The sequence below is a fragment of the Saccopteryx bilineata genome, chromosome 3 (assembly GCF_036850765.1).
Source record: "Saccopteryx bilineata isolate mSacBil1 chromosome 3, mSacBil1_pri_phased_curated, whole genome shotgun sequence".
Classification (NCBI taxonomy): Eukaryota; Metazoa; Chordata; class Mammalia; order Chiroptera; family Emballonuridae; genus Saccopteryx; species Saccopteryx bilineata.
This window is the reverse complement of record NC_089492.1, coordinates 155,662,258-155,806,436: the sequence shown is the minus strand read 5'-3', so window position 1 is coordinate 155,806,436 and position 144,179 is coordinate 155,662,258. Positions and strand designations below refer to the sequence as shown.

The 144,179-nt window shown below is 38.7% G+C and overlaps 1 protein-coding gene across 2 annotated transcripts; it reads left to right on the top strand.

The window, feature by feature from the left end:
* Positions 1–62,921: 62,921 nt before the first annotated feature.
* On the top strand, positions 62,922–127,475 carry MRPS9 (mitochondrial ribosomal protein S9). 2 transcript variants are annotated; one of them, XM_066267867.1, is made up of 11 exons: positions 62,922–63,212; positions 70,988–71,167; positions 84,732–84,794; positions 84,880–84,910; positions 106,739–106,818; positions 116,251–116,336; positions 117,169–117,244; positions 119,471–119,639; positions 120,562–120,670; positions 124,778–124,947; positions 127,197–127,475. In XM_066267867.1, exons 1-11 carry the CDS (start codon positions 62,937–62,939, stop codon positions 127,286–127,288), a joined length of 1,332 nt encoding a protein of 443 aa, XP_066123964.1. In that variant the 5' UTR covers positions 62,922–62,936; the 3' UTR covers positions 127,289–127,475. The 2 variants fall into 2 exon arrangements, with proteins under 2 accessions (XP_066123964.1, XP_066123965.1); XM_066267868.1 differs by lacking the exons at positions 84,732–84,794; positions 84,880–84,910; positions 106,739–106,818.
* The last annotated feature ends 16,704 nt before the right edge of the window (positions 127,476–144,179 follow it).

Genomic DNA, 144,179 nt, shown 5'->3' with positions numbered 1-144,179 from the left:
GCCTGGAAGAGCTCCAGCTCTGTCTGGAAACAGAACAGTCAACAATTGACAGGAACACAGTGTTTTCAGGACCCAGGGAGCCAGTGAACAAGGAGCAACAGAAGAACAGTAAAGGGAGCCGCTGATTCTGCCATGATGCAGGCGGGGCCAGGGGAGTCAGAATAGATGCTCAGAAGCGGCAACATTTCAGTTGGGTCTTGAAAGATAAATAGTATTTTTGCCTGACCTGTGGTGGCGCAGTGGATAAAGCATCAACCTGGAAATACTGAGGTTGCCGGTTCAAAACCCTGGGCTTGCCTGGTCAAGGCACATATGGGAGTTGATGCTTCCTGTTCCTCCCCCCCCTTCTCTATAATAAATAAATAAAATCTTAAAAAAAACAAAAAAACTTAAAAAAAATAGTATTTTTATCAGTCAAAGAAAAAAGAGAAGGATACTCTTCTAGACCAAGGGAAAAGCAAGAACAAAAGCCTAAAGTTGTGCCTCAGCCAGCCCACCTCTACTCCTTCTCTTGCATACAAACATCAAACATTGGAAGCCTTTGGGCCTTGGTCTTGAATTGTTTTCTATCTGTCCTCTATCATGCATTCTCATAAGTGAGTATATCTGAACTCATGCATGTAAATCTATTCGGTACCTTCAGAACTCTCCTCTGTGCTATAGGCTCATGTATCCAACTATTAACTTGACATTTCTTTTTTTTTTTTTTTTTAACAAATCCTTACTCTTTTTTTTTAATTTTTATTTATTTATTTTTATTTATTTTAGAGTGGAGAGGGAGAGAGAGAGAGAGAGAGAGAGAGGAGAGACAGAGAGAGAGAAGTGGGGGAGGAGCTGGAAGCATCAACTCCCATACGTGCCTTGACCAGGCAAGCCCAGGGTTTCGAACCGGCGACCTCAGCATTTCCAGGTCGACGCTTTATCCACTGCACCACCACAGGTCAGGCCTTAACTTGACATTTCCATTTGGGTATCTGTAGGCATCTTGAGATTATCCCATTCACTCAATAAAGGGCCATGGTTCTAAAGAAATCTGAGTCTTCTTTTGCTCCTCTCTCACCCTCCTCACCTCACTCAATCTATCAGTAGGACCTGTTGATTCAACTGCCAGAATAATTCCTTAAATCTATCCATTTCTCTCTTTCTCTATTGTCACTGTGTGTGTCCCGCCTTCATATTCGGTCTGGACCACTGGAATGATCTGATAATGTTCTCCCCAATTCTATTCAATTCTCCTTATGGCATATAAGCTGATAATGTTTTTAAAGCATAATTATTTTACTCCGTGACTTAAAACCTTTTCATGATTCCCCAGTGCACTTGAAATAAAACGCACACTCTCCAGCTTGGCTCAGGAGGGCTGCAGAATCTGGCCTTGCCCACCTCCATCAGTTCCTAGAATGTCCCACCAATGTATGGAATCATGCAGTTCTTGGTTTTTTTCTGATTTACTTATTTCACTCTGTATAATGTTACCAAGATCCCACCATTTTGTTGTAAGTAATCTGATGTCATCATTTCTTATGGCTGAGTAGTATACCATAGTGAATATGTGCCACATCTTCTTTATCCAGTCTTCTATTTTGTTTTTTACAGTGATTAAAGCCTTTAAGCAAACTCTTGGCCAATACAGCAAGAATCCATAAAAAGAATAGTGTCCTTAACATGTTCACCAAGTCCAAGTTGGCGAACTTGGACTTGGTGAACATGTTAAGGACACTATTCTTTGCAACACCACTGCAAATCCCTGCAAATGCAACCCAACCCCAGTTCAGTCCATTAGGAGCTGTCACAAGGAGCAGGAGTCTGGGAAAAGTCCACATCCAGGAAAAGTCCGCATGGCACTGGAATTGTTGTCACAATTCTATACTTTGCAGCTCACGTCCAAGTCCCAATGACCACTGCTTCTAACTGGTAATGATTCAGGTAGACTGGAAAAGCCATCTGCAGCATGTGTGGAGATGGAGCTTCTGTTCTCCTCTGCCTCGATAGACAAGACCAGGTTGCTTTTCCCTAGAGCTCTGTGACTGTGGCATGGTAAAGAGAACCTTGGGATACACTAAGTTAGGTGGCAAAGGTAAATTCATAATAGAAGTTGGCAAAAGGGGGAAAGAGAGCTCTGAATTAGGAGTAGGTCCCAGCCTGAAATATGAGTGGGGCATTGAGGTAGGAGGAATAAAGGAAACACTATATATTAAACAAAGCAGCAGAAAATAGGACTATCAACACCCACAACAGAGATCTTTGAGGGAAGAATAAAAAACCTGACTATTCAGGCAAGACATAGTTAAGTGGCCCTTGTGCAAATGAGATCAGTTTACCTGATTCTTGGAAGAAATACCCTAGGCTCGTCCACAGTGTCATAGATGGGGCTGACGGCCCTGGGTACCTTCAGCCTTCAGTGGCAAACCCCAGCATTCTGGGCAAGGTTAGGTCATAGGTGGCTGGAGCAGGGCTGGAAGAGACTGAATCCTCCCTTAGAGGAGTGAGGGGGAAGCCTACCTTCTAGTGTCCCTTTTTCCTCACAGCAAAGGCATGTAATCCTGGCAGCCTTTAGCTCAATGACCTTCCTATTCACTATTGAAGCAGGACCCAGATGGAATTTTATGAGACCCCTTTGGGGCATTGGAGCCTTTAAGGACATATCCTAAAAGCTGGCAGTTCACCTGATCTCTGTTGGGTTTTTTCTGCCTCTTGATACCTTAAAAGCCATGCTCAGAAGATCTCGCTGAGGGGTTTGAGAATCCCCATCTGCCTATATAAATCTTTTCCGTATATCTGGAGCTATTTGGAAAAAGACAAAACAGTATTATTAGCTGGATCAAATAAAAAAAGGGGGAAGTTTGCAGGAGAAAAAGATTTGGCGTCTCCTGTTCATCAGCATTCAAAAGAAATTTAAATTTTTTTAAGTAAAAAGCATGATCTGGTAGACCCGTAGGAGTTCCAGGATATAACTCCCTCCTTTAAAATTTCTTTAAATTGACCTTAAAATATTTACTGGGTACACTTTAATAATACCTTGACTTCAGAGATTGTAGGAAATATCCATAATTCAAAAGGTTTGACGAAATACAGTAAATGCTTTTACTACATATGCAGGAGCATTGTCAGTTTAACCAGTTTAGGAAATCCAATAATAGAAAAATGCATACAGACAATGAGCTATAACATGCTTAGCAGCCTCTCCTGTTCTGACAGAGGTTACTATAAATCCAGAATAGGTATCCACTGTAACATGGACATAGGACTGTTTGCCAAATGAAGGTATATGAGTAACCTCCATTTGCCAAAGTTGTCCTAGTAGGAGTCCTTGAGGGTTAACTCCAAATGAAGGGACAGATTGTAGTATAGGACCCCTTGGACAGGATTTACCAATCTGCCATACTGCTTCCTGAGAAAGTTGAAGCTGTTTACACAGGGCTGCAGCGTTCTGGTGATGAATAGTATGAGACTGAATTGCTCGATCTGTCATGGTTGCTCCAAATAATTTTCTTTTGGGTAGCTTGATAAACAAAGGCATTCCCTTGTGCCAAAGCTCCAGGGAGCATGGAGTGAGCTCAAGTATGTCCTATAAAACATGGAGCTCTATGTTGACATACAAGTCTTTGAGGAAGGAGGAACTGCTGAAATAGTTCATCCGCAGTTGTCCCTAAAACAGCAGTCTTTATAGTGGAAACAACCATAAGTAAATATTTGCTGTCTGTATATAGATTAAAGGAGGAATATGGCAAATGCTGAAAAGCCATGATAATGGCATATAATTCTAGTCTTTGAGCTGATTTTAAGTTGACTGTTTCAGTATAAAGTTGTCCATTGATTTGCAAAAGCGATTTGCCATTTAGTGGAAGTTTCCCAGAGCCATTGTTGTTGATCCTTTGAAAAAAGGAACAACAATAATTTTGAGGCTCAAAACCTATAAGCTGTAAGGGTCGCCTATGCCCCTTGATAATCCAGGAGGTGACAAGATCAAAATATGAAAGTGTATTCCATGGGCTATTAGATGGTTCAATGTGCCCAAGCTGTAGCTGCTCTTGTACCAATTGAGCAGCTGCCCTAAGTTTCTCCTGAGAAAGGGGCCATTGGTCTACCCATCCAGGATTATATGATTTCCAAGTAATTGGGTCTTCACAATGCATTATTGGGGTAGCAGGAGCTACCAAGGCCCCTATGCTAAATTTTGATATCCTAATCCACACCTTCTGGTATTGGGTGCCACTTCTATGGGGATGAGAATTTCTCGCTGTTCCTTCCCTAGTCCCTTAGTGGGCAAAAATCCCTGATCAAGCATCTGAGTACTCACTAAACCATTAGGACTGACAAGCAATGCTCCCATATTTTTCAAAACATCTCTACCCCACAAATTAACTGGCCATCCAGGGAGCACATAGGCTTAAAAAATCCAGAATGACCTTCTTAAACTTCCCAATGTAAAAAACTAGAACTTTGTTGATGGGATTTACTCTGCCCTATAACTTGTAATTCTGTGGCTGCTGTATGAGTGGGCCAGGAAGGAGGCCAATGTAGCTTAGCAATAACAGATACATCAGCTCCAGTTTCTAAAAGTCCTTTAAATTTATGCCTATGTATTGTTAGTTCCATTTCAGGGTGTTCCTGACCTATTTTTTTAAATCCAATTGGCAAAATCATAGGAGTCAAATCACCAATTTTCTTGGGGTCCCTTTTGCAGGACGTGGCCTGAGAAGCAGAATTAGCATCCTTATACTATTCTTCTACCTACCTGAATTAGCCGTGAGACAAATTCTTTTTTTTATTGATTAATTTTAATGGGGTGACATTGATAAACCAGGGTACATATGTTCAGAGAAAACATCTTTGGGTTATTTTGACATTTGATTATGCTGCATTCCCATCAGCCAAAGTCCAATTGTCTTCTGTCACCTTCTAACTGGTTTTCTTTGTGCCCCTCCCCTCCTCCAAATCCCTCCCTCTCCTTCCCCCCACCCTGTAACCCCTACACTCTTATCCATGTCTCTGAGTCTCATTTTTATGTCCCACATATGTATGGAATCATATAGTTCTTAGTTTTTTCTGATTTACTTATTTTGCTCAGTTTAGTGTTATCAAGGTTCATCCATGCTGTTGTAAATGATCCAATGTCATCATTTCTTATGGCTGGGTACTATTCCATAGCTTTTTAATCAACTCGTCCACTGATGGACACTTGGGCTGTTTCTAGATCTTCGATATTGTGAATAATGCTGCCATAAACATGGGGGTGCATTTCTTCTTTTCAAACAGTGCTATGGTGTTCTTGGGGTATATTCCTAACAGTGGTATAGCTAGGTCAAAAGGCAGTTCGATTTTTAATTTCTTGAGGAATCTCCATACTGTTTTCCACAGTGGCTGCACCAGTCTGCATTCCCACCAGCAGTGCAGGCTATTCCTGTTCTCCTTTGGTTCCATATAAATCTTTGGAATATGTGTTCTATATCATTGAAGTAAGTCATTGGTATTTTAATCAGTATTGCATTGAATTTATAAATTGCTTTGGGTGATATAGACATTTTAATGATGTTTATTCTTCCTAACCATGAGTATGGTATATGCTTCCACTTGTTTGTATCTTCCCTGATTTCTTTTATCAATGTTTTATAATTTTCTGTGTACAAGTCTTTAATCTCCCTGGTTAAATTTATTCCCAGGTACTTTATTTTTTTGGTTGCAATGGTTAAGGGGATTGATTCCTTGATTTCTTTTTCTGACAGTTCATTGTTAGTGTATAAAAATGCCTCTAATTTCTGAGTATTAATTTTATATCCTGCCACCTTGCCGAATTCATTTATCAGGTCTAGTAGTTTTTTGACTGAGACTTTAGGGTTTTCTATATACAATATCATATCATCTGCAAATAATGATAATTTTACTTCTTCTTTTCCAATTTGGATGCCTTTTATTTCTTCTTCTTGTCTGATTGCTGTGGCTAGGATTTCCAGAACTATGTTGAATAAGAGTGGTGAAAGGGGACACACCTGCCTTGTTCCTGATCTTAAAGGAATTGCTTTTAAATTTTGCCCATTGAGTATGATGTTGGCTGTGGGTTTGTCATAGATGGCCTTTATCATGAGGTATTCCCACTTTGCTGAGAGTTTTGATCATGAATGGGTGCTGGATTTTTTCAAATGCTTTTTCTGCATCTATTGAAATTGTCATGTGGTTTTTCTCCTTCCATTTGTTTATGTGATGAATCACATTGGTTGATTTGCAAATATTGTACCAGCCTTCCCTCCCAAGAATAAATCCCACTTGATCAAGATGTATAATTTTTTTCATATATTGCTGGTTCCGGTTTGCTAATATTTTGTTGAGGATTTTTGCATCTAAATTCATCAGGGATATTGGCCTATAATTTTCTTTCTTTGTGTTGTCTTTGCCTAGTTTTGGAATCAGAATTGAGCTTGCCTCATAAAAAAAGTTTGGAAGTCTTCCTTCCTCTTGAATTTTTTGAAACAGCTTGAGAAGGATAGGAGTTAGTTCTTCTTTGAATATTTGGTAGAATTCACTTGTGAAGCTATCAGGCCCAGGACTTTCTTTTTTGGGAGTTTTTGATAGCTGTTTCAATCTCATTTGTTGTAATTGGTCTGTTTAGGTTTTCTGATTCTTCCAGATTGATTTTTGGAAGATTATATGATTCAAGGAATTTGTCCATTTCATCTAGATTGTCTATAGTTTTGGCGTACAGTTCTTCATAGTATTTTCTTACAATATTTTGTATTTCTGTTCTTTCAGTTGTTATTTCTCCACTCTCACTTCTAATTTTATTTATTTGAGTCTTCTCTCTTTGTTTTTTTGGGGAGTCTGGTTAAAGGTTCATTGATCTTGTTTACCTTTTCAAAGAACCAGCTCCTGGTTTCATTGATCCTCTGTATTGTTTCTTTAGCCTCTATGTCATTTATTTCTGCTCTGATCTTTATTATTTTCTTCCTTCTACTAGTTCTGGGCTGTACTAGTTGTTCTTTTTCTAGTTCTTTTAGATGTATGGTCAAGTTGTTTATTTGAGCTTTTTCTAGCTTCTTGAGGTATGCCTGTAATGCTATGAACTTCCCTCTCAGGACTGCTTTTGCTGTGTCTTATAAATTTTGAGTTGATGTATGCTCATTATCATTTGTTTCTAGGAATTTTTTTATTTCTTCTTTGATCTCATTGTTTACCCATTCATTATTTATTAACATGCTGTTTAGTTTCTAAGTGTTTGAGTATTTTTCAGTTCTTCTGTTGTGGTTGATTTCTAGTTTCATGCCATTGTGATCAGAGAAAGTGCTTGATATGATTTCAATCTTCTTAAATTTGTTGAGACCGTTTTTGTGCCCTAACATGTGGTCTATTCTAGAGAATGTACCATGAGCACTTGAAAAGAATGTATATTCTGCTGCTTTAGGGTGAAAGGTTCTGAAGATATCTATTAAATCGAGTTGATCTAATATGTCCTTTAAGTCTGCTGTTTCTTTGTTAATTTTCTTTCTTGAGGATCTATCTAGTGATGTTAATGGGGTATTGAAATCCCCTACTATTATAGTATTGCTGTTGATCTCGCCCTTTAATTCCATCAAAGTTCACTTTATATATTTAGGTGCTTCTATATTAGGTGCGTAGATATTTATAATGGTTATATCTTCCTTTTGGATTGCTCCCTTTATCATTATGTAGTGACCTTCTTTATCTCTAATTATGGTCTTTGTTTTAAAGTCCATTTTGTCTGATATAAGTATTGCTACCTCAGCTTTTTTTTCATTTCCATTTGCGTGAAATATTTTTTTCCATCCTTTTATCTTCAGTCTGTGTGTATCTTTTGATTTAAGGTGTGTATCTTGTAGACAGCATATGTATGGGTCCTGTTTTCTTATCCACACAGCTACCCTATGTCTCTTGATTGGATCATTTAATCCATTAACATTTAAGGTTATTACTGATAAGTAATTGTTTAATGCCATTTTTTTCTTTAAAACTGTATTCCTCTTTTGCTATATTCTTTTTTTCCTTTGATCTGTTTACAACAGGTCCCTTAGCATTTCTTGCAGCCTTGGTTTGGTTGCAGTGAATTCCTTGAGGTTTTTTTTTGTCTGTAAGGCTTTTTATTTCTCCTTCAATTTTAAATGATAGCCTTGCTGGATAAAGTAGTCTTGGTTGTAGGTTTTTGTTCTGCATTACTTTGAATATTTCTTGCCATTTCCTTCTGGCCTCAAGTGTTTCTGTTGAGAAGTCGAAGTCATCCTTATGGGGGCTCCTTTGTTGGTGTTAGTCTTTTTTTCTCTAGCAGTTTTTAGTATTTTCTCTTTATCACTTAGCTTTGGTATTTTAATTATGATGTGTCTTGGTGTTGATTTCTTTGGGTTTCTCTTTAATGGAGTTCTCTGTGCTTCCTGAACATGTGAAATGTTTTCCTGCCTTAATTGAGGGAAGTTTTCAGCTATGATATGTTTGAACAAAGTCTCTATCCCTTGTTCTTTCTCTTCTTCTTCAGGAACCCCTATGATGCGGATGTTATTTCTCTTCATGTTGTCACAGAGCTCTCTTAGATTTTTTTCAGATTTTTTGAGTCTCTTTTCTTTTTTCTGCTCTGCTTCCATGCCTTTATTTATCTTGTCCTTTCACTCGTTGATTCGATTCTCAGCTTCATCCATCCTGCTTATAATTCCTTCTATTTTGTTCTTCATTTCTGACTGATTTTTTTATTATTTCATTGTCCGTTTTTATATTTGCTATCTCTTTATTTAGGTGTTTGTAATAACCATCTATTTTTGTTCTAATATCTTTGAGCATCCTAACAATCGTTATTTTAAACTCTGCATCTGGCAACTTGGTTATATCTGATTCTTTCAGGTCCTTTTCTGGGGATTTCTCTTGATTCATTTGTGTTGTATTTCTCTGCCTTCTCATTTTCTCTGTGTAAAGGAAGGTTTTGGCCTCCGGAGTCCACTGGATGTGGCCTCTGTTCCCTAGATATGGTCTGTCTGCAGGCCCGCCACCCCCTCTTCTGTTGCTGCCTAGGGTGTTTGGGTATGGGTGTTGCCGGTGCTTGTCCACTAGGGCTGTTGCTGTGGTTTCCGCCTCTCCTTCATGGCAGTAGCTGTGATCACGTGCTCATGTGTACAAGCCTTGGTGGCCTTGGCCTTTGCCCCACTCCCGTGGGTGGTGTTATGCTTGGTCTGAGGGCAGTGGGGAGCACCTTTGCTCAGATGTGGGTCTCCGCCTGTTTCTGGGTTTCCGCTCCACCCTTGCAGGAGGAGCCCGCTCGTGGGATGGCTGCAAGCCTTGGCTCCACAGGCTGGGCAGGACTGTGTACCCACGCTCAGTAGCAGGACTCTGCCTGTTCTGGGCTTTTGGCTCCACCCCCGCAGGAGGGGCCAGCTCCCAAGTCAGGCCACAAGCCTCAGTTGCAAGGGTGGGGCAAGGCTGTGCTCCTGTGCCCTTGCTCAAGGGTTGGTCTCCACCCCTTCTCTGCATGCTGGATTGCAGGATGCCCGCAGCTGGGCTTGACCGCTTTTGCACGTCACATCCTCCCCAGCCGGGCAAGACTGAGCTCTCACCTGGGCTCAGTGGTGGCCCGCTGGCTTCCGCCCTTGCCGACAGAACTGAGCTTCTGTGTCCCGCTGCCGCCCGCCCTCCGGCGAGCCCTCATCCATGTGGGGTGCGGGTGCTACAGCTCAGACCCTAAGACTCACTACTGTAGTCCTGAAATCTCCCTCCTTCTAAGTGACTCTGCTCTGAGTGCCGTGGGAGAGCTTGTTTGGCTGGTGTCCTGCTTCCCTTTGCTGGTATTGCTGTTTCCAGTGGAAATATTCACTTCAGATTTGGGAAGTGACTCGTCCCAGGGGTTAGAGTGGCTGTCTCCCAAAATGTTTCTCCCTGTGCCTCCCAGATTACACTCTCTTCCTGCTACTCCAGTCCTCTCCTCTCTCCCTGTCCCCCGGAGCCCTGGGTGAGTGGTTGTGAGAGAGGTGTTCTGTGTGGTCCCTTTAAGAAGAATCCTGGGTCTGAGAAATCAGTCTCTTTCTCAAAAACAGTATCCTGTTGTGTTTCCAGCTAAATACTGTCCTTACACCTCTTCTAGGCTCTGGGGCTGAAGGCTGGTGCTTTGTTCCTGGGACTCAGGACCCTCCCCTCTCGGCTAAACTCACTTTCCGCCACATGAGTCTCTTCTGGCTGCCGTTCGGTCCGGTGAGCTGGGCAGCCCTCTCCGCATTTCCGCTTTTCCTACCAGTCTCGGTGTGGCTTCTTCAGTGTTCCTTGGTTGAAGAGTCCTCTTAGTTTAGTCCAAAGTTGGTTTTTCCAGATGATAGTTCTTAAAATTAGTTTGTAATCCACTTTGGTTCTGGGAGGTGGAAGTTGGTACATCTGCCTACTCCAGCGCCATCTTGTCTTCCTCTGGTTCTGTTTCTTACTTCCAAATTTCTTCAAGTTTATTTTTCATTTTTAACATAATCCCAATGAGTTGAGAAGAATTAGATATCTTTTTAGAAAATATGTAATTAATCTAACAATTAGCTAATAATCTCCTTTCACCATCTGTATTGATTACAGTCCATTTACTCTGCATGTGTACAGTGTAATCTATGGTGGTTCAACACTTGCTGGATATACATTATATATGCTGGATATGAGGGATCCAAGAATAAATTTGACACCTTTCTGTCTTGAAAGAAGTTCAAGTGTAGGGAAGCATGTAAACAATGAACTAAAACCATATGATACTTGCAGTGGTAAGAGTGTGAGCAGGAGAGAGAGAGCAGAGAGTGTATATTGCACATGAAAAATACATACTCTGTGGCCAGAGATCAGACAGCAACAGTGTTGACTGAAAAATGAAAGACTTTTTAAAGTTAGAGGCAACAAAAATTTATTTGAGATCAAAAACAACAGCTATTTGGAAAGCATTGATTGAGGCAGAAGCCCAAATAATGTTCCAGCTAGGAGACAAAGTCAAGGGGTATTTACAGTAAAAGGAAGGAAAAAAATGACATCTGTAAAAGAAGCATTTCATTGGTGAGATAACATATTATAGTGATGTTAATTCTAAATAATGTAAAATTTAATTTTTAGTTCGATATCACCAGTAGTGCTAATAACTACATTCTTGTTATCCTTGCATATAGTTCTCTGGGACACAATATCGCCTTAGACCCAGTCCAAAGTTTCACTTCCCCTGCTCTCACGTGACAAAGGTTCAAAGCATAAGACGTGCAAGGCAGTTCCTCTGGCATAGCAGCTGCAGTTCCATTTATATTATTTTTTATATCAATTTTTAAACATGGCCCTGAATCCTTTGAGAATTTTCCTATTGAAGGAAAAGGTTTGTGTCCCCTGCCCTTCGACCTGGGCTCTGTGACTGTTTGACTGATATAGAAAACAGTGTAAGTGACACTGGAACGGCTTCCAAGCCTGAAGGAACTGGCAGCTTCTAATTCTTGTTAACACTTGCTCTTAGAAGGTGACTAAATACTTGGAGGAAGCCCAAAGTAGCCCACTTGGTTGGAACGCATGGTGGCCCTCAAACTTCATGAAGAGAGAGAGGGGTGCTGGCCAGTCCTCTGTGGCTCCAATTCCTCGCTGTCCCAGTTTTGTCCACTGTCTGAGTAAGGTCCACCAGCTGTTGTGCCACTCACACTGGGGTGTCTCATGCAGTCGCAGTCAGTAGATAGCTAGAATTGGAGTCATCCAGAGGCTTTCCTGGGGTACTGGGGTAGCTGGCCTCTCTCCTCCACATAGTCTCAGGGCCTTCCCATGGGGCTGCCATCTCTGCCTAGGTGACATAAAGCAGGTTCTCTGAGTCTGGGTAAACTACAAACTAGATTCAACTGCTACTATTTGAATAAACTGCTGCAGTGTGAGTGACAAAGTGGCTGAGGTGACAGTACAGGAACAGGGAGCAAACAGGAAGGAACCAGCACCAACTCCATTTCCAAAGCATACTACCTTTGCTCCACCTACCCTCTATTGGCAGCCTATTTGGGGAGCAGCAAGTGGAGCAGAAGCATGGTTTGCTGAACCCCAACCCTGCTCCCATAAGATAATATGCAAATGGTTTGAGAAGACTGGGTTGAGAAATAATAGCTTAATTACCCACACATTTAACAAGACTTTGAAAATAAAATTGACATCAGAACCCTCCAAAAGACACTCATACACTAAAAGACACTCATTTGGGAAAATGTTTTGAATTTAACCACTCGCTTTTTATATAAAGCCATTGCCTTGGTACTGAAAGGGGAAAAAGTATTATGTTATTGGAAAGTCTGCATTCCAGTAATGTAAATCTGTTTTCAAGTTCATTTCACAAAGTGACATTTAAATTACTAAGAAGAATGGAATAAGCTCTATGCTACTTGTACTCTCCCCATACACTGGTATGAAATTATCTTGGGATCAGCACCTGATTAAGCTGATTATATGCCTCCTACATGTAGGGTGTGCTTTTCAACTGGCCACAATCAAAATACAATTTACTTCTGTTAGTATAATTATGGAGATGCTATAAAAGGCATCTCTTGGTAAGTGTTTTCCATGTACATTTCTCTCACTACTAGCACAGTGCTTTCACAACCTCATTCTGTCTTCTCCCTGCTTTCAACTCCACATTCTCATGGAATGTTGGGGGCTTTTCTGGATTGACAAGATAAAGAAACCCGGATGTATGATGAGAAGGAAGAGGGCCAAGTCATGAACTGCTGGGAAACCACACAACACATGCTAGCCTGAAAAATGAGTAAAAGGTGGGTAGTTCCTGAAAAGATGTTGAGTAAAAAGGTTCAGGCCAGCAAAACAGCTCAAAAGTGCCAAGTGGAGATGGAAATACTACCCAAAGAAAAGGCATTCTCTATGTGCTTCTGTTCTAAAAGCAAACTGAGCACAGGGGCAGGGGTCCCGGCGGGCAGTGGTTCACCAGAAAGGAAGAAAACTGTATATCTCACTCTCCAGTTAGATGACCAGTCTAATGCTGGTGGTCTCTCCTCTAATCTGCATCATGGGGACAATTGTATCGGATGCCTCCTCAGATTATACCTCTCAGATCCTCAGCGGAAAGGCTGCAGGAAGGTAGAAGGTATGGGACTACTACTCTGATGTGCTTCTAGTCATTCATGCAGACCACATGAACCTCTACCCTCTCTCTGTCTCCATCACCGCAGCCCAATCCATGCACCCTCATTCTTGCTGATAGCATCATCCTCTTTTTGTCTCTTTCCGTTTTTCTCCAGAAGCAGCTCGAGTGAGCTTTCAGAAACTCAAATTGGATCACACCCTTGCTTATTTCAGCTTTCAGAAACTTGCATTTTGCTTAGATTTTTTAAAAAAAGAAAGAAAATATATATGCAGAACTTTTAAAGTCCTGCATGATCTTGTCCCTGTTCAACCCAATGACTATATTTGGCAACTGCTCCTTCCTGCTCACTGCTGCTGTCAGCTGCTCTTACCTGCTCCCACAGTTCTGAAATGTTCTTTCCTCCACATCTTGCATGTGTAATTCTTAGTCTTTCTTTATCCCTGAGCTCAGAAGTCATTTCCTCAGAAAAGCTCCCTTTGTCCCACCCTTTCCCCAATTTAGAGAAGGTCATCACACTGTTCATTTTTTTCCTGATCCTAAGAAAACTTCATAATACAAGTGTATTTGTTGAATAAATATCCTGCTCTCCACTAAAAGTTAAGTCCCAGAATGATAAGGATTTTATCTTTTTTTTATTTTTATTTTTTAATTCAATGAGAGGAGAGGAGGCAAAGAGACAGACTCCCGTATGCGCCCTAACCATGATCCACCAAACAAGCCCACTAGGGGGTGATGCTGTGCCCATCTGCAGTGTTGCTCTGTTGCTAAGCAACCAAGTACTTCTTAGCACCTGAGGCAAAGGCCATGGAGCCATCCTCAGTGCTGGGGCCAACTCCCTTCAATCAAGCCATGGCTGCCGGAGAGATAGAGAGCGAAGCAAGAGGGAGAGAGGTGAAGAAACAGATGGGTGCTTCTGCTGTGTGCCCTGACCAGGAATTGAACTCGGGCATCCACATGCTAGGCTGACGCTCTCCTACTGAGCTGACCAGCCAGGGTCAGATTTTGCCTTTTAAAAAATAATTGTTTTATTCCTGGTACCTAACATATAACTACTCAATAAGTATCACTGAATGAATTAGTGGTACATTAACATTTTCCTGACATATCTGTCTTCAAAAAGTATTGTCATCCCCTGTCATGAAGAACGTCAAGTTTATCTCTTCAGGCCCAGTCTGTCTCAGGCATCCCTGCTGGCTTTCCTCTCCTCACTAGCTGCTGACTACTAATGTCCAAGGTCATACTAGCTTATTCTTTGTCTCAGATAAGCTGTGCACTTAGGACCCTAACCTAAACATCAGGTATGCTGTTTCACATTCAAAAATTCATTAGAGTGCTCTGTCAAATTAATGGCTCACTTTTTAAGTCTCCACCATTTTTTTAAGTGAGAGGTGGGGAGGCAGACAGACAGGTTCCCACATGTGTCTGACCAGGATGCACCCAGCAAGTCCCCTACCAGGTGATGCTCTGCCCATCTGGGGCTACTGCTCCACTGCTCAGCAACTGAGCTATTTTTAGTGCCTGAGGTGAGGCCATGAAACAATCCTCAGTGCCCAGGACCAACTTTCTTGAAACATTAGAGCCATGGCTCCAGGAGAAGAGAGAGATAAAGAGAAAAGAGGGAAGGTTGGAGAAGCATATGGTTGCTTCTCCTGCTTGCACTGACCAGGAATTGAGCCGGGGACATCCACACACCGGCTGATGTTCTACTGTTGAGCCAACCAGCCAGTGCCGAGTCTTCACCTTTTAGAAACACTGGAAAAACCCCTCAACACTAGTTTCTGTAAATAAAGAAGATATTAGTGGTTTCTAAAAAATTATTATAACGTGATTTTCTTTTTTCAATCTCCAGAGCAACCTCATGGAGTCATGAAAAATGTTACTTCCCATAAGATGTGTGGGTAGTGCCTAAACTCATTCAGCTAGATGCTGGTCCCAAGATGGGAATTTCATCGCAGGATTGAGAAACGCTTAACTACTTTGAGGTGGAATCTGGGTTCACTCATTTAAAATGCCAGGCACCAACTGGTCAACCAAATAGACCAGGCACCTGCGTCCTGGAGCACATCTTCTAGTGGATGACAGAATCAGGAAAGCATCTTTCCTAGATGCTTGGTGAAAACAGAAAAACAGAAATTCAGATTTTCAGCAAGGAATTGACCTCACTGTTAAAATTCTCTAAAATATGCTCAAATGTTTTTAAATTGAGGGTTGTATGCTTTATGTTGTAAATATTTTACTTCTTATTTTTTAAATATTTTAGCTAACATAGATGCTGTGGATAATGATTATCCTAGATAAAGAAGGATTAAATTTACATGTATGCGCATAAAGAAAAAATATAAAAATCTACTCAAGGGAGCCTTTATTACCTCAATCGTGTTAACAATTTTTCTGGTTCTATGGGTAGTTGGCAGGATGACTATACTTCCAAAGAGAAAGTTTAAGGTGCATGAGTTCAAGGTTATATAAATTGATGGCCAAGGCAGAATTGACACTTCAGTGGTAACTAATACTAAACTAGAAAAAAATCTCTTCATCAAGAATCAGTTGTGCTTTCTTTTGCTGACTACAATCTGATTGCAATGTCTCAAATGAAATGCAGTCCCGTGCTCACAGTGCCGTAAGCAAGCCCCTCCGTGGGACATCTGCTGGTGTTGTTGCAGATGGGGTCCCTGGACCCTACACACAGCAAGAACAATGATAAACTTCATCAGACCTAAGGAGAAAGAAAGAATCTGCCATTCTTTTTAAAGTGCTATAAATGGAAAGGTTTAGTGCAGCATCAAAAGACCCAGTTTTCTCTATGACCACTTAAGTAAATTGGCTCTTCTTTTTAAGTGCAAATGCTTAAAACAGAAAAAGAGAATCCAAACGGGACAATCACATTTGGAATTTCATAAGCACCTTTCTTTCAAAGCTTTCAGCTCTCTATGCTCTGTTGAGCTCTATGTAGGAAACATGAGCAGAGAAAAAAACAGTGGTGCTTCCCATGTCTGTGGTTGTCAGCCAAGTTGGAGGCAGCACCGTGACTTCTTACCTTTAAGCAAACACCTTAGCCTTTCTTCACTGTACCTGCCTTCCCCAATGCCATGGCATTTAGGGAGCAGGAAGAAAGTACTTCAAAATTAAGCCCAGGAGAGTCCTGACTGGTGTATGGAGGCTGGTCAGTACCATGTCCTTCATTTTAAAAGAACTTTTAAAAGATTTTTTTTATTAGCAGGCTTCTTGATTTAAAAAGGGATTTTAGGAAGTAATTGTTTTACTTTCAAACTGAAATCATACCTACTTCTCAGCCACTGTAAACTTAAACAAGCCTAGAGAGTGAAGCGTTTTAGAACATACTGATGGAAAAGGGTCTTAATAGCTACAAACCCACAGTCTCACTGATCAGGAGAGAGCATATACTAATCAAAGAGAAGAGATAAGAGACAAATTTTATCGACATCAATTTATTTCTGATTGGTCCACATATTAGAAAGAGAAAAAGGTTAACGTAATACACCAAATCAATAAAACAAAGAACAAAAACCACATGATCTTATCAATAGACGCAGAAAAGGTTTTCGATAAAATACAACACAATTTTATGTTTAAGACTCTCAACAAAATGGGTATAGAAGGAAAATATCTCAGCATGATAAAGGCCATATATGATAAACCATCAGCTAACATCATATTAAATGGCACTAAACTGAAGGCTTTCCCCCTTAAATCAGGAACAAGACAGGGTTGTCCACTCTCTCCACTCTTATTTAATGTGGTACTAGAGGTTCTAGCCAGAGCAATCAGACAAGACAAAGAAATAAAAGGCATCCATATCGGAAAGGAAGAAGTAAAGGTATCACTTTTTGCAGATGATATGATCCTATACATCGAAAACCCCAAAGAATCCATAAAAAGACTACTAGAAACAATAAGCCAATACAGTAAGGTCGCAGGATACAAAATTAACATACAGAAGTCAATAGCTTTTCTATATGCCAACAATGAAACAATTGAGAACGAACTCAAAAGAATAATCCCCTTCACGATTGCAACAAAAAAAATAAAATACTTAGGAATAAACATAACAAAGAATGTAAAGGACTTATATAATGAAAACTATAAACCATTGTTAAGGGAAATCGAAAAAGATATAATGAGATGGAAGAATATACCTTGTTCTTGGCTAGGAAGAATAAATATAATCAAGATGGCTATATTACCCAAAGCAATATACAAATTTAATGCAATTCCCATCAAACTTCCAATGACATTTTTTAAAGAAATAGAGCAAAAAATCATCAGATTTATATGGAACTATAAAAAACCCCGAATAGCCAAAGCAATCCTAAAGAAAAAGAATGACAATACCTGACTTCAAACTCTATTATAGGGCCACGACAATCAAAACAGCATGGTATTGGCAGAAAAATAGACACTCAGACCAATGGAACAGAATAGAAAGTCCAGAAATAAAACCACATATATATAGTCAAATAATTTTTGATAAAGGGGCCAACAACACACAATGGAGAAAAGAAAGCCTCTTCAATAAATGGTGCTGGGAAAACTGGAAAGCCACATGCAAAAGAATGAAACTGGACTACAGTCTCTCCCCCTGTACAAAAATTAACTCAAAATGGATCAAAGATCTAAACATAAGACCTGAAACAATTAAGTACATAGAAGAAGACATAGGTACTCAACTCATGGACCTGGGTTTTAAAGAGCATTTTATGAATTTGACTCCACAGGCAAGAGAAGTGAAGGCAAAAATTAATGAATGGGACTACATCAGACTAAGAAGTTTTTGCTCAGCAAGAGAAACTGATAAGAAAATAAACAGAAAGCCAACTAAATGGGAAATGATATTTTCAAACAACAGCTCAGATAAGGGCCTAATATCCAAAATATACAAAGAACTCATAAAACTCAACAACAAACAAACAAACAATCCAATAAAAAAATGGGAAGAGGATATGAACAGACACTTCTCCCAGGAAGAAATACAAATGGCCAACAGATATATGAAAAGGTGCTCATCTTCTTTAGCTATTAGAGAAATGCAAATCAAAACGGCAATGAGATACCACCTCACACCTGTTAGATTAGCTATTATTAGCAAGACAGGTAATAGCAAATGTTGGAGAGGCTGTGGAGAAAAAGGAACCCTCATCCACTGTTGGTGGGAATGTAAAGTAGTACAACCATTATGGAAGAAAGTATGGTGGTTCCTCAAAAAACTGCAAATAGAACTACCTTATGACCCAGCAATCCCTCTACTGGGTATATACCCCAAAAACTCAGAAACATTGATACGTAAAGACACATGCAGCCCCATGTTTATTGCAGCATTGTTCACAGTGGCCAGGACATGGAAACAACCAAAAAGCCCGTCAATAGATGACTGGATAAAGAAGATGTGGCACAAATACACTATGGAATACTACTCAGCCATAAGAAATGATGACATCAGAACATCTACAGCAAAATGGTGGGATCTTGATAACATGATACGAAGCGAAATAAGTAAATCAGAAAAAAACAGGAACTGCATTATTCCATACGTAGGTGGGACATAAAAGTGAAACTAAGAGACATTGATAAGAGTGTGGTGGTTACGGGGGGAAGGGGGGAATGGGAGAGGGAAAGGGGGAGGGGGAGGGGCACAAAGAAAACAAGATAGAAGGTGACAGAGGACAATCTGACTTTGGGTGATGGGTATGCAACATAATTGAACGACAAGATAACCTGGACTTGTTATCTTTGAATATATGTATCCTGATTTATTGATGTCACCCCATTAAAAAAATAAAATTAAAAAAAAAAAAGAAAGAGAAAAAGATAATAAGTAAGTTAAAGGAAGCAAGAAAGAGAGGCAGACAGACAGGCAGGCATGCAGGCAGAGAGACAGAAAGAGAGACTAAGAAAAAATAAGGGATGTCAAAAGAAAGTAGCCTACTGGTGTCAAACATAAACATGTCTTTACTATTCAGAAAACTCCAGCTTTAGCCAACTTACTCAATTTTTATTTTATTTTATTTATTTATTTTATTCATTTTTAGAGAGGAGAGAGAGAGAGACAGAGAAGAGAGAGGAGAGAGAGACAGAGAGAGAGAGAAGGGAGGAGGAGCTGGAAGCATCAACTCCCATATGTGCCTGGACCAGGCAAGCCCAGGGTTTCGAACCGGCGACCTCAGCATTTCCAGGTCAAGGCTTTATCCACTGCGCCACCACAAGTCAGGCCAACTTACTCAATTTTTAAAAGTTAATTTAAAAATGGAAATGTTTTGGCCCTGGCTGGTTTGTTCAGTAGAGAGAGTGTCAGCCTGGCACATAGATGTCCTGGGTTCAATCGCCAGTCAAGGCACACAGGAGAAACGACCATCTGCTTCTCTTCCACCCTCTTCCCTTTCTCTCTTTCTCTTTCCCTCTTGTATCTAGTGACTCGGTTGGTCTGAGCGTTGGCCTCAGGTGCTGAAGATAACTCTGTTGATTCGATCATTGGCCCCAGTGTTGCTGGGTGGACCCCCAGTTTGTCTCAGTTAAAAATAAATAAAATAAAATAAAAAAGGAAACTTTGTCAGTAAGCTTCCTTTACTGATCAGTTAATTTCCTCCCTATTTCTAAAATATATCCAAAATTTGAGATCCAAAGTTTTGGCTCTTATGATCTCTAGTCATTCATTGAAAGCTAGCCTCTTAAGATGGAGCCAGACTACCTCAGTGAGCCCATAAAGCCTTGAAAAACACTCCACCACCAACAGTGGTTTAGTTCAAGTCAAAATTAAAGCAAAATAATGGGGGTTTTTTGGGGGGGGTTTTGTCTCTGCTAAAATGTCTAGTTTTGTTTCCTATGGAAAGGACATAGTTTCCCTGCAAATGAGCAGAATGTCTCAGAACTGAATCACTCAATAGGTGGTGGGGGGGACTCCATTCACATGATGACGGTCCGAAAGGTTTACAGACCTGGTCACACAGGTAAAGCTGCCCGTGAAATTTATAATCTGAAAGAAGCAGTAATCCGTATGTAGCCTGAATATGTAGATAAAATGACTGGAGCCCCCATCACATATATTATGGGACACTCAGGCTCTCCCCTATGCCCAAGGATTCTGAAATTTCCATTTCATTTCTCAGAGCTTTCTTACAAGCTCTCATATGGTGGCTCAGCAGGTCCCTCCCTCAGGACCTCTTTCCTCTTAGATACAGCCTCCTTCCTCCTTCACTATCCCAAACTATTGTATGTAACATTCCCTGCTGAAGGCTTGGGGACACTGACAGACATGTTGCACGCAGGTTGAAATAAGAACCAAGAGTAGAACAGTGCTTCTGCCCGCAAGAAAAGAAGAAACATAAGCACCTATGCGAAGATAACTAACGGCATAGGTCGACACACTGAAAAAATATGTCTATACAAATGATGAATGCCTAGAATGCTTGTACTTATTCCTTGGACATTCAAAAGCTATGTGAAGTGCCTATTATCTCTCAGGCAATGGTTGGCCTGGAAGATACACAGTGCCAGAAATCTTGTAGCAAAAGCCTGTTTTCTATTTAGAGTCACGATCACGAGGTGATTCTAAAACATTTTAGTTGGAATTTGCAAAATTTTCATAAGATCTATGTTCATGTCTCTTGCAAGGTTTGAAGAGGTGGTTTTTTAAGAACACCCATGGGTGAATATTAATTCAGTTGGATTTCCTTTCTTGAAATATTTAATTCCTGATAGGAAAAACAAAACCCAACAGCATAAGATGTATTAGTGTGAATAGAACCATAAATATGTGTCAGTGCTGAGCCATCCATGCACTGAGTAATTAGACTACAGTGAGAAAGAAGTCAAGAGGCTCAACTTGCAACCTCCCCTTACCAGCTAGATGACCTTGGGCAAATTCCAATCTCATAAATTTTTGTAAAATATGAGAAGAGAAATAGCATTGCATTATAATAACATCTTACACGTGTATAAATTTTACAGTTAAACACGCTGTCATAAAATTTAGACCACTAGAGTCATTAAAACCTTGTTCCTCTCAACAACAAATTAAAATATTATGAAGTGCTTTTTAAATTTTTAGTTAAACTAAAGAAGTTCTAAGGTAAAGAGAATACCTGATTTAATAATAATATAATATCTTGCATTTGTATAACAATGTTTGCAGTGTACAAGTATGGGCTTAAACGTGGGCAAGGATGGTACCTTACACTATTATTCCTAAAGACTGTCTCTCTGCTCACATGTGGGATACATAATAGCACTTTGCATTCATTTGTAAATTTCTTACACAGATTTTAAAGTATTTTTACCTTGCCCAATATTAGTTTATAAAACATGACAACATTCTTATAAAAGAGCAGTAATTTTTCTCATATTTTGCAGCCTGAAAACGTAAAAGTGATGGGAGAGTCTTGAAATCTCAGAACAAATTACTGGCAAAGGCAGAAGGGGGAGAAACACCAAACCAAACAAACAAAAATTCCTTTCCATCAGAATACATGGCCTCCAGCCCTCACAGCCTCATTGAAATTCCATTCTGAACTCAAATCAACATCAAATTAAGAATTCTATACTGTGGAGAGCTTTGAAAAAGTAAGGTATGTTTCTTACTAAATTGTAAAACTTCCTAAATGCAAGAAATGGGTGTAAAAATGTTTCAGCTCATTTTTCATTCAATGAGTAATAAAAGTAGGATGACAAATTAATAAAATCAAACCATAGACTCAAAACTAAGACTCAGCTTGCCATTTAGGTTCTATAGACATATTGCATGTGCCCTTAAATTACCCTTCCACACCTAGGTGAGCTAGAGCTTAGTGCAAATGACTACCTTTCTTCCTGATGAAAATAATGTGTACCTTATATTTCAGAACAAAGCTTAATATGTTGGTTACATTTACAGTAATAATTGTTTTTGAAATTTTTATTTAAATAATTTTTTTTAGAATTGGCAACATTTTCAAGAGCAAACTTCCAAACTTATCACTCATTTGCATAAAGAAAGGGGTCACTTCAGTCAAAGGAAATATATGCTATCATCACTGATCCATTCATTTATATATTAATTGTCTACTGTGTGTTCTATGAACTAAGGATATTACAGTGAGGAAAAAAATGCACATTTACAAGTCTCCTACCATACATTTTAACTGGGGCTAGAATAAGTGTGTAGCAAGGAAGTGGTAAGTGCTTTGGAAAAAATGAAGTGGAGGAGGATAAGAACTAGGGACTGCACTTTAAATAATTCAGTCAAAGCAAGTCTCATTCTTGCAGAAAGAATGGGGCCACATGGATATCTGGGACAAAGTGTGACTATCTAGGGCAAGAAGGAGGAATGAGGGGAAAGGCCCTGCATGGGAACATAACTGGCATATTTGAGAAATCCAAAAGAAGAGTGAGTATGGCCCTGGCCGGTTGGCTCACTGGTAGACCATCGGCCTGGCATGTGGATATCCCAGGTTTGATTCCGGTCAGGGCACACAGCAGAAGCAGCCATCCTGTAGTCATAGCTCAATTGGTTCCAGCACATTGGTTCTGGGCACTGAGGGTGGCTCTGTGGAGCCTCTGCTTCAGGTGTCAAAAATAGCTCAGTTGCAAGCATGACCCTAAATGGGCAGAGCATCAGCCCCAGATGGGGTTCACAGGGTGGATCCAGGTTGGGGTGCATGCGGGAGTCTGTCTATCTCCCCTCCCCTCACTTGGAAAAGGAAGAAGAAAAAAGTGAGTGTGGCTGGAGCAGAATGAGCAAGGAGGACCCAGTAGGAGAAGAGGTTAAAGAGGCAAGTACAGTTCAGTGGGGCTAGGCAGATCCTGCAGATCCTTTGTAGATCACTGTAAGGACTTTCCTTTTACCCTGAGTGAGATGGCAGCCATGAAAAGGTTCTCAGTAAAGGAATGACAAGATCCTGCTGACATCCCAGGACAGCAGGAGTGGAAGTACGGAGGTCACTTAGAAGTTATTGCAACAACCAGATGAGATAAGACAGTGGTTTGGACCAGATTGGGAGCAGAGAAGAAGGTAAAAAGTGGGTGGATTTTAGATATATATTTTAAGGAGATTCAACAAGATTTCCTGGTTGGTTGAATGTGGGGTATGAGACAAAGAGAAATCAAGGATGATAAGTTTTTGGTCTGAATGCTGGAAAGTCAGGGAAGAGTGTAATTGGTGTAAGGCTGTGATAGGGGCAGAGATCAGCTCACTGGGAGGTATAGTGAGTTACAGATGTCTACTAGATACCCAAGTGGAGAGGCCAAGCAGGCAGTTGGATGTGCCAGTCTGTATTTCAGAGGGATGATCAGAACTAGAGATTTAAATTTGAAATTTGAAGCCATAAAACTGCACAGGATTATCAAGGAAGGTGAGTGTAGGTTGAAAATCACTGAGGTCCCAGAATTGTGCTTTGAGTACTCCAACATAAAGAAACAGGGAAATGAGGAGGAGCTGGCAAAAAGAGGAAGAAATCCAGGCACTTGTGGTGAGCTGGAAGTCAAGTGAATAAAGTATTTCAAGGATGAACAAATCAGCCATGACAGATGCTACTACTTGCAGCAAAGAATATGACCACTTAAAACCAGTAATGCATTTAGTCATGCAGAAATGTTGTTGGCTTTGCCAGTACAATGAGTCTTAGACAAGACAGGAGGAGAACATTTGACAAATTATACCATGAAAGAGAACAGAAAAATGACATAGCATCTCAAAGGGAAGTGGCACCAAGGAAGGAGATTGTACATATAATATTGCCTCCATTGGGCCTCCTTGAATATTTAGAGTTCACTATGTGATATACTAACACAGATGGAACCAAGAAATTGACATATTAATAACATTTTTAAAACACAGACTTTTTCAGAGCAGTTTTAGGTTCACAACAAAATTGAGCAGAAATGACGGTTTCCCCCATACCCCTGGCCCCCACACATGCACAGCCTCTCTCCGTTATTAACATCTCATACCATGTGGCACATTTGTTATAACCAGTCAGCCTACATTAACACATCATTACCACCCAAAGTCCACAGTTTGCATTAAGGTTCACTTTTGTTGTACATTCCATGAGTATTTGACAAATGTACTAACATTTTAAATAATTTAAGATGAAGTGATGTGGTAGTGGCTTTTTTATTGTGTAAAAATACGTAACACAAAATCTACCCTCTTAACAAAATTTTAAACACAAAAAACAATACTGTTAACTATAGGCTCAATGTTGTGCAGTGGAGCTGTAACTTAAACATCTGTGTACCTGAGCCTGACCAGGTGGTGGCGCAGTGGATAGAGAGTAGGACTGGGATGCGGAGGACCCAGGTTCAAGACCCCGAGGTCGCCAGCTTGAGCACGGGCTCATCTGGTTCAAGCAAAAGCTCATCAGCTTGGACCCAAGGTCGCTGGCTCGAGCAAGGGGTTACTCAGTCTGCTGAAGGCCCACAGTCAAGGCACATATGAAAATCAATCAATGAACAATTAAGGTGGTGCAACGAAAAACTGATAATTGATGCTTCTCATCTCTCACCGTTCCTGTCTGTCCCTATCTATCCCTTTCTCTGACTCTCTCTCTGTCTCTGTTAAAAAAAAACAAAACCCAACATCTTATGTACCTGAAACTTTCTATCTGTTGTACAACTTCCCATTCCCTCTTCCTCCATCCCTGGTAACCACCACTTTACTCTATGCCTATGAGTTTGGATACTATCAAAAAACCAAACTAGCCTGACCAGGCAGTGGCCCAGTGGATAGAACATCACACTGGGACTCAGAAGACCCAGGTTCAAAATCCCAAGGTCACCGGCTTGAGCGCAGGCTCATCTGGTTTGAGCAAGACTCACCAGCTTGAACTCAAGGTCGCTGGTGCAAACTAGGTGAATCCCACCACTGCTCAGGATTCAACAAATTTACATACCTGAGTGATTCACAAGGTTACTCAGTCTGCTGTAGCCCCCTGGTCAAGGCACATATGAGAGAACAATCAATGAATAACTAAGGTGCTGCAACAAAGAATTGAGGCTCCTCGTCTCTCTCCCTGCCTGCCTGTCTGTTCCTATCTGTTCTTCTCTTTGTCAAAATAAATAAATAAATAAATCTACTATATGACTCAGTAATCTGACTTCTGGGTATGTACCCCCCAAAAATTGAAATCAGGATCTCAAAGAGAGATTAGCATTCCTGTATTCATTGCAACATTATTCACAAAAGGCAAGATGTAGACACAACCTAAATGTCCATCAACAGATGAATGGATAAAGAAAATATGATGTGTACTTAGAGTGAAATACTATCCAGCCTTACAAAGGAGATTCTGCTGCATGTGACAGTATAGATGAACCTGAGGACATTATGCTAAGTGAGTAAAGCCAGTTACAAGAAAGACAAAGACTGCATAATTCCACTTATATAAAGTATCTAAAATAACATTTAAGTCTGATTTTAAAAATAATTTAAAACATTTAAAAATAATTTGAGAGTATTTAAAATATTTTTTAAAGTGCTGTTTTATCATACACCATTGTGTGGGCTGGTCAAGATAAATATTAACAACTAAAGTTTGCAATATCAAAAACCAAAGTGCAACTGTTCCGCCTCTGGAACAGTGCTTTCCCCCAACACCAGATAGTGCAGTCAGTCCCGGTGCAGAGCTCAGTCCCCACTTGAGCCCACAGTGGGGTCACATGCACGCACTGCTTATTCAGCCCTTATCAGGACTAATGTGCCTAACAGACTGTGAGAACTAATGCAATGTATAAAATAAATGTTTCTTACTGTAAAATAATATTTCAAAGTACATAACTAAAATATGAACGGCAAACAAACACAAACGTGTTCTAGCCATACAAAACACAATGATGATAATACTATTTGCACCATACTTACTCTCTGCTAAGAAATTTACATACCTTGTTTTTAATTATCACTACTGTCCTGATTATGCAGAAGTGGAAGCTGAGGTTCAAGTAAACAACTAGAAAATGGCCATGGTGAATCCTGAGCAGTGGTGAGATTCACCCAGTTTGCACTGTTCAGCAGAACCGATATCTAATGTTTTGTTGAGTTCAGCGAATGGTTGTTAAAATGGCATTTGTAATTAGGGGTCTCTCTAAGGTGGGCACCTGGGCAACTGCCCAATGTGGAAATCACAAATTTACATTCCTTACTCTTTTTTAACATTCATCTGTGCAACAGCATATTCTAAGTGCCCGTAGAAATGTTCATTTCAGTCATAGGTGAAAATATTGCAAGTGAGGACGCCAATCAAAAAGCAATATGGAAATACCCAAATAACAGTTTTATTGTCTTTTGTCAGGTATTATTTAATATTTTTTCATTAATATTTTAAAACTCTTTCTTATAACAATCTAGTTTTGTGTACCTCTTTTATTGTTCTTAGTTAAAAGTATTAAATGCATGAAATAATAAACTACCTTTCGGTATATCATTTTTTATACTTAAAATAGATTTTAGGGCAGAGAACCAATTGCTAAATTATTTTAATCCCACCACTGATTCTGAGAAAAATTGTTGGTGTCTGACAACAAGGCCCACACTTTTTCCTTTGCACTTCACCAAAAACAAAAACAAACAAACAAACAAAAAAAAACTCCTAAAAAAACAGAAATAAGTAACTCTCTGTTTATCACTCACAAAAATCTTCCTGGGGAAAAATGAAAACGGAGCAGCTAAAGAACATAATGCCACTTAAAGGAAAATGAATAATGGTAATTCACAAGTCTGCAGTGTGGAATGCATTCTGTTCTTCCTCAAGAATATAAAACAGTTCAAAAGAAGTCCCAAAACAGAGTTGGACAAGTTTAAATACTTTATGAGCTCAGCTGGGAAGATTATAGGTATTTGAACAGTTCCCTTCTAAGACAACCACTGTATAAAGTATTACTGTGTTGTAGCCAAAAGAATAATGTGTGCCATTTCTACAATTTTTTTAACAATTTTCACAATGCAGCCATTTACCCAGAAAAACAAATATAGATAATATTCAATAGAGCAGTAAAATCTAGACCAGTGTTTCCCAACCTTTTTTTTTTTGTGCCATGCCCCACCTTAACCTTTCTAAAATTTTTATGTCCCCCCCTATGTAACATATATAATTTTTAACATTAAAAAATTGATTTGTTCACTTAATAAACATAAATGATAGGTTCTAGGAAGAAATCACTATGAAATTGTTAACAAAACACAGTAAGTAAAATTTCAAAACATATAATGAAAAACAGAAATTTAAATTCCAAATAATTTTAATACAGATTTTTCTATATTAATTTATTATTTTAATTTAGTGTGATCCTTGCACTTGATGCTTGCTGCACAGAGATTTTATATTAGGTTCCAATTTGGTTAGCTTTAGTCTCAAGTCTCCACGTTGTGTTATATCCAGCCGATTTCTTTTTTTTACCAGTAAATCATTTACAGCACTAAATCCACATTCAGCTAAAAGTGAAGATGGAAACGATAGCAATAGTTTTCTTGCACATTTGGTTGAATTTGGGTATTTGATTTCTGTTTCCTCACAAAGCCATGCCATCGCTCCTTTGATATTAAATAAAGCTTTAACTGACTCATCATTTTGCAATTCTGTGAGTTCTTCTTGATACTGCATATTTGATATATCAGATAAATCCACTAACATTGGCTGCATCATCCATGTTGGGAAATCAATTTGTTTTAAATCAGAAACTCTTTCTTTTAAATCAGCCGATAGAATATTTAAATGATTGACAATAACAAGTAAAGCGGTATCAGTTACTTCACATTTTTGGAGCCAATGAAACTGTTTAAAGTTTTTGTTGTTAATATGTTTCTGACATAACTCAATATTGGTAATGAAACCAAATATCTTTGCTTTTGTATCGACAAGAGTTTTATTTGTTCCTTGAAGTTGCTTATTTAATATATTTAGTTTTTCAAAGATATCGGCTAAATAACTCACAAATGCTTTACCATCTATTGTTAACAGATACTTCATTTCAGGTTTGTCGCTTAAAAATCACTAAGAGTATCAAACAGTTCCATAAATCTTTTCAAACAGTTTCCTTTAGATAGCCATCTTAAAGGAGGGTAAGATGGCAGCAGAGTAGGCGGATGCACAGACGCCCAGCTCTCACCACCAAACTGGAATACAAATCAATTTAGGAAAAATCAGCATGAAAAACCAACTCTGAACTGCAAGAACGGCTCTCAAAAACCAAGGAGCAAAGAAGAAACCACAGGAGTCCTGGTAGGGAGCCCCTGAACCTCCTCTGCCTGCCGGAATGGAGGGGGGGGCTGAGAGCCCAGAGAGGATCTTGGAGGGAGGGGAGCAGAAACTACTGCTCACAGCCACTTGCCTGGCAACCAGGGAGCGAGGTGCATTGAAAGGACCAGCTTATCTCCCAGGTGGAGAGGACAGGGAGAGGGACAGACTGTGAGGGGCTAAGGAATGCAAAAGTCGAGCTAAAAGGGCTGACTCATCCATGCTGGAGGTGGCCATAGCTGGGGGAGGGACTGAACCTTTCACAAAACAGAGCTGAAGTGCTTCTGGATCAGAGATCTCTGGACATCTCTCCAGCTCCAATCAGCGCAACAAGACACAGCTGAAAACAAGAAGTGGGGAGGAGGGGCAGTAACTCAGGTCTCCATGGAGATCTGAGATACACCTCCCCCTACTGAAGCTGAGAAAACACCCTGCCCCCAGTGAAATTAGCTGGCTAAAGAGGCCTTCAGAGTCTCAAGTTACACCGATCTCATTCCTGGATACAGTTTCAAGGAAGCCCCCTGCTGAGATCAGTAAACAAGACTATCACCTGTTAAGAAAACAAACAAATCAAGACTTCAAAGCTGCCCAATTCTGAAAGTGGATTACAGATAACAGCTGATACCAACCCAAGAAGACCTAGAAATAACACAACTGAAAACTGGAGGCAGACAACACCAAGCCTAGACTCAACCAACTCTACAAATAAAACAACATGATGAGAAGACAAAGCAGTGCAATCCAAATGAAACCACAAGAGACACCTTCGAGAGATGAACTGAGTGATATGGAAATAATCAAACTTCCAGATGCGGAGTTCAAAATAATGATTGTAAGGATGCTTAGGGATCTTAGAACAACAATGGATGGTCATTATGAAAACCTAAATAAAGAAATAGCAAGTATAAAAAAGAATCAGTCGGAGATGACAAATACAATATCAGAAATAAATACCACAATGGAAGGAATTAAAATAGATAGCCATCTTACTTCAGTATGAAGTAAAAGTCTCACATGGTCTTCATTTTGTTCTTCACAAAATAGCTTGAAAAGACACTCACATTTGGCACTAGCTTTAATAGCATTAACACACTTTATTACTGTATGTAATACTTCATTCAGAACAGACGAGATGTTTTTAGCTACCAAGTTTTCCCTATGAATAACACAATGCACAAGAATCATTTCTGGATTTGCATCTTTCATCAATTTTAAGCAGCCATTTTTCTTGCCCATCATATTGGGAGCACCATCTGCAGCACAAGATGTTATATTTTTCATTGGTATATCATTGACATCTAAGTAGTTTTTTAGCTTATTATATATATCTTTGGAGGTAGTGGTGCTTTCTAATCTTTTACAGAACAACATTTCTTCAGCAAAATGTCCTTTATCAATATATCTTACGTAAGTTATCAATACTGCCTCACTGTCTCTCAAAGTTGATTCATCCATTTGCAAGGAGAATTTTCTTGTTTTCAGCTTTTCAATAAGTTGTTTTTCAATATCCTCACTCATTTCATCTATTCTTCTGCTAACAGTATTGTCACTGAGTGGCATAGCTTTTACATCTTTGTCATCTTTTGCAAGAACCATTTTTAAAAATGCTGATATTGACAGTTTTATTAAATTCTCTCCTATAGTGTGATTTTCTCCAGTTTTAGCGATGAATAAAGAAATTTGATAACTAGCCTCAAGAACACGATTATTAGTTGAAGTATGAGCAGTAAATAGAGACTTTAATGTTGTTCTTTTTTCAAAATTTTTCTTTAAAGTTTTAAAGTAACTCAAATCTGAATTAATATGAGCACTATGTTTCGCCTTAAAATGCGCCTCAAGACGACCTCGTTTCTCTGATTCGTTGGTCAAGCATTGCTGGCATAAAAGACAAAAAGGAATCCGCTCATCGTGAACAGCAGGTATGAACCCAAATTTTAAATATTCCTCCGAATATTGACAAGTTTTTTTTCTTGCTTGCACCACTCATTTTACTATGGGCTATAAGAAATAAAAATAAGATCAATTAAAAACTAATATTAAAATATGTGTTAAAATATATTCAATGTGACATAGAGTAAACGTATACTAAAAATTCATATTTATTTAAATGTATATAACATATTTACTACACTACCACCACAAATCAAAGGTATCTATATTTTTTCCACTTGACAAAATTTTCTGGAAAGTTATGCTTCTAAAATTAAAATTGTCGTGCATGCACTATTATAGCCCCAATAATATTTATAAAATATTAGTGCTTTCTAGCCCCGATGCAAGAAGTACTTAATAAAGAGTTTAATATTGATAAAAATAAAATCAAATACTTACCAATTATATCTATACAATATATATGTATATTTATTAAATCAACGAGCTTTTACAACAGTTTTGACTGACACTTATTTCAAATTAACACCAACTGAATGATGTGAAACACTACAGAAGTTGCGATGGGCCAATTAGGTGAAAATAACTGCGTTGTTTAGCGAGTTTTTAAAACGTCCGGGGTTCCCCGCGGCAGACGGCACGCTCCACGGTGAACCCAGGACGAAGTTTACTTGACGATGCCAATCACCCAGTTGATATTTTGGTCTCGTCAAACGAAATTATACTTAATAATTATTTACCACAATTATTTAAGAATTGCATTTTTTGTTAAATTTGGCACCGATATCTAGCATTGCATCTAAATGGCCCGGGGTGAAAGAGTTAAAGTCGTGTCAAGTCCATTTTCAAATTGCCCCCCTTAACTATCGAATTGCCCCCCCTGTGGGGCGTAGGCCCCACGTTGGGAAACACCGATCTAGACAGACTGACTCAAGTTTCCATCATCATATTATACCACCATTATATTGCTATTTGAGCAATAATGTCAGTGATTATATATTGGCTATGTGCCTAAATGCTGGTTTGTATGTATAATTTAAATACATATCATACTAAATAATATCATTGTGCAAAAGCCGAGAGATATTCAGTGGTTGTGTTTTCTCTCTTCTGAGACACAAAGAAGCTTATTTTGTTCTCCAGTACATAGGTGCAATGTTTATATTGATATTTATATCATGTTTATATTATTGAAACCTTAAAAACATTTCAGAATAAACAGCCTTAAATAGTACGGCTAATAGGTTGAACTGTTTGTCATACTTTTGTCTTGTATTGAAACTTCACTTGTACACAAAAACTAGATTGAGACCACTTTAGAACATTTGAAACTGTGTTTTCAAAAAGTCACTTGTGATCGATACAAGGTCAAGAAAAACTCTAATATCATCTTAAATTCAAGGACAAAGAATTTATGGCAACAAAAGAGTTTCAACAAAAAAACATGACTCGGAGATGGCAATCATGTATGTACACCTTCTCTATGTGCGTCAGACAAATGGGAAGCATCTGTATACAGTACCTGTAATTGAACTTGAAATTCATTGCAAAATGGCCTTTGTAACAATTTGGACTGTTTACATAAAGTTTACTTCAATTCTCCTGAGCCCAAATTAAACAATCTTAGGATATGGTATTTACAAAGAAACAAAAGTTCTATTCACTTGATATTGTAGATGAATATATATATATTCTCACTCCCCTGGTCTAAAGCAGCATACTGTCTCATTAACTGGGCATTCTTCCTCAAGATGGTTGTAAGTGGTCAAAGAAATGATGTAAATAACCTCTTATACACTGGCTTGATTACTTCTGGTCCCCTATTTACTGTTACAAGCCTTGTCCTCTTGGGGGAGTTGAGAAGAGGCATATAGATCATAAGGCATTGTGGTAGATTACTAGATGTAGCCACAAATTATTTGTAACTCACTTGTCAAGAAGTGGAGTCTATTCTCCACCTCTTAAATTTGGGATGCTTGTGACCTGCTTTGAACAATAGAAGGCCATGAAGATGAGGTTGTGTGCATTCCAAATCCAGGTGTCAAGAGACCCTGCTGCTGCTCTTCCTGCTTCTGGGATCCTCTTGGCCACTATGTAGACTAACCTACACTTGCCTGCTGAAATATCACATGAAGAGAGGTCCCCTAGCACAGCTGTGCCAACCTTCCCAGCTGAAACCCCAGACACAGAAGTGGGCCTTGTCAAGAAAACCCAAGGTAGGAACAGACAAGAAAGGCACCTGAATTAGCTCAATCCAAATTGCCTAAGTTTGGGGTAGTTACACAGTAACAGATAACTACTACAAGTGCTATCTGAAAAGCAGGTATACCCCATACCAGCCCCCTTATGATTCTGTCTCCTCTCTCTGTTCCATGGAAGAAAGATTACATTTCTTTTTCTAAAATTAAACTTACTGGGTTAATAATTCTAGTTAATAACATTATATAGGTTTCAAGTGTGCAATTAGATAATACATTATCTGAATATTGCATTGTATGCTCAAACCCCACCCGCAAAGTCTAGTCTCCCTCCTCTCTGGTAGTCACCATACTGTAGTTGTGTTTATGTGTTTGTCTGTTGCTTTCAGTTTTATAATTCACAAATCAATGAAATTATAAGATTCTTTTCTTCTGTCTTACTTAGCATGAATTTCTCAGGATCTATCCATACTGTTGCAAATAATTAATATTTTTTTCATTTTTTATGGTTGATAGCATTCCACTGTATATATGTATCACTTCTTATTTATGCAAACATTCATCAAAAGACACTTAGGTTGTTTCCGTATCTTGGCTATTTTGAAAAATGATGCAATGAACATAGAGGTACATATATCTTTGTAAAGTTGGCCGAAGGAGGACACCCGAGTTCAGGTAAGAAAAGTTTACTAGGGGGTCATCTGCTGGGCTGACTCCTAAGGCGGAAGTCAGCAACCAGTTCTCTAACAGGTAGGGTGAACTAGGGGATTCGAGGGTGGGGGCTGATAGCAGTTACGGGTATAAAAGAAAAATGTAGTTTTTAGCAATTTATGTAAGATGAACGGTAAGCAAGCTATGGGACCTTTTACACCTGGGTGAATCCATCTGGGTGACTGGGTGGAGGTGATCTGGAACATCCAGTTTGCCAAAGTCCCTCATCCACTTAAGGGAGGAGGGGTTCATGGCCCCCACCTGCAACCCTATCAATCTTTACAATAAGTGTCTTTGAATTTGGGGGGTAGATGCCCAGAAGAGGGTTTGTTGGGTCAGAGCTCTATTTTAATTTTTTGAATAACCTCCATACTGTCTTCCACAGAGACTGTACTAATTTACATTCCCATCAGCAGTGTACAAGGGTTCCTTTTTTAGACACCCTCTTCCGACATTTATTTCTTATATTATTGGTAACAGTCATTCTAATAGGTGTGAAGACATCTCTCTGTGGTTTTGATTTGCATTTCCCTAGTAGCAAGAGAAGTCGAGCATCTTTTCATATAGCTGTTGGCCATCTGTATATCTTCTTAGGAAAAGTGTTCAGGTCTCCTGCCCAATTTTAGCTGGATTGTTTTTATTGTTGTTGTTGAGTATTATGAGTTCCTTACATGCTTTGGATATCAGAGGAAGGGAGATGGTTTTTAACAGATGCTCGTCTGCCAAAGGTTATTATATCAGCAACTGTTTTATCTTCCTTAAGGAGACTAGCTTACTGGTGACAATCAAAGGGTCTTTTGAGATAAGTTATGCTGGCCAATAACAACAAAAAAACTAACTCTAGTATATTATATGTTATTAAATCAAAAGAAAAGCATTCTTCTGTGCTAAGAAGACTACAAATTAAAAGGTCTCCAGTGACAAGAATCTCCAAAGAATCAGCATAAATGCCCCACAAAATAAAGACTAGTGTTAAAATTGCCAGTGTCAGAAAGCATAGCGCTGTCCTAGGAGAGTAGCATGAAGACTGCTCCCCGCCCTCCCTACCCACCTGCTTTTGCTTCATTCTGCTCGGATGAGCAAATGGGAACTTGAGCTGAGGGAGGAGAAGGGTCATGCTCCATTTTCTTGGCCTCCCTGTAGAAGACAGTGCTGGGTGGGGGAGCAGTTTTCAATTAGTATTCAAGTTTAAGTCAACTGTTATAGACAGGGCGGCACATCAGAGAGATCTAATCCTTAGCCTGAGGCCACACCTCTCCTTTCTAGTGGAGGCAGAATTAGTGTTAAGTGACAACTAGACACTGTTTTGGTATTGCATTGAAAACAAGAAAACTAGTGTTTTTATTCGACTCACTTTTGCTTTTGATGTCCTCATATTGCTATTTAAAAAGAATTAAAGAATCACCTGGCTCAGAGATGGCAAATTATTTCTGAGTTTAGTAATTTCTAAAATGTTCCTAGGCATCGATGTTTTCATCTTCCACATCAGTCTGTATATCAGGGAACCAGGCAGTAAGAGGAAGGAGAAGATACTATGAATGATACTCCAATGTGTCCTACCTGCAGTAATAGCCACGGGCTGGTATTGATAATATAACTTATGAAATGCAATAGATTTCACTTAGCACCAAGTTTACTTGCCTTTGAAAACAGATACAAATGGACCACAGACTTAAATATAAAATGTAAAATTATAAAACTCTGAGAAAAAATAACATAGGACCAAATCCTCAAGTGTTTATACTTGGCACCAAAACTGTGATCTATGAAATAAAAATGTAATGTTTTAAAGCTCAACGAAATTAAAAACATTTGCTCTGTGAAAGAGGATGAAAAGATAAGCAGTATAGTAGGATAAAATATTTTAAAATCATATATTCAGAAGAGTACTCATATCTGGAGTATATGAAGGACTCTTAAAAACTCATCATTAGGCCTGACCTGTGGTGGCGCAGTGGATAAAGTGTTGACCTGGGAATGCTGAGGTGGATGGTTCAAAACACTGGGCTTGCCTGGTCAAGGCACATATGAAAGTTAATGCTTCCTGCTCCTCTCCCTTCTCTTTCTCTCTCTCTCTCTCTGTCTCTCTCTCTCTCTGTGTCTTTCTCTGTAAAAAAAAAACAAAACTGAATAAAGTTAAAAATAAAATAAAATACCTTTAAAGTGATTCGTTTTTAAAAAACAACAACTCATCATTAAAAAATTCCTATTAGTGGCCCTGGCCGGTTGGCTCAGCGGTAGAGCGTCGGCCTGGCGTGCGGGGACCCGGGTTCGATTCCCAGCCAGGGCACATAGGAGAAGCACCCATTTGCTTCTCCACCCAGCCCCCCTCCTTCCTCTCTGTCTCTCTCTTCCCCTCCTGCAGCCAAGGCTCCATTGAAGCAAAGATGGCCAGGGCGCTGGGGATGGCTCCTTGGCCTCTGCCCCAGGCGCTAGAGTGACTCTGGTCGCAGCAGAGCAACGCCCCGGAGGGGCAGAGCATCACCCCCTGGTGAGCAGAGCATCGCCCCTGGTGGGCGTGCCGGGTGGATCCCGGTCAGGCGCATGCGGGAGTCTGTCTGACTGTCTCTTCCCTTTTCCAGCTTCAGAAAAATAAAAAAATTAAAATTCCTTTTAGAAAATGGGTAAAATACATGAAAAAACATTTTACTAAAGTGGATACACAGATGACAAGCACATGAAAAACTGTTCAATTTCATAAGTCATCAGGGAAATGCAAATTAAAATTACAACAAATTACACATCTATTAGAATGGCTAAATTAAAAAAATTTGTGTTAACACGACATGCCAGTGAGAACACTGGGAAGCTGGGTCACTTGTACATCGATGGCAGGAATGAAAAATGGTACAGCTGCTTTGTGAAACAGGTTGGCAGTTTCTTCTAAAACAAAACCTGCAACAACCATGCAACCAGTAATCATACTTTTGAGCATTTGTTACCAAGAAATAAAAATTTATGTCCACACAAAAACCTATACACAGATATTCTAGCAGTTTTATTAAAATAGCTGATAACTGGTTACAACAAAGATGACCTGATATGGGTAACAACCTGCGGTATATCCACACATGGAGTACTATTCAGCAATAAAAAAGAACAGATATTTCATGTACATGGCAACTGGGATAAATCCCCAGGGAATCATGTTAAGTAAAAATAAAAAAAATCTTAAAATGTTGCATATTGCATCATTTCATTTATACAGCATTCTTAAAATAACCAAATTATAGAGACAGAGAATAACTTAGCAATTGCCAGAGTTATGGGGGCAGTAGTTGTGAAAGGAAGCTATAAAAAGATGACATGAAATAGCCTTGTGATGCTGTAACTGTTCTGTATCTTGACTCTGGCAGTGGTTACATGAATTTACACAGGACATAAGGTTAGATATAAACAAAGATATACACATGCACACATACAAACAAGTGCATGTAGACATGATAAAATCTCAATAAGCTCTATAGACTATTGATTTCCTGGTGTAACATTGATTTATATAGTTATCCAAGGTGCTACTATTGAGAGATACTGGGCAAAGTGTACACAGGACCTCCAAGTCCATATTTTTGCAACTTTCAGTGAATCTATAATTATTTCAAAATAATAAAAATTTTAAACAAAACAAACAAAATGTATTTAAGATGGGCAAAATAGAACACACAGGTACAGCAAAGATTAAGATCTCATGACTCACAGGCACTATGTTCAGATATACCTATCATTCATTCTACATGAGTTACAAGAAGTGAGGCTGAGTGGGTATGAACTCATAGAAGCCTTCATCTGGCTGGACATGGGGCTCCCATTAGCCAGTTCAAATTCATTTCATCAGTTCTGGTGACTCACTACTCAGTCATCTCAACATGAGGATAGGTGCTTGTCCTGGTACAAGGGCCTTGGCCCAATTCTCTTATATCTCAGATCTCTTATAGAGCTCTTCCTAACAGAGCCCTATTTAGTATTGGAAAGATAGTTCAATCAAGGGTCAAAACATCTGACATCCCAGGAGGAAGCTAGAAGAAAGCTAGACACAACTAGCAGGTCACCCTATCCTTTCACCATCTCAATAACTTACAGTGACATTGACGATTAACTGCCAAACATTTGGAATTGGCCTGTATAATGAATTTCAATCTAACCTCTGAAATAATATATGAGAATAAGAGTCTATTATGATAAAAATGTTCAATGCCTGTGGCTCAGAGAGATCTGCACACCCTGTTTATTGTCAGAAACCAACTCTTGGATGGGTTCTTTCTCATTCTAGGAGGAAGTGCATATATGTCCAGTCATATTTTTATTTATTCTGTATTAAATTAAATATTTATTCTGTATTAAAAGAATAAGAATTTTGTTTATATGAGTCCTTTCTCTTTTTTCCTTAGTGAGTCTTGCCAAGGGTTAGTAGCTTAGCGAGGGGGGGACAAGGGGGTCTATCATGCCCCGGGAGCCACTTGCAGAGGGGTGCCAAATGGTCTCCAAGACAAACAAGAAAAGCATAGTAGAAGGGAAGGGTGGTGCCAATAAAGTATTATGCCCAGGGCGCCAGTTATATTCACTATGCCATTGCCAAAGATTTGTTGATTTTGTTGATCTTTTCAAAGAAAGAGCTCCTTATTTTATTAATTGTTTCTATAGTTTTCCTGTTCTCTATTTCACTTATTTCTGCTCTGATTTTTATTATTTCCTTTCTTCTGCTGGTTTTGGGTTGTCTTTGTTCTTCTTTTTCTAGTTTCTTAAGATGTGAAGTTAAATGGTTTACTTGGGCTCTCTCTTGTTTGTTCATATAGGCCTGTAGTGATATGAACTTCCCTTTTATTACTGCTTTTGCTGCATCCCAGAGATTCTGATATGTTGTATTGTTATTTTTATTTGTATGTATCTTTTGATCTCTGCACTTATTTCTTCTTTGACCCACTCATTTTTTAAAAGTATGTTGTTTAGTTTCCACATTTTTGGGGGTTTGTTTACCTCCTTTTTGCAGTTGAATTCTAGTTTCAAGGCTTTATGATCAGAAAATATGCTTTTACTCATATAAACAAAATCCAAAATGAAAGAGGAGAAATCACCACAGATATTATAGATATACAAAGAATTATTGTAGAATACTGTGAAAAACTATATGCCACCAAATTTAACAGTATAGAAGAAATGGATAAATTCCTAGAACAATACAATCTTCCTAGACTGAGTCATGAAGAAACAGAAAGCCTAAACAGACCCATAAGCAGGGAGGAAATAGAAATAACTATTAAAAACTTCCCCAAGCCCTGGCCGGTTGGCTCAGCGGTAGAGCGTCGGCCTAGCATGCGGAGGACATGGGTTCGATTCCCGGCCAGGGCACACAGGAGAAGCGCCCATTTGCTTCTCCACCCCTCCGCCACGCCTTCCTCTCTGTCTCTCTCTCCCCTCCCACAGCCAAGGCTCCATTGGAGCAAAGATGGCCCGGGCGCTGGGGATGGCTCTGTGGCCTCTGCCTCAGGTGCTAGAGTGGCTCTGGTCGCAACATGGCGACACCCCGGAGGGGCAGAGCATCGCCCCCTGGTGGGCAGAGCGTCGCCCCTGGTGGGCGTGCCGGGTGGATCCCGGTCGGGCGCATGCAGGAGTCTGTCTGACTGTCTCTCCCTGTTTCCAGCTTCAGAAAAATGCAAAAAAAAAAAAAAAATTAAAAAAAATAAAACTTCCCCAAAAACAAAAGTCCAGGGCCAGACGGTTATACTAGTGAATTCTTTCAAACATTCAAAGAAGACTTGGTTCCTATTCTACTCAAAGTCTTCCAAAAAAATTGAAGAAGAAGCAATACTGCCAAATACATTTTATAAGGCCAACATAACCCTCATACCAAAACCTGGCAAGGACAACACAAAACAGAAAACTACAGACCAATATCTCTAATTAATACAGATGCTAAAATACTAAACAAAATACTAGCAAATCAAATACAACAACACATTAAAATGATTAAGTGGGATTCATCCCAGAATCACAAGGATGGTTCAACATACATAAAATGGTTAATGTAATACACCATATCAACAAAACAAAAAACAAAAACCATATGATCCTATCAATAGATGCAGAAAAGGCATTCGATAAAATACAACATCATTTTATGTTTAAAACACTTAACAAAATGGGTATAGAAGGAAAATATCTCATAATAACAGCCATCTATGATAAACCATCAGCTAACATCATATTAAATGGCATAAAACTGAGGACTTTTCCCCTAAAATCAGGAACAAGACAAGGTTGTCCACTCTCTCCACTCTTATTCAACATAGTGCTGGAAGTTCTAGCCAGAGCAATCAGACAAGAGAAAGAAATAAAAGGCATTCATATTGGGAAAGAAGAAGTAAAGATTTCACTTTTTGCAGATGAGATGAGCCTACACATCGAAAACCCCAAAGACTCCAAAAAAAGACGACTAGAAACAATAAACCAATACAGTAAGGTTGCAGGATACAAAATTAATATACAGAAGTCCATTGCCTTCCTATATGCCAACAATGAAACATCAAAAAATGAGCTCAAAAAAACAATCCCCTTCATGGTTGCAACAACAACAAAAAAATACCTAGGAATAAACATAACAAAGAATGTAAAGGACCTATATAATGAAAACTACAAAGCATTGTTAAGGGAAATCAAAAAAGATATAATGAAATGGAAAAATATTCCTTATTCTTGGATAGGAAGAATAAATATAATAAAAATGACTATATTACCCAAAGAAATTATACAAATTTAATGCAATTCCCATCAAAATTCTAATGTCATTTTTTAAAGAAATGGAACAAAAAATCATCAGGTTTATATGGAACTATAAAAAAACCTCAATAGCCAGAGCAGTCCTTAGGAAAAAGAACAAAGCTAGGGGCATTACAACACCTGACTTTAAATTATATTGCAGAGCCACGACAATCAAAACAGCATGGTATTGGCAGAAAAATAGACACTCAGACCAATGGAACAGAATAGAAAGCCCAGAAATAAAACCACATGTATATGGTCAAATAATTTTTGATAAAGGGGCCAACAACACACAATGGAGAAAAGAAAGCCTCTTCAACCAATGGTGCTGGGAAAACTGGAAAGCCACATGCAAAAAAATGAAACTCGACTACAGTCTGTCCCATTATACTAAAAATAATTCAAAATGGATCAAAGACCTAAATATAAGACTTAAAACAATAAATTACATAGAAGAAAACATAGTGACTAAACTCATGGACCTTGGTTACAAAGAACACTTATGAATTTGACTCCAAAGGCAAGAGAAGTGAAGGCAAAGATAAATGAATGGGACTATATTAGACTAAGAAGTTTTTGCTCAGCAAAAGAAACTGACAACAAAACAGACAGCCAACTAAATGGGAGATGATATTTTCAAACAACAGCACAGATAAGGGCCTAATATCCAAAATATACAAAGAACTCATAAAACAAACAAGCAAACAATCCAATAAAAAAATGGGAAGAGGACATGAACAGACACTTCTCCTAAGAAGAAATACAAATGGCCAACAGATATATGAAAAGATGCTCATCTTCATTAGCTATTAGAGAAATGCAAATCAAAACTGCAATGAGATACCACCTCACACCTGTTAGAATAGCTATTATCAACAAGACAGGTAATAATAAGTGTTGGAGAAGCTGTGGAGAAAAAGGTACCCTCATCCATTGTTGGTGGGAATGTAAAGTAGTACAACCATTATGGAAGAAAGTATGGTGGTTCCTCAAAAAATAAAAATAGAACTACCATATGACCCAGCAATCCCTCTCCTGGGAATATACCCCCATAACTCAAAAACACTGTTACATAAAGACACATGCAGCCCCATGTTCATTGCAGCATTGTTCACAGTGGCCAAGACATGGAAACAAACAAAAAGCCCTTTAATAGGTGATTGGATAAAGAAGATGTGGTACATATATACTATGGAACACTACTCAGCCATAAGAAATGATGACATCAGATAATTTGCAACAACATGGATGGGCCTTGATAACATTATACTGAGTGAAATAAGTAAATCAGAAAAAACTAAGAACTATATGATTCCATACATAGGTGGGACATAAAAATGAGACTCAGGGACATGGACAAGAGTGTGGTGGTTACTGGGGGGGGGGGGGGCGGAAGGGAATAGAAGGGGTAGGGGAGAGGAGGGCATAAAGAAATCCAGATAGGCCCTGGCCCGTTTGCTCAGTGGTAGAGCGTCGGCCTGGCGTGCAAAAGTCCCGGGTTTGATTCCCGGCCAGGGCACACAGGAGAAGCGCCCATCTGCTTCTCCACCCCTCCCCCTTTCCTTCCTCTCTGTCTCTCTCTTCCCCTTCCGAGGCTCCACTGAAGCAAAGATGGCCCGGGCGCTGGGGATGGCTCCTCAGCCTCTGCCCCAGGCGCAAGAGTGGCTCTGGTCGCAACAGAGCGACACCCCGGAGGGGCAGAGCGTCGCCCCCTGGTGGGCGTGCGGGGTGGATCCCGGTCAGGTGCATGCAGGAGTCTGTCTGACTGTCTCTCTCCGTTTCCCGCTTCAGAAAAATACAGAAGAAAAAAAAAAAGAAAACCAGATAGAAGGTTACAGAAGAGTATATGACTTTGGGTGATGGGTATGCAACATAATCAAATGTCAAAATAACCTGGAGATGTTTTCTCTGAACCTATGTACCCTGATTGATCAATGTCACCCCATTAAAATTAATAAAAAAGAAAATTCCCCCCCCCCAAAAAAAAGCTCTGTAGAGGGGCAATAGTGAAGAAAAGGCTGAGGAACATTGCCATATACTTCCCCTGAATTTTATATATATATTCTTTTTTTTTTTTTTAAACAGGGACAGAGAGAGAGTCAGAGAGAGGGGCAGACAAGGACAGACAGACAGGAATGAAGAGAGATGAGAAGCATCAATCAGTTTTTTGTTGCGATACCTTAGTTGTTCATTGATTGCTTTCTCATATGTGCCTTGACCATGGGCCCTCAGCAGACCAAGTAACCCCTTGAGCCAGTGACCTTGGGTCCAAGCTGGTGAGCTTTTTGCTCAAGCCAGATGAGCCTATGCTTAAGCTGGCAACCTCAGGGTCTCGAGCCTGGGTCCTCTGCATCCCAGTTCGACGCTCTATCCACTGTGCCACTGCTTGGTCAGGCCCTGAATTATAATTATTAAAGTTGGTTCCTTATTAAAGTAAAAAAAACTCATTGTCTAACATTCAAAGATTCTTATGCTCTTGAAACAATCTACATTTCTAGTTTTCTCTTTCAGTCTTATAACATGTTCAAGAAAACTAACCTCATTATTTCTTACTCATTACTCAAATTTCCTTGCCCTCACACCTTTGTTTATACTGTTCCCTTTATCTAAGATAGTGCTTACTCTTTCACTTCTCCAATTTTTTTTTCTTAAGTGAGAAGTGGAGAGGCAGAGAGACAGACTCCTGCATGTGCCCCAACTGGGATTCAAAAAAAAAAAAAAAAAGAAACAGAAGACAAATCCATTTTCAGTGAAACTAGAAGACATATGTAACCTTGAACCACAACATAACAGGAAGGGCTGGAAAAATACATAAATAAATAAAAAGAGAGCAAACTGAACTTCTGAGAAGGGCAGCCCCCAGTGACCAACCCAGGTGGCACAAGCAGGTTATGAAGCCACTCAGCCTCAAAAGTGACTGCCCTTCTCATGCTCTGTGCTGCTGGAGATAAGGGCCTAATATCCAAAATATACAAAGTACTCATAAAATTCACAGCAAATCACGTTTCTTCTGCTAGAGACTGCCAGTAGAGAGTGCTAGAAAAAAACAGAAGGAAAGAAATGAAAATTTCAAGGGCTGCAGTTCATCCCAATGGTGACAGTTGGTTGCAGAAACAGTTTATTCCAGTTTCTAGTTTTTCTACATTATTAGAACATCAGCCTCATCTTATCCCCTCTGAAATATCAGTCACCAGTGGCTGACACATCTCCTCAGAGGTCTGTCCCACCAAGCTTCTAGACTCAACTAACCTCAAGCTGTCCACTTCCTTCCTTCAGGACTAGGAGTGGTTGCTGACTCACAGTTACTATCTCTAGGTTAAGTCAGTGGTCCCTTTTTCCACCTTCTATCTTCCAGTATCTGTTTAATCAACTTCTTATATTAAATTCACTCTTAAAATAACTGGTGGAATTCTGTTTGCCCGCAGGAATACACTGTGAAGGGCAAAATTAATAACTCCTGGGGGCTGGCTGATGGAACGTCCCTGACCTGAGTCTGAAGTGAAGCTTCCAGAAGCAGAAAAGGTGATGCTGGATACACCATCACGTAGAACACAGTTGGTGAAGTTGGAAGGGAAAGAAGTGGATGGGCCTTGTGGACTGACTGCAGCACTGATGCTCCTGGTGCAGGGAGAAGTCACAACTGAGAGAACACTCACACAGGTTCTGTCACTGGAATACTCGTCAGCAGAGCATGCATACACCTTCCCTAGATAACTGGTCCAGGGAAAGCTCATCTCATTCAACAGTGAGCAGCAATCCTAAATGAAGTTGACATTGTTATATGCAGATACATACTATGTCCTATTTAAGAAAACAACAGCACAAGAATGAATAATCAGAATTCTAAGAAAAATATTAGCAAATGAAGTCAAGTAGTACATTTTCAAATTATAGAAATAATAACTAAATAAGATTTATTTTTTAATTGATGCTTCAGCATTAAAAAACTAAAACTGTTACATTAGTAAACCAAAATTAAAAGTTAATTAACAGGTGGTTGTTTTATTTTTCAATAGACCCAAATTTTAAATAAAATTTTGTATTTATTTAAAATGCTTAAAAAATAAAAATTTTCTTAAATGTTTTAAACAGTATTTATTAGAAATCAATAGTGAACAATTCTGAAAATTGAAAGGCATTCTGACTAACATCAGAAAACAAGACAAGTGTGCTCATTCTATTATTCAGTACTACTTCGGACAATCTATTTAATGGAATAAATATAGAAAATAAAATTGGAGGAAAAATTGAAGAAGAGGCAATTTACATAAGACATAATATTTTATAGAAAAATCCAATAGATAAAACTTTAAAAAACTACCTGAAACTAATATTATATGTCAATTATATCTCAATCTTTTAAAAAACAAGTATTTACAAGTTAATATTTTTGCTTCCAATTGTCCATAACTAACTAGAAAGGAAATGAAAAATAAAATCCCATTCACAAAAAATGGCAACAAAACAAGAAAGAAAAAAATATAGAAACATAAAGAAAACAATGGCAATGTACTCAGAAACATAAAATGAGGCCACATTTGAATGGAAAACATATTATGCTCCTAAATAGAAAGACTCAAATAGCCTAAAGGGGTCACTCTTCCAAAAACAATATATAAACATATGCTATTTCTTTTCTTTTTTTTATTTTTAAATTGAATTTATTGTGGTTACTTTGGTTAATAAAATTATACAGGTTTCAGGGTTACAATTCTATTATATATCATGTATATATTGCATTGTGTGTTCACCACTCCAAGTCAAGTCTCCCTCCATCACCATTATCCCTTCATATCTTCTTCTACTTCTCTTTCCCACCAGCCTTTTCCTCTAGTAATCACCAGACTGAGTTTTTTCTTTGCTTAATTTCTTCAGCTTCACCCTCAAACCTCTTCCCCTCTGACAGCTGTCAGTATGTTCTCTGTATCTATAAATCTGTTTCTATTTTGTTTATTAGTTAATTTTGTTCATTAGATTCTGCATATAAGTGAAAACACATGGTGCTTGTCTCTGACTGGCTTACTTCACTTAGCATAAGGCTCTCCAGGTCCATCCATGTTGTCACAAAAGGTAAGATTTTCTTCTTTTGTATGGCCGAGTAATATTAACATAGTGTTTTATCAAAGTCGTTTTGAAGAACTTAATCAATTGATTCTCAATTTCAACTGAAACAATAAGTACATAAGAATTATTGAGAAAGATTTGAAAACAGAAAAATGAAGGAGATGTATCTTATCACTAAAATGTCCTTTAAAACTATTATAATTAAAGTAGTATGTTATATCAGGAATAGACTAATAGTTCATTGAGCCAGAATATAATATAGAAATATATATATGCATTTAATACATGGAAAATGTGTCATTTAAATCAGTAAGTAAAGAATGAATTATTCAATATATGGGTATGGAATAATTGAATATCCATTTTTAGTAAATTATTAAAGTTAGATTTCTGTCTTGTGAGATGTATAAATATGAAATAGTCATGGTTGATAAGACAATGAGGAAAAAATTTAAGGAATTTTAAAAACATCCTTATTGGAGAATGATTTTCTACATAAAGTGCAGAAGACAAAAAATAAATGAACATAATTCTTAGGTTTTACTACTAAAACTTAATTATCTTCATGTTGAAAAATACCATAGACAAAATGAAAAGATAAACTATAGATTAGGAGAGAATGTTTGCCATTCCCATAACACACAGCGGCCAGCAGGGTGCTGAAACCTGCTTTCAACTTGAAATTCCGTGAACCTGGTGAACCTGGCCATCCAGTTTCCACAGCTCAACAGGGGGTGGCTAGAAGAAAAGGCCCAAAGTGGGGGCTAAATAGGACACTGTTCCCATCCCATGGGACATCAAGGGACTACATTTTCACTGTAGAGTTAGACTAAAAACTAACACTGGCCCTACTACCTTGAACTGTAAAGATATTACCAATCTCAAAAGTTGCTGTCAACTAGCATAAAGATAACCCATTCTTAATGTGTCCATACAACCTGAATTCATCTAAACTAGCAGTTTCAAAAAACCTCAAGCCAAATAATTAATTTAGAATGGTTCTGTGTGTATAGTGTCCCCAGAAATTTGGCAAATCCTTTCTTCAGAAATGCACCTTTATCTCCGGTCTCAAATAGTTCCCTCCTCAAAAAACCAACCAAGGAAAATGAGCAGCTCTCAGGCGAAACAAAACAGAGCAACAAAAATACAAGCAGAGTGAGGGAGAGAGAAAGCCAGTGGTGGCTAGGAAAGTTTGACCTACGAACACCTGCGATTACCTTTCCTCTAGTTCCCAAACAAACAGCACCAGCATTACCTAGGAACTTGGAAATATAAATTCCTGGCATTCACTCCAGACCTACAAAATGTAGGGGTGAGACTCAGCAATCTGTGTTTTAACAAGTTCTCAGGTAATTCTGATGCACATCCAAATTTAGAAACCATTACTTTAAATATTAAATTAAAAAACCCAATATGTAGTGTAAATATGTTTGATATTTCTCAAAAGAGGTGTGAAAACATGACAAAAGCACACTGTTGAATAAAAACAGGCATAACTTTCAGAAGTGAAAAATACAATAACTGGAATTTGAAAATCCAATTGATCCATTTAGAAGCAGAGCAGATGGATATAGCTAAAGAATTACCTGAAAGAGCCAAAGAAATGGTATAGTATAAAATACAGAGAAATAAAGAAAGAAAAATATGAAAAGGAGTTTACAAGATATGAATGCAGCCCTGGCCAGTTGGCTCAGTGGTAATCAGCCCAGTGTGTGGAAGTCCCAGGTTCCATTCTCACTCAGGAGAAGAGATCATCTGCTTCTCTACCTCCCCCGCCCCCCCCGCCGCTTTCTCCGTCTCTCTCTTCTTCTACCCTCCATGGCTTGAATGGTTCAAGCAAACTGGCCCCAGAAGGGCGCTGAGGATGGCTCCATGGCCTCACCTCAGGTGCTGAAATGGCTTGGTTGCCAAGCAACCCCAGATGGGCAGAGCATCACCTAGTAGGGGTTAGCTACGGATTCCAGTCGGGATGCATGTGGGAATCCGTCTCTCTGCCTCCTTGCCTTTCACTTGAAAGAATGAAAGAAAGAAAGAAAGAAAGAAAGAAAGAAAGAAAGAAAGAAAGAAAGAAAGAAAGAAAGAAAGAAGGAAGGAAGGAAGGAAGGAAGGAAGGAAGGAAGGAAGGAAGGAAGGAAGGAAGGAAGGAAGAAAAGGAGGGAGGGAGGGAAGGAGGGAGGGAGGGAGGGAGGGAGGGAGGGAGGGAGGGAGGGAGGGAGGGAGGGAGGAGGAAGGAAGAAATGAATGTTTGAATGATATAATAAATACAACCGTATTAATATATACACATTGAACTCTGCATCCCACAAACAGAAGTTCAAAGTCATAGGGGCCCTTTCCTGAGCACAGAGAATGAGGCTTTGAGCCTCAGGGAGAACTCTCACCATTAGGCCATTGTCATCCAACAAAGGATGGGAGTCACAGCAAAGTGTGATGGTTCAAAGGTGGATTTTGACTCTGCGGCAGCATTCCTAGAGAGAAGCAGAGAGAAGCACACCAAACAAGCAGAGAGTCTAAATAAGTGGTTTATAATATTAGAGCAGACTAAGGTTAGTAAGGTTGGAGTAATCTTATATTTGCATTGCTTTTAAGAAATGAATGTAAAAACTATTAAATTTCAATTAGGCTTAAAGAAAAAGATCAGACTAAGGGTTTTGGCTCTTTCCTATAAGAGAATTCAAGATTTATTTATTAATAAATTGAAGAATGTGAATTAGAAGTTGCTCATTGCAAGTGATCGGTGCCAGCAGTATTTATAAATAATTTATTATATACAAGTTTTATATGTTTTAGAAAGTATATACTTGAAAACTAATATCTAATAATAATTTAAAAAATAAAAACTCTTAGAAAACCAAAAACAGAATGCTATCTCCTGGACATGATAAAGAATGCCTAACTTAAAACAACAGCCAATATTATACTTTCACAAATCACCCAAGAGATCATCATTAAAGAATAGGTCAAAGATGAATGCTATCTACAGATTATTTACTCTCTTTTGAGAGCAAAATAAGAAAATACACTAACTGACTCTACTAAGTTAATTTATAGGACATGAGAATTTAAAATAAGTTTAGTTGAATTGATATATAAATTTTCTCTTTGTCTTTGAGATCCTTTAATCTTACTTGCAGGGTACTGTACTTATACGTAAGATTTTATTAACCGTCCTGTGAATCTTTCATTCTGTGATGTCTTTCATATTTCTAGAAAATGGAACATTAAATTCTATTTAATAACAGGCAGTTATTAAAAAAAAAAGAAACCAAATGGTAATAATGAATGAAAATTATAATTGCTGACATAAAAAACTGAGTGGATGGTATGAATCTCAGAGTATATTTCACTGAAAGAAGGCTTCATAAGCAGACAAGTTCAAGGAATCCACCCAGAAAGCATCAGGAAGTCATAAAGGATCAGCATAATGATAATAGGAGGGCAGGGGAAAATAATCACGGGGAAGGATGCATATAAAAATATTGACAATGACTGACAATTCTCAAAATCTTGTATAGAAAAAGCAAACCACATACAAAGAACCAAAATATATCAGACTTCTTGACAGAATTAATGTCAACGAGGAGACAGTATGGGGACTTTAAAGAGATCAAAGAAGATAGCTAAATGGGTTTGCATAGATAATAGGAAGGGATTTCCTTTTATTTCTGAAGGGCAGGAAGGGAAGAGTGGGAAGATATGGAGAGAGAAGGTAGTGGTGGAAAACAAGACAGTCTGAGGCTGGAGAGGGTATGGTGAGATGCGGTCAGAGGAAAATTTCTAGTTGGTGAAGTAGCCAAAGAATATTTGAGGACAACAATTTTCAAGCTTTAACTTAAGATGATTTGCATTGTTCTATGGAAACTACTCTCTAATGTCCACTCACCTTACTTCAGAAACTTATAGTGAAATATATGACTATCCTGAATGCTTTCTCTCTCTCTCTCTCTCTCTCTCTCTCTGTGTGTGTGTATGTATGTAGAACTCATAAAAGAGGTTGAATGTAATATCTGAATTAATGTGTAATAAATAAGACAGCTTCACTTAAATGAGAAGCTAGAAGTCATAGGTGACCAAAAGGACATAAGTTCCTAGGAATTTTTGGAAATCTTAAAGGGAAAGCGGGTAGTGTCACTGATTTTTCAATATTGTTCTTGGTTCCTTGTCTTCTTCAGAGAACAATTTCAGATGAGAGACATGATAGCAAAGCAGGTAGCAGTTCCATTTAGCAAAGAGAAAGCACACTTAAAAGATTTCCAAGCAGGCAACTCAGACCTATCTGAGTGCCCCACTTGGTTACACAGTCAGATATTTTATGCTTAACTTGGAACTTCTCCTGCCTGCTCCCCGCCAGGGTCCTTCCTTCCCATCATGTGTGCCCACCTCTGCCAATAGCGGGTGGTGGTAAGCCTGCACTATTCATATTTTGAGGCCACAGTCATGCTGTTTTCTAACATCCCCAGTGGAAAGTTGTATCGGTCACTGTTTGTCAGTCCCATTGCACCTGCTCCTCATAGGTGTGTCACTGTCTTGGGCCATCAGAGGCTTAAGAACTGTGGTCAGTCAGCTGGTTATCAGATGATGGTTATGTTTAAGGTTAATATTCTTTTCCCATTTCTGTCCCCTTCCTGGCTTATGTCTAATTAGCTACCTACTCTAACAGTAGGACCTACACAGAGTTTTGAGCCAAGCTTGTCTGGATAACCAGGTCCTGAGAGATGATATTTTAGCTGAAATCTGCTTAATATAGTACTTCCACTTCCAAAACAGAACTCTCTCCACAGTGGCTCCTATGCCTTGGCTTCTTTCTGTAGGAATCCTCTGACAGATGTTTTCTCTAGGCCTGAGTCCTCAGACTTGACTCAGTTAACCACCTTGTATTCAGCCTTTCATCTTTATCAGCATCCCTTCCTGTTGTCAAAAGTCAGCATTTCCAAAAAGTTCCCCAAGCACAGCTCTTCTCATTCTCCCAGCTCACTGATTCGTGAAGCCACCTTAGAACCTCTGCTCACATAGTTCCATTTTAAGTATAAGTAAATTACCCTAAACTCAAGAGGCCTGAACAGTCTGCAAATCCACCATGTGTTTGGAAAGAAGGGGTACTTTGTTATACTATTCATTTCATTTCAAATTTTCCAAACTTTTTCTATAAAGTTTAGTAATTATTTTAGATCTTACAGGCCATATGGCATTTGTCGCAACTACTCAGTTTTGCCATTTTGTGTGAAAGCATCACAGCAAAGTGTAAACAAATAGTAGTGGCTGTGTGCCAGTAACATTTTACTTTATATACAAAAACAGACAGTGAGAAGGATTTGGCCCATGGGCCTGAGTTTGCTCTAAACAAGCACTTGCCTAAATATCAGTGCCCCAGGATATGAAGGGTAGTGAAGACTGCAGACAGCTGGGTCCAGGCAACACTGGCCTGACTTCCTGTGGATGTCCAATCCTCCCCAGTTTTTACAGATTTCAAGATTTCTCAAGGCAAATTTTAGCTCTAAACTTCGGCTTTTGTACAAGATGCCTGTTTTTCACCTTGTCCACTCTGATTTATGCATATAAACTATTCACTGACTTCTGCACTTACTAAACTACTCACATAAATTTTGAGAAATACAACAGTTCACCATGGCTACCATAACTAAGTACCACAGACTGGGTTACTTAACAGAAATGTGTTTTCTTAAAATTCTGGAGTCTGGAAATCTAGCTAAGATCAAGGTGTCAGCAGGGTTGGTTTCTTCTGAGGCCTGTCTCCTAAGCTTGTATATAGATGGCTGCCTTCTCCCTCTGTGTCCACATGGTCTTCCCTCTGTACCTGTCTGTGTCCTAATCTCCTTTTCTGATAAGGACACCAGTCATATTGAACTAGACCCTACCCTAATGATCCCATTTTAACTTAGCAACATTAGAAAATTAAAAGTACTACATTAATAAACCAAAAATAAAAGCCAAATAACTTGTGGTCATTTTATTTTTTCAATAGATCTAAATTTAATAAAATTTTGTATTCATTTATTACAAGTGTTGAATGAAATTAAAATTTTTTCTTTAAATATTTTAAACAGTATTTATCAGAAATCAATAGTGAACAATTCTAAAAATTTAAAGGCATTCTGACTAACATCAATAACAAGACAAGTATGCTCATTGTATTATTAGATACTACCTTGGACAGTGTGACATTCGAATAAAGGCCATAAAATACATTAATGGGCTTTGGAAATAACTTCAAAGGAACTAGTCCAGTAAGTACAGCTCATTCCCGGAACAGATGAGCCCAGACTCCCAGGATGACTAGGAACAGATGAGTCCTTGAGATAGGGAAGTCGTTAGACTCCCAGGATGACTAGGAGCTGATGAGTCCTTGAGATAAGGAAGTCGTAAAAACTCCTAAGATAGTTAGTGTAACCACATCCTAGAGGATAGATAGGGACATTTCCAGCTGGGGGCTTTCAAATGTATGACTGGTTACTAAGGCACGCGACTAAAATTTAATTTGGGGGAGCCAATTGCTAAACGCAAAATTCGTTTCTGTATGAACTGCTTGCTTGATACGCTATAAAAACCCCTAGACTGTAGGCGCTCGGTGTGACTCTGGTGACTGCCACCTGAGCTCACCCCTGCGCAGGTTTGCTTTTCTTCTTTTTCTCTTGGCCATAAAACTTTGTCTAAAACTCTCCAAACGTCTCCAGTGTTTGTTTTACCCGGCGAGTGCAACAGACAGTCTATTTAATTTAATGAAATAAATCTAGAAAACAAAATGAGGGAAAAATTGAAGATCCTTTTGGTGGCACTGCAATGTTTATGTTGCACACACAGTAGTCATCTATCCATAGAAGCCTACTTCTTGGAAGTCCTTTTTAAACTGACAGTTTCAAGGTAAGTAAGACTAGTGATCCCAGTTGGCTTTGAAGATACACTTAATAGCTTCCTTTAAGTACTCAAAGCATTTTAATATAGTTATATTTTTCAATTATATAAGAATTACATGTTCAAATTAAACATTTACGACATAGAAGAAGAAGGAAAAATCTCCCACAGTCACACCACACTGAGCATCCACTGATAACATTCTGGTGTTTGCTTCGATGTTAATGCACTTCTTAACACAAAGGTGACTAAAATACATATACATTGTTGTTTCTTGCAAAGAATATTTTTATGTCCATAAAGATAATTAATTAGTTACTGTGTTTATTTCTACCGTATATTTGGGTATTACATCTATCGCATCAAGTACAAGGGATTTATCAGTGTATTATATCATTAAGAGATGGCCCACCAGCCTCACATGGCTGTTTGTCTGATGCATAAAGGACAAAAATAAAGCAGTACTAGTTACAGATAGCATTCACTAATAACTTGTTCAGTAGTAACTATATTACTATGTTCCATTTTAAATCAGCTAATGGAGAATTAAGCATTGGCAAGGCCTGTTTTGAGACTTAACAAGAATAATCAGCTACCTGATAGTCAACTTTTGGGTGGAAAAGGTTTTTCAAAGGAAATGTGTGCATTTGATAAATGCTAATTACATGGTTCTAAATCTTCTTTAGCCGATTCATTTTCGGTTGTTATCAAAGTTATTTTATAAATGTCTGAAACAGCTGTCAACATTCTGAGGGGGAAGCTCTTCAATCAATGAATTGACAGAAATGCAATACTTAGATTTTTCTGAGCAGAAGGCAAAAGAACATAATATACATCTATTTAAGGATGTAGCCAGCAATGAAAGGCAATTCTTGATATTGTTGTTGTGTTTTAAAGTATTGAAAATTTTCATGCTCACGGGCATGGAAAAGACATAAGAGCACACTACTGGTGAGGAAGACCGCAAAGTCAAATAGGATGTTCAAGTGTCCTAAGGATACTAGCAGTGTGATCTTATTTCCCATCAATAAGAATGCTTTTAGTGGTGTATAGCAACATTGTAAATCATATTTTAATTAAAATTTTAGTACTTGATGCTTTTTGTTTATTGTCTCAACAAAACATTTTTAACAGATGACATCTGGACATTTTGCTTAATTTCTGTTTCTTTTCCTCTATAAAATTTTTAGTAAATCTAATTGTTGAGAAAGGCATCAAACTGACAGTCCTGGAAAATGAAGCGTTTTACTCAGTCTATATTCCATGTGTTCAGAAAAGAATCGCTTTCGTGTACTAGTAGCCTCAATTCCTCACTAGAGGCAACTTCTTAAGAGAAGACTCAAGTCACTTTCAACTGTCATTTAGCATTAGCCTCTTTGCTAAGGTTTCAGTCTTCAGTGTAAAAATGTGCAGCTCTTGTAGTAGTATTCTCTCCTCATGTGTCAGAAACTAGATTGAACCCACAATGTATTTCTGTTTGCAAGTGGCCCAAAAATGATTCTACCATGACCTACTTAACAGTAATTCAATATTTTTTGTGAGAATGTAGGAAAACCCCCGTCTGCTCTGACTTTACATGTCAACCATGCCCCTGAATGGGCATGTCACAATTTGTTTCATGGCAGTGTCAACCAATGATTGTTGGCACCAATTCAACACCAACAGAAATTCCCAATCTGAGGTGCAGTGAAGAAGAAACTTTATTCAGTACAGAACAACTCAATGGTAATACAGCATGGCTGTGGAACAGCTCAAGTTGTGATACAGTGTGGCTGTTAGGCCAGGCCTCTCTTCGGCTAGGCAGCTAGACCCTCCCTGCTCTGCTTTGCTTTGATCTGGTCTAGTTTGCTTTTCTCTGTTCTTTGCGAGTTTGCCTTCAGTTCTGGGAAACACAGTCTTCAGACCTCCCTGTAAAGGTAAAGTGGCTCTTGAAGTCATAGTAGAGCTGGCTTTTATAGACAGAAGTCCCCACCGCTGGTCCATCTTCATGCAAATGAGAACTCCAAATCCTCACAGTTTGATTGGTCCAAAAGGCACTGTCCTAATTGGTTAGAAATGAGCTGCTCTGATTGGTCCATGAAGATGTTGATGGGTGGGGAGATATAGCTGCACAGCTCTGATTGGCTGGGGAAAGCCTAATGGTTGAAATAATATTATAGGAATGCTTTTATAAGGGCTGGCTCAGATGGCAGTTCAGTACAGGAGGCAGGTCTGTGCTAAGGGAGATATGTCAGTGCAGGCTTCTTCCTGAAGTGCGGTTTGTATGAGAGGCTCTGGTGTAGAAATGGCTACTAAACTCTGTGTGTGTGTGTGTGTGTGTTGCTATTATTTGTTTTTTAAATTTGAGCCTAGTTAGCCATCAGGAACCTTTCCTGGAAGGTACCTTTATTCTTAGGGTCCACACTAGTAACCAAATAACATAATTAGGGTGTGTATTTTAGAAAAGTCTGTCTGGTTAAGTCATGATGGCAGATTTTGTGTACTCATCTTTACAAATTTGATACTGATAATCAAATATATGAAAACATTTTGATGTTGGTGCTGTTCCCTAATAGATGGAAACATTGGTAGCCATGGTATGGTATTGCCATGCAGTTTAATAATAATAATAATAATAATAATAATAATCCTTTAACTTTCAAATGAAGATTAAAACATCAAAGTTCGCTTTGTTGGCTTCTGAATGTTTATTTGTTTCCAGTTAAAGTTTCACTCTTTATTATTTTCTCCTTCCTCCCTTAACAAACAAACTTCTAGAGTTACTTACTCAGTGGGTCCCTCATGGAGCCATGGACCACTTTGGTTTACAGAAGTAAATCCTGAGAGAAAGATATGTGTGCAAATTATTTATTTAGAAGTGCTTGCAGGAGAAAACAATACAGTACAGGGGGGAGCAAGACAGGGAAAGGGTAAAGGCAAACAAAGGTGTGATCTCAGGCAAAGTTCATTGGAGAAAAGAACTAGCCTGATCTGGCAAGAGAACTAGATTATCTGATTTTGCCTCAGTTTATCCCAACTGGAGGCAAGAGAGCTGAACTTTCATAGGCTGCATCACTCAGCTATTAGCTAAGGACTTCCCTAAGGAGACCTGAACTCAAAGGCATTTCCTGCTTTCTGTACTGTACCCAAAGTGGCTTCAGTAGACCTTGGGGGCAGACCTCCAAGGAATGACACAGGTGTGGTGCAGAAGCAGAAACATGCAGAAGCCAGGGGAGGAAAGCACAAGAATAATAGTGACCTAACTGAATCTAGCCAAGCCCCAACAGTGTCTAATACATGTAGAGATGTTAGACAATATGCCTGGAATGGTAAAGTGAGGACAAATGCTCACTCAGAAATCATGATCTCTGTCCTAGAAGGATATGAAAATGTCTGAGCAGTCATATTTTCAATAGTATATTCACTGCCATGAGAGAAAGAAGGCATAGAGAAGAGATCATTATATCAATAATCACCTGGGGAGTTTTAAAAAATCCCAAAGCCCAGGTCATTCAATACCCTTGACCATTCAATCAGAATTCCTGTGCCTGGGACCAGACATCAGGACTTATTCAACAGGTAGCTATGTTAAATACCTTTGGCATAAAGTGTGAACCCAATATTGATGGCACTTCCAAAAGTTTGTGATTACCTTTCTTAAAATGGTTTTTGTTTATAAACAAAACATTCTGCTCCTTGATATACTAACATGTAAATTGAAAACTGTCTTACTTTTGGCAAAAAAAATCAGCCTTTTCCTTTGTTACTATAGTATTTAGCATTTATTTAAAAATTGTTTAACTGATGCAAGGACATGCTCTTAAGAGTTTTGCAGAAATCTACAGGGAATTTATGTATTGATTTTAAGTACAAACCAAATGAGATTACTTCAAAAAATAATAAGCTACCTTTTATCCTATAAAAAGGGGAGAATTCTCAAAACATGGCAAAATAGAAAGCAGTAGAAAACTATCTTCCTACCTAGACAACAATTGCACTGGCAGAATCTGTCTAATATAATTTTGTAGCTCTGGAGTCAACTGAAGGCTAGCAACTTCCAGGGGAAAATTTAGATGGTAAATTGCACATAATTTCCATCAACTTCATGGTAGCAACTATCCGTCTCCTATCCCCGGCCCCACAACAGGCAGCTGTGCACATGTTTCAGGAGCAGCTTGCACACAGCTTGAGGGAGTCAGGGTGAATATTAAGGATTCTACCTCCACATATCAGGGATCTGTGCTCTGATCTCTGATTGTGACTTCTGATCACTGAAGTACAGACACAAAGTGTGACACAGTCATTGTTACACTCCCTCTACTGCTAGAAACCTTTCCTCTTCAGACAAAAATGTCTTTCAGAGGGTTTAAAGGGTGAGTTTTTAAAAAAAAATTTCTTTTCTTTTTCTCCCACTTTTTGGTTTCCTTCTTTTTTCGTTTTTATTGAATTTATCAGGGTGACATGGGTTAAAAAATTAAACAGGTTTCAGATGCACAATTCCATAACACCTAATCTGTAAACTGTATCGTGTGTTCACTGCCTTCTCCTATTCCCTTTTCTTTCTCTTTTGGAAGGCAGGCATTTAAGGTCTAGGACATTCAAAAGCAAATACATATCTGAAGAAATTTAGAAAGTCATCAAGCATACCCAGAGAAAGGCACAGATTCATAAAAGAAGACCTTAGCAGACCTTAAGTTTACATCTTAGGCTGCTCTCCAACACAGAGATAGCCTACAATAACAACAACAACAAAAAAAGAAACACAAAAATTAGAAAACCTGGGTAAGAGGAAGAATCTGATTTCCAGAGTTACTATTATGAGTTTTTGGCAATAAATTTGCAGGACATGCATGAAACAGGAAATTATGGCCCATTCAAAGGAGAAAAACTAAACCAACAAAGCTATCCCTGAGAAAGACCAATGGAGGAATTCTTAAACAAATACTTTAAAACCTTTGTTTTAAAGATACTCAAAGAATTGAAGAAAATGTGGAGAGAATCAAGGAAAGGATGTATAAGGAAAATAAAAATATCAAAGAAGCGATAGAAACAAACAAAAAAAAAACCCCAAAAATAAAAACCCAAAACAAAACAAAAGGAAGAGAAATTCTGGAACTAAAAATTACAATAATTAAAACAAAAATTTTACTAGAGGGTTTAAATAAAATTTGGGGCAGGCAGAAGAAAGAATCAGTAAAGTTAAAGACAAGGCAATTAAAAGTATTGAGTCAGCCTGACCAGGTGGTGGCACAGTGGATAGAGAGTCAGACTGGGATGCGGAGGACCCAGGTTCAAGACCCCGAGGTCGGCAGCTTGAGCGCGGGCTCATCTGGCTTGAGCAAAAAAGCTCACCAGCTCGAACCCAAGGTCTCTGGCTTGAGCAAGGGGTTATTCGGTCTGCTAAAGGCCCGCAGTCAAGGCACATAGGAGAAAGTAATCAGTGAACAACTAAGGTGTCGCAACGAAAAACTGATGATTGATGCTTCTCATCTCTCCGTTTCTGTCTGTCCCTATCTATCCTTCTCTCTGACTCTGTCGCTGTCCCTGTATTAAAAAAAAAAGTATTGAGTCTGAGGAAAGAAAAAAAAAACTGAAGAAAAGTGAACAGTCCAAGGGACCAATGGGACACCATCAAGCAGATCAACATACACATCTGGGAGTCCCAGAAGGAGAAGATAGGAGAAAGAGACAAAAAAATAATTTGAGGAAATAATGCCAAAAACTTCTCAAATTTGAAAAGACATGATTATAAACATCCAAGAAGTTCAATGAACTCTAAACAGAATAATCTCAAAGAAACTCATACCAAGATACATTATAATTAAGACAAAGTGAGAATCTTGAAAGCAACGGGAGAAGTGACTCTTCACAATGACTCCCAATAAAATAATCAGCAGCTTTCTCATCAGAAACTTTGAAGCCAGAAGGCAGTGAACTGATATATTCAAAATGGTTAAAGAAAAAAACTGTCCATCATGAATTCTATATTTGATAAGACTGTCCTTCAAAGGTGAGGGAGAAATGAAGACATTTCTAGATAAACAAAAGTTGAGGGAATCTGTCATGTTAGAACTGTCCTGCAGGAAATACTTAAAGGAGTCCTGCAGGTTGAAATGAACGACACTAGACAGTAACTCAGAGCCATAAGAAGAAATGAAGAACTCAGTGAAGTTAAAGACATGGCCAATTATAAAAGCTAGTAACTTCAGTTTGTAACTCTACTTTGCATCTACATATTGAAGAGACTAATATTTTAAAAATTATTAGTCTAAAAGCTAGTATTACTTTAACTTTGGTTTGTAACCCCACATTTCGTTTTCTACATAATTTAAAAGACCAATGAATAAAAATTATTAGTTTATGTTTTTGGACACAATGTATAAAAATGTAATTTTGTGACCCTGGTCAGTTGACTCAGCAGTAGAGTGTTGGCCCAGCATATGGACATCCTGGATTTGATTCCCAGTCAGGGCACACAGGAGAAGCAACCATCTGCTTCTTTACCATTTTCCCTTCTCTCTCTCTCTCTCTCTCTCTCTCTGTCTCTTTCTCTCTCCCCTCGTTCCCCCCACAGCCAAGGCCCTGGGTGCTGAGGATGGCTTCCTGGCCTTGCTTTAAGTGCTAAAATAGCTTGGTTGCCGAGTGATGGAGCAGCAGCCCTAGATGGGCAGAGCAGTGCCTGGTAGGGTGGATACCAATTGGTCAGGGTGCATGCGGGAGCCTGTCTGTCTGCCTCCCCACTCCTCACTTAAAAAAAATTGTAATTTTATGACATCAATATCTAAAAGGGAGTGGGGATGGAGCTGTATAGGAGCAGAGTTTTTGTGTGTTACTGAATTTAAACCAGAATAATTTCAAATTAGAGTGGTATAATTTTAGGATGTTAAATGTAATTCCCATGGTAACCACAAAGAAAATATCTGTAGAATATACACCATAGTAAAAGTAAAGAAAATTAAAACATTTTATTGAAAAAAAATCAACAAAACACAAGAAAGGTAGTAACATGGAAAATGAGGGGCAAAAATGTTATAATACATTTAGAAAACAAATGAGAGAAGTAACTAACTTATCAGTGATTAAGTATAAATGGATTAAACTCTCCACTCAAAAGACAGAGAAGATTAAAAAACATGATCAAACTATATGCTGTCTACAAGAAATTTACTTTAGATCAAAGTCACAAGTATCTTGAAAGTGAAAAGATGGAAAAAAGGTATTCCATGCAAATACTAATTACATGACAGTATTATTCACAATACATAGTTAATAAACCAAGTGTCCACTGACACAATGAAATATTTTTGGTCTTGAAAATGAAGAAAATTCTGACAAATGCTACAACATGGATGAACCTTGAGGACATGCTGTGTGAATAAACCAGTCATAAAAAACAGATAGTATATACATAATTCTCTTTATATGAGGTTCCTTGGGAAGTCAAATTCATAAAGAAAATACAAAGGTGGGTGACAGGGGTTGGGGGAGAGGGATGGAGAACTATTGTTTTTGTGAGTTTAGAGTTTGTTTCACAAGTTGAGAAGAATTAGTTCTGGATATAGATGGTGGTAATGGTTGCAAAACAATATGAATGAGACATGAGTGTTTCAGCTTACACCGTTACTGTTGTACTTATGGACTATGTGGGCAAACTAGTTTGGTTGCATGCAGCGGAAGAATACACAGTAATGCAGCATATGAGTGAGGGAGTTGTCCCCGGTACACTTACCTATGCCATTTTGGACTGTTAAAAGTGCAAGTGTTCTGTTTGTGTTGCTTTGGTGACTTTTTGGCCCTTATCAGGGCTCTTAAATGAAAGTCAGAGTCTTCTAATGGTAGTGCTTCAAAGAAGAGGAAAGCCATCATGATGAAAGTGAAATTAGACGTTGTAAAGAGATCAGAAAAAGGAGAATCAGCGACGAACATTGCCATGTGCTAGACCTTATCTGTTCTACTGTAGCAACAATTGTCAAGGATAAAAAGCATATCCCAGAGCATGTAAAGGGATCAGTCCCTATGAAATCAACTGTGATTATGGCTGGAAGACCAGCATTAGCAGCATATACCGGTTAGTTTAATGTTGATTCAAGACAAGGCGAAATGATTGTTTTAGTGAAAAGGGGGGAGGGAGTGAAGAGTTTGTGGCTAGTAGGGGTTGGTTCATATGCTTCAAAGCTTATGTGAACTTGCAAAACCCTTAAGGTGCAGGGTGAAGCTGCTGGTGGGGATGAGAAATAAGCAAGCAAATTTCCTAATAGGTTGGCTGAATTAATTAAAGAGAGGGGCTACTGTGCTGAACAAGTGCTTAATGTTGATGAGACATATGCCTAGCAGGACATACATTGCCAAGGAGGAGAAGATAGCACCAGGCCATTAAGCTGGCAAGGACAGATTGACTTTGCTTTTTGGAGGAAAGGCTGCAGGTGACTTCAAACTCAAGCCTCTGTTGGTGTACCAGGAAGAGAATCCAAGGGCACTAAATGGTATATGGAAGGGCCATTTGTCTGGAGATCTAACAAGAGGGCATGGGTGACGCTTCAGATTTTTAAGGAGTGGTTTTCCAGCCATTTTGTGCCAGCAGTGAAGGACTACTGTGTTAGCAAGGTCTATCTTTTAAGATGTTGCTAGTGCTGAACAATGTCTCTGGTCACCCTGCCCACTTAAGTGACTTTAACCCTAATACCACTCCCCTTTTATGGCCCATGGACCAAGGTGTCATTGCCTCTTTCAAAGCCTACTATCTCTGGAGGACATTTTCTATGGCCTTTAATGCAACTGAGAAGGACAAGAACCTGACACTCAAAAACTTTTGGAAGTCCTATAACATTTACAATGCTATTATAAAACATTGCTTGGGATGAAGTAAGGTGAATAAAGTTAAATGGTGTGTGGAAAAACTGTGTCCCAAGATTGTGTACGACTTCCATGACTTTGAGGAGTCAGTGGAGGCTGTAACAGAGAAGGTGTCGCCATGGGTAAACAGCTTTATTTGGAGGTGGAGGCTGAGGATATCACAGAGCTACTGGAATCACGTAGAGAGGAGCTGTCTGCTGATTACCTCATTCAGCTGGAGAAGTAGCTGATTGAAGAGGAAGAGATAGAAACCCCAGAACCCAAGAGGTTTACTACCAAGTGTTTGGCAGAAGGTGTTTCTATGGTAGAGGATAGGTTGACAAAGTTTCAGGCTGAGGACCCCAGTGATGACAGTTTCAGTCAGGTTTACAGAGCTGTTACAGATGCCTTGCAATGCGATCAGCAAATTTTGGAAGAGAAGAAGTCATCTACTAGCCTGGAACAATTCTTTAAGAAGGTAGAGAGGCCTGTAACAGGTCTTATACACTCTACATCAGCTGCTTCTCGAGATGAAACACCTGTAGTACAGGCAGAATCATCTCCAGTGTCTCCGGCATGCTCCTTAGACAATCCTGATTCATCTGACCCAGTATCTCCAGCATTTTCTGCAGGTTCTCCTGCCTATCCAGCTTCCCCTCTCTCCCACCTTGCAATGCCCCTTCCAGTGTACAGGCCAATCACAAGAATAAAGATAAGGATTTTTTTACACTCACTTTTTGTCATTTTTCTATTACTACAGTACAGTATACTTATGTCCTTTTCCTTTTTCTATGGCTGAGTTGTGTTTTTATGTTCTAGATTATGATTTTACAACTGCGTTAGGATAGGTAAGTGACTTGGGCTAGCTAGGGTGTATTTCGACTTACAACAAAATTCAGGTTACGACACTGTTGTAAGAACGAAACTCTGTCATAACCAGAGGACACCCTATATTTATTTGATCATTCTCTACCTGTTAAAAATTTCCACAATTAAGTTAAAAATTCTTTACAATACACAAACTGTTGTTTAAAGATATCTATTTTGAGCGGGCTGGATGAAAAAAGGTAAAATGATAAAGCCAAAAAACCCCCATATATAACACATAGATACAAACAACAGTATAGTGATAGCCAGAGGGAAAGTGGGTGGCTAGATGAAGGTGGGCAAAGGGAGGGGGGATGGAGACAGAGACTTTACTTTGGGGTGGAGAGCACATGAGGCAGCTTCCAGATGATGTTTTGTTGAGTTGTACACTTGAAACCTGTATGAACCAATGTCACCCCAATAAATTCAATGAAAAAATATCAAAAAAGAGAGCAATTATTAGCTCAAAACTTAAGACCATTAACTCTGATGTTTAAATTTTAAAACACAATAGACAACCTATAAAGTTTGGTTCCCAAGTGCTAATTCATAGACCTGTGCCAATTTCTGATGGCAGTAGTTTCCGTAGCTTAAAAGATAGTAATAGAAAGAACAAAAGAGTGAGTTTTTTGTACCACAAAAAGCATTCCATTTAAAGGACTGCTGTTTATTCTGAGATTATGTCAGTTCTACCTTTTAATGTTAAAATGTTCTGTTTTAAGAAACGATGGTGATAGTTTATTTGACAAACTTGTATGACCTGAAATTTTCTGTGCATGTTTGTGTTTTAATTTTACTGATCCTTCAAAACTAATGTTTGAAAATCCTCTCAGAGCTGTTTCTACATCATTTAATAGGTATTCTGTGTAAAGCAACCTTGGCATTACTGTCGGGAGGACATAAGTCTCAGAAGCCAAAGCATTCTTATCTGTATTTAACCCTATTTATTCAGTTCTGACCTGGTTTCAAATAACGAAGTACTAACACTGAGGAGCAAGGACGAGTTAAGACAGCGTTTCGTCCTCACCGGTTTCCGGTTTAGGCTGTTTGCATCACACTGTTAAAAAAACGTTAAGAGTATATGCCTCGGGACCTAGCAGTCTGGTAGTGGCAGGAGAAGGGTGGAGACCCTGGACCATGAAAAATATGGAAAGGTAGAGAGGAAGAAAAACCCGTGCTAGGAAAGCAGACAGGAAGCAAGACTTCGAGTTCATTGCTGCGTGACGAAGACCCACGGGAGAGAGCGGTGCGGGCGGGTTGCGAAGGTGCCCCATCCCAGGAAGAGCGGGTGAAGACGGTACCGCAGGGACATGAGAAAGAAGGACGGGTTATAGACTCACATGGGAGTCAGTGCCCACGAGACCTGAAGAGCGACTTAATTCAAGACGCTGAAAAGGAAAGTGGCCAAGATGAAAGACTCCCAACCTCTCCAACCGCTGTCCATGCGGACCAGGGGTGGGGTAGGACACGCCCCGCGGGCTCACGCACCCTATGGGCAGCCTCGAGCTGCGAGACACGCCCCTTGCTTCAAATGTCTCCCTTGAGCTTCATCCTACTCACGTACTAACCGACCCATTGGCGCCTGCGCAGTCCCCAGGTCCCGCTCCTCCGCCTTCCTGCCCGGCGCGCAAGATGGCGGTATCCAGTGTCTCCTGCGGCCGAGTGCGTTCCTGTCGGCTCTTTCTCGGAGTCAGGGTTAGCCTGGCCCCGAGACAAGCTCTCTGGAAAGCCTCGACTATAGAGCTGCAAACAGTTTCCCGATGTCAGGTAAGGCTGGTCCCTTCAGCGTGAGTTCCTGGAGCAGGCACGCCGCCACCTCCCCCTGCTGTTCCGCATGCCATCGACTGGGACCCTAGGGTCTCAGGTGGTTAGTGGAGTTCGGGGGTTGAGAGAGAAGTGTGTGTTGGTTTTCAGCGGCCACCCTGGAGGCTGTTTCTGGGTTTCTAGGGGTGGTGAGGGGAAAGTTATTACAGCGACACTCCTCCAAGTTCAGGGGTCCCTCGCGCAGGTGTGGCGCTGGGTCCGACCCTTCGCGCCTGCGCCGCAGTCCCGAGAGGAGGAGGGCCGCACCACAGCAGGTGAATGAGAACTGGACTCAGGCACTGGCCTGGGAGACTTAGTGGAGAGGATAGATATTGACTTTTTGAAGGTCTTGTATCTTTGTTTTCATAATTTTCCCAAAACTTGGGAAAGAGATGGAGACCAGAAGTTGCACATTTCATTTTATGCTGAAGGAAGTGGGAAGCCACTTTCCCAGATGGTTGGGTGATAATGCCATTCACTGACATGGGATCTCAAAAGGAGGATCAGAGTTGAGTCGGAAGAAAACAAGTTAATTTTGGATCTAGTTGTATTTCAGGCATCTGTGGGATATATATATATATATGTGTGTGTGTGTGTGTGTGTGTGTGTGTGTATTTTTAGATTTCATTTATTCACTTTTAGAGAGAGAGGAGAGAGAGAGAGAAAGAAAGAAGGGGGGAGGAGCAGGAAGCATCAACTTCCATCTGTGCCTTGACCAGGTAAGCCTAGGGTTTCAGTCCAGCAACCTCAGCATTCTAGGGCTATGCTTTTATCCCCCAAGTGGAGATTTCCAGCAGGTCTATAAATAGGAAAGTCTATAGTTCAAGAAGAGAACTGATTTACAAGTCCTGTGTTACCTTGTAGAGGTGGTAATTGAGGCCTTGGAAATGAAATAGATCTCTTAGGGAGGGTGTACTGAATGAGGAATAAGCACAGGAACAGAGCCCTGATGGACAAACAGTCAAGGAAGAAGAGCTCCCAAGAGATTGAGAATGAGCAAAAGGGAAAAACAGTGTGGTGTTATGTTTCAATGAGGCAAAGTGATAAACATTACCAAATAATGTGGAAGTCAAATACTATGATCTAAAAACTGTTGAAAAAAAAGAATGCTATCATTTTTTTATCAGTTTTTTATAAAACTAACTTAAATCATCCAATCTATTCATTTATCCATCAACCTTTTGTTTTTATTATTTTGTATTGGAAAATATTCTGGAAATTATTCTTTCTTGCATAACTTTTGAGTATGTCTTTCCTGTATACACACAATTATCTATAAAAGGACTCAAGCTTACAGAATATTAGAATATTTTTGCCTGGCCAGGTAGTGTCCGACTGGGAAGCAGAGGATCCAGGTTCGAAATCCTGAAGTCGCTGGTTTGAGTGCGGACTCACCAGCTTGAGTGCGGGGTTGCTGGCTTGAGTGTGGGATCATAGACATGACCCCATGGTCTCTGGCTTGAGCCCAAAGTTGCTGGATTGAGCAAGGGGTCACTCATTCTGCTGTAGCCACCCTCCCTCCCTCCAAGCACATATAAAAAGCAATCAATGAACAGTCAAGGGGCAGCAAGGAAGAGTTGATGCTTCACATCTCTCTCCCTGTCTGTCTGTCCCTATCTGTCCTTCTCTCTGTCTCTCTGTCAGTCACAAAAACAAAAAAAAAAAAACCCACCAAGAATATTTTTATTTGTTGACATTTAATGTGTGTGCATTTGGGGAGAGTTGCTAGCTTTCCCTCCCTGGAACTCCTGAGCCTATATATCCTCTATGTCCTTCTCTATATTCTGTTAGTCATATACAAATATACATGCATATGCATACTTGAAAAAAAATAGATGCTGCCCTGACTGATAGCTCGGTTATTTGGAGTGCGGTCCCAAAGAACAGAAGTTGTTGGTGTGATTTCTGGTGAGAGCACATACAGGAACAGCTCGATGTTCCTGTCTCTTTGTCTCTCTCTCTCTGTGTCTGTCTCTCAAAAAAAAAAAAAAGATCCCATAGTATGTTTTACTTCTTTAACTTACATATATAGTACAGACCCCTCCAAATCACCTATTATATCTCACTGCTGTCTAATATTCTGTGGTGTGAGTGTATCAAAGCTAATCTAATAATTGGTAAACATTTGCTTTGTTTCCATTTTCTCCTACTGGTAGTGCTCAGTAAACATCTTGGTATATATAGTTCCTTAGGTACTGATGCTTTTATTTCTGTGGAGAGAGTTCCAGTTTTGAACTACTGCTACAGAGGATATATACATAATAAATTTTAATAGATATTCCTAGCTTTCCAAAAAGGCTGTAGCAATTCACGTCCCATCATTGATGTATGAGTGTGTGCTCCTTTTTCTACCTGTATTAGGTATTACTATTTTTTTCAATAAGATGGATGAAAATGATTTCTCCTTACAATTTTCATCTCTGACCATTATTGAAATAAAGCCTTTTTTATCCATATGGCAAACATTTACTGAGCACTTTACTGGTGACAGTGTGAAGTAAACAAATAGTCAAAAACAAATAATTTCCAGGCCCCAGATTCCTGAATCCCACCGCAGATTAGGTTTAACCACATGAGGACTTAACTGATCCCATCAGACCCTTAATTGTAGATTAAGGTCTGTTTTATTTTATTATTATTATTTTTTTTTTTGTATTTTTCTGAAGCTGGAAATGGGGAGAGACAGACGCCTGCATGCGCCTGGGATCCACCCGGCACGCCCACCAGGGGCGAAGCTCTGCCCACCAGGGGGCGATGCTCTGCCCCTCCGGGGCGTCAGGGGGCGATGCTGTGCCCCTCCGGGGCGTCGCTCTGCCATGTCCAGAGCCACGGGCAGAGGCCATGGAGCCATCCCCAGCGCCCGGGCCATCTTTGCTCCAGTGGAGCCTTGGCTGCGGGAGGGGAAGAGAGAGACAGAGAGGAAGGAGGGGGGGGTGTGGAGAAGCAAATGGGCGCTTCTCCTATGTGCCCTGGCCGGGAATCGAACCCGGGTCCCCCGCACGCCAGGCCGACGCTCTACCGCTGAGCCAACCGACCAGGGCCAAGGTCTGTATTAAATGTTAATGTTTCTTCACTTCCACCTCCAACCTTAAAGATTATATTTCTCTTAGGGGTTATGCTTCATAATACAAAATTTTTAATCATTTCATGAGTAGCTAAACTACTATGCCTGTTTTTTTGGGGAGTGGCTTCATAATCCATTTCTTATGAAACCTCTTCAGAGGTTACAGACGACTTAATGAAGGGAGCAGGACAAATAGAATAATAATAATAACAAAGTGCATCGAATATAGGATAAGGATTTTTTGCATTTTGTTTATATGTGTGTGTAGTGAGTGGTGGTATAAACGGTGAGAAACATGCAGGAAGGGAAAAGATATAAGCTTTGTTAAGCAATGACTTTTGGGTGCTCATCTGGGACCCTCACTAGTAAAATAAAAACAGGCTATATACTGTCTAAATTGCCAGATCAAAAAATAAAAATTTAAAAGTACAGACCATATAGCAAAAGAAAGAAAACAGGAAGGGAGCATAAAAAATATTTTTTAAAAAGGATTAAAATAAGACAGACTATCTATTAAAGCCATTTTAAAGGGATATTCTCATGTATTAAAAAACATTTCAGGACAAAACCTAAAATGACCCCAATTTAAATAATAAATATGAGCAGTGATATTACAGGGAAGTGCAAGTGGGAGTTTAAAAGGGTTGCAGTATTATGATCCATCAGAATGGAGTTCAGGATTGCATGGGAATGGAACACTATAACACTGAAGGGTACAATCTGCCTTAAGCTAGAACTCTTCTGAATTAAATAGTGCCTTGAGAACGCCACTGAAACATACAAAAGAACTATATAGGAAACAAAGGTAATTGACAAAATAATACAGATAATGTATAAGTGAAGATTCCTCTTTCTATGGGATTCTCTTGGCTCACAGAGTAGAAGTAGCCACTTAAATTTTTTTCCTAATTTTTTTTTTAATTACTCTGTCTACCTCTTACAACCACTCTTTGGATAAGAAGTATTCAGTCCATCAAACCTGTCATTCCTTACCCTCCCTGCTGACCATCTCATATCTTACTTCACAAGACATAAGTAACCTTTTTTCTCCACTTACTCTCCCTAACAAACTATTTTGCTTCATTGCCTTAAAGAAATGTTTCTCATTCTCTCTGGAATCCACCCAGCGACCCCCATCTGGGCCCGATGCTCTCCCCATCTGGGGCCATGCTCGCAACCGAGCTATTTTTCGCTCTTGAGGTGGAGGCTCCATGGAGCCATCCTCAGCACCTGGGCCAAACCACTTAAATCAATTGAACCATGGCTGCGGGAAGGGAAAAGAGAGAGAGAAAGAAAGAGAGAAGGGGGAGGGATAGGGGTGGAGAAGCAGATGGTCGCTTCTCATGTGTGCCCTGGCTGGGAATCGAACCCAGACATCCATCCACACGCTGGGCAGATGCTCTACCACAGAGCCAACCAGCCAGGGTGAGATGTTTCTCATTCCAACACAGATGCCTGCTATTTCCCCTGTTCTGATGGTGTCAATATCATGTCCTGTGTGATTATTAAGAGACCATATATCTTGCTCAGACCTCTCCTGTGCCACACACACACAGAGCCATCTGCTTCCTAAACGCCTCTCCTGAGATAAGGCAGCGGTTCTCAACCTGTGGGTCACGACTCCGGCGGGGATCAAACGACCAAAACACAGGGGTCGCCTAAAGCCATCGGAAATACATATTTTATTTAAAAATGTATTGTATAATAAGGCATCTCGAATTCATCCTGTCAAAATTGAACACATTATGTTCCTCCCTAGTGTTGCTCTTCCTCTAGAATTCATTACTCCATTGAATGGAAGACTCATTTTTTTCTCTGTGGTTGATGAAAAGGTAGTGGCTTTACCTGTTATTTGAATTGATCGTTTTAGCTGTAGACTAAAAAGTTTGTCATATTTACAAAACCAGCAGTCATCATTGTTTTGGCAACAGAACATTGGGAAAATTACTTCTACTCTATGACTGCTATTTTCTTCCCCAAATTTATACCTTTGCCATATTTCTTGAGGCAGAAAAACATTTTCACTTTGAATATGGGAAGAACCTTCTGCATTGTTCAAAGAAGACATGGAAAAAAAAAGACATGGAATCAAAAAAATATAAAGAAAAGCTTGGAAAAAGTGAAAACAAGATGGTGAAACTGTTACAGGGGGAGCGAAGAGACCTCAGTTCTTACCTTCTTGAGAGAAAGAATTCAATCAAGAGACAAAATGCAGCAAGTAAAGGAAGAATTTATTGGCCACATAGGAAGAAAGGAGAAAGGAGACCTTGGAGACAGGTTCAGGGGTCAGCCTGGGATGAGCTGCTGCTCTATCTGCTCCCCTGGTTGCAAGTCTTGTGGGGTCCCAGAGCTTAGGAGAAAGAGAAGGGGGAGGAATATGCGCCTGGGGAAGACGAGGAGAAAAAAGAGTGGGGAGGAAAAGGCACCAGTGCGCTCAGGGAAGGGAGGGTGCACTGGAACACTCTCTGTCCAAAGGAATTTTAAGGATGGTGATTTTAGGGGTGGTACCAGAGGAGGATCCCAATAAGAATATTCATTCAGTTTCTAGGTGTGTTCTTTTAGGGTCATATTCTCCACTGATTGGTTGGTACCAGAGCAGGGGACATTCATTAGTCAATGCAGCTGGTCCTGAGATCAGCTGTGGCTTTCTTTTGCCTGTTTTGCTGCTTTTCTGGACCTGAAGCTGAAACACAACTGAGGCCTAGATGTTGTATCTCTAATGCTTAAGCTCTGTTTTTTGGCTTTTTTGTTTGTTCCTCCTCTAAGGGGGTCTAAAAGCACATGATTTGTGATATGCCAGGGAGGAAAGGTTAGGGGAGGGTCTGAATCCCATGATCAGTGATATGAAATCAGTGGGTCTAAACCACATGACCAGCTAAGGGAGGAAAGGTCACTCTGGGAGGTGGGGATGGGGGGTGGTGAGGTCCTTGTTTTCCCAGTTTTGCCCATTGGTAGGCACCTGGGGCTTTTTGCCCTAGTGGCCTTCTGTGCCTGGTCTGTAGTTCATGTTCTGCTGTTCTCTAACTGCTTTGCACAGAACTGTTGAGATGGGATTTGGTGCTGACAGTACTTGGCTGTGGGAGAGGTTGCAGGTGTGTAAAAATGGGCTCTGTCTAGACAAGGCAGGCTAATGATACACCTAAGTCAGTTTTGATCATGTTTTTACTCATTGATAGTAACACTTCAGCTTCATAAAGCAGTGTAGAAATTAAAATTGTTGGTTCACAATACAGAGAAACTCCTCTGTGCTCTCCTGAGAAAAAATGAACTATTGATATATAGTTTCATGGAATTTTAAATACTCACCAAAGAGTAACAAGCAACTATTTTATTATTTTAATTTGTGGGAGTTTGAGAACATAATTTTTACTATTAATTGAGAATTTTACTATTTTTCCTGTAGTTTTTCTTTCATTTTCAATTGTGACTGTGCTGACAAATTACTATAGAATTATTTGAATCTCTAGTTCTCAAAAAGGAGTAGGGAATGGATGAGGGAGGGATAGTGCTGGTGGTACTATGTGTGAAAGAGATCTTTATGCTTATGAAAAGAGAAATGAATGAGTTACTAAATCTGAATATTGCTTCAGAGTGTTTAAATTGTTGAGGCAAGGATCAGGTTGAGAACCAAAAATTTCAGATGTTGAGAAAAGCCAGGACCTGTTCTAGTAGTCTCCAGCTACTGAGTGCAATTGAGTGGTCATTTGAAAACATTTTTCTGATTGTTTTCCTTTATTGAAGGTGAAATGCTAATGCCTTGGGGGGGAATTCCTAGTGCCACAGCATAAAAGGTTCATAGCAGCAAATGTGATATCATTACTGATAGTTTAAAAGGATGTGAAAGCCCTTATTTCTACATAGCATATTGAAACAAATTAATATGAAGAAATGTCTTGATATTTAGTGAAGCAGTTTCTTCATTGTGCCAGCTTAAAATAAGGACCACGGAATAGTTTCAAATTAAGCTAAAGCGATTATGTTAAGACAGTTGTACCCTAAACAAAGTAAGTGCCTGTAGTGTAAGGGTGCTGCTCCAAGTACATGTCCCTGTACACCCATTTCCGCTTGCTAGTTTCTGTTTGCTGCTACCTATGCCTCTTGTGAAGTCACTTTTCATTCCATATGTGTCAGATATCACAACTAGCTGAAGTTGACGAGTGGGTATCAGATATGAGTGTTTGTAATAGATAAGGAAGTAGCGTATCACTTACAAGTATTTTTGGTTGTAATGTGTTGAAATGCTAGTGGTTGAACTACTTTGAAGGCATAGGCTTTACAAAGCTAGCTCTGGAGTGGAGAGCAGTTCTAACAGCTTTCTTCACAGGTTTCTTCCCTGTGTCGACTCCTGCCAACCAACTACCATAATGAAAAAGGCAGCTGTTTGAATATTCTGTTTTATTTATTTATTTTTTAATTTTTCTTTTATTAATTTTTAGAGAGTGAGAGAGAGAGAAAGAGAGAAGGGGAGGGAGGAGCAGGAAGCATCAACTCCCATATGTGTCTTGACCAGGCAAGCCCAGGGTTTTGAACCGGCAACCTCAGTGTTCCAGGTCGATGCTTTATCCATTGCGCCACCACCACCGGTCAGGCAATTCTGTTTTATTTAGAGACAGTGGTCTACAGGATTTGTTTAATGTAAATTTTTTCTTTTCTTTCCTTTTATATTTTCTGCTAGATATTAAGGCTAAGACATACCACAGTTGTTACAACAAAGAAAAATGTTGCAGCCTTAAGACGTGAAACCTACACAGTGGATTTTATTAAAAAGCAGATTGAGGAGTTCAACATAGGAAAGAGACATTTAGCCAACATGATGGGAGAAGATCCGGAAACATTGACACAAGTGGATATTGATGTAAGTACCGTTATTCTGTTGAAAAGTAATTGCTCTGACGTTTTAGATATTGAAAGCACTGTTCTTCAGCCCAAGCCCTTTGGCTCTGTAAATTTTAATCAAACTGTCAGAATAAGGAAAAAAACACTGTACTTTGCAAGTTGAACCTGTGGTTTCACAGACAGATGCTACTCTGTATTTAAAGCATAATACAGTATGGTGAGTTTTAGATTTTAACTAGAAATGCATACCTTCCTTGATTTAATGTTAGGAGCTACTAGGAATGTTTATACACAATTTGGAAACATTTATCCTGCAGTGTAGTCTTAAATTTAGCTTTCTTACAAAAAGATAAAACAAATGGTAATGGAAATATAGTCAAGTTTGTAAGGAAATCCAGTAAGTAAACCTAAGCCCAGTGTTTTATAACTGTATAGCTGAATTTTCAAAATGAGGGCATGTTTTAAGTGATTTGAGACTAGATTAGAATGCTATTCCTGTACCACTCTTGAATTACTATAATCCCATAAAAGTAGTAATAATATTACTTTTTTTGCTAGACATTTAGAATAGCTTGCAAAAGAACTTAACAATTTAATAGTTTTGAAGCTTGTTCTATTTTAAAAGAAAGTAACGACATTTCATGGTGATTCATATTTAACTGAAGAATAACATCTTTTCTGTATAGAGTTAACATTTTATATGATTTTAAATATATAATTGTAAATTTTTTGTTTTTAGGCATTTTAGTTTATTTCCCATCCTTATGTATACCTTTCTTAATTATTTGTTACTTCAGTACTCTTTAGGGCACCAGACCAACATTTTTGACTAATCTAGACAGATTTCTTATTGCCCTTATAGATCTGGGTGATTTGGAGTTATGGATCTCATAGCTACTGTAATTTTTTCGAGTCTTATAGTGATATAGGCAGTATTAGGGATATTAAGAAATCTGTTTTTATAATATTGATTTTATCAAAGGTCATAAGGTATTGTTCCATTTTTAGAGGAGGAGATTGAGGTACAAAAAGAATAAGCATTATATTTAAATGTATAATTATGGATAAAGGGAACTCAAACTATAAACTTTGAACCTAGTATTCCTTCTTCACATACGACTCATTTCATGTATAATGGACATCTATCTGACAGTATCTAGAATGTATTACATTATTTTTAGCTACATATTCAAAGCATTATGATTTTCAAGAATAGAAGGACAGAAAGTAACTAGTGTTTGTGTACTGAAAAAAATTATTATTTTTTAAAGAACTGAAGGACCAAAGACTAAGATTTTCTCCTTTCCCATTTAATATCATGTATCCTTTAAAAAAAAAGATAAGAGAATAATGAGCATCTTGGCACAGTAGTCATACTATAAAACTATAATCATATAACTTGTTTATGTTTTTCAGAAATACAATCTCCATATCTCTGTGCCCCTAAATTTTTCTCTTGAGAAAATTTGCAGTTTATTTTTTATTTTATTTTCAGTGGCTGCTTTATTGAGACACACTTCACATATTGTTTAAAGAGTACACTTCACTGGTTTTAAGTCTGTCCACAAACTTGTATAATCATCATCAAAATCTAATTGCAAACCATTTTCATCACCCCATAATAAAACTTTGTACTTAGTACCAGCCGCTCTTCAACTTCCTGCATACCCTCAGGTCTGTCTAGGCAACTGCTTTCTACTTTCTGTCTCTATAGATTTGCCTACTCTAGACATTTCATATAAACAGAATCATATGATAAGTGGTCTTTTGTGACTAGCTTCTTTCACTTAATGTATTGTTTTCAAGATTTACCCATGTTTTATCATTTGTCAGTTGGTAATTCCTTTCTATTACCAAATACTTTCCATTGTGTGGATATGCTACATTTCTTTTTAATCCATCCATCAGTTGATGGGCATCTGGATTGTTTCCATTTTTGGCTGTTGTGAGTGGTGCTACTCTGTACTTGCATGTAAGAGTTTTCGTGTGGTCTTATGTTTTCACTTCTCTTGGGTATGTACCTAAGAAACTATTGCTAATCCAAAGTCATGAAGATTTACACTTATGTTTTTTCTAAAATTAATTTTTGGATATTGATCTTGAATCCTTCAACCTTGCTGAACTCATTTACTAATTCTTACAGTTTTTTAGTGGATTCCTTCAAATTGTATGTGTTCAAAATGTCACCTGTAAATAGAAATAGTTATACTTTTTTTCTTTTTATCTGGATGCCTTTCATTTCTTTTTCCTGCCCAGTTGCCCTGGCTAGCACCTCCAACAATGTGACTACACATGGTGAGAGTAGACACCCTCATCTTGTTCATGATCTAAGGGGAAAGTTTCCAGTCTTTCTCCATCAAATAGGCTGTCATGCCTGACCTGTGGTGGTGCAGTGGATAAAGCATTGACCTGGAAATGCTGAGGTCGCTGGTTTGAAACCCTGGGCTTGCCTGGTCACGGCACATATGGGAGTTGATGCTTCCTGCTCCTCCCCCCTTCTCTCTCTCTCTCTCTCTTTCTCTCTCTCCTCTAAAATGAATAAATAAATAAATTAAAAAAAAAAAAAAGGCTGTCAGCCATGGGTTTTTTGTAGATGCTCTTTATCAGGTAAAGGAAGTTCCTTACGTATCTATTTTAGTGAACATTTTTTATCATAAAGGGATGTGGCATATTGTCAAATGCTTTTATTTGCTTAAGAGATGATTATTTCTTTTATTGGTATGGTAGGTATATCATGATTGATTTTCTTTCATTTTCTTTATATTTATTAAAATGAAATAGTAACAAATACTTTCATATTACTGTTAGGAATAAAGAGACAAGCCAAAAAAAAAACATGACTTAACATCACTCAGTCATAAAACAGTCTTATTTACCTATAGATTTGTTCTGGGAACAATAAAGACAAATGCAGATTTTTTTTTTAATATTGTTCAATGAAACATTACTTATTAATAGTAAAACTTTTAATAGGACCTTGAGCTAAGAGAAAGTGTAGGATGTCAATCAAGATTCATAAGAATCAGATTTTATCCTGTATCAAACTTAATTAAACTTAATATTTTAAAGCAGCAGTTTTTAACCGGTGTGCCACAAGAATTTTTTTTTCTTTTCTGAAGCTGGAAACGGGGAGAGACAGTCAGACAGACTCCCACATGCGCCCGACCGGGATCCACCCAGCTCGCCCACCAGGGGCGATGCTCTGCCCACCAGGGGGCGATGCTCTGCCCCTCCGGGGCGTCGCTCTCCCACGAACAGAGCCACTCTAGCGCCTGGGACAGAGGCCATAGAGCCATCCCCAGCGCCCAGGCCATCTTTGCTCCAATGGAGCCTTGATTGGAAGGGAAGAGAGAGACAGAGAGGAAGGAGGGGGGGTGTGGAGAAACAAATGGGCGCTTCTCCTATGTGCCCTGGCCGGGAATCGAACCCGGGTCCCCCACACGCCAGGCCGACGCTCTACCGCTGAGCCAACCGGCCAGGGCCAAGAATTTTTAAAGCATGAAATACCTGTTTACTCAGGGGCACTGAGCTCTTTTTTCTTAGATTGTCAAATAAGAAATGACAGTAGTCAACATAACAATAGCCATTTGGTGTGAACGAATCAAAATTATACTTATTTTTTTGGTCAGATCAATGAAAAATATATTTTTTGGTTTGCTGCAGAATTTTAGTAATTAGTTTATGTGTGCCATGAGATGGAAAAGGTTGAAAGTCATTTCTTTGGATACAGGTTGTTTGTTTATTTTTTACATTAATTGATTTGGGTGTTAAACTAACTTTGTGTTCCTGGAGTAAACCCCACTTTGTCAGTGTGGATAATCTTTTTTTTTTTTTTGATGTGTTTCCAGATTAGGCTTGCTAGTATTTTGCTGAGGAATTTTGCTTCTAATTAATACTGATCTGTAGTTTTCTTGTAATGTCTCTGTCTGATTTTGACATCAGGGTAATAATACTGGCCTCATAGGATAAATTGGAAAATGTTCTCGATTTCTGGAAGAGTTTGTGAAGAATTGGTATTAATTATTCTTTAAATGTTTGGTTGAATTCATCAGTGAAGCCATCTGGGCCTAGAATTTTTGGGCAGGGGGTGAGAGTGGGGATACTTCCTTTTTATTACTGTTTATTTTTGAAACTGTTCCTTCCCCTCTTTTCTGTGACCTTTGTGTTCCTGAGTTCTCAGCAAGAAGATCCCACTACCCAAATGAGTTCACCTCAAGGCATTTTTGAGCATCTCTTTACAACCTTTTGGGAGGTACATACAGCGTATTTTAGCTCACTGAGAGAAACAGAATCAGTCAACAGTTTTTTAGTTAAATCTGAAGGGATAAACTTTTCACAACATAAGTATTATAGATGAATTATGTTGTTTGGAATGGTTAGTTCATTGCTTGGATGTTTAATCAGAATATTAGTTTGGGAGTTAAAATTATTTTCATGAGAATTTAATTTTTACAGAATAGACATGACCTGTAATTTAATTCAATTACTTAGTTAAAAGTTTAGACTCACTGTATAATTTTCACGAAGGTAAATTAGGTGCCATTGTACGGTGTGCCCATAAAGTCATGGTGCACTTTTGACCGGTCACAGGAAAGCAACAAAAGACGATAGAAATGTGAAATCTGCACCAAATAAAAGGAAAACTCTCCCAGTTTCATACCTATTCAGTGCAGTTCGATGTGGGCTCACGCACAGATTTTGTAGGGCTCCTTCGGTAGTTATCCTGTATAGCCTCTACAGACTCGTCACTGACTGATGGCCTACCAGAATGAGGTTTCTCCACCAAACTTACCAGTTTCCTTCAACTGCTTATCCCACCGAGTAATGTTATTCCTATGTGGTGGCGCTTCGTTATAAACACGCAGACATTCATGTTGCACTTTGGTCACGAATTCGAATTTAGCGAGCCACAGAACACACTGAACTTTCCTCTGCACCATCCACATCTTGACTGGCAACCAGGCCCCGATTGGCCCACCATGAAAGCTGGAACGCCCACTAGTGGGCGGGAGGGACCAGGTTGAGGAGCACTGCAAAAGTGGGCGGTTTTTATAAAAAGGTTCACCATCAGGGATCTAGATTATCCTTTTTATATTATTTAGAGAAACCTTAAAGGATTTTATCATTCAATGAGAAACAATATGTTTAGTTATGGTTTTTAAAATGTAGAATTGTTTTCCAGAGAGGATATGTTTAAAATCACTAGGTAAATGTCAAGTGACAACTTTTCTGTACTTTTAAAACTATGTGAGAGTGTGTGTGTGTGTGCGTGTATATATATATATATGGTGAAAGTAAGTTGTTATTTTGTATCATTGTGCTAATAAAAAATAATGATAAATCTTTCTTAGATTTAGGGAAAAAAATGTAATGAAATTATGAGTTAATATGAAAAAAATCTCCAATTGTTTAAAGTATATAGAATCTGGACTTTAAAAGAAGCTGGATTTCTTATATTGTGAGGAGTATAGATGCAGAACATGTAGAACTTGGTTGTGAAATGGATCTTTTTTTTTTTTAAACCACTATAATTGCAGTTGATGTTGTAGTAAGATGCAGAACTGGGATGAAGAGATGAATTACAGTCTCACTAACTATCATTGCAGTATTTAGCAAGTCATGTACACTGTCACTTGATTTTCACATCTCTAAAGTAGTTACAGCTGCTTGCCCACCTAAGAATATAATGAAGGAACATGAGATTAATGCAATGTGTTATTCTCATTACTATTAATTGTAATACATAAAATTTACTATAGCTTGAATCACTTACTAGTTTTCTAATTGCCTTGTCATGCAAATTTTCCATGTCACCTAAGACTGAATGTTGGGTAGAATAATCTGAAATACTGTTAAGTACCTGGGTTAATCATTGAGTGAATTATACTGGAGGTAACATTGTATATAGTAGGTTGTTGTTTTGTCTCACCCCGCTCACTATCTAAAGGCCTGTTTGGGAGGGAGTGTTAGCCATTTCCCTGATACCAGTGACATAATTATGCTGTGCTGGACTTTCCTGCAAGTGATGGACCTGCTTCACTGAATCTCACTTATTTTATCAATTAACCCTATGGCATTTTATTAAATTTAGGGGAGTCACTTTGGCACCTGAGTAGATATAAAAACAAAGAAGGCATTGACAGCCTACTGTTATCAGGGTGTTAAAATTACACAGCTATTATGGTTTCTGTTTTCATTTATGTTTTTGAAACTATTATTATGTTATATGTGTAACTTGGAAAAGAGACATTATAGCTGGTCATTCTTATTTAGCTAGTTCTGAACAGAAAAATAAATAGTTTGATATCCAAAATCAGGAAAATATTTTAAGCTTCCAGATAGACTTTGGAAGAACATTGTGATTGCTGTTATATATTTAGAAGTTGTAATACATTTTATAATATGTTTGGCTTTTAATATATAAATAAAACTAGGTACAGTAATTTTTCTTTTATTTAATATGATCAGGAAATTAGCTATTTCACAAAAGGGAATTTTCCAGATAAGGGAAACAATTTTAATTACAAATAATTAAAATTTAATTTTAATTACAAATAATTAAAAATACCACCACTTACTAAGCACCTCTTCTATATATGCAGGAAGCTGTCTGGGATCCTGATCCACACTACCACTTTTAATGTTAATGAAAACCTTATGAGGTAGTTAAGTATTTAATGTTGAAGAAACTAAGGTTGTACAAGGTCCTTCTTTGCCCAAACTCTTTTTCTACACTTTCAAAGATTATTTTTTTGGGTAACATTTTCTAAAATAAGTTATAGTTTCCCCAACCTTATATAGTAGTGTATGGTGAGTATAATTTAACCTTACAGTACCTTTTAAAGGATTGTCCTTTTTAGTATGGTTTTAGACTGTGATACTTCGACTGTGGCTCATAGTTAATTGAATGTCCCTGTACTGAATGGCCTGGCTATGCTTCACTCTGACGCCTGCCAGCTCCTTTCCTATCAAGATGTCTGTATGTGTCTTCCTCTAGCCTCTCTCTCATGACTTCCAACTAAACTCATGACTTCTGGCATAACTAAACTTGTTAGGCATGTGAATTTTAAAACTAAGGGCCATTGGACTCAGCATGAGAACCCATATGTACTTCCTACTAGGTAAAATCATGAATTTATGTCACTGATTTCTGCTCTTGAGAAGCTTTTTTTTGTTATTGTTGATTTCTACGTTTACAACTTTATTCCAGAAGATTGAGCTTGAATAGAAATCTGGCCCCTGGACTCAATAAGTGCAGTATTATATATAACTCAGTTGTGAACATTATACTTAGCTAATCTTATATGCTAGTCTTCTTTTAATCTAACAAGGATTTTAGAAGAGTTCGAATCTTGGTAAAACTTTTTTAAATTAGATAAAATGTTATGAATGAAAATTTTGCCTGTCACTGTTGATATTTTGCTATATTTAATGCATACTCTTGGTATTAAATCTATATGAAAAATTATTTTAGTTGGTAAAATACCAAATTAAAAAGAAATTAGTCATGAGTATGTATAGATTTCCTCTGTTTTAAAAAGTTTAATTTTTGCCTGATTTTTTAAAAGTATATTGAAGAGAAAGAAAGAAACCATCTGTTACTCTTTCCCACTGAACAACCATTAGGGTGCTGCTGATAACCTTGAGAAGCTTAAACAGTCCAAAAACAGGTTCTGCTGAAAGTACTTAAAATGCATGCTGAATATTTTGAAAATAGCACTTAATGCTGTGGTTCTCATCTGCTGTTCCATAAACCTTTCACTCGCAACTGCCAAATGCTGATCAGTGTACATATAAGAAGTATATTTGGCTGTAACAGTGTATGTTTCTGTGAAGAGGAACCTGTGAACTGAACATTCAGCTTGAGTGGGTTTTGTAATTCAATGTAAAGCAGTTACACTTTGGTCAAAAGAAAATCTTATGTATAGAGACTAAAGAAATAAGCCTCAAGTCTGTAACAAACCCAGGACAGGAAACAGTTGTCTTCAAATAGTGACCCAAGGCGAAAGAATGGCAGGGGAATCGTGCAGTCATTACCCATAGAATTTTATAGACATTATAACTCATTGTTATGCTAGAGTGGACACTGGGTTACAATTTATGCTACTATGTGTAGTATCATTGAGTCTTTTTTTCTTAACTTTAGTAGTAGTGGTAGTAGTAGTAGTAGTAGTATTGATTTTAGCGAGAGAGGAAGGGAGAGGGACAGGAATATCAATCTGTTCCTGTATGTGCCCTGATGGGGACTGAACCAGCCACCTCTGCGCCTCAGGATGAAGCTCTAACCATCTGAGCTATCTGGCCAGGGCTCATTGAGTCTTTTCATCCATTTACATGTGCCATCAAAAATTATTTTTCTCGGACCTGGCCGGTTGGCTCAGCGGCAGAGCGTCAGCCTGGCGTGCGGGGGACCCGGGTTCGATTCCTGGCCAGGGCACATAGGAGAAGCGCCCATCTGCTTCTCCACCCCCCCCTTCCTCTCTGTCTCTCTCTTCCCCTCCCGCAGCCAAGGCTCCATTGGAGCAAAGATGGCCCGGGCGCTGGGGATGGCTCCTTGGCCTCTGCCCCAGGCGCTAGAGTGGCTCTGGTCGTGGCAGAGCGATGCCCCGGAGGGGCAGAGCATCGCCCCCTGGTGGGCAGAGCGCCCCGCCCCTGGTGGGCGTGCTGGGTGGATCCCGGTCGGGTGCATGCGGGAGTCTGACTGTTTCTCCCCGTTTCCAGCTTCAGAAAAATACAAAAAAAAAAAATTATTTTTCTCAAAATCATGCTGTAAAAACGAAAAGGTTGAGTCGCTGGTATTTTGCATTTTCCTTTTTGAATTAAGCAGTATCAGTTATAAATTTTTTGGAGGCATTTCAGGTATATTAAGTAATATGAATACGGAATTGCACTTGCATTTACTAATGTCTTTATTTGAGAATTAAAAGTTAAGTCCTACATTACCATAGAATTTCAGGAAAAAAGCCAGCACTTTGATATATAACACTGCTGAAGTCTACCAATTACTTTTTAATTGGCATTTTAGACCTCATTCTGAAACGAGAATGTTTTATTCTCCTAAGTGTGAATATGCTATATGAAGTTTCTCTAATTGATTTGCTGTGCCCATTCCATTTGATGTATCATTTTTCACAATATTTCATAATTTGTGCTCACTTCTAATGAACAGAGTCGTTAGGACAGGCATGTCTAAGTACAGCTGACGGCTAACATTAGGGGCCAGATGCAGTTTATAAAGCATATGTGGAGAACAGTTTAAATAAATTAGCACCTGTACATTAGTCTTACTTGCTGGTAATTTATAAGCGAATCAGTAGAGATGACATTTAGGTAAGTCATTGATCAAGTTAACAGCTGCGAACCCACTGCCCAGCTGGGATACCTAATTAATTGGGATTGCATTCCTGACCCAATGCTTCTCCTGGGTTGAGTCTATAATCTTTTTATACTTTTGACACACACCTAAGAATATATTTAAATACTTTGCCTTCATTTCAGGGAACCTTTTAGTTACCAACATTCTAGTTAAAATCTTAAAAAGGAAATGAGAATTATCTTATTCCATGATTTATTTTGTAAAATTTGCATTCTTTATTTTTATCAATATTTTCGTATTGGATTTAGGTAAGCCTTACTTTACTAATAAATGTTTAAAGGATTCTATCACTACTTATCATTAAATGTATATAGATGATTTCCGACTTAGGGTAATGTTACATCTTAATAGACCTGTTGTTAAGTTGAAAATACCACAAGTCAGAAATAGTATGTTTTTAGAAAAAGACAATTACTATAGCTAACCTACTGAACATCATAGCTTAGCCTAGCCTACCTTAAACATGCTCAGCACACTTACCTTAGTCTTCAGTTGGGCGAAATCATTTCACATAATGAACATGTGGCAGTGTGTTGGTGGTTTATCCTCGTGATTGCGTGACAACTGAGAACTGTGGGCACTGTCACTGCCCAGCGTCGTAAGAGAGTATCCTATTGCTTGTCACTATCCTGGGAAAAGATCAAAATTCAGAGTATGGTTTCTACTGTTGTGTATTGCTTTTGCACCATTGTATAATTGGAAAAGTTAAGTTAACCATCCTAAGTTGGGGACTGTTTGTACTTTATCATTTTTTCCCAGAAGAAGCCGAGTTTTTTTGTTACTGTTTTTGTGACACCAACCATTGAACTGAAGCCATATATGTAACAATTTTTTCAAATGTGAGATGAGTTTAAAACACTAAGGACTTTGCCAAGTTGAATTTCATACAAATTCAATTACTTAATATAGGAATTGTTACAGTAGAACTTATAGGAAAATGTTCTTTGTTTTCTATTTCTGTGGCTCAGATTTTTTTCTGAGTGAATTTAAAACTGAAGGATTCAAGGCATCAACAACCTTAAATCAGAGTAAGGCATTGATTTGGTATATATTTCAGATGCACAGACATGGATGTTGATGTTTGAATACCAGTGTGGTAACTATAGGCTACATCCAAAGTCTGGTTCCTAGACTGAGAAAAGATCTCTTTAAACACAAATGCTAACCCTAAAATAAGTAAAAATATTAGGTTAGTAATGCTGTGTTGAAGCCTCTTAAAAAATCGAGTTCTAACAAACATACATATTTTTGTGTGTGTGCAAGGACTGGACTTCTTGTTTAAATACTAGTTTTTCAGGTAGATTGCCTATAAGTTAAAATGTACTTATTTTATTTTAGATAATCATGAAATTTTTCTTAATTCTATTGTGGTTGATAAACTTGGTCCAAGTGGGCCAAACCCCAGTTCAGATGTGAAATGCCAGTTTTCCTGGATAATTAAGGCACCCAAAGACATTTGCTGCTGGTGGTTTCCCCCTATTGCCTGGTGGGTGCCACACGAGCCAGAGTGGCACATAGCAGTGTTGGAGAGTCAAGTACCTCCTCCAGCGGTTCTCTGCCTGACTTAATTTCACCTATTGGAATATTTAAAGTCTGCATATTTTGTCATGCCAAATAGCTATTTCTGAATAATGTATCAGAAAACTGCTAAAAAAAAAAAAGACTGACCTATTTTAACACTTCTCTTTTCTTTTCTTTTTTAAATTGAGAGGCAGGGAGGCAGAGACAGACTCCCACATGCACCCAGGCCAGGACCCACCTCTCAAACCCCCTATCTGGGGCCGCTGCGTTGTTGCTTGGCAAGCAAGTCATTTTTTAACACCTGAGGCAAGGCCATGGAGCCATCCTCAGCACCCGTGGACAACTTGCTCAGACCGTCTGAGCCATGGCTGTGGGAGGGGAAGAGAGAGGAGAGAAAGAGAGAGAATGGGGAGGAGTGGAGAAGCAGGTGGTTCCTTCTCCTGTGTGCCCTGACCAGGAATCAAACCTGGGACTTCTGCATGCCTGTCTGACGCTCTGCTGCTGAGCCAATGGCCAGGGCTTTAACACTTTCTTTGCCTTTCATTTTCTTTTCTATCTGTACTCCTATACCTTTCTTGACAAAATCTCTACCTTTAATTAAAATTTTATGTGAAATTCTTATTTTAAATACCCTCTTTAGCTTTGTGTTGAATTAAAAAATTGTATTTTTAGTTATGGCATATTTTGAGAAGCCCTAACAACTCAATCAGCCCGTGGAAAACTCTTATCTTCCATGAAATGTTTCCCAGTGTGAGGCAGAGGCTATCAAGTGTAAGAATGAGGATGAGGTTGTCTACCATCGCCAAGGAAAGCTTGGGGAAGTCTCTTGAGGGTGTAGCTTTTGAGAAAAACTGCGTAAGGAAGCCAGAGGGGTGAATTCACGGGGGTAAGTGTCAAGATGGAGAGTTAAAATTATATTTGGAGGCCTTGGCCAGTTGGCTTAGTGGTAGAGTGTCATCGCAGCGTGTGGAAGTTCTGGGTTCAATTCTGGATCAGGGCACACAGGAGAAGCAACCATCTGCTTCTCTACCCCTTCCTCCCCTTTCTCTCTCTCTCTTCCGCTCCCCCAGCCATGGCTCATTTGAGCAAGTTGGCCCCAGGTGCTAAGGATGGTACCGTGGCCTCCCCTCAGGTGCTAAAAATTGCTTGGTTTCCAAGTAACGGAGCAGCAGGCCCATATGGACAGAGCATCCCATTATAGGGGGCTTACCAGGTGGATCCCCATTGGGGCACATGTGGGAATCTGCTCTCTCTGCCTCCCTATCTCTCAATAACTTAAAAAAGCCTGATTAGGCAGTGGCTCAGTGGATAGTGTGTCGGACTGGGATGTGGAGGACCCAGGTTTGAAACCCTGAGGTCGCCAGCTTGAGCATGGGCTCATCTGGTTTGAGCAAGGCTTACTTGCTTGAGCCCAAGGTTGCTAGCTTGAGCAAAGAGTCATTTGGTCTGCTGTAGCTCCTGGATCAAGGCACATATGAGAAAGCAATCAATGAGCAACTAAGGTGCTGCAGCAAAGAATTGATGCTTCTTATCTCTCTCCCTTCTAGTCTGTCTGTCCCTATCTGTCCTTCTCTCTGTCTCTGTCTCTTTCACGAGAGAGAGAGAGAGAGAGAGAGAGAGAGAGAGAGGTTGTGTGTGTTAGCACCTTCTTGTTTGAAGTAACACTTGAAAATTGTTAATAGCTAGTTTACCAACACAGTAGGCCCCACCCCTTATCTGCAGTTTCACTCTCCTCACTTTCAGCTACCTATCGACTGTCTGAATCCAAAAATATGAAATGGAAAATTTGAAATTGCTGTCCCACTCAACCTAAGTAGGGATGTGAGTCCCTTTGTCCAGCTCTGTTCTGTTTGCTCTCTTCTCATTAGTTACTTAGCTTCTTAGTTATCAGATCCTCTAGTCACTTAGTATCAGGTCTACTGCTGAGGTATCACAGTGCTTGTGTTTAGGTACCATTATTTTACTTAATAACGACTCCAAAGTGTAGGAGTGGTAATGCTGGCAATTCAGACGTGCCAAAGAGAGGCTGTAAACTTCACCATAGCTGTGTATGTATAGGGAAAAACAGCACGCATAAGGTTGGGTACCAGCCGTGGTTTCAGGCATCTACTGGGGGTTGTGGAACTAGGGACTACTTTCCTTACAACTTTTTTCTTTTGGGAGATGTGTATGTGGTAACTTATTCTTTCATTTAGAGCAACAGTAGTCAACCTTTTTATATCTACCGCCCACTTTTTTATCTGTTAGTAGTAAAATTTTCTAACCACCCACAGGTTCCACAGTAATGGTGATTTATAAAGTAGGGAAGTAACTTTACTTTATAAAATTTATAAAGCAGAGTTACAGCAAGTTAAAGCATATAATAATTACTTACCAAGTACTTTATGTCGGATTTTCGCTAAGGTTGGCAGAATAAATCTTTATAAAACAACTTACTATAGTTAAATCTATCTTTTCATTTATACTTTGGTTGCTCCGCTACCGCCCACCATGAAAGCTGGAATGCCCACTAGTGGGCGGTAGGGACCAGGTTGACTACCACTGATTTAGAATAATTTGAAATGAGGTGATGTATATGAAACTGTTAGTGTGATGCCTGGCACATAGTAGGCACTCAGTAGCTGTTAATCATAACCTTAACTGGTTTTTATGACAGTTGTTAATTAACCTTTATGTATGTTTTCAGAGAGCTATTGCTTACCTTTTTCCTAGTGGTTTGTTTGAGAAGCGAGCCAGGCCAGTAATGAAGGTAATTATCTTAATTAATATTTTTAAATTTTTATTTAGTTTTATGTTATAATAATTATTTAATATACTTTTAATTTTTTTTACAGCATCCTGAACAGATTTTTCCAAAACAAAAATGTAAGTTTGCTCAAGAGTGTAGTAAATAGTTCTTTTTGCTACAGTGTTATGTTATACATATAAGTAGTCACATATTGCAAAAATGAACTCGTATCATGGTGATCATGTAGTAGGTAAAAATATATATTTTATAACTAATACTGGAGATTACAACCAATCTCTTTAATTAAATAATATTAAAATTAGATCAAGTTAGAGTATATGCATATACTAATGTCACATTAATCTATTTGCATTCTAATAGGGCTTTGTGAGGAATAGTGTGGTACAGATCTACTGGAGAGTAGTTTAACTGTTTTATATGAACATTTTTAATGTATCTTCATTTTGAAAGTATCTTTTCACTGAATGTAGGTTTTTGGTTTTTTGTTATTTTATTGATGTAATCCCATTGTGTTTTATCTTGCATTTTTTCTAATGAGTGGTTAAATATCATTCCTATCTGGCCCTTGTTTTCTCTGGCTTCTTTTAAGACTTTAATTTTTTTTCTTTTTTCTTTTTATTTAATTGTGTTTATATGAATTCTAGGATTGCTCCAAATGCATCTACCCTTCCCCTTGTCCCCTCTACATCTCCCTTTCCTCCTTCTCTACAGCGCCCAACCCTCTTCCCTTCAGGTTTATCCCATCCTATCATCCCCTTTCCCTCTGTCCTCTTTTCCTCTGGTCCCTTTGATCCCTCCTCTGTCTCAATTCTGTTTCTCAGTTCACATTGTTCATTGGATTCCTCAAATGAGTGAGGTCATACGGTATTTTTCTTTCTCTGCCTGGCTTAGTTCAGTTAACATAATAGTTTCCAGGTCCATCAGTGTTGTTGCAAAAGGTAATATTGCCTTCTTTTTCATGGCCCTAATAGTATTTTATTGTATATATGTACTATTGCTTTTTAATCCACTCATCCACTGACGGACACTTGGGCTGTTTCTAGATCTTTGCTATTGTGAACAATGCTGCCATAAACATTGGGGTGTATTTCTTTTTTTCAGTCGGTGATATGGTGTTCTTGGGATATATTCCTAAAAGTGGGATGGCTGAGTCTAAATGCAGATCCATTTTTAATTGTTTGAGGAATCTCCATACTGTTTTCCACAGTGGCTGCACCAGTCTGCATTCCCACTAGCAGTGCAGGAGGGTTCCCCTTTCTCCACATCCTCCCCAGCACCTATCCTGTGTTATTTTGTTAATGAGCGCCATTCTGTCTGGTGTGAGGTGATATCTCATTGTGGGTTTAATTTGCATTTCTCTGATGATAAGTGACCTTGAACATTTTTTCATATGAGTATTGGCCATCTGTATGTCCTCTTTGGAGAAGTGTCTATTCAATTCTTTTGCCCATTTTTTGATTAGATTGTTTGTCTTCCTGGTGTTGAATTTTACAAGTTCTTTATAAATTTTGGTTATTAACCCCTTATCAGACGTATTGTCGAATATGTTCTCCCACTGTGTGGTTTGTCCTTTTTTTCTGTTCATATTGTCTTTAGCTATACAAAAGCATTTTGGTATGATATAGTCCCATTTGTGTATCCTGTCTTTTATTTCACTTGCCCGTGGAGATAAATCTGCAAATATATTGTTGCGAGAGCTGTCGGAGAGCTTACTGCCTATGTTTTCTTCTAAGATGCTTATGGTTTCATAACTTAGAGTCTTTTATCCATTTTGAGTTTTTTTTGTGAATGGTGTAAGTTGGTGGTCTAGTTTCATTTTTTTGCAGTTAGCTGTCCAATTTTCACAACACCATTTGATAAAGAGACTGTCTTTACTCCATTGTATGCTCTTACCTCCTTTGTCAAATATCAATTGTCCATAAAGGTGTGGGTTTATTTCTGAGTTCTCTGTTCTGTTCCATTGATTTGTATGCCTGTTCTTATGCCAGTACCAGGCTGTTTTGAGGACAGTTGCCTTGTAGTATAACTTGATATCAGTAAGTGTGATAACTCCCACTTGATTCTTCTTCTTCAAGATTGCTGAAGCTATTCATGTTCTTTTTTGGTTCCATATAAATTTTTGGAATATGAGTTCTGTTACTTTGAAGTATGTCATTGGTATTTTAATTGATATTGCATTGAATTTATACATTACTTTGTGTAATATAGACATTTTAATGATATTTAATCTTCCTAACCGTTAACACAGTGTATGTTTCCACTTGTTTGTATCTTCCTTGGTTTCTTTTATTAATGTTTTATAATTTTCCAAATACAAGTCTTTAACCTTCTTGGTTAAATTTACTCCTAGGGCCCTGGCTGGTTGGCTCAGTGGTAGAGCGTCGGCCTGGCCTGCAGAAGTCCCGGGTTCGATTCCCGGCCAGGGCACACAGGAGAAGCGCCCATCTGCTTCTTCATCCCTCCCCCTCTCCTTCCTCTCTGTCTCTCTCTTCCCCTCCCGCAGTGAGGTTCCATTGGAGCAAAGATGGCCTGGGCGCTGGAGATGGCTCCTTGGCCTCTGCCCCAGGCGCTAGAGTGGCTCTGGTCGCAACAGAGCGACACCCCGGAGGGGCAGAGCATCGCCCCCTGGTGGGCAGAGCGTCGCCCCCTGGTGGGCATGCTGGGTGGATCCTGGTCGGGCGCATGCGGGAGTCTGTCTGACTCTCTCTCCCCATTTCCAGTTTCAGAAAAATACACACACACAAAAAATTTACTCCTAGGTACTTTATTTTTTTGGTTGCAATGGTGAAGGGGATTGTTTTCTTAATTTCTCTTTTTGATTGTTCATTGTTGGTGCATAAAAATGCCTCTGATTTCTGAGTATTAATTTTATATCCTGCCACTTTGCTTAATTTATTTATCAGGTAGTTTTTTGACTGAGACTTTAGGGTTTTCTATATATAGTATCATATCATCTGCAAATAATGATAGTTTTACTTCTTCTTTTCCAATTTGGACGCCTTTTATTTCTTCTTCTTGTCTGATTGCTGTGGCTAGGCCTTCCAGGACTATATTGAATAAACAGTGGTGAAAAGGGGCAACTCTGCCTTGTTTCTCATCTTAAGGGGATTGCTTTTAACTTTTGCCCATTGAGTATGATGTTGGCTGTGGGTTTGTCATAGATGGCCTTTATCATGTTGAGGTATGTTCCCTTTATTCCCACTTTGCTGAGAGTTTTGATCATAAATAGGTACTGGATTTTATCAAACGCTTTTTCTGCATCTGTTGATATTATCATGTGGTTTTTCTCCATCCTTTTGTTTATGTGATGAATCACATTGATTGATTTACAAATATTGGACCATCCTTGCCTCCCCAGAATGAATCTCACTTGATCAAAATGTATACCTTTTTTATGTATTGCTGTGTCTGGTTTGCTAATATTTTGTTGAGCATTTTTGCATGTAAGTTCATCAGGGATATTGGCCTATAATTTTCTTTCTTTGTGTTGTCTTTGCCTGGTTTTGGAATCAGAATTATGCTCGCCTCATTAAAGAAGCTTGGAAGTCTTCCTTTCTCTTGAATTTTTTGAAATAGCTTGAGAAGGATAGGAGTATTTGGTGGAATTCACCTGTGAAGCCATCTGGCCCAGGGCTCTTGTTTGTTGGGAGTTTTTGATAACTGTTTTGATCTCATTTGTTGTAGTCAGTCTGTTTAGGTTTTCTGATTCTTCCAGATTGATTTTTGAAAGGTTATATGTTTCAAGGAATTTGTTCATTTCACTTCTTATGTTGTCTAATTTTTTGGCATACAGATCTTCATAGTATTTTCTTAGAATCCTTTGTATTTCTGTGGTGTCATTTACTTCTCCATTTTTATTTCTAATTTTATTTATTTGAGTCCTCTCTCTTTTTTTCTTGATGAGTCTGGTTAAAAGTTCATCGATCTTGTTTATCCTTTCAAAGAACCAGCTCTTGGTTTCATTGATCCTCTGTATTGTTTCTTTAGCCTTTATGTCATTTATTTCTGCTCTGATCTTTATTATTTCCTTCCTTCTACTACCTCTAGGCTTTACTTGCTGTTCTTGTCTACTTCTTTTAGATGCAGGTTTAAGTTGTTTATTTGAGCTTTTTCTAGCTTCTTAAAGTATGCCTGTAGTGCTATGAACTTCCCTCTCAGTACTGCTTTTGCTGTGTCTCATAAATTTTGATTTGTTGTATGCTTTTTGTCATTTGTTTCTAGGAATTTTTTTTATTTCTTCTTTGATATCATTGTTAATCCATTCGTTATTTAACAACCTGCTATTTAGTTTCCATGTGTTTGAGAATTTTGCGTTTTTCTGTTGTGGTTGATTTCTAGTTTTATGCCATTGTGATCAGAGAAAGTGCTTGATATGATTTCAGTCTTCTTAAATTTGTTGAGACTGCTTTTGTGCCCTAACATGTAGTCTATCCTAGAGAATGTAACATGAGCACTTGGAAAGAATTTATATTCTGCTGCTTTAGGTTGAAACGTTCTGAAGATATTTATTAAATTGAATTGATTTAGTTTGTCTTTTAATTCTGCTGTTTCTTTGTTAATTTTCTTTCTTGAGGGTCTATCTAGTGATGTTAGTGGGGTATTGAAATATCCTACTATTATAGTATTGCGTTGATCTTGCTCTTTATATCCATCAAAGTCTGCTTTATATATTTAGATACTCCTATATTAGGTGCGTAGATATTTATAATGGTTATATCTTTCTGTTGGATTGCTCCTTTTATCATTATGTAGTGACCTTCTTTATCTCTTACTATAGCCTTTGTTTTAAAGTCCATTTTGTCTGATATAAGTATTGCTACCCTGGCCTTTTCTTCATTTCCATTTGCATGAAATATTTTTTTTTATCCTTTTACCTTCAGTCTTTGTGTATCTTTTGTTTTGTGGTGTGTCTCTTGTAGACAGCATATGTATAGGTTCTGTTTTTTTAATCCATGCAGCTACGCTATGTCTTTTGATTGGCTCATTTAATCCATTTACATTTAAGGTTATTATTTATATATAGTTGTTATTGCCATTCTATTCTTTAAAGCTTTATTCCTCTTTTACTATATTCTTTCCCTTTTTGTTCTGTTTACAACAGGCCCCTTAACATTTCTTGCAGCATTGGTTTGGTTGTAATGAATTCCTTGAGTTTTTTGTTTTTGGGTTTTTTTTGGTCTGGGAAGCTTTTTATTTCTCCTTCAATTTTAAACTATAGCCTTGCTGGATAAAGAAGTCTTGGTTGTAGGCTCTTGTTCTCCATTACTTTTAATATTTCTTGCCATTCCCTTTGGGCCTCAAGTGTTTCTGTTGAGAAGTCAGATGTCATCCTTATGGGGGCTTCTTTGTAGGTGATAACCTTTTTTTCTCTAGCAGCTTTTAATATTTTCTCTTTATCTCTTAGGTTTGGTATTTTAATTATGATGTGTCTTGGTGTAGACTTCTTTGGGTTTCTTTTTAATGGAATTCTCTGTGTCTCTTGAACTGTGTGACTTTCTGCATCAATTTAGGGAAATTTTCAGCTATGATTTAATTGAACAAGGTCTCTATCCCTTGTTCTTTTTCTTCTTCAGGAACCCATATGATGCGGATGTTGTTTCTCTCTCAGTTGTCACAGAGTTCTCAGAGTTTTCTCAGATTTTTTCAGCCTCTTTTCTTTTTGCTGCTCTGCTTCTGTGTTTTCGTTTATCTTGTCTTCTACATTGCTGATTCAATTCTCTGCTTCATCTAGCCTGCTATTAATTGCTTCTAGTGTAGTCTTCATTTCTGATATTGTATTTGTCATTTCCGACTGGTTCTTCTTTATTATTTCAATATCCTTTTTGATGCTTGTAATCGCTTTGTTTATGTGCTCATTATGTCCTTTGTTGTTGTTCTAAGATCTTTCAGCATTCTATAATCATTATTTTAAACTCTGCATCTGGTAGTTTGGTTATTTTCATATCACTCAGTTCATTTTTCTGGAGGTTTCTCTTGTTGATTCATTTGGATTGCACTTCTCTGTCTTCCCATTATGTCTCTGTGTTTGGGTGTGTTTTTTTAAAGCTGGTTAAGTCTAGGATTGGTATTGTCTGCCTCCAATTTTCAGTTGTGTTATTTCTAGGCCCAAGAGGGTTGGCATCAGCTGTTGTTTGTAATCCATTGTCGGATTTGGCTTTTCTAAGACTTTGATTTTTAAATCATAAATAAAATCTTAAGTAAAACATACAAAAGGTTTAAGTTTTTCAGGAAATAATATATTTACTATTTTCTCATTTACATTTGAAACCTCTTATTTAGTTTGAGTTGGTGGTAGTTGTGGGTTAATTTAAAATGTATTAAAGCAAGATATTATTTCTTAAAAACACTCAAAATATAAATTTATACTTATTCATTGTTCTTTTGCTGTAACCCTAGAAGTGCTTTTTTTTGCATATATATCTATTCCTTTTTTTTTTTTACATAATCCTATCCTGTTGCATTATCAGAGGTTTTTTGTGTGTGTGTTGATTTCTTTATGTAAGAACTTAAACTTCCTAAAAAATCTGAATGCGGAATATTTTTGTATCTCTACAGGCTTTTCCTCTCAATACACTAAAGTTTAACAGACTTTTAAAAATAACTTGCCTTTGAGTCTAAAACATTAAAGATAGTTTTCATTGAAGCAATGTGCTGTTGCTTCTCTGATTAAAAGATGAAACATTTCAGATTGAGTGAAAGTAAAAATTCTGTTTAAGTGATAAAAATATTAGGAAAAATAGAGATATATGTATATACAGATTGATGACAGAAGCAAGAAGTGGCCCCTAATACTAGACAAAATGGAATTCAGAGAGATTGGGGAATGGTTTGATGATACAAGAATGTTAGTTTATATTGATAAAACCTAATATCTGTTAAGTGAATTAGATGACCATGAACCTTTTTGCACCAAGCATCTAACATTGAAATGTTTAAAGCAAAAGATGTTAACTAGTTTCTAAAGAATTTGAATAACACAGCATGATTTTACAGCTACAGATACAAGTGCAAAGAATACATTTGATATGCAGATGCCAATGGAAAAGCCATTGGAAAATTAATAAAAATACCATGGTATATGTAATAGTGAAAACCTAACAAATTGCAAAAAGTAAGTATTATATAGATTAAAGTTAGCAGAACCGTAAAACTGTTGGGTTAAAGAGGAACAAAATTGAGATTACAGACTATTTATAAATATAGATGGGGCAAAAGTAGGGTTACAGTTGTTCATATGGAAAATAATATAATAATTAATAAAGAATGAAAGAATAAACTCTTTTGCATACTTACAACTGTAACCCTACTTTTGTCCCACCATGTATAAGGTACTCATACAACTTGATAACAAAAAATAATCTGATTAAGTATTGCGCAGATGACGTGAAGAGACATTTCTCCAAAAAAGATAATACAGATGGCCAATAGACATATGAAGAGATGCTCAACATCACTAATCATCAAGGAAATACACATCAAAACTGCAGTGAAATACCATCTTGCACCTGTCAGAATGGTTGTCATGAAAGAGTTCTCAGAATAGCAAGTGCTTGCAAGGATATGCAGAAAAAGGAACCCTTGTGCACTATTGATATGACTGCAAATGAGTGTAGCCCTGTGGAAAACAGTCTTTGAAAAACTAAATCTGCATAAGACTCAGCAGTACTTCTAGGTATTTACCCATAGAAGTGAAAACACTAATTCAAAAAGATATGTGCACTACTGTGTTCATTGCAGCATTAAAATAGCCAAGATATGGAAGCAACATAGGTCCATCGATAGATGAATGAATAAAGAAGATGTAGTGTATAATGAATGGATAAAGAAGGATTGGTGTAGATATGTATACAATGCAGTATTATTCAGCAATTAAAAAAAAGAATCAAATCCTGCCATTTGCAACAACATGGATGGACCCAGCGAGTATTATGCTAAATAGAATAAGCTAGACAGAGAAAGGCAAATGTAAGGCCTGTAGCCATGGCCACCATCACAGCTACCTGGCCTGTGTAGGTTCGAATTTGATTTGGATAGATGGTAATGAAACAACGGAGCCAAGAACTGGTGGGCCATTACATTTAATCCTAGCTCGCACCCAGCAGTCGAGAAATACACACAGTGGGACAATTCCCTTTCTATCCAAGGCTCCCAGAGCCACTGACTTACCAAGTTTCCTAGAATCAAAGGTTTCTACCTCACCAGCCTTATTCACCTCTGTTCCCCATTGTAAAGCCAGAAGGCAAGGCCAGGGCCACTATCACAGCAGCCTTCTGGCCCATGCAGGTTCGCATTGGATTCGGACAGTCGGTAAAGAAACAACGGAGCACAAACTGGTGGGCCATGTCTTTAATCCTAGCTTGCACACCTGGCAGGCAAGTAAAAACACACACTGGGCTCCAAAACCCAATCACATTCAGTGCTCACAAAGCCACTGACTTATCCGAATTTCCTAGAATCAAAGGTTTCTAGCTCACCAGCCTTATTCTCCTCAGTTCCCCATCTCCTTCCTTATCCCAGATACAAACTCTACACAAACTGGCATCTCACTCAGTACTCCACCATCTTGGCTGCTTCTCCTGGCCTACTCCACGTGGCCTCCTTCTGCTCTCCTCTCTGCTCTCATGCTAATCATCCCAGGAACCAAGAGCACAAACTCTCATTCCGTCCCCATTTTATAGTGTAGAAATCCAAACCCTTAATCCAATATACAAAACAGGGAAGTCTCTAATACAAAGTCACCCTCTGAGGCATGATAGGATTGTACCGCCCTACATCAAAAAGGGTAGGAGAGGCTTAATCCCAAAACCAAGCCCCAGGCTACAAGGATTCTGCCTGCTTTAGCCCACCCCAACACACATTAATATCACCTGGGCGAGGGCCTCCTCGTGTTATCTTTAACAAAGTGAGCATAATACATTTTATCTGCCCAACACCCATCTTCTTCTCTCTACACAAACTGCACAAACTGGCTTCTCCTTCTGCACTCCACCATTTTGGCTGCCTCTCCTCTGTAATGCTAATTTCAGGAACTGAGAGAGAGAGAGAGAGAGAGAGAGAGCCCCAGTCTCCCTTATTTTATCATAGAAATTAAAACCTTTAAGCCAATATACAAATAAGGAAGTTCCTGATACAAAGCCACTTATCTGAGGCATAATGGGATTCCTCATAAGAGTGTATCACCCTACATCATGCAACAGTCAGGGGTGTGGGAAAAAACTTAGTTTTGAAAAGATGTTAGTATTAAAAGGGTGGGAAAGGCTTAGTCTTAAAAACTAAGCCTTAGGCTCTAATGACTTTGCTGGCTTACAGCCTGTCCCCCACACCCAATGAAAACTATAAGTGAGCAAACATATATCATATTTACAAACTTATTTAACCGACAGGCAAATAACACATGATTTCACTTAATTGTGGATTTTTTTTTAAATCCAAACAAAACAAAAACAGATTCATAAAAACAAAGAATAAACTGATGCTTGCCGAAGGGGAGGTAGGAAGAGGGCTGGGAGAAAAACAGGAAGGAGAAAATAGTCAATAGTACAGGGCTGGACAAAAGTAGGGTTATAGTTGTGAGTATGCAAATGAACTTTATTCTTATATTTTTATAAATTATTGTATTATTTTCCATATGAACAACTGAGTCTCAACTGCTTATTGAATATATCATTTACAAATATATTCTCCTATTCAGTAGGTTTTCTTTTGGTGGTTTGTTGTTTTTGACAGAGACAGACAAACAGGGACAGGTAGGGACAGACAGACAGGAAAGGAAAGAGATGAGAAGCATCAACTCAGAGTTGCAGCTCCTTAGTTGTTTATTGATTGCTTTCTCATGTGCCTTGACAGGAGTGGGGGGGGGGGGCTCCAGCATAGTGAGGGACCCCTGCTTATGCCAGCAATCTTGGGCTTGGGCTCAAGCCAGCGACCATGGGGTTATGTCTATGATCCCACACTCAAACCATCAATCTTGTGCTCAAGCTGGTGAGCCTGAGTTCATGCTGACAACCTCGGTTTTCAAACCTGGGTCCTTTGAGTTCCAGTCCAACACTATCCACTGCGCCACCACCACCTGGTCAGGCTTCTTTTGGTTTTGTTGATAGTATCCCTCACTATATAGATGCTTTTTAGTTTGTTGAAGTCTCATGTGTTTATTTTTGCTTTTATTTTCATTGCCTGAGGAGACATACCCAAAGAGATATTATTAAGACTGATGTTAAATAATTTTTTACCTATGTTTTTTTCTGGGAGTTGTGTGGTTTCGGGTCTTACATTTAAGACTTTAATTTATTTTGAATCTATTTTTATATATAGTTTAAGAGATTGGTCCTATTTTATTTTTTTACATATGTTCAGTAGTCCCAGTTTCACTTGTTTAAGAGACCATCATTTCTCCATTGTGTATTTTTCCCTCTTTGTCTTAGATCGGTTGATTACATTGGCAAGGGTTTATTTCAACTTTGTTCTTCCTTGTCAAGATTGTTTGGGCTATTTGTGTTTTTTTGTAAATCGTATAAATTTTAGGATTATTCTAGTTTTGAAAGGAATGCCACTGGTATTTTGATAGGGATTGCATTGAATCTGTAGATTACTTTATGCAGTATGGTTGTTTTAATGAAAATAATACTTTCTAAGAGCATGGTATATCCTTCCATTTATTTGTGCCCTCTTCAATTTCTCTCTCTTCAGTGTCTTACAGTTTTCAGAGTACAGGTCTTTCATCTCCTTGGTTAAATTTATTCCTAGGTATTTTATTCTTTTTGATATACTTATAAATGGGATTGTTTTCTTAATTTCTTTTTATGATTATTATTAGTGTGTAGAAACATGATGGATTTCTATGTATTAATTATGTATCCTGCCACTTTATTGTATTTATTTTAACAGTTCTTTGGTGGAATCTTTAAAATTCTCTATATAGTATGTAATCTGCAAATAGTGATACTTCTACTTCTTTCCAGTTTGGATGTCTTTTACTTTTTTTTCTTGTCTGTTAGCTTTGGCAAGTAGTCCCCTATTATGTTGGATAATAGTAGTGAGAATGGGTATCCTTGTCTTGTTTCAGATCTTAGAAAAAAAGCATTCATCTTTTCAGCATTGAGTATGATGTTAGCTGTGGGCTTTATCATTTTGAAATAAGTTTCTTTTATATTCACTTTGTTGAGTTTTTATCATAAATGAATGTTGAAGTTTGTCAAATTCTTTTCTGCATTTGTTGAGATGATCATAGGTTTTTACCCTTGGATTTGTTGATGTTATGAATCACATAAATTGTTTTGTAGGTTTTGAACCATTTTTGCCTCCATTGATAAATATCCCATTTGATCATGGAGTATGATCTTTTAATATTAGTGAATTTGGTTTAGTAGTATTTTGTTGAGAATTTTTACATCTGTGTTTATCAGAGAAATTGGCCTATAATTCTTTTTTTTTTTTTTTTTTTTTTTGTAGTGTCTGTCTGGTTTGGGTATCTGGATAATGTCAACTTCAGAGTATGAGTTTGGAAAAGTTCCTTCCTCTTCAATTTTTTGAAATAGTTTGAGAAAGATAGGTATTTATCATTTTTGAATGGTAGAATTCACCTGTGAAAGCATTTCGTCCTGGACTTTTCTAATTGTTAGGAGTTTTTTGATGAACTTTGCTTCAATTTAGTTTTGATTTCTGCTTTAATTTAGTTGCTAGTCATATGTCTGTTCATAATACCATTTTCTTGTTGACTTAGTCTTGAAAGATTGTATGTTTCTAGAAATTTTCCATTTCTTCTAGATTGTCCAATTTTTTGGCATATAATGATTCTTAGTATTCGTTAATGATCTTTTGTATTTCTGTGGAGTCAACTATAATCTCTTTTATTTCTGATTTTATTTATTTGGGCTCTCTCTTTTGCTTGGCGAGTATTGCTAGAGGTTTGTCTATTCTTGCAGAGAATCAGCTTTTTGTTTCATTGATCTTTTTAATTGTTTCCCCTTCAATCTTTATTATTACCTTCTTTCTACTTACTTTGGGATTCAGTGTCTGGTGAGTGCCTGCTTCTTGGTTCATAGACAGCTAAGTCTTCTCCTGTGTCCTCATGTGGTAGAAGGACCAGGAATCTCTTTGGGATTCCTTTTATGAGAGCACTAATCCTATTCAAGAGGGCAAAACCTTAATTAGCTCCCAAAGATCTCACATGCAAATACCAGCACTCTGGGGATTAGGCTTCAATATATGAGTTTTGGGAAAGACACAGATACTCAGTTTATAGCAAATATATAGTATAAACATAGGTTAAAAATACTTGTGCTTTTAAAAACATGTAAAAAATCTCATATTTCAGTAGGTATAGATATGTAAGTGTACTACAGGAGTCCAGAACAATGGACTCTGCCTTGCCTTTGGTGAGAAAATTCTAATACTTAACCTCTAGAAGAGGAGTGAGCAAAAGCAGTATTTGGAGGGAAATTTATAGTATTGAATGCATATATTACAAGAGATGAGAGATCTAAAATTAATCGTTGAAGCTTCTATCTTAGGAAACTAGAATAGAGCAAATTACATTCAAAGTAAGCAGAAGAAAAGAAGTAATAAAAATTAGAGCAGAAATCAGTGAAATTTAAAGCAGGAAATCATTGGAGAAAATCAACAAAACCAAAAGCTGGTTCTTTGAAAATATCAGTAAAATCTAGAAGTCTCTAGCCAGGCTAACTAAAAAAGTTAAAAATAAAAAAATAAGGAGAGAGGATATACATTACTAACATCAGAAATGAAAGAGGCAACCCTGCTGCATATGCCATGGACAGTAAAGGGAGAACCAAGGCTACTGGGAACAGCGCTGTGCCCACAGATTTAATAGCCTAGATGAAATGGATCAGCTCCTTGAAAAACACCATACACAAATGTACCAAAACTTACATGAGAATAAGAGATAATTTGAATAGACCTATACCCATTAAAGAAATTTAATCACTAATTAATAACTTAGAAGCCGATGAGTTTGATCATGGCTTTTTAGATATAACATCAAAGGCATGATCCATAAAAAATAGAATTGATAAGATGATTTCCTTAAAATAAAAAAGTTCTGTTCTGCAAAAGACAATGTCAAGACTATGAAAAGATAAGCCACAGAGTGGTAAAAATAAAGTTCTTGGGAAAAGAAGTCTCTGGTAAAAGACCATTATCCAAAATATACAACTCTTGAAACTCAACAGTAGAAAACAACACAATTTAGAAATGGGCCAAAGACCCTTTTAACAGACACCTGACTAGAGAGGCTGTATATACATATGAAAAGATGCTCCACATCAGGGAAATCCAAATTAAAGCAATAGCAATATACCACTACACACCCCGTAGAGTGGCCAAACTTCAAATACGGACACCACCAATTATTGTAAGGTTTTGTAACAATAGGAATGAATACATTGTTGGTGGGAATGCACAATAGTGTAGCTACTTTGGGAGATAGTTTGGCAGTTTTACAGAACTGAACATTTTTACCATACAATCCAGCAGTGTGCTCTTTGCCCAGAGGAGTTGGAAATATTTCTTCACATAAACCTGACATATGTTTATAGCAGCTTTATTCATATGTGTCAAAACCTAGAAGATGCCCTGTAACTGGTGAGTTGATAATTAAACTGATATATTCAAATATGTAATGGAATATTGTTCAGCCCTAATGAGCTATCAAGCCATGGAAAGACATAGAGCAGCGGTTCTCAGCCTTTCTAATGCCGTGACCCCGCAGTATAGTTCCTCATGTTGCGGTGACCCCAAACCAAAAAATAATTTTGGTGGCTACTTCATAACTGTAATTTTGCTACAGTTATGATTCGGAATGTAAATACCTGATATGCATTATGTGTTTTCCGATGACTTTAGGCGACCCACTGGGGTCGCGACCCACAGGTTTAGAACCGCTGACATAGAGGAAACTTAAATGTGTATTGTTAAGTGAAAAAATACAACCTGAAAAGGTTGCATGTATGATTCCAACTATATGACTTTCTGAGAAAGAACTCTGCAGACAATAAAAAGGTTACTGGTCACCAGGAGTTGGGTAGGTAGGGAGGAATGAATAGGTGGAACACAGAGGATTTTTAGGGCAGTGAAACTACTGTTTACTATAATGGTAGATATGTGTCCAAACCCATAGAATGGGCAACACCAAGAATGAACCGTAATGTAACCATGGACTTTGAGTGATAATGATTGGAAATCTGCGTATCTTCCTCTCAGTTTTGCTGTGAACCTGAGACTGCTCTAAAAAATAGTCTACTTAAACAATAATAAAAGAGTTTATTACTTATGTAATTAATGTTATAGAAAACATAGATAACTGAAGAAGTTATCAAGAACAACAAAAGCTAAAATACAAATAAAATTTAAAAAATACATGAGATTTATATAGAAAATTATAAAACTTAATAGGTCAGTCACAAGTAAAAATATAAATAGCTGGAAAATGATTTCATGTTTGTGTAAGGAAATATTGCAAGCTATTTTTATATAATTTTAATCAAAGCCCAGATAGGACTTTTAGGAGAAACTTGTAAAGTTTATCTGAAAAAAATAAATGTGTGACAATCAGCAAGAAGTTTTTTAAAAGAAATAAAAACAATAAAGGAAGCTTAGATGACCAGGTATCAAAATCAACAAAAAGCTGATTTTAATTAAATGGTGGTAGTGTTGCAGAATAGATCAAGTTGCAGGCGTCCCCAGACTACGGCCAGCGGGCCGCATGTGGTCCCCTGAGGCCATTTATCCGGCTCCCTGCCGCACTTCTGGAAGGGGCACCTCTTTCATTGGTGGTCAGTGAGAGGAGCACTGAATGTGGCGGCCCTCCAACAGTCTGAGGGACAGTGAACTGGCTCCCTGTGTAAAAAGTTTGGGGACCCCTGATAGGGTATTTTGTGTCAACATATGTTTAGGCCATATTTTGTAAGTTCTAAGACACAATTTTTCAAATTTTAACATCTTTGACAACAGGATTCATTATACAAGTAATGTAAACTATGAAGTATGCATCAGCTTTTTTTCTTTGTAAAAGATGCATAATGGGGTATCTTAAAATCTGTGACATATTAGGTTGAATGAAATCAAGTATATGTATGTACAAAGTATGCATTTACTTGCGTACATTCTGAAATCAAGTATACACATGCTCAGACACTCTCACACTCACATGAAATGAAACCCAATTCAAAAATCCCTCTAATCTCTATGTAAAGTTGTATCTGCAACCATGTTTGTCTTTCTTGCTCACTTTCTGACTGCGTTAACAATACAGTGAAAATTGATTGCATAGTAAAGTTATGAATATTGGAAAATATGTAAGATTTTATAAAGTCTATGAAACTGATGTTGGAGAAGTATTTAATTCATCCACAAGCCATCGGCAAATAAACTTGTTTTATTTTTTCAAGCTAAACTACCCATCAGGATTTTTTTCACTATTTACTGTGAATGTGTGTGTGTGTGTGTGTGTGTGTGTGTGTGTGTGTGGTGTGTGTGAGAGAGAGAGAGAGAGAGAGAGAGAAAGAGACAGAGAGAGGGACAGATAGGAACAGACAGGAAGGGAGAGAGATGAGGAGCATCAATTCTTCGTTGCAGCTCCTTAGTTGTTCATTGATTGTTTTCTCATATGTGCCTTCACCAGGGGAGGGCTGAAGCGGGGGACTACAGCAAAGCAAATGATCCCTTGCTCACGCCAGCAACCATGGGGTCATATCTATGACCCCACGCTCAAGCCAGTGACCGTAGGGTTTCGAACCTGGGTCCTCTGTGTCCCAGTCCTATGCTCAATCCAATGGGCCACCACCTGGTCAGGCTATGACATTTTTATTGTCTCTTTAAGTGTATTCACTTAAAGTGGCCCATATATGTAATGCCAGTTCTCAGAGAACGATGACTTGCATATTCTGTAGGTGGTATTTCAACAGAAAGAGTATAGTATTTAAAAAACTAATGGATAGACCTGACCAGTGGTAGTGCAGTGGATAGAGCATCACCTGGGATGCTAAGGGCCCCAGTTCAAAACCCCGATGTCCCAGCTAGAGCTCGGGGTCCTTGACTTGAGTGTGGTGTCACCAGCCTGAGCATGGGATCATGTACATCAGTGGTAGTCAACCTGGTCCCTACCGCCCACTAGTGGGCATTCCAGCTTTCATGGTGGGCTGTAGCAGAGCAACCAAAGTATAAATAAAAAGATAGGTTTAACTATAGTAAGTTGTTTTATAAAGATTTATTCTGCCAAACAATGAAAATCTGACATAAAGTACTTGGTAAGTAATTATTATATGCTTTATCTTGCTGTAACTCTGCTTTATAAATTTTATAAAGTAAAGTTACTTTCCTACTTTATATTCAATAAATCACCATTACTGTGGAACCGGTGGGCGGTTAGAAAATTTTACTACTAACAGAGAGACAAAAGTGGGCAGTAGGTATAAAAAGGTTGACTACCCTGATCTACATGATGCCAAGGTCACTGGCTTGAGGACCCTGCCCCAATCAAGGCACTTATGAGAAGCAATAAATGAACAACTAAAGTGCTGCAACTACTAGTTGAGGCTTCTTATCTCTGACTTCCTCTTTCTTTCTGTCTCTGTAAAACAAAACAAAACAAAAATCAGTGGGTAATGACTCACTTTGCTGGGCAAAATACTGGGAAAACTCTCCCAGTTTCATACCTATTTAGTGCAGTTCAATGTGGGCTCATGCACATATTTTTTAGGGCTCTTTAGGTAGCTATACAGTATAGCTTCTACAGGCTCGTCACTGACTGATGGCCTACTAGAACAGGGTTTCTCCACCAAACTGCCGGTTTCCTTCAACTGCTTATCCCACTGAGTAATGTTATTCCTATGTGGTGGCGCTTCGTTATAAACGCACCGATATTCACGTTGCACTTTGGTCCCGGATTTGAATTTAGTGAGCCACAGAACACTGAACTTCCCTCTGTACCGTCCACATCTTGACTGGCATGGCCATGGGCTGCTCCGCTGTATACACAGTGTTACATCATCATCTGCACATGCACACATGCTGCCACATCATCCTACAGAAACTGGGAGGGTTTTCCTTTTATTTGGTGCAGATTTCACATTTCTGTCGTCTTTTGTTGCTTTCCTGTGACTGGTCAAAAGTGCACCATGACTTGATGGACACACTGTAATATCAGCTAACAGTAATGCAGACCCAACTGAACAGCAGTCATTGTTTCTGTAGTTTAAGATACCTCAAATGCTGTAATTTTAACTGTACTTCATTATCTCATTCAGTGGAGAATGACTTTGAAATAATTTTCTTTTCTAAAAATATTTTAGGGCCTCAAATTTAAGTAAAGTGGAATGGATCTAAAACAATCACATTTTCAGAACAAAGACTTAAAGAATCACTTTACAATGTTTATAATTCTGGATCTTTGGGAGGTACTTAGCATCTTAAGTAACTTTGATGCTTTTAGTTGTTACTGAATTATACTGTTATAACCCACATGAATTGTTCTAGCCCATATGAATATTTATATCCTTATATGAATTATATTATAATTTAAAAAGAGAGTTCATTTCTTTTTATTGAGTAATGATTTACATACATAAAATTCAGTTCTTCAGTGTATGGCTTTATGAATTTTTCCTCTGCATTCCCCCATGTAACCAACACCAGAACAGGGCACAGAATATTTTCACTGTCCCAGAGAGTTCCCTCTGCCACTTCCCAGACACACCACTACCCTGGCTGATGTCAACACAGAAACATAATTTCTTTTAAAATAGTTTTTAAATAATTTCTATTAAATTTGCCCCCCTTTAATCCAGTTAGCCTAATCCTTTAGCAAATATGAGAAACCAGGCCATAAGCCCAGCACTGCTGTGTGGACAGGAACCTTCCCCTGAAGAGGCAAATGAGGCAGGTAATTAAAGAAATGGGTATTATTGCATGTACAAACAGAGGGTGGAGGAGCTCAAGGCAGCCGCCATCCCAATCTTGGGGGTGTTTTGTGTTTTGAGGGGTAAAAGGAAGGTTTCTTGGAGGATGTCAATTTTTAAGTTGAGAACTGGAAATTGAGTAGAAAGTAGTCAGCTGAAACAAGTGGACGGAGGGAGGGGAGAGGATTCCAGCTGGAAGGAATGTCATGAGTTATGGCTCATGTCAACGTAAGAAACATTTAAACCTGTAGAGAATTTTTATGAGGTTATTTGAGTCAGACTTACGACAATAGCTGGAAAAGCAAAACCTCAGAGGATTGAGAAAATACTCCAGAGGATGGCAGCTTTGCACCTTATTTTATACATTACAAGCAGTGGAGGAGTCAGGGGTTACATAAAATCCACTGGTGATAAATTAGGCAGGAGAAAGCAAAGAAGGGAATTCTCTGGGATTGGATAAAAGGTAGAAAGAGCAGACACATACTACTTTTACATTTGTGAGTATAGGATAGTTAATAGTTAACAGTGAACACATTAACAATAACAAGGAGGGGTTTTGTGGTCTCTGCTCTGGTGCTGTGAGAGATCCTGAAAAAAATTTATCCTGACATTCAAAAGGTCTCAGCTAGATACACATAGACAATAGGCAGGCTCAGTAAGATAAAGATTGTCTGTTATAGGGAAGACACACCCTAGCATGTCTACTGGTCATGACTCGCTTTTAGTTAGAAAGTAACCATGTAAGACCAACCTACATGGTTACTTTCTGCCTCTTAGTTTGTAAGGCCACCACACAGGCCTTCCCTGAGCCTGTCAGGTTTAGTACAGTGGTACCTTGAGATACGAGTTTAATTTGTTTCGTAACCGAGCTTATAAGTCAGTTGACTCGTATATCAAACAAATTTATCCCATTTAAAATAACTGAAATAGATTTAATCCGTTCCAGCCCTCTGAAACATCTCCAAACCATCCTTAATTATGAAAAAGACATGCTTTTAATTAAGAAACACACATGTATACTTTACCAGTGCATAACAAAATATATGAAATAAAAGAAAAAAGTGTTATTTAGTACTGTATTCTTACCTTGGAGACAGACGAGTGCAGCTAACGGAGGTGAATGGCGCAGGAGGAGGGAGGGAGGAAGGGATGCAGGCACTGTAGACATGTAAACTAAAGCTGCACTTTCTTAACACTAAATGTAAACTAAAACTGCATTTTCTTTACTTTAAACAAAACTTTCTTTACTTAAAATGAAACCATTAAAACTTAATTATAAAAAAAATGCACTTTCTTAACTTTAAACTTAACCTAAGCTTAACATTACATATCTTTCATTTAATCATCACCTGTTTTTGCCTTTTTGGCTGCACTTTTGGCACTTTCACTTGCAGGACTTTTGAGTAAAAATCTATCCAAAGAGGTTTGCTTTTGCCTGCCTTTTAAAATGTTACAGAAATGTGACAAACAAGTATCATTAAAAAGTGCTGAAGCATGACCAGTTGAAACTTTTTCTGGGTGTTTCATTTCAGTGAAACTTGAAAGCTTCTCCCACATTGCCAGCATGTCTTTAATTTCACTTGTAGAAATCACTTCCTCTGACTCTACGTCCTCCTCACTACTAATCTCTTGCAGAAGCTCCTTACATTGCATTATCTGTAGCTCCTCCAACTCCTCAGTTGAGAGTTCCTCCTCTTGTTCCTTGACGAGCTCATTTACATCACCCTCATCTACCTCCAGACCCATCGACTTTCCAAGGGACACAATCTCCTCCAACACTTCTACCTCAGTCTTGGTCTCTGGTTCGAATCTTTCAAAGTCCCTGTCTGCAAGAACATCGGGCCATAACTTTTTCCATGCCGAATTCAAGGTTCTTCTTGTAACCTCTTGCCTTGCCAAGTCACTAATGTGTAAACATATCACGATGTTGTAGTGATCTTTCCAAAACTCTCGAAGGGTTATAATTGTATTCTCAGTCACCTCAAAGCAGCAGCGGAACAAGTTCTTTGTGTAAAGCGTTTTAAAATTGGAAATGACCTGCTGATCCATAGTTTGCAAGATTGAAGTCGTATTGGTTGGGAGATAGATGACTTTCATGAATTTGAACTCATCGAGAATGTCATCTTCAAGACCAGGTGGGTGGGCTGGAGCATTATCAAGGATTAGTAACGCTTTTATCAGGAGTTTCTTGGAGATATTTCTTCACTGCAAGACCAAAGACGAGATTTACCCATTCAATAAAAAACTGCCACGTAACCCATGCCCTAGCATTGGTGCGCCACATAACCTGCAGTTTTTCTTTAAGAATCTTGTGAGTCTTAAAGGCTCGAGGATTTTCGGAAAGATTCACTAGCAGTGACTTTACAGTCACCGCTAATATTTGCACACAATGCAAGGATTCATGGGTTTATGGCCTGGCAGCTTCTCCCCTGCGGTGATGAAAGTCCTCCGGGGCATTTTTTTTTTTTTTTCTGAAACAATCCTGTTCTGTCACAGTTGAACACTTGTTGAGGGATGTAACCATCCTTTGCGATAAGCGCAGCAAAACATGTGATGTACTCCTCAGCTGCCTTAACAATGTCAGCACTTGCAGCTTCACCATGCCTCACCACCGAGTGGATGCCAGATCTCTTCTTGAAATTTTCAAATCAGCTGTGACTTGCCTTAAACATATCTTCTGCTGCCTCTTCTGAGGTTGATGGTTCTTTCTTCAAGTCGCTGTAAATAATACGTGCCTTTTCACATACAGTATGTGTCTCCTTTTTCATCCACACTCAGAAGAGCATGGATGGTTTGAGGAACAAAATTAAGCTGGAGATAATTGGAGTTCATGGCTGGTGGAGAAGAATGTGAAAAAAGCTGGAGAGTTAGTAGGGTCTCTATCAGACTGAGTTTATGTCAAGAACTAGCGCTTGCTTTTAGGACTAGGAGAATGGCCAGGCTTCAGTGGTGGGTATGGCAGGATGACATCCGATTTCTCAGCTGACTGTTGTGTGGTGGGGAGATTATATGAGGGACTAGACAGGAGGCTGCCATGGGCATTCAGGTGAGAGACAGGTGGCCTGGACTAGGCAGTGGCAATAGAAATGGTGGAAATGGAGGGAACTGAAAGAAATCTGCAAAGTAAAAACACAACTTGGTGTTTGACAGGTGAAGATTCAAGGATGACCCTTAAATTTATTAGATCTACAAAATGGGTGGGTGATGGTACATTGGAAATATGGGGGAAAAATCTAGTTTCTGTAATATACTTCTTTGATACATTTCTTTCTGAACACATTTAGTTTTAGTTGCCCGTTAGCTTGTGGAACATTTAGGTAGAAATATCCACTAGGGAGTTGTAACAACTATTTATTGAGCACATTCTATGTGTCAGGCATGCTCTGGTCTTGCACTTGAGGTGCAATTGTGAACAGACAATGAACTGTGCCCTCTCAAAGCTCACATTTTTTTTTTATTCAGTGAGAGGAGGGAAGGCAAAGAGACAAACTCCCACCTGTACGTTGACCAGGATCCACCCAGCAAGCCCATTAGGGGGTGATGCTCAGCCCATCTGGGGCATTGCTCCATTGCTCAGCAAAAGAGCTCTTCTTAGCACCTGAGGCAGAGACCTTGGAGCCATCCACAGTGCCTGTTTCTAATTTTCTGAATGAATTACGTTATTGACTTTATCGGTTTTTGTCATCAAACATTGTATTTACAGCCAAACCTAAATTTCTTTATCCTAAAAGGTTGATATTGGGAATTTTTATGTGTGTTCATTTAAAATGGTTATAGAAATTCTCATGGTGAGATATTTAGGAATATTTGTTCAAATTCAAACATTGTTTTATGTCAGTGAGTATTGAATATTCTAAATATTTACATGTTAAACATGCTAAACTAAATATTAAAATTCTAAATATTAATGTTTTTTGTTATTTTAAAAGTTAACCAATTATAAATGAATCGCATAACTGCAATTTAATACATCTATTATATTTAGTCTTTCTCTGTATATATTTTTATCTTTGTTTTCTGGCTTTTTATTAGCTATCCAGTGGGGAGAAGATGGCCGTCCATTTCATTTTCTCTTTTATACTGGCAAACAGTCTTATTATTCATTAATGCATGTAAGTATATTACATTTATGATCAATAATTTGAACTGTAAGCTAAGTAACTGATATTCCAGAGATTTTGCCAAGCTTCACAATTTACATAGTATGTTTCATAATGGACAAAAGTAAGACTTGTAGAGGTAAAACAGTAGTGGAAAGGCTTTATAGTTTATTAATTCATTTTTCTAAAGGTAAACATTATGTAATTTTTAACAGAATGATTTGTCCTTAAAATGCTTTTAGTGACAAATTGAGATCATGTTAGGAGATGGATGCTTAATTCAGTCTCAGTGGCGACTGTGCAGTCCAATTGAAGGTTGAAGCAGGGAAGGGGCCGAGTGTGTACCAAGTCAGGGGCTGTATGTGCCTTGGGAGAGAGGCAGATAATTAACTGTACTTTGTGTTATTCAGATACAGTTGTTGCTTTTCACAGGCTAATGTAGTGTGTGAGTCTGGACAGTCTAGGAAAATGAGCTAAGACAGTTTTTATTCCACACTGATTTCCAGCTGCAGTGGAGTGTCCTGGGGAGTTGTTGTCTCAGAGCCCTAGTGTTTGACAGTGCGCAGATTTGGGAGTTCCCTCGAGTGACTGTGCAGGAAACCCTGGCTGCTAATGTCCAGTTGTAAGTAACAGAACCCGTTTTATTCTTTGAATTTGTCAGGTTTTAGTTTTATTCACTGTGATTTTTTAAAGTTACAGAAATATTCACTGGGGTTTCCCATCCACAGTCAGATTTCAGGTTGCTCAAATCCCATGCACACATTCCCTCTGGTTTTAGCACTGTCTGATGTTTTGGTCCTCCACAAACCCAAAAGGACAAGATCCCCACTTGTCAGGTACATTTATTTCTTGTGGGGGGAACCTTCCTTTCGTTGTTTCTTGACCTTGGGCAAATGAGCTTCTTGCCCTGGCAGAAATGAACTGAATGATGAATGTAGAGTGTGTCTTTGCTGAGTGATGGAGCTGTGGCTCAGGCTTTCCTCTGAGGTTGTCCGCACAGCCCGGGGCTGCCTAGGGACCCCTGCTGTTCATTTAAATAGCTATGTCAAATCTGCCTGTGAATGCGTCGGTTTGATCTGTGGTAATATTTGTGAAGGTTCCATATGGACTTAAGCCCCCCGCAGTGTGGAGAAATAATGTACAATGCTTCATGGTACAGACGCAGATTTTCTCTGAAAAGGGATGCAGAGCTGCGTTTTAGCTGTCGGAGGGGATGATGGAGCTGATGCGCTAGGCCTGTCAACTTGTTACACGGATGGGCTGCACGCAGCGAAGCTGTGGAAAATCTGTGCCTTTTAACTTTTCTACTTAATCACGGTTGTAGCATTGCCTTTAGACTGTATGCTACATTAATTCTCTTCCTGCCTTCTGCCTTTCATCCCAAGTTTCACGGAAAAGAGTAAAGCATGCAGGTCTTTTGGAGGAGCCCTATCAAACAGCTGTCATCTAACAAGCCATTTGCATTTGTTTTGGCTGAAACTGAGCAAGCCAAAGGCAAGATATTTTGTTGCATTCCATCATAATGAAGAAATTACATTATAGGAGAGGCCTAATTTTATTTTTAGTTTGTTGATGTCTTTTAAAAGATATTGCTCAAGAAACTGGTCAGTTTTTCAGTGAGTAAAATATTAGTATACTCTGATGGAAAAGTCAAATTATATCTGATTAATAAGGTCTTTTTGAATAATATAGTATCTGTTACATATAGGAGAGTTCTTTGGGCTTTTATGTTTTAGTTAAATATAGTAATTTAGGTCAGGTGTTCTGGGCGTTTTGATTCCCCAGTCTGTATGGGGTTTAGCATTTGTTTTATTGTTCCTCAGAACAGTATGTGTAGGGTTACAGGTATCTAGGTTTAAATTGAGCATTTTAATTCAGATAATTAATAAAACCTTGTATTTTAAAAAATGTGTTCTGTAGAATTTTAAAGTAATTAAATGTATGGGGAAAAGGATGTTTTCCTAAATATATGCCAATCATTTTAGCATCATGTAAGACAATTGTTATTAATCACAACTATAGTCACACCAGTCTCATTCCTTAGATCATGCAAACCAACATCATCCTAGACTCCTTTTGCATTTTGAAATACCATGTGACTCAGTGCTCACTGTTGGGCTTACGACAGTGGTTTTGGATTGAAGTCAACATTGCATATAAAGTAAAAAGATAAAGTTGAAACTGCTTCCTGAGTTTGCTCTCTCCTTTGCCTCCTCTCGGTGGTGGGGGCTGCTGTTGCATTCTGTGTGACAGTGAACCCACTGCTGCCCTCCCACTGCAGCAAGGGAATTGGTCCCCAGAGAGACTGTGGTGGATGTTAAATACTTGAAAATGAATGATTGTTGTTACCATTTCTTTTTGTTGATGTAATTTCTTCCCGTGTGACTGGGTTAAAGACACTGATCCACATCAGTTTTCTCCATATCGTTGACCAGCAATAACTGAGGCATGGTAGTCATCGGCCAAGCTTTTTGACAAAAGAACAGCTCTAGAGCACAGTTGCAGCGATGCTGGGAGACGTTTCTGATGTCAGTTAACGTTTTTGTCTCCTTTGACAAGTCTTTTTAGTATTTGGTCACTGTTTGCATATTAAGCTTATATATGACATAATAACAACTAATAAAAAATAGTCCCAATGCAGCTCACAGTTAAGAATAATATATAATGCTTTAGTGAGCACTTTTCAATTGGCCTGTAATTGGCCCATCTAATTTTTGTGGAGAAGCAGGGAGATCTCTGAGGGAAGATTAAGATGAGAAGGAAGAAGCAATTTATTGGTCCTGCCCAGAAATGAAGTAGTGTAGGAAAGAGTAAAGTGAAGACCCCCAGAATCTCAGACTTTGTAAACCTGTTACATTCTGAAGGTTCCTTAGCCACCTGAGTTAGAACTCCATTTTCCTGTGGACAGTGATGTACTTCTTCAAATTCCTGGGAAAGTCAGTAACAAACCACTTATACCATAGCAAATATGGTGGACTTATGTAATGAAATAAGTATAAAACAATACTAACAACTAATTTCTTAAGCAGTAAAATATAGTTGAAGTGGAAAGACATGAAAGGCTTTGAAGAGTTTATCAAAAGATGTTTGATTACTGAGAAGTGAGCTCTATGTCTCTTTGTTTTACCCAAAATGGATGGCTTTCCATTTCTTTAATAGCCAGTTACCCAGTAGAACTTGTATACTTTTCAGGTCAGATTTTGAGTTTCAGGAGCAGAATGAATAAGTAGAGAATGAATAAACAAAGTTTCCTCAAACAGCTGAGCAGAAATATCGATACATGGAAAGGGAATACTTTTTAAAAAGGAATGTGTGTGTTCTAAAGAAAACACTATGCCATTGAACAGTGAGCTGTGCATGGCCTTGTCAGGCGTCCCCAAACTACGGCCCGTGGCCCCCTGAGGCCATTTATCCAGCCCCCACTGCACTTCTGGAAGGGGCACCTCTTTCATTGGTGGTCAGTGAGAGGACCACTGTATTTGGCAGCCCTCCAATGGTCTGAGGGACAGTGAACTGGCCCCCTGTGTAAAAAGTTTGGAGACCCCCGGAGATGAAAGACTCGGAAGGAATAGGGCCAGGGGCATGCCCCTTGGGTGAACCAGCCTGTCAGGCTCCTTATCTCCATGGCAGTGCAGCCTTGTCAGGCTGGCCAAGCTGGTGAAGGAGAGAGTGGGCTACGTTCATAAGTATTGGCAACCTGGGTAGTCATGGTTGAATTTGTACAGGACCTTTAATTTTTAGAAAAAAATATTCAGATTGGCTTATTTTATTAATATATACATTTCTGAAATTTTTTAAATTCACTCATGTAAAATAAGTTGAAAGTTATTGAAATTCAAGGGAGGTGATTATTTTACTCTGAAATGGGAGCCCTTTTGTAAACATGAAGTCAAGGCATATCTATAATGCAGCCTTTTTCTAAAGTGCTTTCTGAGGAACACAATGTAAAATATTCTTCAAGAAAGGGTCTTTGAAATTTATTTTGGGAATGCTGCAACAGGCACTGAGGATGGCTCTGTGGAGGCTCTGCCTCAGGCGCTAAAAATAGCTCGGTTGCAAACATGGTCCCAGATGGGCAGAGCATCAGCCCCAAATGGGGTTGCTGGTGGAGCCTGGTTCAGGGCACATGCTGGAATCTACCTCCCATTCTCTCACTTAAATAATAATAATAATAAATAAAATAAAAATCTCTGAAGTCCCTCAGTAAAGAAACCCATTGCATTAACCCACTGCTGCTCAAACGTACTGGATCACGGAACCCTTTCTACCCAGATGCCTTTTTAAAAAATCTCACTAGCATATTAAAAACGCTATAAGTCATTAAGTACATTAAGTGTTCATTAAAATTTCATGTAAGCTCCCCTCCCCAATTTTTAAGTTGAAGTTGGCTCTGCAAACTGCAGTGATAATAATAATTTAGCATCTTAGAGAAATCTCATATTTTAGGACGAGTTTTATAGTAAATAATGGAGGATTTTCAAAGTATCTTTATAAGTTGAAGAATTACTGGCCAGAGATGACATTTTTTACCAAAAAATGTATGAAGTCAGGGAATAAGTATACCATTATGTACTTAAACTACTTTGCTAAATTAAAAAAAAATTAAAATTCTAATTCTGATAACTTATGCATAAATAGGATTGATCTGCCTTTTGAAAGAAGCTCCTGGCTTGTTTAGAAATTCTCGATTGTTTTAAATGATGTAAGTGACCTTCCATGACTGTGTTCATAGGCAGAAGAGCAGCCCCAGGGAGGCAGGTGGCTCATTAGTGCGGATCCCAGACCTGGGAAAGCATAGGTCCTGGAGACTTGAGAGCCACAGAGTTCTGACTTCCTTCACATCTTCTTTGTAACGTTGTGGTGAATATTTAAAACTCTTGATGTAGTGCTTTTCTCTGTTAAAGTGGGATTAAAATAGTGACCCTTCTCACAGTGAGGTATTGTGAAATAACCACAACTATGTAAAGTGCTTATTTTTAGAAATCTACATACTAATGCTGACACATCTCATGCTGTTTTAAGTTTTTTCTTGACAGGAGAAGTTAATTCAGGAATTAATTTAGTAATAGAATTTGTTCCAGAAGTATCTTTAATACGTTTTCCTCACATAAGAATAGTCACCATTGTATATCTTGCATGTAACAAGTAAGAAAAATTTTAAAACTGATTTATTGATTTTAGAGAGAGAGAGGGAAAAAGGTGGGGGGTGTAGGAAGGAGCAGGAAGCATCAACTCATAGTTGCTTCTGGCATGTTCCTTGACTGGACAGGCTAGGGGTTTTGAATAGGCAGCCTCAGCGTTCCAGGTTGATACTTGATCCACTGCACCACCACAGGTCGGGTGATCAGATTACTTTTATATTGGTATAATTGTTATAATATATAGTGGAGCATTTCTTTGAGTAGTAAAAACATATAGTATCTGAGTTACAAGCATTTGCATATATACTTGTAATACTTGTATATACTTACTCGTGGGTGTGCACTTTCCCAGAGTATTTTCTGTGTGTCCTCTCTAGGAGACCATTTCTCTGATGCTTATTACTAGCATTATGTGGTGTGCAAACACACATAGCATGTTGTTTTTACAAGGGTCTGCAATAGGAGTATGTCACTTGAAACTTTAGGTAAGTAGCAGAAACCATGATACATGAATTATATTTACATGTGTTTCATTTGATTTTGTATATGCCAGTGGCCAAAAAATTGAGAAGAATGTTATTCAGGAAGTTGATTTTCTGTGATTCTTTTTTAAAAAGCAAATACATATTTTTAAGTGTATTTTCTGTTTTTGATCTAGTGTGTAAGATAATTATTAGTAGTATGTTATTGTATGTTTGTATATCAAAATACAGTTGACTTTTCATATACTACTCTCCCAAGAAATATTATTTGTGTGCCTTTCCTAAAATTGGAATTTCTACATGATTAATATAACCAAAACAGATTTTAGAAGAGTAAAGTCAGATTTTTAGATCAAAAATCATATTGCTCATGCTCTTGGAAGGATTTAGTTTCAGCATTTCTTCTCTGCAACCTGAGCATCTGGTATTTTCAAATTAGGTGCCTTCTAAATTTGACTCATACATTATGGAAATCTGATGACACAAGGGTGGATAGGCTCACTTTGATTTTATGAAATATTAATCATGGCTGTGATTAATGATTCAGCATTTCACATCTGGGTTATTCCTGTCATCTTTGAAAATTACACTATTAAATATAGTATACAAACTTAATGTAGATGGGTCATACTAATTCTCCAGTGTCCCTTAAAAATTAAGTGGAAATTTAACAATATACCAGAAACTACCACTGATAATCTGTGATGTTGACAGTTCCTGGCATATTTTATACCCTCAAGGATTTTTTAATGTAAATTAGTACATATCTCTTCAGGGAGTGGAAGCTATAGAAGCTACATTTCAGAGAACTGTTGTTTCTAACCAAGATATAATCTCAAGAGTGGTTTTATTATGTAGAAAAACATAGAAATGGTGCACCAATAAAATTTTCTCGATTATTACACTCTTGAATGCCATGCCTCACCCCTGCTATCATTTCTTAACCATTAGTACAGGTCAGCACTGTACTAAGTAGTTTACATAAACGTATTTTGCTATTTAAAGAAGTTTAGGGGTGGCTTAATAAGCATTATTTAATTTGATGGATTACAACCATCAAAGTGTTAACATTGTCATAAATGAATAGGATTTACCATGTTTAAAATTTGACATGTACTCATGTACTTTTTATGGGTATTCTTATATACTGCATTTTTTCTGATTATTTTGCTTGCGATATTTATATATTATTGAGCTAAATATAATACTGAACAGTAATAGTTAGTGAAAGAAAATTTTAAGAAAGATATGGAATTAAAGTTAAAATTGCTCAAAAGTCACTGGAAAATGATGGATTAATTTAGCAGCCCAAACTTTGACTTGAAATTTACCTGTGAAGTAGATTATTTTTATTTTAGTTCACTTGATCATTCCAGAAAATTAAATAGATCCCAACAAGCAGGGGTGGGTATCTTATCACTGTTGTTAGTGTTACCTTGGATTTTTATTTTAGATTTGAAAGACACAGTGTCTCTGACTTATGCAGTCAGAACCTTACTGGTGTCATCCTCGTACCAGCGTCCCCTACGTAGCATCTGGCTGGGGTCCAGTGCACCATGCGATGCTTTTTGCACTGTGTCTGCCCAACTCAAAGAAGTGGGAGAGGGGGAGGATTCATTTTGTGGGTTTTTCCTTTATTTTACCTGTTCAGAACACTTGAGAATTGCTTTCTCAAAACAGGTGCCTAGAAATTTTTCTGATGCACTATTCAGTGGGGGTTATAGCCCACTCTCTGAGCCTTCAGAAATGAGTCAGAAGTACCCTCACCACACACGGTCAAATGAGGCTTACCAGTTCTTGGGAGACAAGTTTAAAATTTTTATTTTAAGTTTAACAGCAGGTATGTTTTATATGTGGATGGTTCACAATAGTTCTTGGTTTCTTCAGGGATGACAGTTATTTGTTTTAAATTGTCACACACATTCTGCTGCTGCTGCTGCTACAAATGATGAATTTGTACTCTGGGTATTTTGTTGTAGAGACCATTGTCCTTAATAAGGACTATAGAATCAAATTAACTTAATTTGTCCTTTTGCTATCACACTGAATGAGGCTCTCCGTAGTCTAGTGTGTAAATCCAAAGACTGCTCATCTCTTTGAGGTCTTCATTAAAACTGATCATAGGGCCTGCAAATCTGCATCTCTGACCAGTTTTAGGTATGGATGCTGCTGCTGCCTTGGGAACATACCTTTACAGTTCCTGAACTAGTGATTGTGTCAGATTGTTGGCAATACTCGTGTCCACTGTGAGAATCCATAGCTCAGCTCGTTTTATAGCTTCTGACTGATGCTGCTTCTCTTTGTCTCTGCTCAGCGGTCAATTCTACTAACCCTGTTGAAAAACAGAGCAAAACATGCTCTTCTGAGTCTCCCCAGCCACGAGAAATGGATGTTCACATCCTTACCACTCAGCCTGTTGAGTAGAGACTCATCATTTACATCTTTCTTGCTTTCTTTTATTTTTTCAACATTTTTTCTCCATGTGAGAAATGGATTCCTGAAAAGAGGTTACAGAATGAAGATAATAATAAAATGAAAGCTCTGATAAGCGCAAAGACAGTGGCAAAGGGACACTTCTGTTAGGACAAGCTCTGTGTTAGCAACATGGTGATAGGCCATGTTCGTATGGGAATCGAATCTAATCAGAACCCATAAGAAATTGCCCCTCGAATTTGAAATGATTAATTAAGACTGAGATATGGATGAACATCTTCATCAATAACAAGTTGTGTCTTCCAACATTAGCTAATGGCACTGGAAGATGTCATGGTTAGCAAAAAAATAAAAGTCATTTGTATCATGTCTAACTCATCCTTTGAAAATGCCTATTTGTTCATTAGTTATTCATATGGTAAATTATATGTAAATTATAAATGAATACTCACATCGGATGTGAGTCTTCACATACTTAAGTTTGCTCAGACAAAAAAAATTGGGAGGCAGTTGCATTATTCTATTTGTAGTGAATGCATTTCCTGGAAAGTGTATTTCATTGATAACCTTTATTGCCAAGTTCTAACAAAATGACAAATTTCCCATTTGAATTACAATCTAACAGGTGTCATACATTCACAAATTTTGTTAGGAAGTAAATTAACAAAAGAAATCAGATACTGAAAAAGAAATATAATAGAAAACTTTCTAAAATATAAACTGAATGCTGAGGACTTAAATATTATGGAAATATATTAGGGCCTTGGCCAATTGGCTCAGTGGATAGAGCATCCCGTATCCACCCAGTGTTTGGGTCTTGGGGTTCCATCCCCACTCAGGGCACATAAGAGAAGCATGACTGCTTCTCTTCCCCTTTCTCTCCCCCTTCTTTCTCTCTTCCCTCTCGCAGCCAGTGGCTCGATTGGTTTGAGCATCACCTTGGCGCTGAGGATAGCTCGGTTGGTCTGTCAGTCTCAGGGGCAAAAAATAGCTCGGTTGATTTGAGCATCAGCTGGTGGATCCCGTCAGGGCACATATGGGACTCTTTCTCAATATCTCCCCTCCTCTCACTTAAAAAAAATAAATTAAAAAAAATATTATATATATATAGCTTTGTTTTGTTTTTACTAACCTCATGGAGTTTTTTATAGAATTATTTAAAAATCAGTTAATGTAAGCATTATACTAAATTCTCATTGAAATTACTCTCCCATTATTGAGTTTTAATGAGAAATAGTATTATTAGAAAACATTTTCAGTATTACTTGCTATACAGTTAGATTATTTGAGGAGGTGACTTTCAAAGGAAAAGGTATACAAAGAAAATTTAAAGTAGAAATAATAATGTACCACCTCTTATTTTAGTGTGTGTATTTTATTTGCCACAGGACACATATGGAAAGCTGCTCAATGTAGAAAAACATAAAAATCAGTTGCAAGCCAAAGATCTATTTTCAGAAAAAGCTAAAACCAAGTAAGTTTTTTTCATGTATTCAAATAGATGAAAAATTTGAACTAAAAACATACCACTTATCACTGGTGTTTTTAAAGTATACCTTAAACCTAAAAATTGATTCAGTATTTCAGCATTAATCATTAAAGTTAGAGGTTAACATAATAGATGGTTTTTTGAGAGTAAATATTAAGGTTATTATTTTGTTACTTCATTTCATATTTATATATTAAATGATTAATAACTATATTTGAGTATGATGTCCTCAGAATTTGTGTGTATATAGCTATACACTTCAGTTTTACATACTTTTATTATTTTATTTTATTTTATTTTAGTATTTCAAGGTTTGTGCTTTTATTTAGCAAATAGTGATAGTTCATCATCCTGAGCAACCAGTTTTAAATTTCAACCTGGTTATTCACATATTTTACACACATCTTTGAGAATACCTTGTTTGAGTTTTAAGTACTATGCCTAGCCTTGTATTGGGACTTGATTATCACTTTAGCCCATTGACAGATTAACTCTGCATTTATAACATCTCCTTGGAAGTAAATTGTGAAAAACAGTGAAATTTTAATTTTTAAGAAATCTGGTGCCTTTTAATATCAAATGAATTCCACAATGGCATATTAACTCTTCAAACAAAACATTTGCTAGATTGGGTATCTTTTCTAGAGTAGATTAAGGAAATGAAATGTTATATCCGAAAAAAGTTTACTTGGATGAAATTTTACAGCTATATACAAAAATTTGCTTACTAATCAAGAATTGCAACTGCACGTGGGATCTTTTGTGCTATAACTCTAATTGCATGGTTAATTTAAAAGAGAAACTGATATTTTAACAGGGACTTGATTGGCAGCAGATGGCTGATTAAGGAGGAACTAGAAGAAATGTTAGTGGAAAAACTGTCAGATCAAGATGTGAGTAATTAATCTTTTTAATTCAAGGGGACCTGTGCCATAACAATGCAATTACTGCCTTTAGGATTCTAATAGAAAATTTCTCAGAACCCGTTGTTGCTGAGAAAATTTTACTTTTTAAAACATATTTATAGTTGATTTCTGCAATGGGAGGATGTGACCTGCCTAGTCTCTAGACCTCCTTATGTGTGTGCCCTCGTGTTCTCTGCTAGTCATCCTGGGGAAGTGGAAGCAGCTGTTACAGGTTAGGGAGAGGAGTGTAGCACCTGGTTAGACCTTCATCCGATTTACTGCTTTTTGGCTTTCGTGTGTGCAGTATCTGAATCTGCAGAACCACCTGTGTCAGAGTCACTGGGAGTGCTGGTTACAAAGTGCAATCTTAAGATTCAGATGGAACTTCTAGGAGTGTCACCAGGAATCAGTGTTTTTTAGCAAGCTCCCCAGGGGAATGTTACATCCTCTTGTGTGAACCCTGCTGTAGGTCTCAGTTATGTTCCCACTTTGTTAAGTATTTCTAATATATGCTAGTGTCATAAGAAATTTGATGTTTTAAGTACTTTGATATTCTAAATTTAGATTATTTTTGAAAGATTTCAGTGTATATTAATTTCAAAATTGTTCGGAGAGTTTTTTTCTTTCCTCACAGTGGCTAACATTGTCAGTACCTTGCCACCATGTAGATTTTAAGGCATGTACTGAAATTGCCCTATTTCTCATTTAACGTATTGGATAAATTAATGACTTGGAAAGTTGCAATTTTGCCTAACCGAGGTGCGCGAGGCATTTGGTGAGTGTGTGACAGGTCTGGGAGTCAGTTTCCAATACCCGAACTGCCACGTTTGGATCCAACTGAAAAATCTCCCTTTGCCTCTTCATTGAACATGCCATTTCCTTGTTTCCTCTGTTTTCTGGCTGTTTTGAATTTTATAATGCAGTGGATGTCTTTTCATTTTGAAAACATCCCAAAGACTTAATTATTACAGGTGTGCATGTATATGTATGCTCCTATGTCTTACATACTTTCGGGGTACAGGCTATAGAAGAAATCCTGGAGCTGAAGTCTGGTATCAAGCTAAGGGAGGCAGGGGTGGTGCGTGACTTCTTAAACTGCTTAGTTCACAAGCAAGGCTGTGTCATACCTGTAGCCACCCCTTGGTAGGTTCACCAGCAGTCACGCTGTGTGCTGTGAAATTGAGAGAATAGCTGGAAACAAAGCGTATAATCCTGTTCTGGGGAGCAGGAGGCGTGGAGCATTATCAGGCTGGTACCAGAGGTGGCTAAATCTTTCACCCTTGCTTAGAAAGTTTCTTCTTTACTGGAGTGAGTAGGAATTGAATTGAAGAGTCCTTTCTATCTTACTGTGAGATTTATATATATTTTGAGTTATTAATGGCAGCTTTTCACACTAAAGGCAATGGTAACAAAGGCGAGTGTGACTTTTAGGGTTGGCAAAAACATAAATAAGATTATAAAAAATTGAGTTTTAAACTTCATATTAACTAAAGATCTCAAGTATTAGTTGTTTCCTTCTGCATAAACACTTTAGAATGATTATTCTGGCTTCTAATTTTAAGGGGTTAATACCAAGTTGTTTACTTTCTAATCACATGTTCAAGAACTATTAAAAAAAATACACAGAGTAGCAAGGATAATTTATTTCAAGAGGTTGCCCTTTAAGTCAAGTATCTCTTGAATTTTTAAATAGCTTGATTGTTCAGTTTTAAAAGAAATCATAAACATTAAAGTAACACAGTTTGAAAAGCTAAAAGATATATTTGCCAAATGTATTATGAAATATAATTTAAGAGGTACATTGCCTCAGAATCAAACTCTTCCATTTTTTCCATTTTACTATATATAACTTTCTGGAAATTATTTATGAAGTTCCTCTAAATAAAAGAGGAAAATTACACTCGAAGATCATCTAAATAATTTTTTTTAATGAATTTAAATCTCAATCTCATGTTGTGGAAATATGAAGGAATTGACTTTTCTTTGATTGATAGATCTCTTTGTTTTTTGAAAAAAAAGATTGAGCACCAGAGATCCACGGGGCAAGTGCTGCATCTGCACGCGATTTCAGACGCAGCGTGAAGGTGCAGAAGTGTCAGCCTGTCAAAATTCATCAAGAACAGCAACACTGGGAAGATTGAGTCTATAAAAATAGAAAAAATTTAGCAAATGCAATTACTCTTACCTCTCCTAATGAATTTTTATTGTCTGCAGTACGTGCAGTTCATCCAGCTGCTGGAAAGGTTGTTGGCGGTGCCGGGTGGTGCCACTGGTGAAGAATTTGTACAGAGATTTCGCAGGAGTGTCACCGTTCAGTCAAACAAGCAGCTGATCGAGCCTGTGCAGCATGACAAGCAGGGAAGGGCCTTCAGTACAAGCCACGGTAATGACATTCCGTGGAGAAAAAGTAAATTCCATGACGATTGAGAAACGACAATTATTTTTATTTACCTCTACTCTATGGTATTGATTCGACTGGTTTATTTTTGCTATTGCTGCTACATTGGATTTCCTCATTTTAAAAATTCTATTGAAATTTTTAAAAGCAAAACCTTATTACTATCCCAAGAAAAAAATGTAGACCCATTCCTACACAATCATAATAGGCCTTTTTATTTTCACATATTTATGTTAACCTTTTAATTTTTACATTTGCAGCTGGTTGATGCAATATTTGTAATAAAGGTTTCTTAGAGAAAATGAGAATGCTCAGTGAATTTGTGTGTTAGATGCTAAGACTATAAAACATGAAAACTTAAGGCCCTCACATTTTCCCTGTAGGTATGCAAAGACATTTGACATGGTGTAACTTTTTTAAATTAATGTATTAAATAATGTATCTGCAAGTCTTAAAAATTTAACATGGTTGCTTTGTCGTTTTCAGAGCTGTTTGTCAGAGAAATTGACATTTCCTGAGTATTGCTTTCATTTCTATCAATTATATTTTATCATACTTTTCAAATTATATAATTAGATATATTCCTGTTGAATATAAAAATGCTATGTAAATGGGTTGATTTTTTTTAAAGGGTAATATAAATATGAATGACTGTGAAAATTAATTTAAAAATCATTGTAGTGTTCTTCAAATGGGATTGAAGAACAAAATTACCTTGTGATCTTTATTACACTGATTGTGGTATAGTTTACTTGCTTTATTTTTGTTTGATTTGCAGTAGTCCTAGAACTTTCCTGCATACTAGCTATATATTGTTATATAGAAAAGAATTTTAATGCATCGTTAATGTCTCAAAGCCCTAGTCTTTTAGTTTTTATTTTACTAAAGAGATTTTTATACTTTTAAGGTAAAAGAAAGAGTGCCAAAGCAGAAGCAGTTGTTTATGAGTGCGGGAGTGGCGGAATACAAGTCAATGGGATGGATTACCTGCTCTACTTCCCCGTGACTCAGGACAGGTCAGCACTGCTTCTGCTTCTGCTTCTGCTTTTTGTTTTTTAAAAAATACACTTCATTATACATTGTGATCAGTTCATCAGGGCTTGTGTTTTTTTATTGTAGTTATCTTTACCAATATGTTTGTCTTTACCAATGATTAAATTGATCAAACTAGCTAGAAGGAAGCTATTACTCTTTTTTACATAGTTTTCCAGGTTTTTAAAAAGCATTTCTAAAATGCCCTCATCAATTGAATCTTCTTCCTCTTTTCATCACATCCTGCTGGAATTTGAGTATTTCGGGTATATGTGTTTAGAAATACAGACTGCCAACATGTAAGAAGAGTCAGTCTGCACTGTCTCCCTAGTATAGGGGTGGACACACACAAAACAATAATTTTAAAAAAACCAGCCTTCAAAATTAGAAAAAGTCTGCTGTCTCTTCAGAGCTTTTCCTCCTCAGAGGAAATTGATTAGATCTATACCGAGCTGCCTGAGCCTGCCATTGATGCCTTAAAGTAAGAGCTAATAAGGCTTTGGTTAGTTCTTGGAGTTAATTGTGGCAGTTTTATCTTTTGAACTTTGTATCTCATGTGATAACAGATGTGAGTCCCCTGGGTGATTAACAAGTGTTACAATTCAAATCCTTTAAGACTCATCTCAGTCTCTCTGGGAGTCCCATGCAAAGGCCTCTTCTTGAGACAGTTACTACTTTTCCCCTATTTACTGTTGTTACCCACAAGTAACAAGTTGTACATGATTAGCTCCTCCTTCCTAATCCTCCTCCTGTTTGCTGCTATGCAGTGGTTTTAAGATCAGTAGTACCTAGGTGGGACATAAAAGTGAAACTAAGAGACATTGATAAGAGTGTGGTGGTTACGGGGGGAGGGAGCAAAAGGAGAGGGAAAGGGGGAGGGGGAGGGGCACAAAAAAACTAGATAGAAGATGACAGAGGACAATCTGACTTTGGGTGATGGGTATGCAACATAATTGAACGACAAGATAACCTGGACTTGTTATCTTTGAATATATGTATCCTGATTTATAGATGTCACCCCATTAAAAAAATAAAATTATTAAAAAAAAAATAATATCAAGACCAACAACAACAAAAAAAGATCAGTAGGGTAAAACTCTGTTCCCAGGGCTTGTGTAAGGGGAAGAGGGCCTGGTAAGTAGTGTGAGCACCTGGACAGAGTAGTTTACTTCATGAAATGCATGTTTATTTTATTTGTGTGCGTGTGCGCGCGCGCGCGCGCGCGCGTGTGTGTATCCAGAAGTAGTCCACTCTAACTCCACTTAATATGAACTAATTCTGCCGTCATCGCCAGAGTGCCCCATAACTTCAGCATTGGGGACCGCTAAGAGGAATGGCATTTGACTGATACTTGCCTGTTAACTTGTTTTTGGATATAACTGTGATGATTTTATACAAAGTCTCAATTTTGGCTTGATCTCACAATTAAAATATATTCTTAGAACTTATTCTTTATTTTGCATTCATTTAATAAGGATTATTTGTGAGTCCAGTTTTGTTCTCGATATCATGAAGGCATCATTGCTATTTAAGATCTGATTTCTGTCATTCAGAAGCTTTCTGTCCGATCAGGAAACCTACGGTTGACTTTGCTGGCAGTGGGCAGGTCAACCATCTCACCATGTAAGTGGCTGTAGAATTTTGGCAGCCATACTAGCCATGGACTGCCTTTCCTCTTGCAGGGGCAGCTCGGGAGCTTATAGTGCAGCACTGAGGTAATGATGACCAGTAGGAAGACTACTAAACTAAAAGTTGGATGAACTTGATTCTAGCTGTTTCCTAGCGGTGTGACTTCAGCCAAGATGCTTAAAGGTCACTTCTAATAGGTGAGACAGAGTTGAACTAGACGATCTCTAAAATGACTGAAAGTCGATTGAACTGCTTACTCATCTTCCCAGGGACCTTTCTCTAGACTGCTTTTACACAAGCAACAACAGATCATTGGGAATGATGACTATGTTGCCTTCCCAACATCACAGAAATTTTTTATTCATTCACTTACACAACAACCGTTGATTACTATGTGCCTGTTACTATGGAATAAAAAGATTGATAACCTTTCTGATTTGGAAAGGCCTTTGCCCTATCCGTCAAACAGTAAAGCAGCTCTAACTAATCCTCTGTACTAAGGGGATACATTCCTCACACAGCGCTAACCACAGCCGACAAGATATGGTTAGCATTTTAAGCAATTATAGAAAAAGAAAAGACCCTGCTATTATATGTACTTTTAAGTTAACTGATAATAGGATTTGTGCCCTAGGTGTAGCATTCAGAGAAGATAGAAATGAGAAAATTGTTAATTTTTTCTCAAAACAACTTTTATTATATAACAGGGAACAAAATAAATTTGATTATTTTAACTCAGGATTTCATTTGGAATCCCTGAGAGGATAGAAGATGAATTGTGAAGTATTTTTAAGCTTTGTAACTATTTTTGCATGTACCCGTTTATAGTTAGATTAGTTAAAATCAATAGCTATATATTTTTTATTATTACCCTTTAGGTATTTTTTCATCTGTTTATAAATTTAGTATTGTACCTCAGTGTACATCAACTTCTCAACTATCTAGACTTAGTGATTCTTTCTTACCTTGACTGTCTAGTGATATATCTCAAATAATGTATAAAATTTTTGTTTTTCTTTCCTGAATTTTAGTCTAAGTTTCCTTAAAAAGCATATTTTGGGAAATCTTAAAATTTTAGAAATTAAGGTAGGTAAGTGTTTAAGTCCCAAACAGGTGTGTGACCAGAGCTTGTCTTTGTAATATCATTGTGCAGTAACTCACCTTGTTGGGCAATGCAGAGACCTACCACGACATGCACATAACATTCCTACAGATTTTATCTTGCTAGAAAAAGCGAAATGGTGGAATTGGCTAGATTATCAATCTCTAAATTTTCTTTACTTATTATAATATGGCTGTTACTTACAACTCTACTATTTTTATAACATTCCTTTTTTATTTGTTTGCTTTGGAACATTTGTTCAAAAACAACATGGATTTATGTTGTTTCCCTATTGAAACAACATCCCTATTGAAACAATATTGTTTCAAATTCCATGAACCTATACTCTTGAAGGTCCTTTCCCATACATCTTTCTACACATGATTACTTGATACTGTAGTCCATGGAGTGACACTCCAATGTTCTGTCTGTATCCATCTTTCAGCTTCACTGTGTTATAATAAGCTCTGTTTGGAGTCTAGAAAGCTACAGTGTCAGGCAAAGCAAGCAAATACTGCATAAATCGACTTTTCTAAATAAACACTCAGCAGAGATATTAAGACAAAATAGCAAAATTAAACTACTTGACAAAATGGTGGTGAACATTGTGCCTGGCATGTATGTGATGGTCAACCAGTACTTGTTCAGTTGAGCAAGGGAAGGTACAGGGACATGTTCTGTCTGTCCCATTCTCTGATCCTGTGCTGCCTGCCTGGGACCACATGAGCACTCACTACTGAGGGGAGCAGGCCCGACTGGGGCTGTGCAGTGCATCACCTGGAATCAGGCAGGTGGCAGGGCCTGGCAGTTTAGAGAACTGTTAATAGCAATGTGTTCCAGTGGGGTGGACGAGTGGGGGAGTTGAATGTGAGCTAGCTGTCTCAGGGTGAGCATTATATATGCATTATACATTATAGTATACTTTAGTGAGTCCAGATGGCATTTGATAACTGCATAGAAAAGCCTATTGCTGTCACATCTGATCCTTGACTCCAGAGATGGACTCGGCTGATTAATGGAGTCTCCCAGCTTTAAGACTTCTTTACAAGGTTATTTCCAAACATCAGAAAGTTCTTATGAAGATAAAAGGACTCAGCAGTGTGATAGTATATTGCTATAACAAAGAAAAGGAGAAATAAACCTTGCTGTCAGCAAAACATTCTAAATATTAGAAATATCAGTGTTTCTTCATGGAATGGATTGATCAGAAAGTATGAAAAATGTACTAAATGGATTCATCGAGAAGAAGTATGACTGCTGTGTGCCTAGTATAGCTTTCATAAGTGGTCAGAATGTGAACCATTTATAAAACCATGTATTTTATAGAAAACTTAATTGCATTTCTTGTGATATACTTTAGAGAACAGTTGATGTTCCCTTTTCACTTCCTTGACCGACTCGGAAAACACGATGTGACCTGCACTGTCTCGGGGGGCGGGAGGTCGGCGCAGGCTGGAGCCATACGCTTGGCAATGGCCAGAGCTCTGTGCAGTTTTGTCACAGAGGAAGAGGTCGAGTGGATGAGACAAGGTACGGCTGTGGTGGGAGGGCCTGCTTGTCCCCATGCTGTTTATCATTGTTTGTTTTATTCTTGTGCACTTAACTGGAATCAGTGAGAAAACACTCCATTAAATATGCAGTATTGACAATTTGCAGGCTTCTCTTTTCATGCTCCAGAATCATCACAGTATTTTTCAGTGTTAATTTTTACAAAGTGAACTTGAATTAGAAAAAGGAAAAGGGGCTCTGCTAGCATCAGGGGAAATTTATTTTGCTCTGAAAGCATCACCAGTTTCACAAGTACTGCTCAGTGTATATAACAGACAGATTGGTTGTTTTTGTTTTATCATGGAAAATTATAATATTTGATTTCATGGTAAAGCCCTTAAAGTATTTTTTTTACAGATTTTCATTTTTGCATTGTGATGTTAGTTCAAATTTTATGATGTCTTTCTTTGTGTGACTCCATGACCTAGTTGTAGATACAGGTGTGATAATGAATATGCAATCAACTTATTTGTTAGGGCACTGTTTTAGCATTTATACTAAATGAGGCGGTTCTGCTGAAGATTTTCTTTACACTCTTTGTGAGGAAGACACGCTGCAGGGGCTGCTGGCCGGCCAGTGCCTTGCAGCCTGCAGGCCGCGGCTCTCCCTGCTCCCCTGCCTCCGCTCTCCCTGCTCCCCTGCCTCCCCCAGCCTGGAGCCTGCCGCCCTGCTGCCCAAGGCTTTAGGCTCCTTACCTTCTCAAGCCTCTTAATAATCCATCTGTTTATAAACATTCACCATTTTGTGGGATTTATATCTCATCACTAAAATGATAGGATCTGAACAATTCTGCTAGTTTGAGTTAGTAATAAAGCATTATAATTATAACTTACAACTTAAAGTAGAATGTAGATAGGTCTGTCTGCATTTTGTCCAAACTACTGTTTTATTCCATGCCATTTAAGCACAAGTAAATCGCAAAAGCTGTGGGTATATCATAAACCCACAGCTATTTGCCTTTGCTATGGCCAATAGAAGAAGACCTCGAGTAAAATATTGTACTTAATCAATAAAAAGACATGCCAGTGTTGGAAGAGAAAAAAAGGAAAAGAAAAACTAGTTTATTTACATATTTATAAAAACAATTTAAGAGCTTTCACGTCACTGGTATTTTTGAAATCTATGGTCTTTACTAGTGCTCTATGACTCCATCCACGACAGGGATGCTTCATCTGGGCCGTATACTAAGAGTATCTTAATTGCCGAGAAATCATAATTGCTTCTGTTGATTGATTAAATCAACAGAATTAATTAAAAAGCACAAGCTTTTCTAATTTAAACTAACTTTATCCTTCTCAAGTAAGTTCCTTATGGTGAGAATACAACCCTGAAATTTATTTTTTAGATTCGGAAACAAAATACCAGAGATACTATTATCACACAAATTAGAATAATAAGATTTATTTCTCAAATATGTTTAAATATATCTATATTCATGTGTGCTGTTACTATATTGTGTCTATATACTTCCTCATACTTCAGCATCCCAGTGTTTCTTCTCTACCTCTCGTTTTCATTAAAACGCTCACGTCTGTGATAATGAGTATGCAAAGTAGTTTCCATTGCGGTGAATACTGGCTGTCCACACGAGCAGCTTTGCCATAAGTTGAGCAAGTTTAAAAACCAAAAAGGAAAGCAGACTGAGAAATGTAACTGGCATTTGTCCTAGAAATTGGGAAAATGTCCTAAAAGAGTGAAAGCAAACGGCTGTCTTGATTTTTTTTTTTAATTCAGTGAGAGGAGGAGAAGCAGAGATAGACTTTCGTATGTGCCCTGACTGCGATCTACCTGACAAGCCCACTAGGAGGCGATGCTCTTCCCATTTGAGGCTTGCTACATTGCCCAGCAACTGAGCTCTTCTTAGTGCCTAAAGTGAGGCCATGGAGCCTTCCTCAGCACCCAGGGCCAACTTGTTCTAATCAAGCTATGGCTGCAGGAGGGGAAGAGAGATAGTGAAGTGAGAGGGGGAGAGGTAGAGAAGCAGATGGCTGCTTCTGTGTTCCCTGACTGGGAATCGAATCGGGACATGCACACGAAGGCCGATGCTCTACCACTGAGCCAGCCGGCCAGGGCTTGATATTTATATCCAGCTGGTAAATCGTTGTAAGTATGCTTGCTCTCTGGTTTTTTTCTCTGGTAATAGTACCTATGAGTTCATGTGGTTTACTTCTTTTCTGCTTGGCAACATGCATTTTTCTTTGTTTGTAATGGCTTTTCTTCTTACACTGCAGCGGGACTACTTACTACAGACCCTCGGGTCAGGGAGCGGAAGAAGCCTGGCCAGGAGGGTGCCCGCAGGAAGTTCACCTGGAAGAAGCGCTGAACACTTGCACAGGAAGGAGGGCCATGCATGTGTGCCAGCACGTGTGCCCGCCTGTGGACACACACCACACATATTTGCTGGCCACTATGAGGGCCTCCCTGTCAGACACTTGAGTTGTGAGATTATTTTTAAATGCTACTTTGTAAATGTTACCTTTAAAAATAATTATAAAAAATGTTTAACTTCAGTCTGCTCTTTATTTTTTAAACTTTTTCAGAAGATTGTTTTAGAAGCATAACTCATAGAACCTTGGCATACAAGTCCTAAAGGGAACGTTGAGCAAGATGCAGCCAAGTAACTTCACTTATGGACAAGCAGGCCCAGCCCCAGTTTCAGATTCAGCCACGTTGCCAGTCTAATGATAGAAGTAGACGAGACTCCTTTCCCGAGTCTGTTGTTCGCCCACATGGCCGTTGTGACAGTAGTTTTCAGCATGGAGAGATGAGCGTGCTGATTCAGAAGATTGGAGTCAGGTGACTGCCTTTGTCAGGAGCTCAGTGAGGTGAGCTGGAGAGGCTGGCCCGGAGACAGCAGCCAGTCTCCCTGTCCTCAGCTCCCACCAGCCATGGCTCTTTGGCTCTGACTTTTTTTTTTTAACATTCTACATATAATTGATATCATGCAGTCTTCATCTTTCTGTGTCTGCCTTATTTTACATAGTATAACATCGTCAAAGTTGGGTACAAACCTTCAGTTATAAGGCAAGTTAGTTTTGAGGATCTAATACACAGCATGGTGACTGGTTGATAATACTGTATTGTATTATTGAAATTTGTTAAGAGGATAGACCTTTAGCATTCTCACTTAAAAAAAAAAGATAACTATATGGAATGATGGATGTGCTAATTAACTTGATGGTTGGACTTCTTTCACAATTTATACATGTGTCACATTATCACGTTGTACACTTCAAATGTAGATTTGTCACTTTATACTTCAGTAAGGCTGGGTATAAGAAAGACAGCATGCCAATCCATTGAGATAGGATTATTATGAGGACAATGAGTGAGTCATGACTGGAGGAGTAGGTTCTGGGTGAGGGAGCAGCAGACGCAAGAGTCTAGTGATGAAGCCACAGCGAGGTGAATCCGTGTGACCAGTTAGCTTGGCTGGCCACCCTTACACCGTTTACCTCAGTGCAACTGCTAAAGAGTTCCTCTACTCTCCAAAGTGTCCTGGCTTGAATGTAAGTAATACGGTCACTTGCAGATTTAGATGTGTGAAACTTTGAAATGCTTTCCAAAGTTTTACTTGTGCTTTGTTTCTGGGTTCTTTTGATTTGTTGCTCTCACAGATGCCCGCAAGGTGTCACCTCTGTGATGTTAAGAACACTGGCCTTTCTGTGCAACACTGAATCGAGCGGTGAAGCAGAGCAGATGTCGGTAGAACTCTGCAGTGAGAGGGCCTACACCAGGTGGGAGCAGGCAGTCAGGGTATTGGTAGTGATCTTTATCATGTGGGTATATGAATATCCACTTGATTATACCTTCTGCATGTGGTTCTTATGATCTCCATTATAAGCTATCACGTGATAAAAGTAAATAAAAGGCCATCCGGAAGACCTGATGGAGGTTTTAGAACACAGTCTCTGGAGTTCATATGTGACCTTGGGCAAGCCGAACTCTACACCTTGACTGCTCATGTGAAGTAAGAAGAATGGTGGTGCCTCTCCAAGTATGATGACAGTTTAGTAGATTCCATGTAAGTGATATAGTCCAGAGGAAATGCTTTGTAAACGTTGGTTTTGATTCTCATCAAAAAAATCCCTTGACCTCTGTTCAACAGAAGTGGACAGTGATCCAAGAGTTTGGAAGATAGAGGGATAGAGGTATGGTGGAAAGAGGTGGTTTCCGTGAGAATGAATGACAGTCCTTTCATATAACTTTCCTCCTCTTGTAGCCCGAAGTTCATTGACTTGACTGCAGAAAAAACAAAATGTGATATAAATGTTGGATAATTTGATGTTCTAGAGCAAGTGTTTTCATCTCTATTAAATCTGTAGGCTAGACTCAATCAGGAAGCCCCACAGACATGGCAAGTGGTGGCTCTCACAAGCCCTCAGAACCACAGGAGGGTAGCCACCAGCGAGAAAGGATCGGTATGTTATGTTTTACAAATATTGAGTCAAGTGCCATTAATTGAAAGGCCGTAACTCATCTTTGCAAACAGATGTTCAGGCTACAGGCCATTGTGCCATAGTCAGCACTTGTTTTCTTTCAAAAAGATAGGAATTTAAAACACAAAAGTTCTTCTAATCCATGGTGGAGTAATAAAATTAGACCAAAGCAAAGGACTTTTACCCTGGATAGACATTATATACAAACAATACCAAACATCAATGGACAGGCTCACAGTGCCCCTGAAGTTCGTCTGCAGAGTGGGGGATCTACACACCACTGAGTTAAGAATTCCTGGTCACCCCAGATCACCGGCTTCTGAGCAAGTTCATTGCAGGCTCACCAGCTTAGACATGAGGTTACTGGCTTGAAGCCCAAGGTCACTGGCTTGAGCAAGGTGTCCCTGGCTCAGTCTGAGCCCCCAGTCAAGACACATAAGAGGAGCGATCAGTGAACAACTAAAGGGATGCAACTATGAGTTGTTACTTCTCATCTCTCTCCCTTTCTGTCTCTCGCAACAAAAAAGAATACCTGTTCCATTCATTATTACTATGGGACAGATGCAAAATTTTATATTCAACTTATGATTTCCTTGCTCCTATCTTTAAAATACTTGTTTAAAAAGCATATTGGAGTAATTTTGGTCTTTATACATAAGCTCCCTGAATATACTAAGTCCTCAATGTCATCAATAGGTTCTACGACTTTAAGCGAAATGATGTATAAGGAATCCAATATTACCATAGACTAATTGATATAAACAAGAGTTAAGTTCCTATGGCATCTCATCATTATATTGAAATGACTTGAACTTAATGTTGTTTGAGTACCTGTAGTATAAGCCCTAGATATCATCGTATGCTATTTCTAACTGCCTGTGAAGCATCACATCTAAGGTCTTTTCCTGTCCCAAAATACCAAATTCTCTCCCTCCACTTTCCTCCCCGACAGGCCACTTTCTGCATTTGGGATCCAAATGAAAAAATGGGTGGTACGTTGGGCAAAGGGGCAACTTACACCAATGTCTTACCCTCATCTCCACGTGCTGCTGCTTTGAGAGTTTCTTATTGGTAGAAATTTTGGATCCCACAGAATTTGAAGGGAAAATTCAAAGACCAATAATAAGGACTTCCAAAAATCTGAAGCAGATCTTTAAGTTACAAACTTAGCTCCCACCTGGAGTGGAGTCCACACATGGGTCACACAAGAATGGGAGTTGGGGGTCATACTGTGCAGGGAGTGGGATGTAGTGCTAGTGAGGTTTCAGGGGTAACAAGACCAGAGTGGCTTGGCAGTAAATTGATGAGTATTTTCTATTTCTAACATACCTTGTATGTGGCTATGACTACTCATTTCATGATAGTACTAAAGTCTTAGTCTCTGCTTACCTGAGCTGCCTAAATTCTGAGCTTAATAAGCAGAGTAGCAATAACTTGCTTGTGGCTCAGTAAACCTATTTGTTTCTCCGAAATTAGAAAAAGGAAATTAAAATTTTTCTAAGTTTTAATTATATTCATATAATTTTAAATTAAATCATATTCTGTACTTTTAATCTAACCAGCATCATCAATCTCCAGACTTAATATTAAGGTGGAGTGACCTGTGGAAGGGACATGTCTTGCCCACATCCAGATTTTATCCCAATGAGACTAAACCTTCTGGGCTGGACTTGTAACCCACAGAACTGTAAGGTGATAAATTTATGCTGTTTTCAGCCATTAAGCTTGTAGTAACTTGTCACAGCAACCATAGAGAGCTAACACAGATGTGTACAGAATATATGATGTTACTTTTATACTCACGTCAGAAAGAAATCAGGCTGGTGCAAGAACAAGGTGCTGGCAGAGGTCCCAGGTTGCTGTTTCAAATGTCAGGGAGTCAAGAGGCAAGGAATTCTGCAAAAACTCTGTGCACCAAATTGCCAAATGCAACTAAAGGAGACAGGCTTCTCTTAGGACATTTCTATGGTCAGGAGGCCTGAGGAAGAAGAGTTTGTGTGGGTAATTTTATACCTCCTGATGGTTCTGCCATAAAGATGTATTCTTTTTTTTTTTTTACACTGTCTTTGTAGACCGCATGAATTTAATAGAACACAAAAGACATGTGAACTATATTTTCATATGTGTTTACAAAAACAACCAGCCCTGGCTGGGGGCTCAGTGGATAGAACATCAGCCTGGAGTATGGACATCCCAGGCTCAATTCCCAGTCAGGGTGCACAGAAGCACCAATCTGCTTCTCTCCCCTCCTGCTCCCCCTTCTCTCTTTCTTCCCCACTGCAGCCAGTGGCTCGATTGAGTGTGGGCTGGTTGCTGTGGAGTACATCAGCCTCGGGCGCTAAAAATAGCTTGGTTGTGAACTCAAAAAAAAATCCCCTTCACGACTGCAACAACAAAAAAAAATAAAATACCTAGGAATAAACATAACAAAGAATGTAAAGGACCTATATAAAGAAAACTACAAGGCATTGCTAAGAGAAATAGAAAAAGACACAATGAGATGGAAAAATATTCCTTGTTCTTGGATAGGAAGAATAAATATAATTAAAATGGCCATATTGCCCAAAGTAATATATAAATTTAATGCAATTCCCATCAAAATTCCTATGACATTTTTTTAAAGAAATGGAACAAAAAATCATCAGATTTATATGGAACTATAAAAAACCCCGAATAGCCAAAGCAATCCTAAGGAAAAAGAATGAAGCTGGGGGCATTACAATACCTGACTTCAAACTATATTATAGGGCCACAATAATCAAAACTGCATGGTATTGGCAGAAAAATAGACACTCAGACCAATGGAACAGAATAGAAAGCCCAGAAATAAAACCACGTATATATGGTCAAATAATCTTTGATAAAGGGGCCAACAACACAAAATGGAGAAAAGAAAGCCTCTTCAATAAATGGTGTTGAGAAAACTGGGAAGCCACATGCAAAAGAATGAAACTCACTACAGCCTGTCCCCGTGTACTAAAATTAATTCAAAATGGATCAAAGACCTAAATATAAGACCTGAAACAATAAAGTACATAGAAGAAGACATAGGTACTAAAATCATGGACCTGGGTTTTAAAGAACATTTTATGAACTTGACTCCAAAGGCAAGAGAAGTGAAGGCAAAGATAAATGAATGGGACTACATCAGAATAAAAAGTTATTGCTCAGCAAGAGAAACTGATATCAAAATAAACAGACAGCCAACTAAATGGGAAATGATATTTTTAGACAACAGCTCAGATAAGGGTCTAATATCCAAAATTTACAAAGAACTCATAAAACTCAACAACAAACAAACAAACAATCCAATAAAAAAAATGGGAAGAGGACATGAACAGACACTTCTCCCAGGAAGAAATACAAATGGCCAACAGATATATGAAAAGATGATCAGCTTCATTAGTTATTAGAGAAATGCAAATCAAAACTACAATGAGATACCACCTCACCCCTGTTAGATTAGCTATTATCAACAAGACGGGTAATAGCAAATGTTGGAGAGGCTGTGGAGAAAAAGGAACCCTCATCCACTGTTGGTGGGAATGTAAAGTAGTACAACCATTATGGAGGAAAGTATGGTGGTTCCTCAAAAAACTGCAAATAGAACTACCTTATGACACAGCAATCCCTCTACTGGGTATATACCCCAAAACCTCAGAATCATTGATACGTAAAGACACATGTAGCCCCATGTTCATTGCAGCACTGTTCACAGTGGCCAAGACATGGAAACAACCAAAAAGCCCTTCAATAGAAGACTGGATAAAGAAGATGTGGCACATATACACTATGGAATACTACTCAGCCATAAGAAATGATGACATCAGATCATTTACAGCAAAATGGTGGGATCTTGATAACATTATACGGAGTGAAATAAGTAAATCAGAAAAAAACAAGAACTACATGATTCCATACATTGGTGGAACATAAAAACGAGACTAAGAGACATGGACAAGAGTGTGGTGGTTACCAGGGGTGGGGGGAGGGAGGACGCAGGAGGGAGGGAGAGAGAGAGTTAGGGGGAGGGGGAGGGGCACAGAGAAAACTAGATAGAGGGTTAACGGAGGACAATCTGACTCTGAGCGAGGGGTATGCAACATAATTTAATGACAAGATAACCTAGACATGTTTTCTTTGAATATATGTACCCTGAATTATTAATGTCATCCCATTAACATTAATAAAAATTTAAAAAAACAAAACAAAAAAAAATTGCTTGGTTGTGAGCATGGCCCCAGATGGGAAGAGCATTAGCCCCAGATGGGGGTTGCCAGGTGGATACTGGTTGGGACACATGCAGGAAGGAGTCTACCTCACTATCTCCCCTCCTCTCACTTGAAAAAATAAAAGAAAACGAGCAAAAATGTTACAAATCCATATGTACCCAAACATAAAAACAAAACTATACTGGTAATAATAACAATAGGACAATGCAGTATTTGTCACAGGAAGTATCAAGCATTTTCTGGCATTATTCTGCAACTGGCCCATCACACCTTAGCCATGCTAACTTTTAGTTATAATGTTCTTGCTTGTTGACCCAAAGTATTGGATTATGTCAACAAATTGCTCTCAAGTTGATTCAGGGGGAGGGAGGGACGTTCCTTGTAGTATTTTTTTGGACATTCTCTAACTTTAATGTTGTTTCAAAATAGAGTAGAAAGTAATTTAAAAGTTAACCAAGGGAAATCACTCATAAATCATAGGTAACATTACAGCTCACCAGCAGGATTGGCAGACTACACTTATGTTAATAATGTTATTTATAACAGGGAAGTATATTATTTAACTTCACATCTTGTCAATGTGTATGTTCTCACTCTTAAAGAATTAATAAATTCGATAGTTTTAGGGCTGTGTACTGTTGTACCAGATGTAAATATAACCGTATTTCATTGTGAATAGACTTACCCCATATGACTTAATTTAGGAAAGAAATTCTGTGATGTATAAAGTTTAAATCAAAATCAAGAAAATGAAAGGTTTTCCCCACACAAGATACTTGATTAGCCCCTCTCAACCAAAGTCTTAGGCATGGCTCATGGAGGAATGGGTTGGTGCAACCTCCTGGACCTCGACTGGGAGACTGTCTGTCCAAGTAGGGCCAGAAGGGAAATAGCCTTGCTGGATTTTAGATAACTGCTTGACTGCAGCCACAGTAACATTTCTTGTCCCCAGGCTAGTGCAGGCTGAGGCTGGCCCCCTAACACCCCCCCACCCACCCAGTGAGGTCAGAGCCTGCTCAGCCAGAGCTTCCCCTGACAAGCAATTCTTGACCACTGCTGTCTACAGCCTGGTAAACGCATGAGGACATCCCAGTGAGCAGAAACTAGATTCCAGCTCTCACTGGTTTCATGGTCCAGCAGGGAGGAAAGTCATGTTCCTGCTGTTGGACAGGGTGGAAAGTGTCATGAGAGTGGGCTGAGAGGTTGCAATTTAATGATGGCAGTGGGCAGCATACTCTGGACCAAATGTCTGGATTCATGCAAAGGCCCCGAGGGGACCAGGAAGAGGAAGGTGGCAGTTGTGGTTGTCGCAGAAGGGTGGGTGGGTGGTAGTAGGAGGTGAAGTCAGCCAGCTTATTTAAGTCAGTGAGGTTTTTTAGAGGGAGAAAGGAGTCACTGGGCACTGAGAGCAGTTTGGTGTGCTCGTGTAAGGGAGCGACTGCATAAGGTAGTGGTGGCAGTAGGGAGCCCAGGGAGGCCAGATATAAGGCTTCTTCACCGAGTCAGATGACAGGTGATGGTGGCTTGGGCTGGAGTGCTAGCAGTGGAGGTAGGGAGCGGGATTCGACCCTGGAGTTTGGAAACCAAATTCAAAATCATGTCATTTTTTTTTTTTTTTTTTTTTTTTTCATTTTTCTGAAGCTGGAAACAGGGAGAGACAGTCAGACAGACTCCCGCATGCGCCCGACCGGGATCCACCCGGCACAAAATCATGTCATTCTTGATTTATCTAAAGTTCATCTTATCCCACCCTGTTACTTTATCAGGATTGTCCATAACTGACAGATGAGTTAATACTAAAACCCGTATTTGTGACCAGTTGAACTGTAGTTGTCTAATCCTGTACAGAGGAAAAATTTTGAAAATTACTAATGTGAAGCTGAACGTTCAGTGAATAGAAAGAATGAGATGTTTTCATTGCTGTTCTAGATCAATGGTTCTCAAACTTAATCACCTGGAAAGTCCCAGCCCCAGAGTTGCTGGTGCAGGAGTCTGAGAGTGAGCCTGAGAATCTGCATTGCCAAGTAGTAAGTACCCAGTGAATTCTGATGTGACCAGGCCAGGACCACACTTGGAGAAGCACTGCTCTGGCTTATGAAGATTTCTCAGGACAGGAATGGAGTTATTAAATGTCTCAAGCAGACAGGACTTAGGGAACATTTAATCCAATTTGCAAACCAAATGCTTCCCCAGGGAGACCACATAACGTGGAGCAGTGTAAGGTCAAGGGCACCAGAGGTCTGGCAGCAGTCAGGGTCCCATGGGTGTACGACCTCGGACATTCACCCACCTCCTTGAACAGATAGGGAAGCCAAGGCCCAAGGAGGTTGTGGTTACCCTAATTTCTATGAAAATATTTTGAGTTTTTCTAATCTCCTAACCTAATGTAAAACTGAGTGGTTGTCATTCCTGAATTGTGTTGAGACAGTGATTCATTTGAAGTAAAAAAAGTCAATGATAACTATTTCTTTTACATAAAAGAAATGTACATTGATTTTTAAAATGTATATATACATAAATATCTCTAGACAATAAAATTGATAATTTTTTACTTTCTTCTTTATGTATGGCTTGAATTGTTTGAAGCTCATTCATAACATCTATAACAGGAGAATACAGTGATTTTTGTGGTCAAAAAAAGTGTTCAGATTTCTAGTTATTAGTTTTCTTGTTTAGCCACAAGATGGCATAGTTTACAACTAAATAAGCAACTAAATGCAGAGAAACGTGAGAGGGGGTGGGATTCCTGCCCCATCCCAAATTCAATCTAGGTGAGTCATGTACATTGTGATGCATCTTGAAACATCAAGGCGTATTGATTATATCTTATTGCCACTGACACTAAATTCCCAATTTATTTTTTTACATATACATTATAATTTATAATTTTCTTACATATTAAAATGATCCCTTTTAATAAATGTAAATTGTTAGAGAAGACTAGAAACCAAAGTTTTAATACACACTTATTCAGTAGCAGCTTCTAATGAAGGAAAATTCTTTCAAACAAAAGTGTAGTATCCATTACTTGCACCTCTAGCTGTCCTGCTCCCATATGGAATAGCTACCATTTGACTTAGTTGCCATTCCAAAATGCGCATTTATATCAATGCTTTGAACCCTAACAAGGAAAACATGAGATGCCCAAAATTAAATTACAGCAGGCTAGAGTGAGGAAGAGACAAAGAAGGGTTAGTCAACTGGGGCAAATCCAACAAGACTGCTCATATTCCTGACTGCATGTTGGAACTTTGAATCAATTTTCAGTTGGCTATTTTTGTAGTTAACTAAAGAAAATAGCCAGGTGCCACCAACCACCAGGTGCCTCCACATCTTCTTTACACATGAACTTTCTGGACTGTTGCCCACAACCAACCTGCAAGAGCAAACACTACTTCCATACAGACCCTAGCCTGTCCCAGAACTAGCCCCGCTTCACCTTCTTCCACTCCATGTCTAAGCCAATGCAGATTTCTTCAAACAGCTGACATCTTCCTTCCCCAAACTGTTTCTGTCGAGAGCCCGTCAAGCCAAGTATAGGGTACGTGTTGCCTTCTCCACTAGCCCAGCAGCTGGTGGCTTAGGCTGCACGCCCAGGACATGAACCTTCCTGACTAGCATATGGCTCAATAAACCCGCCCTTTTTTTTTTTTTTTCAGAAAAAGCTTTCAGCCATAAAAGTTTTTTGTTTGACAACCATTAATAAACCCTCTAAATCAGGGGTCCCCAAACTACGGCCTGCGAACCACATGCGGCCCTCTGAAGCCATTTATCCGGCCCCCACCGCACTTCCGGAAGGGGCACCTCTTTCATTGGTGGTCAGTGAGAGGAGCATAGTTCCCATTGAAATACTGGTCAGTTTGTTGATTTAAATTTACTTGTTCTTTATTTTAAATGTTATATTTGTTTCCGTTTTGTTTTTTTACTTTAAAATAAGATATGTGCAGTGTGCATAGGGATTTGTTCATAGTTTCTTTTATAGTCCGGCCCTCCAATGGTCTGAGGGACAGTGAACTGGCCCCCTGTGTAAAAAGTTTGGGGACTCCTGCTCTAAATGTTAGTATACAAAAAAAAAGGGTAGAGAGACTTTAACAAAAGACAGGAAGACAAATATTAAGAGACAGGCTCATAAACTGTGTTTAGAACTGCATTCCACCCTGTGACTTGGGTGAGAAGGATATAGGATCAAATGAGCATGTGGTGGTAGGTTCTTCCGGAACGTGCCCTGTAGGCAGCAAAGCTACCCTGGCCCTGCTGTGCACAGATGGGAGGAACAACCCTCTGCTCCCTTCCCTGCCCCCCCACTCAGCCCATCCTGGCTTGACATGTAGTCCAAGAAAGTTGTTAAGTGTTGCCAGTATATATTCTATCAAAAGCATCAAGCTCCCCATGCACTGAGGTATGAGTGAGGCTGCAGTGGTCAGGAGGGGGCACCCACTACTACCAAACCTCAATCTCAGCATCAGATGGGAGAGGCTTCTGATGCAATCATTACATCACATAAAATTCATCTTATTGGACCTCAGTACCATCAGAGTACAAAGGAAAAGAGTTCAGTATGTTCTCTTTACAGTAGGGTAACAACTAGTAAGATATAAGGCTACTTATTTGTTGTTCTAACCAGAATGGCAGCATTAGGATTCAATATGAGTTTTACAAATGGAGAAATAAAATAAAAAAATCACCAATAATTTTACCATTATCCCAGCCAGTAGCTAGTGCCATTGTTAGGAATTCCATTGCAATATGTTTTCATAGGAAAGCACGTTTCCTGTCATTGTAATTAGAGGGTACTTGCAAGTTTAAAATTGATTATCCATTGACTATCATAACCATTTTTCTATGTAGCTATAAAGTTCATAATTATGATTTTAATAACCTCGTAATAATCAATCCATTGAGAATATATGTCCCATAATTTACTTAACTAGTTTCCATACCATTAACCACATATGCTTTTAAAAATAATACTGTAGGCCCTGGCTGGTTGGCTCAGTGGTAGAGCGTCAGCCTGGCGTGCAGAAGTCCCGGGTTTGATTCCTGGCCAGGGTACACAGGAGAAGCACCCATCTGCTTCTCCACCCCTCCCCCTCTCCTTCCTCTCTGTCTCTCTCTTCCCCTCCCTCAGCGAGGCTCCATTGGAGCAAACATGGCCCGGGTGCTGGGGATGGCTCCTTGGCCTCTGCCCCAGGCGCTGGAGTGGCTCTGGTCGCAACGGAGCGACGCCCCAGAGGGGCAGAGCATGGTTCCCTGGTGGGCAGAGCATCGCCCCCTGGTGGGCATGCCGGGTGGATCCCGGTCGGGCACATACCGGAGTCTGTCTTACTGTCTCTCCCTGTTTTCAGCTTCAGAAAAATACAAAAAATAAAAATAAAATAAAATAAATAAATAAAAATAATACTGTGCCACAAGCACCTTGGTTTGTATGCGTGCTTTTTCATTAATTTATCCTGTGGGTAAGCCCCCAGAACTAACTTCATTGAATGGATGGGCATGATCTGTGACTTTATACTTATCACCAAATGACTTCCTAAGTGCAGTGTGCCACTTCCAGGGTGTGAGTGTACCCGCGTCACTGCGTCTAGATTAGCATTGAGTGTTTTCATCTTGAAAGGCACCAGCTTCCCCCAGAGTGTCTGCCCAGTGGACACAGGGCTATGCTTCTCCACTCTGCTGACACAGGCTGCCCTTGCATGGAAGGAAAATGCTGCTTGTGCCCTCGTCTCATGGCCACATTCCCAACTCTCAAGCCTGGCCCTGCTGGCTGACCTCTGGACCCTCTGCACTGGTCCTCCTTGGTCGTGAATGTGTTCAGTGTTTCCCAGTAGCCGTCCAGAGGCCCTGGGCCACACTGTATGTGGGCCACACTGTATGTGGCCCGCATCCTCTCCTCCCCAGAGGCATCTCCACTCTTTGGTACCCCATGATTGCTCTGCACCTCTCTGTCATGCCTCAGTCTGTTGCGGTCCAGCCATGATAAGTCTATTCCAGGGTCTTGAACGGGAAAAAGTATGAAATTGAATAAAAGATAGAGACTTAAAGATATATACATACAGATGGGTTCGGGAGGATGGCACAGCCAACAGTCTCTACTGTTCCTGAGCTGTAACAGGGCTGCTCCCAAAGACACATCCGTCTTTATTCATGGAAAAAACATGGTTCATTAGCAATTCAATTGTTTCCAAGGCAACCCCCACCATACCATTCAAATCTAACTTTACACCAATAAGGAACTAGCTTCCAGCCTCTTCCAGAGAACATGGATGGAACAAGTGAGAATCAGGTGTAGCTCTTTGTTAACTAGGCAGGTGAGGTGGGGGGTTAGGCCTAGCACCTTTGTCCTTAAGATATATTCAAATTGCAAAATACCCTGTTTATATTTTGGTCCCAACAAATCCCCCTTTTGTATTTTTTAAAATTTTGATTTGTGTGTTGTAATTCATACTCATCTGAATTTCCATGTTCTGATTTGGAGGCAGACTGGAAAAATATAAAATAAACAAGAAAATTAAAATAGCCAATGATAACAGATACTATAGCAAGTGTCCTAATACAATAACATGATTAAAGCCTATTAGATTATCAAGCAAAGTCTTAACTAATACAACAGGATGTAAAATAAAATTCTTACAGTCTTAAATGTCCTTAACATGTTAATGTAATGTCACCAAGTCCATGTTGACACCATCACCACTTCATATTATTTGTAAATGTAACCCAACCCCACTTCAGTCTGAGAACTGTCCCAAGGAGCAGAGTCACACACATTCAAGAAAAGTCCACAAGGCACTGGAGTTGTGGTCACATTTCCACACATTGCAGCTAGAATCCAAGTCCCAATGACCAATGCTTCTAGCTGGCAATAATTCAGGTAAACTGGAAAAGCCATCTGCAGCACATACGGAGATGGAGCTTCCATTTTCTTTAAACTGGAGAGATGAGCCCAGAGTGCCTTTCCCTGGAGCTCTGCAACCATGGCATGTTGAAGAGAACCTTGGGATGCTGGGTAGCAGAGGTAAATTTGTCTAAATTAGGAGCAGGTCCAAGCCTAAAATAGGCATGGGTCATTGAGGCATGAGGAATAAAGGAGACACTATATATTAAACAAAGCAGCAAAAAATAAGACTGTCAACACCCCCAACAGAGATCTTTGAGGGATGAATAAAACTCCAAATATTCAGGCAAGGCATAGTAAGTGGCTCTCGTGTCCATAAGAAATGAGATCAGTTTACCTGCTACTTGGAATAAATACCCTAGGCTCATCCACAGTGACGTGAGATGGGGCTGCTGGCCCTGGGCACCTTTAGCCTTCAGTAGCAAGTCCCAGCAGGCTAGGCAAGGTCAGGTCACAGGTGGCTGGAGCAGGCCTAGAGGAAACTGGACCCTCCCTTAGAGGAGAGAGGGGGCAGCTTACCTTTCAGTGTCCCTTTTTTCCACAGCAAAGGCATGGCCCTAGTGTGGGCCGAGAAGCCTGGCAGGCCTTAGTTCAGTGACCTTTTTTCCCACTCTTGAAGCAGGGCCCTGATGGAGTCCTATGAGGCCCCTTTGGGGTGTTGGAACCTTTAAGGGCCTATGCCAAGAGCTGGTATTTTGCCTGATCTCTTTTGGGCTTTGTCTGCCTTTTCTGTTCCTCTTGGTCATTATAGACCTTAAAAACCATGCTCAGAAGATCTCTCTGAGGGGTTTGAGGGTCCTCATCCACCTATATAAACTTTTTCTATATATCTGGAGCTATTTGGAAAAAGACAAAACAATATTATTAGCTGGATCAAATAAAAGAGGGTAGAAATTTGCAAGAGAAAGAGGTTTGGTGTCTCTTGTAGGATTCCAGAGTCTCTCTGCTGCTGAATAACTCTGTACATCACCATTCAAAAGAAATTTTTTAAAGTAAAAAGCTTAAAAAAATGATTAAAAAGATTTTCAGGAGTACCAGGATATGACTCCCCCCCTTTTTTATATTATTTACAATTGACCTTTAAGCATTTGTTCAGCATACTTTATAATACCTTGACTTCAAAAATTGTAAGAAATACTTGTCTTTATGTTAACATCTAACAAAATATAGTAAATGCATTTTCAAGTAATATTCCTATACCTACCAAAACATTTCTACCCCATTAATTAACAGGCAATTTAAAGAGTATATTAAAGCTGGAAAATTCCAGTGTGACTTTCATTATCTTCCAATATTAAGCAAATCCACCCTGCTTCAAGCTTTTCAGCTTACAGTTTGCAGTTTGCAGCTTGAAGCAGTTTGGCCAAATTAACAAATCTTTAGGATCCACATTCCATTTTATTTAAATTTAAATGAGCACACTTTATTTATTCTAATTAAAATTAAAAATTTGTAGGGATGATGTCATTTTATTTTTTCAATATTAGAGCCAGCATTTCCAATTTTTGCATGCAAGAACTTAATTCAGGCATTAAAAACAGACATATTTAGACATTAAACAAAGATTTCACATACAAGAATTACACAAATCAAGAATGAAACCCGGGATTTTAGAGATTAGAACGTGGCCTGCTTGATCTTACATAGGGCTATTTTAAGGAACGTAGTAAGGATAAATACCAAACAGAAATCTCTCTCGAAAAATCTCAAGACAGCCGTATGAGATCTCTGTTTAGCCATATCCAAAAAGGTGTTCCCTTTGCCCTCTTTCCAGGCATGGAACAGGAAAGAACTAAAATGACAGTTTAGAGAAAGTTAGAGAAAAACGGGAAAAAGCTGTAATATTCTCAAACTCTTAAGTCTTTTTATTTACTAAAGAAAATCAGATAATAATACAACTTTAAAAAGCATCTGAGTCTTCTAAACATTCTTAAATTCTAATAGCTGCTGCGTCTGGCAGCCTAAATCCCTCCATTTCAACATCCACTGAAAGGCAGGGGAAAGCTTCCCCACTCCCCTCTCAGGGCTGGGCCTCCTGGGCAGAGCCGTGCTCCACCCATACAAAGGTCAGCCCTCCGTAGCGCAGTGGCCATTCTGGGCCTGCCCCGCCCATTGTGGCTGGGAGTCACCAACAGGCCCCGCACTGGGACCCTGCTCCACACGCAGACCGCTGCAGCTTGCGCTTCCAAGAAAGGACCATGGCTGGGCCGCGCTGGTGGCTGCTTGGGCTCAAGGCGGCAGTAGCTTCTGTGGCTTCTCTGAATCCTTTGCCCCTTGGTATTATATTTAGAGTTACACTCGTTTGCCCAGTGTTTCCCTTTCTTATAGCATGGGCAAGGTCTGGATCCTTAGAAGCCAGCCGGGCTTGAAAAAGAGGCCGAGGATGATATTGGGCAAGGCAGTTTCTAGCAAAATGTCCCAAATCCCCACATTGGAAACAAAATCCACTGGCATAAATAATTCCCTGATTTTCCTTCTTTTGTTTGTTTTGCCTTTTATCAAAATACTCTGGAATTCTTGCCTTAACACCTATGGCAAAAGCAAGACCTTGCATGTATGAAATTCCAACATTGACACATATAAACTTTTTTTACCACTGTTCTTTCAACTTCTGGAATCAGCCATGAAACAAATTCTTGATATAGTTCATCAGGACCTTGCCTAATATTGCTGAATTCCTCCATTTCTTCCCCTACATCTTGAGCTTGATCCAAAGCTTGTTGGAGTGGGAATCTCCAAGTATCTGAGACAAAGACCTTGGGAGCAGAGGGTGGCAGAGGCACAAAGTTTAAAATGGCCACAACCGTGATATTCTCATCTCCGAAGTTATTCTCAGACTCCAAGTTCTTCTCATATTTACATTCCTCTGTTTCTACCTCATTCTGATCAAACAACTTATTCTTAAATAAAAACATTTGTACAAAAAGAAAAAGGTCCCTCACTTTTGAACCTATCTGTCCCATGATTATTTACTCCCAAATTACTTTATTATACTCTCCCCCGAAACTCTACTTAAAAGCTTCACTCTCTAAAAGCTTTACTTCGTGTGCACACTTCTTGGAGGTTCCATTACCTCTCCTCTTTCCCTTTTTCGATGGCCACACGTATAGGCGCCAATTGTTGCAGTCCAGCCATCACGAGTCTATTCCGGGGTCTTGATTGGGAAAAGGTATGAAATTGAATAAACGATAGACAGAGACTTAAAGATATATACATACAGATGGGTTCAGGAGGATGGCATGGAGAACAGTCTCTACTGTTCTTCAGCTGTAACAGGGCTGCTCCCAAAGACACATCCGCATCCATCTTTATTCATGGAAAAACGTGGTCCATTAGCAATTCAATTGTTTCCAAGACAACCCCTACCATACCATTCAAATCTAACTTTACACCAATAAGAAACTAGCCTCTTCTTGTTTGAGTGGGACAAACAAGAATCAGGTATAGCTCTTTGTTAACTAGGCAGGTGAGGTAGGGGGTTAGGCCCAGCACCTCTGTCCCCAGATTGTAAAAATACCCTGTTTATATTTCGGTCCCCAACATCAGTCCAAGGCAATCTGGCTCCTGCTTCTACCTCTCTGACTGAATGGCTCTGTATGACACGCAAAAGTCAGTGCACATCTTTCAGGCCCTTTTGTTTGATGTGCT

What these genes read in the sequence shown, in the direction of transcription:
- MRPS9 (XM_066267867.1), top strand. Translation starts at nt 62,937, where the DNA reads ATGGGCAGCCTCGAGCTGCGAGACACGCCCCTTGCTTCAAATGTCTCC. An exon ending in AAACAGTTTCCCGATGTCAG is followed by an intron (nt 63,213 to 70,987) that starts GTAAGGCTGGTC and finishes ATTTTCTGCTAG; the next exon opens with ATATTAAGGCTAAGACATAC. An exon ending in CTTATTATTCATTAATGCAT is followed by an intron (nt 106,819 to 116,250) that starts GTAAGTATATTA and finishes TATTTGCCACAG; the next exon opens with GACACATATGGAAAGCTGCT.